The sequence below is a fragment of the Chiloscyllium plagiosum genome, unplaced genomic scaffold, assembly GCF_037043375.1.
Source record: "Chiloscyllium plagiosum isolate Xiang-an unplaced genomic scaffold, Cpla_swu_hap1 HiC_scaffold_7, whole genome shotgun sequence".
In the NCBI taxonomy this organism is placed as follows: Eukaryota; Metazoa; Chordata; class Chondrichthyes; order Orectolobiformes; family Hemiscylliidae; genus Chiloscyllium; species Chiloscyllium plagiosum.
In genome coordinates, this window is record NW_028270145.1 from 21765143 (window position 1) to 21909321 (window position 144179).

The following is a 144179-nucleotide window of genomic DNA, read 5'->3' on the forward strand; positions in this document are numbered from 1 at the left end:
ACTGCACTCTGTGGCAATGAATTCCACAGGCCCACCACTCTCTGGCTGAAGAAATGTCTCCGCATTTCTGTTCTGAATGCACCCCCTCTAATTCTCAGGCTGTGTCCACGGGTCCTAGTCTCCTCACCTAACGGAAACAATTTCCTAGTGTCCACCCTCTCCAAGCCATGTATTATCTTGTAAGTTTCTATTAGATCTCCCCTTAATCTTCTAAACTCCAATGAATACAATCCCAGGATCCTCAGCCGTTCCTCATACGTTAGACTTACCATTCCAGGGATCATCCGTGTGAATCTCCGCTGGACACGCTCCAGTGCCAGTATGTCCCTCCTGAGGTGTGGGAACCAAAACTGGACACAGTACTCCAAATGGGGCCTAACCAGAGCTTTATAAAGTCTCAGTAGCACAACAGTGCTTTTATATTCCAACCTTCTTGAGATAATTGACAACATTGCATTCGCTTTCTTAATCACGGACTCAACCTACATGTTTACCTTTAGAGAATCCTCAACTAGCACTCCCAGATCCCTCTGTACTTTGGCTTTACGAATTTTCTCACCGTTTAGAAAATAGTCCATGCTTCTATTCTTTTTTCCAAAGTGCAAGATCTCTCATTTGCTCACATTGAATTCCATCAGCCATTTCCTGGACCACTCCTCCAAACTGTCTAGATCCTTCTGCAGCCTCCCCACTTCCTCAGTACTACCTGCCTGTCCACCTAACTTTGTATCATCGGCAAACTTCACTAGAATGCCCCCAGTCCCTTCATCCAGATCATTAATATATAATGTGAACAGCTGCGGCCCCAACACTGAACCCTGCGGGACACCGCTTGTCACTGACTGCCATTCCGAAAAAGAACCTTTTATCCGAACTCTCTGCCTTCTGTCAGACAGCCAATCCTCTTTCCATACCAGTAGCTCACCTCGAACACCATGGGCCCTCACCTTGCTCAGCAGCCTCCCGTGTGGCACCTTCTCAAAGGCCTTTTGGAAGTCTAGGTAGACCACATCCACTGGGTTTCCCCGGTCTAACCTACTTGTCACCTCTTCAAAGAATTCCAACAGGTTTGTCAGGCACGACCTCCCCTTACTAAATCCATGTTGACTTGTTCTAATCCGACTCTGCTCTTCCAAGAATTTAGAAACTTCATCCTTAATGATGGATTCTAGAATTTTACCAACAACCAAGGTTAGGCCTATAATTTTCCATCTTTTGTCTTGATCCTTTCTTGAACGGGGGGTTACAACAGCGATCTTCCAATCATCCAGGACTTTCCCTGACTTCAGTGACTTTTGAAAGATCTCAACCAACGCCTCCGCTATTTCCTCAGCTACCTCCCTCAGAACTCTAGGATGTAGCCCATCGTGGCCAGGAGATTTATCAATTTTAAGACCTTTTAGCTTTTCTAGCACTTTCTCTTTTGTAATGGCAACCATACTCAACTCAGCCCGCTGACTCCCTTTAATTGTTGGGATATTACTCAGGTGAACACTGTGAAGACTGATGCAAAGTACTTATTAAGTTCTCCTGCTATTTCCTTATCTCCCATCACTAGGCTTCCAGCATCAGTTTGAAGTGGCCCAATGTCTACTTTTGCCTGTTGTTTGTTTCTTATGTATTGAAAGAAAGTTTTACTATCATTTCTAATACTACTGGCTAGCCTAGCTTGATGACTGTCCTCCGAGACCTGTAGCCCCCTCCCCATGAGATCCGCCTTGCGAAGGTTCCAAGTCAGCGGCCCCGCCTCAGGGTCTGCTGAATCACCGGTAGCATCTCGTACCCCCAACAGATCGAAGCAAGAAGCCCACGAGAAGTATAATTGGCCAGCCGTAAATGTCCATGCCAGGGTAGCCAACCTGCTAGCAGAAGAGAACGGAGCCATTAATGCTTTTGTTGCAGCGCTGGCAACAGCCTGTAGGGAGGCATTCCCTGTGCAAATGGACATGATTAAAATAGCAATGTGTAAACAACAAGAAGATGAGACCTAGTTCCAGGACCTTATGTGCCTCACTGAGACCACCTGAAGACATAACGGCAGCAGAAATCACACCGTATGAAGCACACCTGAGGAAAGCTTCATCAATGGAATGAAGGATGAAATAGCAAAAAAGGTGGTCACCCAGCCGTTGGAGGAAGGTGCTGCAGAAAAAGAGGTCGAGGAAGAGGTGCTGGCAGAGGTGGATCTGGCAGGTGCTTTGTTTGCGGAGCAATGGACCACTGGGTGAGGCAGTGCCCGCACAGACAGTCCCAATCGGCCCTGGAGGCTGAGCGACAGCAGGGTGACTGACAGGGGAAGGCCGAGGTGGAGGTGGGCAGCCCACAAGGTACAGGTAAGCTTCTTTCCTTTATGCTTGGCAACCAAGACTCGCTTATGCTAATCTCTTCTACTAATCTTATGGGCACTGAGACATGTTACACCTCTGTGTTGAGCGCTGAGATTGCAAAGTGTGGACGGTATGTCCAATATCACAATGATGTGTATACAAGTCAATGCCTACCTCTATGTTATATGTGGAAGGTACATCAGTTACCTTTTTGGTAGATACAGGGGCAGCATAGTCAGTCCTTAAATTAAGCCAGTTTACACAATCGATACAAATAAAGATGAGTGGAAGGTTCCTGAACTCAATGGGTGCATCAGGAGTCGTGGTGGGGTAGAGAGATTTTCCGCATCCCTATTGTGCGAAACTACTAACGGGGAAACATTTCAATTCTCCTTCTTGTTATCGGAATTTTTCCTTTAAATCTGATGGGTTGATATCTCATAGGGAGACTGGGGCTGGACTTGCTCAGTACTCCGACGTGCTTGTAGGTAATTCAAAGGAAAGATTTACCAGTGCAGGCTGTAAAATATGACCCACGATCCCTGATGTATGTCTATGAGTGGCGATTAAACCAGAGAGTGATAAGTTCAATGAGCGATTCACTCGCCCTGGAAGCAAGCAACTATGTTAATCCTGTTAACACCGATTTTCTTGCTGGAGAAATGCTGCACTGCACAGCACACATACACAGGACGGCCCTGACAAACCATATGAGAAGTAGTGGTTCAGGAGATTGGTTAAACCAGATCAGTTGTTATTTGCGAATTTTATTGGAGTGATCATAGGTGTGCAGTCAGTGTGAACTTATCTAAGGTATCTGTAACAGCAAGCAGACCCTATCTTTTTGATGTGGAAGGCTCCGCTCCTCACATGTCACTGGCGAAGGCGGCTGGTGACAGGTGGCAGGATTTGGGACCATGGGTGCTAAAGGCACAAAGAACGAAAGGTTGAGTCTTCAGGGACAATGTGGGTATCTGGTTCAATGCAGATATGTGGACATATAAAAAGAAACTAAATTGGCTAACTCAGGCAGATAGGACAGTCCAGGTAACCCCTGCTAGCCCTAAAAAGTATAGGGGGGATAGTCTGCCGTTTTCCTAAGATAGAAGTCTCGGACCCAAGATTAAAAATGGTCCCTACTGAGTTGTGGGCAAAGGGCAAACATGATGTCGGGCTCATACAGGGCTGTGAACCCATAAGGATAACCCCGAAGTCTGAGTATCGTCCTTGCAGAGCACAATACCCGTTAAAACCTGAAGCTATAGATGGAATTACTCCAGTCTTTGAATACCTCCTAAAGGCTGGAGTGATAATTCCCTGTGAAAACTCACCGGTGAGAACCCCCACTTTTCTGGTCAAAAAGACAAACATTCCCGGTGAACCGGAGGAATGGAGGTTTGTTCAAGGCCTGCAGGCAGTAAATAGCGCTGTTGCCCCACATGCCCCAAATGTTCCTAACCTCTATATTATATTGGCTCAAATTCCACTGGACAGTAAATGGTTCTCTGATGTGGATTTAGCAAATGCCTTCTTTAGTGCACAGGTACACCCAGATAGTCAGTTCTGTTCACTTTTTCATTCAAATGAAAATCATATACCTTCATGCGACTTTGTCATGGTTAGTGTGAGTCCCCCATCATATATAATGAGGCTCTGCGCAGGAGTCTGGAGACTCTTGTTCTAACCCAGGGGTCAGCGCTTTTGCAATAAGTAGATGATTGCTTGATAGCGGCACCAACAAAGGAACAATGTGAGAAAGATACCCTTGCGTTGCTCTGCCATCTAGCAAGGGACGGGGACCAAAGTCAGTCTCGCAAAGCTACAATTTGTGCAACAACAGGTGAAATTCTTAGGCCACTTAATATCTGAACAAGGGAAGGCCATTGGTCAAGACAGAGTTCAAGCAACTCAGCAAAGTCCAAAGCCTCACATGAAGAAACAATTACTGTCCTTTTTGGGCATGTGCTCTTACTGTAGGATGTTTATCCCACATTATGCAACCCTTGAGGCGCCCCTAAGTGACATAGCCCATGGCAAAGATTTGCAGAACAGAGTCCGTTGCAGTGGACCCTAGAGGCCGAGAGTGCCTTTGTTGAATTAAAAAGTGTGCTCCAAACTACACCTGCACTGGGAATTCCAAACCCAAACAAGCCTCTTATACAAACGGTAGATGAGAAGAGTGGCTGCATGGCATCTGTGCTGCTGCAGGATCATGGGGGAAGAATGAGGCTGGTGGCATATTTTTCAGCTAAACTAGACCCCCTAGTGGTGGGATTGCCTAAATGTCTGTGAGCTGTGGCTGCAGCTGAAAAGGCTGTTGTAGCTTCCAGGGATATAATCGGCATAATTAACCCTTCTGGTCCCACATGCAGTATGCTTACTGTTTTCCAAGCAAAGGACCACACACATGTCAGCAGCACGTTGGCTCAGATATAATAATGTGTTATTGGAAATGCCTAACATTACAATAAAGCGATGTAACGTCCTTAACCCTGCTAGCCTTCTCCCCACAGAAGGAGATGGTGACCCACATGATTGTGTCGCTGTAACTAATGAAATTTGCAGCCCTAGACCAGATTTGCAGGATTCACCACTTCAGAATCCGGATATGGAGTCTTTTGTGGACGGGTCAGCATTCAGGAGCAAGGAGACAGGCCAGAATTGTGTTGGGTATGCTGTAGTGACTATCTACGAGATAGTCAAAGCGGGATCCCTCCCTTCTCATCTGTCAGCACAAGCAGCTGAGCTGATTGCCTTGACTGCGGCCTGTAAATTGGCTGAGAGAAGCACAGTGAATATTTACACCGATAGCAGATATGCATTTGGGGTTGTACATGACTTTGGAACCCTGTGGAAACACAGGGGCTTCTTAACCTCCACCAGAAAGCCCATCACACACCACGGCCTGATTTCTGAGCTCCTGGAAGCAGTCCTGTTGCCTAAATCAATCGCTGTGTGTAAGTGTGAAGCCCACACAAAAAATAATGATTTTGTTTCCCAAGGCAGTGCAAGGGCAGACTCGGCAGCCAGAACGGCAGCCCAGCAGCCAATAAGTGATCAGATTGACATGTGTATGACAAACATTTGTACCCCAACAGCAGACGTACGGGAGATACAGTCACAGGCCACACCGGGAGAAAAGCGTGAGTGGACGGAAGCAGGATGCAGTGTGAGGGAAGGAGTATAGTGTGGCCCCAATGGTAAACCCTGTCTACCACCATCATTATTTCAATTCGATGCCAAACTGACACACGGTAAGGACCATGCATCATAAGGGGGGACGTACGACAGTATTTCAGCACACTGGTACACTAAGGGATTTACTCATTACTCCCAGAAATATTGTGAGTGTTGTTTTATCTGTGCCACTCATAATGTGGGGAGGGAAATACAGATGAGTCAGGCAGCACACCCCCAACCCCAAAAACCTTTTGAACATTTACAGATGGATTTCATTGAACTAACACCCAGCGAAGGGAAAAGGTATTGTCTGGTAATAGTTGATATGTTTCCCAAATGGGTGGAAGCGTTCCACGCGTCTAAACAAAATGCCAGTGCAGTAGCCAAGGCTTTGCTAACTGAGGTATCCCTGAAAGGCTTAGTAGTGACAATGGGACACCATTTGTCAATAATGCCTTACAGCAGATCAGTGATTATTTGGGAATAAACATGAGACAACACTGTGTCTACTACCCAACAAGCAGTGGGGCAGTGGAAAGAGAAAATGCTACCTTAAAAAAATAAATTGACAAGATGTTGTGTTACTGTATAAAACTCTCTACACTTTTGTCTGAAATACAGAATCAAGTGAAAGCAGCACTACCCCAACCAGCAGGAGGGAAGCTGCACGATCTAGAACCGGGAGACTGGATAGTGGCGAAAGACTTCAGGAGGAATAACTGGAAGGCGAAAAGGTGGCTGGGACCGTGCCAAGTGCTCCTTACATCACAGACAGCAGTTAAGATTGCAGAAAGAGCCACGTGGATACATGCCAGTCATTGCAAGCGTGTAGCTGGGCTTGAGGAGACATCGGACAGCACCGGAACCAATTAAGTGCAAGCAGTAATTAGAAGCCTCATACAAATATGGGGCTGCCCCAGCTCACACTTTTAGCAAGCGCCCTGGTAGGACTATTCGTAAGGGCAGGGGCATTGCGTGGACCCCACCCTACCATGGCTTTGACGAGTGTGATGTGTGAACATGGACTGTGTACATGGCACACCAGAGCAAGTGACGATACCACCACAAAGCTATGTTTCGGGTCGGTGCTATCTGAGGAAAGCCTGGTGTTTCCTCAACATTTTCTGATGTATAGCTATTCTGGCTCTGTTTTTTTTTATTGGTGCTGTAGTTGTCCTTGTTGTCATAAAATGACAAAAAGGGGGAAAATTAATGGAAAATTATCCATTTACAGTGAAATTAATTATCCATTTACTGTGAAATTTGAAAGAGAATGCTTTTCTTTAACTTAATGTTGGATAAGTTAAACAATACTTTGATGAAGGCCTGTAGTCAGCTTATCTCTGTTTGAATTCTGTAAACATTCAATTCGACCTTGTGATAGTCAAACTCAGCGAAAGCTAAAGAACTGTTATGTCTAAGACTAGGGGATTTGCCCTTGAGAGTGTGATAAGAAACAGAATAAAGCAAGTGTCTGTACCATGTTAAGGCACTCCTTTACATGAAGGCATCTAGCATTTGTGTACTGGAGTCACATCTGCAGCGGTAACAATAAAGCTCCTTTCTTTGCTCTTGCTAATAGTTGAGTCAAGTCGATTTAATTTACACGACAGTGAGCTTTAGATTAAAACAGATGTATTCCATCCTGCCTCATGAGGGATATATCCATAACATAACAGTATAGCCTGAGGGGTTCCAAAGTTTAGTGTGAAAGATTCCAAAGTTTAACATCGGATCAGGATATCAGTCAGTTCTGCTATAACGCGCATTTCTTCAATGCGAATTGGCTTAAATGCGATTGAAAAATTTAGACCATTATTTGTAGAATGCGAACTTACCTTAACAGTATTGGCTATAATGCGACTTGGGTCCAATTATTTTAAATGGGGTGGCTATTGCGTGATGTTCCTATAATGCAAGACAGCATGAGAACAAAACTATTGCATTATATCAGAACTGACTTATATAATGCAAGGGACTCCAGAATTTAAAATTGAAGACTCCCAGGTGTAGTGTGTTAGATCCAAGTGTTTAATATGTTATATCCCATGGTTTAAGGTGCAAAATGCCAGTATGTAATATGTTCAGTCTTAATATTTAATGTGAGGGACCCGTGGATGTAATGTTAGAGGTCCCATGGTTTAGAACTGTTGTAGCCCAGCAATCACTGGCTATGGTTATTGGCTTGTACAGAGAGAAGAGTCAATTCTCTTGTACCTCACAAGTCACTTTCTTAATGTATTGGATAATACACATGTAGCTTATACATTTTACTACAAACTGAAACCTATTTCTACATGCAATAGGATACTCTGACACTCCCTGAGTAGTCGCAGAATATAAAAGCTAATATGCGAGAAGGAGAGCTGCTAATGCCGACAACGGCTGACTCTAGACGGGTGCTCCCTCCCTCTCTCTTTCTCGATATTGTCACCATGTCCTTGATGTGGGATTTGCTTCTGCGATGTTTGGTCTCTGGAGTTTTTGCTGGTTCGAAGCCCGAGAGTCATCCTCTTATTCCTTTCCTTATCTCTTTCGAGCTGGGCTGTCTCTTCCCTGTTGGCTCAGATTTGTTTGCTTTCTTGCATGTCTTTACCTTCTGGACCCAGGGACCTAGGGAGCATTGCCTCATTACTTCTTGTCCAGATAAGGCATTTGCATTATTCATCTTCCTTGCTTTCTGCGTACCTTTGTTAGTACATTGTTTTCTGCATAACTTTGTTAGTACAAACCAGTACCTGGACTCAGGTAATCTTTAGTTCACAAGCCGCTATGTGTCAGCAATTTCAGTATTTTTCTGCAGCTTGTCGGTAGTTTGTATCCCTTTCTCTATCTTTTCCTGCAGCCCTGGCTAACAGAACTTCTTCCATTTTGTTATTCTGATAGCACTTTTACATATCTTTGTCATATTGTGATCAAGTGGTAGCAGTTCTGGAATGTGGAGATGAAGGGTAGAAATAATATGCAGGTTTTGAGTGAATCCCCATATGTTTGTGCTCATACTGGATTTTGGAGTGGAATACTCTTGAGATTTCATGTTGAACAGGATATCATTAAATAGCTTTATACATGAGAAGCACAAAAGATGATGTCTCAAAGAACATCTGATTTTGCTATCATTACAGCTGATGCTTGACTGCTCTGGTGTTTAAAGTTACAAAACAAATTGGATTACGTGCAGTCCCAACATTTACTCTTTAATCCACATTTCACCCCCCCCCCCAAGATGCTCTATTACACTTTTTACCTGACCCTTTTAGCTTATCCAGCACATCTGGGATATGTGGGCAAAGTACCTGGATACTTTGTTCCAGGATGCAGGCCCACCTGGTGAATTAAGTACCACAGATTAGGTCAGTGGCCAGGGACAAAAGGTTGTGACTGTAAGTGATTCCTGAAGAAGGGCCTGTGCCCGAAACGTCGAATCTCCTGTTCCCTGGATGCTGCCTGACCTGCTGTGCTGTTCCAGCAATAAAGTTTCAACTTTGATCTCCAGCATCTGCAGACCTCACTTTCTCCACTGTAAGTGAGGCAGGGAGAGGGCTTGTGTATTCAGGGACAGAGGAGTCTCAGCTCTTGATCTTGTCCAACGCGTATGAGGTCCTTGCTCCCTGTGTGGATGAGGAACGGGGCTGTGGGGAGAAGGAGCCAGTGACCACGGCACCTTGATACAGGAGGCTGTTCAAGAACAGGCAGGTGGTAGGTGTAGGGGATTCTATATTTAGGGGAATAGATGGTATCCTTTGTAAGCAGGATAGAGAGTTCCGCTTGGTATGTTGCCCACCCGGTGCCAGAGTGAGGGGCATCTCTGACCGGCTTGAGAGGGTATTGGAGAGGAAGGAGGAGGATCCAGTTGTTGTGGTCCATGTTGGGACAAACATAGGCAAGGCTAGGATAGAGGAGCTGTTCAGGGATTAGCAGGAACTAGGAATGAAATGAAAGAACAGGTCCCCAAGGGTTATAATCACCGGATTACTGCCCAAGCCACATGTAAATTGGCACAGGGACATGAGAATAAGGGAAGTAAACACGTGGCTAAAAGACTGGTGTGGGCAAGAGGGGTTCTTTTTCATGGAACAGGAGGGATCTGTACCGCTCGGACGGTCTCCACCTGAACTGAGCTGGGGCCAGAGCTCTAGCGAAAAGGGTAAATAGGGCAGTCAACAGGACTTTAAACTCAAAAGTAGGGGGAAGGGAAGGGTAAAACATTTCCCAGTGGGAAACAAAGCAGCAGGTTAACATCTGCAGGGGCGGATTCAACTGCATGGGAACATATGAAAGAATTCAAAATAAAGGAGAACTCAGGAAAGGTTACTAAAGTCTCCAGCACAGACACAAATAGAACAGTGTGTTTGGAAAGGGTTAATAATCAAATTTCAAGCTCACTAGATAAACTAATGACAATGAGAAGAGGGATGGTCAATATAGAATTAAGGTGTCTCAGAATGACCAGAGTACACAAAACAGGGTAACTGAGGTTGAGGCACAGATTGAAATTGACAGGTATGATGTGGTGGAAAGATGGCTGCAAGGGGATTAGGATTGGGAGCTGAATATCCAAGGATATACATCCTATCGAAAATATAGGCAGGTGGGCAGACGGGGTGAGGTAATAGCAATAAATGAAGTAGGATCAGATGATGTAGAATCTGTGTGGATAAGTTGAGGAATGACAAAGGTGAAAAAACCACAATGGGAGTTATGTACAGGTCTCCAAACAATAGTCAGGATTTATCCAAGAGATAGAAAAGCTGTGTGTAATGGAAAATTAACAAGATTAACATTTACTGTGAAATCTGACAGATAGTACTTTGCTAAAATTTTCAGTAGACAGCCTGACTTTGCTGGATTAGATTAGATTCCCTACAGTGTGGAAATAGGCCCTTCAGCCCAACCAGTCCACAGCGACCCTCCGAAGAGCAACCCTCCGAAGAGCAACCCACCCAGACCAATTTCCCCTTGACTAATGCACCTTACACTCGAGGCAATTTAGCATGGCCAATTCACCTGACCTGCACATCTTGGGACTGTGGGAGGAAACCCATGCAGACACAGGGAGAATGTGCAAACTCCACACAGACAGTCATCCGAGGCTGAGATGGAACCTGGGACCCTGGTGCTGTAAGGCTGCAGTGCTAACCACTGAGCCACCGTGCCATCCTGGATTTTGTAAGTAGACAGCTTGGCCTTGCAAGTCTTGCAAACAGTCAGAGTCAGCAAGAGTCAGGGAAAACATAAGGGCAGTAAGCAATTATATCAACAATAAAGGAATGAGAAAAACAACTCCATATATGGAAAGAGGCTCAAATGTTCCCAGCTCTTGTCCTTGAGCGTGTGATGAGGTTAAGCGAAATGTAGTATAAAGAGAATATGCGAAAGTTGTTCAGGGCCCTTATATAAGGCATTTTTGCCAAATGTATTGGGCCACCTGCAGAGGTTACAATAAAGCTTTTTCTTTGCTGCTTGCTAGCATTTGAGTCGAGTCAATTTAATTTCCACGACAGTGTGTAAGAAAGGCAAAGTTACAGGGATCAGGGGGGATTTCAATATGCAGGTGGACTGGGAAAATCAGGTCGGTAGTGGATTGTGAGGAAAGGAATTTGTCGAATGTCTATGCAATGGCTTTTTGGAGCAGCTTGTGGTGGTGCCCACTAGGGAACAGGCCATACTGGGTTTAGTGTTGTGCAGTGAGACAGACTTGATAAGGAAACTTAAGGTGGAGGGGCGCTTAGGAGGCAGTGATCATAATGTGATTGAATTTACTCTGCAATTTGAGAGGGAGAAGATAGAATCAGAGGTAACGGTGTTACAGCTGAATAAAGGTAATCACAGAGGCATGAGGGAGGAGCTGGGTATAATAGACTGGGAGAGGAGCTGAGCAGGAAAGACAGAGGAACAGCAAAGGCAGGAGTTTCTGGGAGTAATTCAGGAAACACAGCAGAGATTTGTCCCGAGGAAAAGGCAACATGGTACAGGGAGGATGAGGCAACTGGGCTGATTAGGGAAGTCAGGGATAACATAAAAGGAAAAGAGAAAGCAGATAATGTGGTGAAACCAGAGGATTGGGAAGCTTACAAAGACTAACAGAGGGCAACAAGGAATGAAATAAGGAGGGAAAAGATTAAATATGAGGGTAAGCTAGCCAGTAATATAAAGGAAGACTGTATGAGTTTCTTTAGGTACATAAAAGGCAAAAGAGAGGCAAAAGCAGACACTGAGCCGCTGGAAAATGGCGCTGTAGAGACAGTATTGGGGAACAAGGAAATGGCTGAGGAACTGAATAAGTACTTTGCGTCAGTCTTCACAGTAGAAGACATGAGTAATATTCCAAAGGTTCAAGAGAGTGAGGGGGCAGAGCTGAGTATGGTGACTATTACCAAGGAGAAGGTGCCAGAAAAACTGAAAGGTCTGAAAGTGGACAAATTACCTGGACTCAGCCTAGACAGAGTGGATATTGGGGAGATGTTTCCATTGGCAGGATAGACAAGGACCGGAGGGAACACCCTCAGAGTATAGGGAAGACCTTCTAGAACGGCGATAAAGAGAAATTTCTTCAGCCAGAGAGTGGTGAATCTATGGAATTAATTGTCACAGGTAAAATTGCAGGTTGAGTTCTGACAGAGATAGCTGAAGCGATAGTGAAGGCTTTAGTTGTGATCTTTTGTTGTGGAAGAATTACTCAATGTTCTATAAAAAGAATTACCAGGAGATGCAGATAATCCTTCACAAAATTAAACTTTAATCTTGCAAAATCAAAGCTGTGGGAACCAGCAAAATGGCTTTCCTGGCTCCCCACAATTTCTTTGCTCTCCTCCAGTTTATATAATTTGTTGGTCCGGCGCTTATCAGATAATATTAGCACGGCCAATCGTGCTGGCTTGATTTGTCTTTCTAAACTAATCATTGTCTGCTGCACTCGTTCCTTCCATCATACCTTACAACACCATCATCTACAGCAGTGTTTCTCAACGGAGGTGGAAGTGCCCCCTGAGGGGCGTTTGCCTTCCTTCGGTGGGCATTGAAGTCAAAGGGGGCGGCAAGGGGGCACTGAACGACTTTGTAGAGAACTTACCAAACACTTGGGAGACTGCCATGTCCTTGAAGGACATTGCTGTGTGCAGATGGATAGTCGCACAACACGAGTCTGCTATTTTCCCTGATCCCATGGAGGCGTGCGCTCTGATTGGTTGCTGCGCTATTATTGATAGTCTTCTCTGTGAATGGCAAACCATTTGAACTCATTCGCAGTTGGCACTGATTCTACTGCCGAGATCAATATCATCTAACTCGTTTTACTTCTAGGAAGATGAAATGCAGCTTTTCAACTGTTCTACCGGATGGCAGGATGAATGCACATTACAGCTAATTAGCCAATCAAATTTTGCCACTTATCTGAGTGTCTTAAAATTATCGTGATAAGGTATTCGAGTGACAGTGTAAAAATGGCCTCATTGAATAAGAAAAAGTGCAGGCAGTATAGCATGGACTATTTGCAATATGGCTTTATTCAATCTCCTTCTAATAAGCAGTTACCACTGTGCTTGCTCTGTGAACAAAGTTTTTCCATTGAGGCCTGAAGCCTTCCCGTCTTATTAAACATTTGGAAAAGAAACACAGTGACAAAAAGGACGAAGATTTGGCATATTTTCAAACATTAAACAATAAATTCAATCAGTAACCAACGATTTCCACTGCTTTTTCAAAGATGGGAGCCACAAGTGTGGATGGCCTTGTGGCATCATACAACATAGCGAAGTTAATTGCAAAATGTGGTAAACCTCATTCCGTGGGTGAATCGTTGGTGCTTCCAGCTATTGCTGAAGTATTATCAACCATGCTACATCAGGAACCATCAATGACTATCTAGTATATCCCTATTAGCAACGATTCCGTGAGAAGACGCATCGATGAAATGGCCTCAAATGTTGAGGATAAATTATATTCCCTTTTGATATTAAAAAAATTGCCTTACAAATTGATGAAAGTACTATATGCGGAAATCAAGCTTTGCTTTTGGGGTATGTACGTTTCATCAACAAAAATGAAATACGAGAAGACCTACTTTTTGCTCTGGATCTACCGACAGATACCAAAGGTAAGACTATCTTCAACTGCGTCAAGGATTATTTTGACAAAAAGTATGTTCCCCTCAAAAACATTGTTGCTTGTTCTATGGATGGCGTGCGTGCTATGACTGGCCAACATCGGAGATTTCTCGCATTATTAAAGAGAGAAGTGCCTTATGTTTTCACAGTACACTGCATTATCAGTCTGGCTGCAAAGAAATTTAGTGAAGCCCTCAACCATTCTCTACAAGTGGTGATAGATGTGGTAAATTATATAAAGAGACATGCTCTGAATGAACGACTTCTCCGCCAACTCTGTAAAGATAATGAAGATGAATTTCTGCAATTGCTGCTACACACAGAAGTGAGATGGCTCTCGAAAGGAAAATGCCTCAATCGCTTCCATGAACTGTTCGATTCTATCATCGAATTCCGACATAGAAATAATGAAAACCTTTGTATGAAAGCCGAAACCGTAAAACACGACTGTGCATATCTCGCGGGTATATTCGATAAGTGCAAATCGCTGATCGTGCAGATACAAGGAGATAATGTGAGTTTCATAAAAGCAAGGAATGCTGTTACATCTTTTATTGTGAAATTTGATCTCTTTCATTGGAATATCAGTCGTCGTGAGTTTTACCGGTTCCCGAGTTTAAACAATATCACGGAGGATGTTACTGATCAATTACTTACCTACTCAGCTCACATTTGTGCACTGCAGGATGATATGACAATATGATTTGCTGATCTTATCGAGATGGTGATCCCAACATGGCTGACTGACCCCTTTATTTCATGCGCAGAAGAATTGAACATTCGCCTTCAGGAAGAAATGATAGAGCTCCAAATTGACGCTGCAATGAAAATTCGGTTTTCGCAAATGGATGAGCCCCATTTTTGGATTCTAGATGCCACACGATGTCGAAGAGGCAAAGTGGTTTGCATTACCATTGCCTACCTCTTATTTGGTTGGGAAAGGATTCGGTGCCATCGCCAGAATACAAGATAAGACCCGCAATCACACGGATGTTGTTCAGCGTGGTGACCTGAGATGGCTTTTGACAAAAATTGAACCAGATGTCTATGATTTAGCAAGACAACATGAACCACAAGGATCGCATTGACTATTTTGCTATCACAGACTAAATTTTATGCAGAGTGAGCCACAAGTAGGTGGACAGTAAGAACAGTAATAAATGATAACATTTATTTTTTGTTGTATATAAAACATATTTCACAAAAGTTTTCCGTTTTCAGCATTGCAGTGTATTGCAGTTATATGTACAAAAACAGACTTTGGTGATTTGGGGGCATTGCATGATTTCAAGGATAAGAAGGGGGTATTGAATACGGAAAGGTTGAGAAACACTGGTCTACAGCATTAGCTCATCTCCCAGTGATTTAACTAACCTATCACAATGCACTACCATTATCAGTTACTGAAGCCCTGTAACATGATCCCATGCATTCATTGCAAAAATAAGTTAACTATATTACTGCCATAGTAACTTCCATATATTTCCCTTCTTTGACACCAACAGGTCTCACACACAGAAAGAATACGAGGAGGCTGAACGCACAAAGGCCAAATTGCCCAACACAGCCCCAAAAGCAGGCAATAACTATTTCCAGGGTCCAAACCGCAAAGGATTCTCCTTCTGCACCTGGAGCCACAGGCCAAAAACCCTTCCCAAAATAACCGGAACAGGGAAAATAAAGACCCAAAGACCCGCACAGTCTGAACGCGCACACAACACATGCAAGTCAGGCATCTCCATCGGAACAAGGCTTCAGCACCACAGCAGATGTCAGATCATAGCATTAGAGTGGCGAATCCACAGTAGAAGAGGGGGCTGGGCTAGCGTCCACTGAAACAACAGGGAATTGTCACACAGCAAGATGCACTAAAAAGTCTTATCAAGAGGTAAAGCACAGCAAAAGACCAAGGCAACAGCAAGCAACACAAAACCTGCAACAATCCCAATCTTAGCAAACCAAACCCCCATCCGCCCAAACCACTATCCAAACAGCCAAAAACCTGATGGCCGGACCATGTATTCTCCTCAAGCGCCTCCCATAAATTCCACAGCTCACCCATTGCCTGAGTAAAAGATCCCTCCGGGCTAGTATTATTGGGAATAAAGGTTCTGGAATATTCCCCAAACAACACACAAACCCCACCGTCCTCAGCCAACAACCAGTCCAAGGCCTGCTGAGTCCGCCACACCATCCGACTGGTCACATCCAATTGCTCACCCAACGCAGAGAGGGCATCATCAGAGTCATTAATAAATCTCTGCTGATTGTAATAGATACAATTAATCCACTCAGTATTCTTATTAATCCCAATGGCAGGGATAAGAACTCCCAGCCCGCGGCAATTGCATTCCTGGCCTTGAACACACTGGGGAAACCGCATGGCTAACCTATACCAACAACGTATATTGACGGATCAGGGACATTTAGGGCGATGCAGAGTCAGTTGTGATAGGGCATTGGCACTACCAATCTGCTAGGTCTGCCAAATCAATGGACCCCTATTCAGCACAGGAGCAGAAAGTTTCAGGACTGGGGAGGGGGCTTCAGTGACCTCCCCGAACCCGCCCTCAGCCACACAAGCAGGAGGAAGGTCTCCTTCCACAAACGCATCACCAACAGCCACAGAGGCACCAGTACCCCATAAGCCTCTGTTTTAAAAAATTCTCAAGGTCAGGTTCGTAGGAGAGTAGTCTGACACAGAACAAACAGCCAAGAGACGAGTCTGCTAGAATATGAGCATTTTATTCCCCGCAGCGTCGCCACAAACTTACAACGGGTCTGGCTTATACTCACTCTACATGTTACCGGAACTGGGAGCCGTCAGTTCTCGTAGAGCGGTTGCCAACAACCCACGCTCGGCGGTTAAACGTAACCCCGGAGCAGACTCCCGGGTCTGGCTTATACTCACTCTACATGTTACCGGAACTGGGAGCCGTCAGTTCTCGTAGAGCGGTTGCCAACAACCCACGCTTGGCGGTTAAACGTAACCCCGGAGCAGACTCACCGAACTGGAGACTTTTCCAGCTGATATACTCTTTTCCAGATATAAACATTCATGTGAACAGCAGAGCAAGGCTAAAAAACACATTCCATTCTGGTTACATACAGATAAGAAGATTCACACGGGGAGGTGTGTAATAAGATTCACACGGGACTAAGCAACACCTCCATTCCGGTTAGATTCACACATGTATTGGGACATAATTTTTAACCGTTTCACCACATTCCACTGCTTGGCCCAATACATGTGTTACATTATGATTCACACATGTATTGGGACATAATTTTACACCACAGCCTCACTCACCAAAGACACAAGGCCACGTAAAGGAGTAACAAGCCCCAACACGCCCTTTCAACTGTCGCAGCCCCTTCTCGGCCCTCACCTACCTCAACGCCGGAGTCCGTCTGTGCCAGTGGGAGTACCCTGGCACAGTGACTAAGATGATATCATGCGGATCGACCCACTATTGGAATGGGAGTAGGCGATGCCCTGTTACCGTAAAAGGATCCTCTCCCCTCAGCTCATTCCACTTTCCCCAGAAAAGCCCGTACGTACACCTGATCTCCAGGACCAATAGGCCCCTTCCTGTTACCAGATACTGACTCCCTCAGCATTTCCTGTGTGTGATAGACTCATGAATCATAGTTAGCTGTTGCATGTACTACTTAATATCAAGTTCCAATCATTCGAAACCAGGCTCATCATACAGACCCCTCCACTCAGACCCTCAGCATGGGTCCACTGGTAAGCTCTTCATGTGGTGCCAAGGTAGTCATGCAGTTAGTCTGCACACTGTAGCCCATTAATGCCAGCAGCAGCGCATCGACCCAGGTACGATAGGTACTTGCACAAATTACAGTCAACTCAGCTTCCAAAGGACTAACAATCCATTCTAACATACCCTGCGAGTGGAGTTGATACACACAGCCAAACCTCTGCTTAATCCGCAAGGTCTGCAGCACCAACTGAACCACCTTCTGGATAAAGGCAGACCCATCATCCGAACTGATCTCAGATGGTGTGGCAAACCTCAGAATGACTTGAGTCATTAAAAGCCTCACCACAGCGCCTGCCCCTGAATCTTGACAGGACCCCTTCTACCCATCTGCTAAACCTGTCACTGATCACCAACATATATCACTTCTTACACAATGTCTTTATCATGTCCACATAGTCAGTCAATCACCAAATGCTTAAATGGCCCCTCAGGTACAGGTATACATCCTATAGGGGTCGCTACTACCCCTTTCTGACATGATTCTGAGCACAGATATCATCTTGCGACAACATATAATCCACTGAAGCCTGCAAGTAAGGTGACCAATAGCCAGCCCTCATTACCTTCCTCAAAGGAGCCGTGACTTTGGCATACTCTTCAATCCAATCAGAACTAAAACCAGCCATCCCCAGAAATGTCGTCATCTATCCAACTGTCACAGGCCTGGGAGCCCGAGTTATTGCCTCAATCTGATCAGGTGCTACTAACTCACAGCCCTGAGATATCAGCTGAGCCAAAGACTCAACCTGCTGCTGATGGCAGTGAAGGTTATGCCCAGATACCATACAATCACCACATGCTAACCGCTCCAAAAGATTTGGAGACACCGGTGTTGGACTGGGGTGCACAAAGTTAAAAATCACACAACACCAGGTTATAGTCCAACAGGTTTAATTGGAAGCACTAGCTTTCGGAGCGCTGCTCCTTCATCAGGTGGTTGTGGAGAATAAGATTGCAAGACACAGAATTTATAGCAAAAGTTTACAGTGTGACGTAACTGACATTCCGTAGTTAATCACACTGTAAACGTTTGCTAAATCAGTTTTTTAGATTAGAATCTGTCTGACCATTGTGGCACAGACAGCTTCACAGGGAGTTAACACCTTCAATACCTTACCTGGACCGACATGACACCAATTGTTAAAGTGCACTTCAGAACGTAACTTTTAAAAAAAGGTTTTGCAATTTACATATGAGAGAACTGAAACCAACACGGTCATTCTAAAAGATGAGAGACTTAACAAATAATCTGGGTCTTTTTCAATGAATAATTTCAGTTACATCACACTGTAAACGTTTGCTATAAATTCTGTGTCTTACAATCTTATTCTCCACAACCACCTGATGAAGGAGCAGCACTCTGAAAGCTAGTGCTTCCAAATAAACCTGTTGGACTATATCCTGGTGTTGTGTGATTTTTAACTTCGCTCCAAAAGAGATATGGTGTCACGCTCACATTGTCCTTGACTCTCAGAGCAAACTAACAAATCATCATCATCATACTGGATTAGTGTACTCTCCAATGGCACACCCTCCAGATCCAACTTCAACACCTGGTTAAATACATACCGCGAATACTTAAACCCCTGCAGCATTCGATTGAAAATTACACTGCCTTCCTCTGTACATAAAAACAAATAAATATTGTCAGTCCTCTGCCAACGGAACACTGAAGAAGGCTGAACACAAGTCAATCACTGGTAACCAATCTGCTTTCGGCGATATATTAGTCAGCAGAGTATGCGGATTTGGAACCACTGCTGGCCAATCCTCCACCACCCCATTAACCGCCCACAGGTCATGTACCAGTCTCCATTTAGACTTATCTGCTTTTAAAACAGACATCAGCGGGGTATTTCAGGGGCTGCATGTCTCCCTAAGCACCCCGGCTGCCAGCAGTCCCTGTATTGTCACTGCTATTCCCTCCTCTGCCCCTTGCTTCAAAGGGCATTGTGATCTCCTAGGTAACTATGCCCCTGGCTGTAAACCTGATACAACTGAATTTGCTGACTTCACTCTCCCCACATCTGTATCATGTAGTGACCATAACCTAACTGGCAATGCAACCAGCCAATAATCAAATTGATGGTCACTTCCTCCCACTAGCACTAGCATACTCCATTGGGAAACCACCTCAACCTCCTTGGGATTCCCCTACATATCGATACAAGTTGCAATTCGAACATAGTTACCATCGCCAGATTTCCAGACCCCTGGTGTCATCATCTGCCAATCACTAATCATTTCTACATGCTTCATCATGGGTCCTGAATCCTTGGACAGATGTCCCTCATTTACTAACAGTGTCACATGGGGTAAAGCCCCTGGCACACTGTACCATTTCTGCAGAAAATCATGTTGCCTCATCTGCAATGCTTCTCCCTGCCTCCCTATCACCATAGCTTCACCCTATAAATGCTGTGGGGTGACAACCTCACAATGCCACTGCTCCTCCAACATTTTACTCTGATTCTCTCTTTGGTAAGATTTTGGAGTCCATTGTGAAGGATGCGAGTTCTGAATACTTGGAAGTGTGTGGTAAAACAGGGCAAAGTCAGCATGGTTTCATCAAGGGGAGTTGTGCCTGACAAATCTGTTAGAATTCTTTGAGGAAGTAACGAGCAGGTTAGACCAAGAAGAGCCAATGGTTATTATCTACCTGGACCTCTAGAATGCCTTTGATAAGGTGCCGCACAGGAGGCTCGAGTAAGATAAGGGCCCATGATGTCAGAGGCAAGGTGCTAGCATGGATAGAAGATTGGCTGTCTGGCAGGACACAGAGAGTGGGGATAAAAGGGTCCTTCTCAGGATGGAAACTGGTGACTGGTGGTGTTCCACAAGAGTTGTTGTTGGGACCACAACTTTTCACTTTATACATTAACGATTTAGATAAAGCGACTGAAGGGCATTCTGGGTAAGTTTGCAGATGATACAAAGACAGGTGGAGGGACTGGTAATATTGAGATAGCAGGGAGGCCTGCAGAAAGATTTAGGCAGGTTAGGAGAATCAGCAAAGAAATGGCAAATGAAATACAGTTTAACCCCTGTATCGCAGATTCAATTTCCGTGGTTTCAGTTGTCCGTGGTTTACCGCAGCCTGAAAATACTACATGGAATGTTCCAGAAATAATCTCAGAGGGCCGCCCATTTAAATGATAGGGTTCGCTTCTACCTGCAATTTCGGGCATCCACGCAGATATGGGGGATACCTGTACAACGTGGGCAAGTGTGAGGGCATGCAGTTTGGTAGGAAGAATAGAGGCATAGACTATTTTCTAAATGGGGAGAAAATTCAGAAATCGGAAGTGCAAAGGGACTTGGGAGTCCCAGTACAGGATTCTTTCAAAATAAACTTGCAGGTTGAGTCAGTAGTTAGGAAGGCAAATACAATGTTGTCATTCATCTCAATGGAATTAGAATATAAAAGCAGGGATGTTCTTCTGAGGCTTTATAAAGCTCTGGTCAGACCACATTTAGAGTATTGCGAGCCATGTTGGGCCCTGGAATAATGTACTGGCCCTGGAGTGGTTTCAGAGGAGGTTCACAAGAATGATCCCAAGGATGAAAAGCTTAACATTTGAGGAATGTTTGAGGACTCTGAGACTATACACAATGGAGTTTAGAAGGATGAGAGAGGATCTGATTGAAACTTACAGAATACTGAACAGCCTGGACAGACTATTTCCATTGGCAGGAGAGACTAGGAGCCAAGGGCACAGCCTTCGAGTAAAGGGAAGACCTTTTAGAAAGGAGATAATGAGAAACCTCTTCATCCAGAGAGTGGTGAATTAATGGAATTCACTGCCACAGAAGGCTGTGGAGGCCAGGTCATTGACTAAATTTAAAACAGAGATCGATAGGTTCTTGATTGCCAAAAGGATTAAAGCTTACAGGGAGAAAGTGGGAAAATGGGGTTTAAAAACCTATCAGCCATGATTGAATGGAGGAGCAGACTTGATGGGCTGAATGACCTAATTTTTGCTGCTATATCTTATGGTCTTATTAGCCAAAGATGGGAAATTGTCACAATGTGATGTTATGGATATTAGACCCGGCTCACATTTTGGAATTGTTGCCAAGTTTTCAAGGTAAGGGAGATGAAGCTTGTATTTCAGATGAAGCCCAGCAGTAACTCATGAGCCCATCTTTGTGCTAAACCCAACTGCATAATGTCAAGAGAAAATGGCTGTCACCACATACAGAGGGGATGGAGTAAATCACTGTTTGGGGCATTGAGTAAACTTTCCACTGTGAGGCCTTGCTAGGGGCAGTTACATTAATCATACATTCACAGATTCTGTAACAATACCCATTTGCCATCAAATTGGATTTAATTAAAAGTTCATTCTATTGGCACCCATTAACATTACAGAATAAATCATGACCATTATATATTTTACATCACTTGACCTACTGTCATGTCAGAGAGGCAAACTTACAAGGCTCACTTGGTTTTGCCATTTCTGCATCACTTCTCATTTTCTATCACTGAAGGCTTCAGTGCTGTCACAGTCCACGCCAATTATAAACAAGGAATGAAAATGGTCTGTGATTTTCTAAGGCGGCTTTTTTACTGTGAGGGGCTGCTATGATGATGGAGATATGCCTGAATGTATCTCACCCAATGGAACATTAGCATTTTGGATCTGCACTATACATTCCCATTAGCTTACATATGGAAGCATTGTACTGGCTTCCTTGCGAAGGTGAAATAGAGTCATAGAGTAATAGAGATGTACAGCAATGAAACAGATCCTTTGATCCAACCCATCCATGCCGACTAGATATCCCAACCCAATTTAGTCCCACCTGCCAGCACCCGGCCCATATCCCTCCAACCCTTCCTATTCATTTACTCATCCAAATGCCTCATATTGTGTGAGGCCGTAACAATAGACAATAGACAATAGGTGCAGGAATAGGCCATTCTGCCCTTCGAGCCTGCACCACCATTCACTATGATCATGGCTGATCATCCTCAATCAGTATCCTGTTCCTGCCTTATCTCCATAACCCTTGATTCCACTATCCTTGAGAGCTCTATCCAAATCTTTCTTAAACGAATCCAGAGACTGGGCCTCCACTGCCTTCTGGGGCAGAGCATTCCACACAGCCACCACTCTCTGGGTGAAGAGGTTTCTCTTCATCTCTCTCCTAAATGGCCTACCCTTTTTTTTAAGCTGTGTCCTCTGGTTAAGGACTCACCCATCAGTGGAAACATGTTTTCTGCCTCCAGAGTGTCCAATCCTTTAGTAATTTTATACGTCTCAATCAGATCCCCTCTCAGTCTTCTAAACTCAAGGGTATACAAGCCCAGTCGCTCCAATCTTTCAACATAAGATAGTCCTGCCATTCCAGGAATTGACCTCGTGAACCTATGCTGCACTCCCTCAATAGCCAGAATGTCTTTCCTCAAATTAGGAGACCAGAACTGCACACATTACTCCAGGTGTGGTCTCACCAGGGCCCTGTACAGCTGCAGAAGAACCTCTTTGCTTCTATACTCAATCCCTCTTGTTATGAAGGCCAGCATGTTATTAGCCTTCTTCACTATCTGTTGTACCTGCAGCTTACCTTCATTGACTGGTGTACAAGAATACCCAGATCTCTTTGTACTGCCCCTTTACCTAAATTGATTCCATTTAGGTAGTAATCTGCCTTCCTGTTCTTGCCACCAAAGTGGATAACCATACATTTATCCACATTAAACTGCATCTGCCATGCATCTGACCACTTTCCTAATCTGTCCAGGTCACCCTGTAATCTCCTAACATCCTCCTCACATTTCACTCTGCCACCCAGCTTAGTATCATCAGCAAATTTGCTAATGTTATTACTAATACCATCTTCTATATCATTAACATATATTGTAAAAAGCTGCGGTCCTAGCACTGATCCCTGCGGTACCCCACTGGTCACTGCCTGCCATTCCGAAATGGAGCCGTTTATCACTACTCTTTGTTTCCTGTCAGCCAACCAACTTTCAATCCAAGTCAGTACTTTGCCCCAATACCATGCACCCTAATTTTGCTCACTAACCTCCTCTGTGGGACTTTATCAAAAGTTTTCTGAAAGTCCAGGTACACTAAATCTACTGGATCTCCCTCGTCCATCTTCAGAGTTACATCCTCAAAGAATTCCAGAAGATTAGTCAAGCATGATTTCCCCTTCATAAATCCATGCTGACTCTGACCTATCCTATTACTGCTATCCTGATGTGTCGTAATTTCATCCTTTATAATAGACTCCAGCATCTTTCCCACCACTGAGGTCAGACTAACTGGTGTATAATTTCCTGCTTTCTCTCTCGCTCCTTTCTTAAAAGTGGTACAACATTAGCCACCATCCAATCCGCAGGAACTGATCCTGAATCAATCTTTCGAACTCTGGAAAATAATCACCAACGCATCCATGATTTCTCGAGCAACCTCCTTCAGTACCCTGGGATGTAGACCATCAGGCCCCGGGGACTTATCAACCTTCAGACCTAACAGTCTCTCCAACACCAATTCCTGGCAAATATAAATTCCCTTAAGTTCAGGTCCTTCAGCCACTGTTACCTCAGGGAGATTGCTTGTGTCTTCCCCAGTGAACACAGATCTAAAGTACCAATTCAACTCTTCTGCCATTTCTTTGTTCCCCGTAATATATTCCCCTGTTTCTGTCTTCAAAACCCAATTTTAGTCTTAACCATCTTTTTGCCTTTCACATACCTCAAAAAGCTTTTACTATCCTCCTTTATATTATTGGCCAGTTTACCTTCGTACCTCATTTTTTCTCTGCGTATTTCCTTCTTAGTAATCCTCTGTTGTTCTTTAAAAACTTCCCAGTCCTCCGTTTTCCCACTTATCTTTGCTATGTTATACTTTTCCTCCTTTGACTTTATATGTTCCTTAACTTCAGCCACGGCCACCCATGCCTCCTCCTAGGATCTTTCTTCTTTTTTAGAATGAACTAATCCTGCAACTTCTGCATTATACCCAGAAATATCTGCCATTGTTCCTCCACTGTCATCCCTGCTAAGGTATTGCACCATTGAACTTTGGCCAGCTCCTCCCTCATAGCTCCATAGATTAGATTAGATTAGATCACATACAGTGTGGAAACAGGCCCTTCGGTCCAACAAGTCCACACCGCCCCGCCGAAGCGCAACCCACCCATACCCCTACATTTACCCCTTACCTAACACTACGGGCAATTTAGCATGGCCAATTCACCTGATCTGCACATCTTTGGACTGTGGGAGGAAACCGGAGCACCCGGAGGAAACCCACGCAGACACGGGGAGAACGTGCAAACTCCACACAGTCAGTCGCCTGAGGCGGGAATTGAACCCGGGTCTCTGGCGCTGTGAGGCAGCAGTGCTAACCACTGTGCCACCGTGCCGCCCACTATTCCCTCTATTCAACTGAAATATTGTCACTACTGATTGTACCCTCTCCCTCTCAAATTGCAGATTGAAGCTTATTGTATTATGGTCACTACTTCCCAATGGCTCCTTCACTTTGAGGCCCCTGATCAATTCTGATTCATTGCACAATATCAAATCCAGAATTGCCTTCTCCCTGGTAGGCTCCAGCACCAGCTGTTCTAAGAATTCATCTCGGAGGCACTCCACAAAGTTTCTTTCTTGAGGCCCAATACCATCCTGATTTCTCCCAGTCTACCTGCATGTTGAAATCCCCCATAACAACTGTAGTAACATCTTTGCGATAGGCCAATTTCAGCTCCTTATTCAACTTACATCCTACATCCATACTACTGTTTGGGGGCCTGTAGATAACTCCCAAGAGGGTCTTTCTACACTTAGAATTTCTCAGCTCTATCCACACTGACTCTACATCACCTGATTCTAGGTCCCCCCGCGCAAGGGACTGAATATCATCCCTTACCAACATGTAACATGTCATTGTGATTGAGAGGGATTGGGAATACTGCGACTGGTGTGTTGTTTGTTTTCCAACATTTCCCACAGATTATCTGTTCACTCATCTGAGGTGGAACCAGAGCTCCAAAGATTTCTTGTGGTTGCTGTCTATGAAAAGACAGCACTGAAGACACGACCACCTGATGAAGGAGCGGCGCTCTGAAAGCTAGTGCTTCCAATTGAACCTGTTGGACTATAACCTGGTGTTGTGTGATTTTTAGCATCGAAGAAGATATTGATTACAACGTCATCACCAAATACTGAAAGAAGAGGAATCACTGGCAGCTACATCACTACGTCCAGAGAGACAACCACCAGAGAGTCAGGGGAGAATGACCAGTGCCCAGAGGCATCTGCCTCACTACCATTACAGCTATCAAAGAGTCTGTACAGCCAGAAACTAAGGATGTCCCAGGCCATCATCACCAAACTATCTATGCATGAAATGTCCTGAATACTGAGGAGCCGGAAGAACAATCTACTCAGAAAGAAGATGAGGGCACTGAGCAGGAGGAACATGACAATAGACTATATACAACTGAAGGATTATTAAGTACAAGAAGCCACACAGAACTTTATTGATACCTGCTTCCAAGCTGTTTGAGTTGAGTGAATACATCAATCAGTTTTATTCTTTTTAGCTGCTGCAAAGGCAGATGGTCCCTGGTTACTGCTAAAAACAAATGCTGCTTTTTGTTTTAACTTGCCTTTGCCTTTTCTGTTGTTCAATAAAATCTTCCTTCACCAATGCTTGAATCCTTCATATCACCCACTGACTGTAGCACCTGATTGGGTGTCTGCTTAACTCAGACGTGACAGCCGTTTAACCCCTGGATCCTACAACTAAAATGATAGCTAGTCTGAACAAGTGAAGATTAAAAGTCTCTTAACCAATGTGAAATGTGCTGGAGGCAGTTGACAAAAGGTTTATCAGACCAGTATCTAACACAAATGGGCTGTCTTATGATGACCCCTATTCAAACATACAAGTGTAGACAAACAAAAAAAAATGTTGACCTTATGGATGTCGGGGAAAAAAATGGGAAATGCAGCTCAATACCACCAGTGCACAGGGTCCATCGGGATGTTCCTTTTGCTCTCTAAGACTTTCTATACTTTTTCCTCATCTCCAGGTTCTTTCCCTTCACAATTAGTACACTAACTACAAAATCTTTCTTATTGTTTAAAAGTAACAGGTACGGCAGCCGACGGGAGAAAATAGCTGGCTTTCTTCAGGCTTCAAGTATTTTTACTGCAGAGAGGCCACCAGCCTTTCTGACATTCCAAAGGTTTTTCACTGTCTCGTTCACTGCTCCTACAAGCTATTTAGCTATCCAGGAGTCAGGAAGAGTTGTCAGCAGACTGATTATTTTTACCTCCATGCCTGGTAGCTACCAGCTACTTATTTCCAGCTCAATTGCACTGTGAGTATACACCAAAACACCAAGACAGCTACAACCAGCTCCCTCCACTGCGGGAACAAAGCAACAGTGTAGGCACTACACAAGGACTTCCAGTGGCATGCTTTTATATGTATACCAATTCCTTTGGTTTTAAACAGCCCTTTTTTTTCCCATTTCAGTCCAGAATCAACTGCCTCACAGCGCCAGAGATCCGGGTTCAATTCCACACAGGCGACTGACTGTGTGGAGTTTGCACATTCTCCCCATGTCTGCGTGGGTTTCCTCCGGGTGCTCCAGTTTCCTCCCACAGTCCAAAAATGTGCAGGTTAAGTGAATTGGCCATGCTAAATTGCCCGTAGTGTTAGGTGAAGGGGTAAACGTAGGGGAATGGGTCTGGGTGGGTTGTGCTTTGGCAGGTCAGTGTGGACTTGTTGGGCCGAAGGGCCTGTTTCCACACTGTAAGTAATCTAATTGTGTTTACATGTGAAATCCTAGAAGTATGGACATTAAAATATTTGTATAAGCTAATGGTTATGAAAAAGCTAACATTTGAGATTGCATTAAGCTTCATCCAATTTGGTATCCAATCAAACTGGCTTGGATGGGTATAAGGCAGTATATCTTAAGCACTAATATGGACAGGTGTCCTCATTTTCTTAGTAACAACATCCAACCACTGTAACTTGTTAAGACAAGAACCTCCTCTTATCACTCACTTGTGATTGTTCCTCTACCACTGTAAACCAAAAAGGCCCGTAGATCCAGTCAATGAAAGAAATTTGGTAGCAGTATCCCTCTACTCTCAAATATCTCTGATGTATTAATTAATCTATAATGGTGACACCAATTTGCTATCAGCCATATTACACTGCTGTTGGGAATTGAGGTAATTACTGGTAGTAGGTTACTTTGAGGATTGTGATGTTGAACTTAAGAGCTGGTCACAATGGATCTTCCTTTCTTGTCAGGTTTTCATTGTTTTCTCACAGACTGGCACATAATTGCAAAAGATGTCTGGGGCTAGTACTGTGATTCTCATTGGACTGTTTCCAGACCTGCACCTGTAATGTAACTGGAGAACCTAAGGAGAATAGTTTGATTATACTCGAGCTGAGGTTCAGTACTTGGTGTCGACCTACAAATCCAGTGTTGCTGTTGGCATTCCTAAACTAATTTTCACTTGTGCATTTCATAAGATTCAGTGCTTTTGTACATGAATGTTATCTATCTATAATTGACAAGTTAGTGTATGTGTTTTGCATTTACTTGTAAATACTTACTTTTGGATGATGTTGTCTTTTGAAGCTTAATTTGTTTTACTTAACTGGTCATTTTTTTTTTCCCATGTCTAACTCTGACTCTACATCTTTCAGTTCCTGGTGGTGTTTCCAAAATCTGTAATGCTGTTCTCCCCAATGCCAGCCTATGAAATTTGAGCCTTTCTGCTGTAATGAATTTCTCTTGTTCCTTTTATGGTGAGCTTTCACCACTTCAATGCCTAGGGACTCTTTAGTGCGAGTTACTTTTGTGGTGTATCCTGTACCCTGCCTGTTGGAATCTGTCCTATTGTTGTGTTCTTGTCTATGACTCTGAAACAGGTGTCCTTTTTGTAAGGAATGTTCCCTTATAAGGGAAAAGGATATGAAGAATCTCTGTATGCATATTCATTGTTGAGATTCCAGCCCTTGCAATTGTTCTAGACCCTACAAACCATTCAGTGCATTTGGATATACTGTTTCCTCAATAACACCCTTTACCTACGCTGTACCCAATCTTGGGATGATCATGGTTCTAGTAGGCAATATGCTCCCTATTGTCCCATATGCCAGGACCATTCAACAGTTCCCAACTCCAAACAGTTGTAGCATTCTCTCACAAATGACAAACCTAATCCTTGCTTCCCCCACCCTTTTTTTACACCCAAAGTTCTTGTTCAGTATTTTTATTGACGTATGCATCCTTTCCACACCTCTATCATCCTTCCTACAGCTTCCAAAGTCTCATTATCAATCTTGATACACAGAATAGCTGTCTCTCCTTTTCTCTCCTCTTCACTCCTTTGTCCTGTGTCGTGGTTCCTGCACATTGCAGCATGTACTGAATACTGCATTCAATTCTGGTTTCCCTGTGATAGTAAAGATGTTCTGAAACTTGAAAGGGTTCAGGAAAGATTTGCAATGATATTGCCAAGGTTGGAGGGTTTGAGCTCGAGGGAGGGGCTGAAGAGGCTGGATCATCAGAGGCTGATGGGTGACCTTAGAAGTTTATAAAATCATGAGGGAGCATGGATATGGTAAATTGTCCAGGTCTTTTCCTCAGTGTAAGGGAATCCAAAACTAGAGGACATAGGTTTAGGATGAGTGAGGAAAGATTTAAAGGGAGCTAAACGGCAACTTTTTCATGCACAGGGTGGTGCATGTATGGAATAAGCTGCCAGAAGAGGTGTTGGAGGCTGATACCTTTTAAATGATGTTAATATATCTGGATGGGTATATGAATAGGAAGGATTTAGAATGATATGGGCCAGAGGCTGGCAAATAGGACAAGATTAATTTAGGATATAGGTTGACCTGGTCGAATTGGACGGAAAGGTCTGTTTCTATGCTGTACATCTTTATGACTCTCTGTACTGCATATTCAAAGATTGATTTTAGAAAATGTTATTGGCCAAATAGCCTCATCGGTGCTATAATGTTTCTATAGAAAATAAAATAAAACAGGCATCAAACGATGAAGGCCACTGACATTTTCAACCTATTACGTGAACTTATCATTTTTCATAGGTAGAGTTTTAAACCAAATTACACCCTTTTACAAGTTATTTTCTAGCTGGCGTTTGCTCTTGGTTGTTTCCTGTGGTGCTAGAAGAGCACAACAGTTCAGGCAGCATCCGAGGAGCAGTAAAATCGACGTTTCGGGCAAAAGCCCTTCATCAGGAATACAGGCAGAGAGCCTGAAGGGTGGAGAGATAAGCTAGAGGAGGGTGGAGGTGGGGAGAAAGTAACATAGAATACAATAGGTGAGTGGGGGAGGGGATGAAGGTGATAGGTCAGAGGGGAGGGTGGAGTGGATAGGTGGAAAAGAAGATAGGCAGGTAGGACAAGTCATGGGGACAGTGCTGAGCTGGTAGTTTGGAACTGGGGTGAGGTGGGGCAAGGGGAAATGAGGAAACTGTTGAAGTCCACATTGATGCCCTGGGGTTGAAGTGTTCCGAGGCGGAAGATGAGGCGTTTATCCTCCAGGCGTCTGGTGGTGAGGGAGCGGCGGTGAAGGAGGCCCAGGACCTCCATGTCCTCGGCAGAGTGGGAGGGGGAGTTGAAATGTTGGGCCACAGGGCGGTGTGGTTGATTGGTGCGGGTGTCCCAGAGATGTTCCCTAAAGTGCTCTGCTAGGAGGCGTGCAGTCTTCCCAATGTAGAGGAGACCGCATGGGGAGCAACGGATACAATAAATGATATTGATGGATGTGCAAGTAAAACTTTGATGGATGTGGAAGGCTCCTTTAGGGCCTTGGATAGAGGTGAGGGAGGAGGTGTGGGCGCAGGTTTTGCAATTCCTGCAGTGGCAGGGGAAGGTGCCAGGATGGGAGTTGGGTTGTTGGGGGTTGTGGACCTGACCAGATAGTCACGGAGGGAACGGTTTTTGCGGAAGGCGGAAAGGGGTGGGGAGGGAAATATATCCCCGGTGGTGGGGTCTGTTTGGAGGTGGCGGAAATGTCGGCGGATGATTTGGTTTATGTGAAGGTTGGTAGGGTGGAAGGTGAGCACCAGGGCGTTCTGTCCTTGTCACGGTTGGAGGGGTATGGTCTGAGGGCGGAAGTGCAGGATGTGGACAAGATGCGTTGGAGGGCATCTTTAACCACGTGGGAAGGGAAATTGCGGTCTCTAAAGAAGGAGGCCATCTGGTATTTTCTGTATGGAATTGGTCCTCCTGGGAGCATACGGCAGAGGCGGAGGAATTGGGAATACGGGATGGCATTTTTGCAGGAGGTAGGGTGGGAAGAGGTGTAACCCAGGTAGCTGTGGGAGTCGGTGGGTTTGTAAAAAATGTCGGTGTCAAGTCGGTCGTCATTAATGGAGATGGAGAGGTCCAGGAAAGGGAGGGAGGTATCAGAGATGGTCCAGGTAAATTTAAGGTCAGGGTGGAATGTGTTGGTGAAGTTGATGAATTGCTCAACTTCCTCGCGGGAGCATGAAGTGGCGCCAATGAAGTAATCAATTGTAGCGGAGGAAGAGGTGGGGAGTGGTGCCGGTGTAATTACAGAAGATTGACTGTTCTACATAGCCAACAAAGAGACAGGCATAGCTGGGGCCCATACGGGTGCCCATGGCTACCCTGTGGTCCAACATTTCAACTCCCCCCCCCCACTCTGCCGAGGATATGGAGGTCCTGGGCCTCCTTCACCGCCACTCCCTCACCACCAGACGCCTGGAGGAAGAACACCTCATCTTCTGCCTTGGAATGCTTCAACCCCAGGGCATCAATGTGGACTTCAACAGTTTCCTCATTTCCCCTTCCCCTACCTCACCCCAGTTCCAAACTTCCAGCTCAGCACTGTCCCCATGACTTGTCCTGCCTGCCTATCTTCCTTTCCACCTATCCACTCCACCCTCCACCCCCCCGACCTATCACCTTCATCCCCTCCCCCACTCACCTATTGTACTCTATGCTACTTTCTCCCCACCCCCACCCTCCTCTCATTTATCTCTCCACCCTTCAGGCTCTCTGCCTGTATTCCTGATGAAGGGCTTTTGCCCGAAACATCAATTTTACTGCTCCTCGGATGCTGCCTGAACTGCTATGTTTTTCCTGTACCACTCGAATCTAGACTCTGGTTTCCAGCATCTGCAGTCATTGTTTTTGCCCTCTTGTTTGTTTCCACCAGTCCTCGATATGACTTGCCATTAATATTGTTTAAAAATCACACAACGCCAGGTTATAGTTCAACAGGTTTATTTTGGAAGCAGCAGCTTTTGGAGCACTGCTCCTTTATTGGGTAGTTATCTATAACCTGGTGCTCTGTGATTTTTAACTTTGTCCACCCCAGTCCAACACCGGCTCCTCCATATCATTTAATATTTTTAGAAGTCCTGCTTTTGATGTTAGTGTTTGGGATAAGGTTATTGCTGATGGAGAACTTTGAATACCAAAAGGACATGTGGATTTATCTTGGATTAGGCTGAATTAAATTGGGAGTTTTGCCGACAAACCATTCCAAGAAGCTGTGATGCTCGGAAGAATACAAGAGCAAAGAGTGAGAGGAGAAAAGCCTATTCCACAAAAGACTTGCTTCGTCAGTGCACATGTTTCAGTTGATGAATCAAATGGAACTTGTTAAATCAGTGATGTTCCTCCCAGGTCTCTACACTGTAAACAAAATGTTGCACTGTGCAGTAAGGCTTGTGTGAAATGATCCAGAAGGTCTGGTTTCACGAGTGTATCGTTTCTGAGTGCAGCTCTTCCTGCACGTCTGTGATAAACCAGAACTGATTTGGCCACTGAAACCTACTCCTCCCATTGCCCTGCTGTTACTTCGGGGTTGATGGAGGTTATCACAGCTGCTGGCTTCATCTTGCTGAATTGCCAGTGAATGACTTGTTGATGTGGAGCTGTGACTTTTGTTTTTTTTTCTCTCGCTACAGCTTAACTGTGGCTGTTGCCAAGGTAACATGTGAAGGTGCTGAATTAATACGGAGACTGCCTCCGTTCACTGGTTAGAGTACCATGTGTTGGCAACCTGTTGTCAAGTGTGTATTCCACCCCTTCCTTAGCTGTTTTCTCTATCCTTGCTCCTCCTACAAAATAGTCTGGGCAGCAACTAATTAGCATCTCACTTTGGCCATCGATCAGAACGAAAGGCAGGAAATGGGGGAGTCATGGTGAAAATTGATCTTTATGTATGGTGAAGATGGAGAAATCCAAACAGTCTATTCTTCACATTCTCAACCATCGTGGTCTTGTACTGTGAAGGCTTAGAGATCACCTGCATTGTCCTGCCAGTGCCCTGGCTGGTCAGTCCATTAGGCACAGGGCAGGAGTCGTTGTACTGTGACAAATGCCTCATCACTTTCTTAATGTTGAATTAAATGCTACAAAGTTTACTTTTGTCAGTGAGCTTTGGGTTTCCCCTCAGCAGGTTCAATCTGATCATCACTGAAATAGCAACTGAACCTTTTTCAATCATTTAAATCATTTCTCAGTTTAACACTACGTAGCGTTGAGGAATCTCCGATGCCAAGCTTTGGTGGATCCTAGCCATTTCTTTTTATTTTCAATAGTGCCCAGGCTATGTTTTCATGTGAGATTTGAACTGATTAGTGTAATTGATGACATATTTTGGTGTATTCAACCAAATCTTGCTCCTTTTGCATATCTCCTGCCCACTGAGGACACAGATACTATAATGGGGACACCTCCTGTGTCAATGTCCACATGAGCACAGTTAATATGAACCTTTTGTCTGCCCCATTTGTTTATGGGATGTAGGTATCCCAAACCAGACCAGCATTTATTGGTTAGCCCAAAGTCTCGAATTACGAGTCCACCATATTGCTGTGGGTCTGGAGTCACATGTAGATCAGACCAAGAAAGGATGGCAGATTCCTATCCCTAAAGGACATTACTGAACCAGAGGGTTTTTTAAACAAAAAATTAGATAGTGTTGTCATTTATGCTAGCTTTTTTTTTTGATTGAATTCAAATTTTGCCACACTGCATGGTGGGATTAGAGTCCCTGTCCCCAGAGCACTGGCCTAGGGTTCTGGATTACTAGGCGTAAGTGAGCACTGCAGATGCTGGAGATTAGTCAAGAGTGTGTTGCTGGAAAAGCACAGCAGATCAGGCAGCATCCGAGAAGCAGGAAAATCAACATTTCAGGCAAAAGCCCTTCATCAGGAGCTGGATTACTAATCCAGTGACATTAACCTATGCCACTGCCTCTCTCTTCAGTGCTGGCACTTGGGTCCCATGTTTAGATTAGATTAGATTAGATTACAGTGTGGAAACAGGCCCTTCGGCCCAACAAGTCCACACCGACCCGCCGAAGCGCAACCCACCCATACCCCTACATTTACCCCTTACCTAACACTACGGGCAATTTAGCCTGGCCAATTCACCTGACCTGCACATCTTTGGACTGTGGGAGGAAACCGGAGCACCTGGAGGAAAGCCACACAGACACGGGGAGAATGTGCAAACTCCACAGAGTCAGTCGCCTGAGGCGGGAATTGAACCCGGGTCTCTGGCACTGTGATTCAACAGTGCTAACCACTCAGCCACTTGACGGATAATGACAAATTTCATGTTAAAATTATTTGAAAAGATAGACTTTATTGGTTACACTGTAAATAAAAATATATGCGATAGCAGACTGTTGGTACAATTCATCTGACAGACTCGTGAAGCAACATCCCTACACATTTGTGTGGGATTTCTAAACTCAGAACTGACAGCCAGACTACTGCGACCCCTAGGACTCATAACGGCACACAAACCAACAGCCACGCTCAGACAACAACTCACCAGAACGAAGGACCCGATACCCAACATGAGCAAGACGAATGTAGTGTACAAAATACCATGCAAGGACTGCACTAAACACTATATAGGACAAGCAGGAAGACAGCTAACAATCCGCATACATGAACATCAACTAGCCATGAAACGACACGACCAGCTATCCTTAGTACCACACACACAGACAACAAGCAACATGAATTCGACTGGGACAACACTACTATCATAGGACAAGCCAGACAGAGAACAGCCAGGGAATTCCTAGAGGCATGGCATTCATCCACAAACTCCATCAACAAACACATCGACCTGGACCCAATATATCAACCACTACAGCGGACAGCTGAAACTGACAACCGGAAGCGGCAGGGACAGACCACTATAAACACCGGAGGAAACATCAAAGAAGCGCTTCGCAGGAGGCTCCCAAGCACTGATGATGTCACCTAGCCAGGGGACGAAACGTTTGCAACAAAAACTTCCAGCTCGGCGAACAGAACCACAACAACGAGCACCCGAGCTACAAATCTTCACACAAACTTTGAGAGTGTGGTGCTGGAAAAGCACAGCAGGTCAGCCAGCATCTGAGGGGCAGGAGAATCGACGTTTTAGGTATGGGCCCTTCATCAGGAATTTGGCTCTGGCCCGAAACGCCGATTTTCCTGCTTCTCAGATGCTGCCTGACCTGCTGTGCTTTTCCAGCACCACAGTCTCAATTTAGTTAGAAAGTCATTGCGTATTTCAGCATTGAAACAGACCCTTTGGTCTGACCCGTCCACGCCAACCAGATATCCTAAATTAATCAAGTCCCATTTGCCAGCATTTGGCCCAAATCCCTGTAAACATTTCCTATTCATATACCCATTCAGATGCCTTTTAGATGTTGTAATTGTATCAGCCTCCACCACTTCCTCTAGTAGCTCATTCCATACATGCACCACCCTTTGTGTGAAAAAGTTGTCCCTCTGGTCACTTTTAAATCTTTCCCCTCTCACCCTAAACCTATGCCCTCTAGTTTTGGACTTGCCTACCCTGGGAAAAAGACATTGGTTATTTACCCTATCCATGCCCCTCATGATTTTATAAACCTCTATAAGGTCACCCCTCAGCCTCCGACGCTCCAGGCAAAATAGCCCCAGCCTGTTCAACCTTTCCCTCCAACATCCTTGTAAATATTTTGTGCACCCTGTCAAGTTTCACAACATCTTTCGTAAAGCAGGGAGTCTAGAATTGCACATAGTATTCCAATATTGGCCTCACCAATGTACTGTATAGCCACCACGTGACCTGCTAACTCCTATACACAAAGCATTGACCAGGCAAGTGTACCAGACACCTTCTTCACTACCCTGCCACTCCACCTTCAAGGAACTAATGAACTTGCAACCCAAGGTCTCTTTTTTGGCAACACTCCTCAGGACCTTACCATTAAGTTTATAAGTCCTGACCTGACTTGCCTTTCCAAAATGCAGCACCTCACATTTATCTAAATTAAACTTCACCTGCAACTCCTCAGCCCATCTGATCAAAGGCCCATTGTACTCTGACATAACCTATTTCACTGTTCACTACACCACCAATTTTGGTGTCATCCGCAAACATAGTAACCACTCCTCCAATATTCAAATCCAAATCATTCATATAAATGACAAAAAGCAGCGGACCCAGCACTGTTCCTGATGACACACTGCTGGTCACAGGTTTCTCATCTGAAAAACAACCCTCTCCCATTGCCCTCTATCTCCAACCTTCAAGCTAATTTTGTATCCAAATGGCTAATTCTCCCTGGATTCCATATGATCTAACCTTGCTAATCAGTCTACTAACCAGCTATTGAACATCTTACTGAAGTCAATATAGACAAGGTCCTCCATTTGCCTTCATCAAACTGTATTGCCACTTCTTTAAAAAACTCAGTCTAGTTAGTGAGACATGATCTCTCATGCATAAAGCCATGTTGCCTACCCCTAATCCAGACCTGGGCATTTTACGGCCCGCGGTTGTTCCTGTCCAGCCCGCATGAGGTCAATCTTTAATTAGAACATAAATGAAACGTATTTACGCCATGCACGCAATACAACTGTGTTGCTTTTGTTTTGAAAAGGATGCTTTTTTTATTTACATATGGACACACATGTGCATGTATGTGCAGCTAAAAGTGATGCTTGCTGGCTAGCCCTCAATTTGTCAGCTCACGCCAAGACAAGTTATGTCATGTCCCACAAAATTGCCCGAAACAGTAAACTGTTTTCTGATGGAGAGTTTATTAAGGAGTGCTTGTTGGACTCTGCAGAACTAATATGCCCGGAGAAAAAGGAGGCATTTGAGAATGTGCCCCTCTCCTGATGCACTGTAACGAGAAGGATTGGGGACATCGCGAGAAATCTGGAGCTTCAGCTGCAGCACAGAGCGGTCAACTTTGACTTTTTTTCCTTGGCTTTGGATGAGAGCTGCGACATACGTGACACAGCCCAGCTACTCATCTTCGTATTTGGGATATCTACGGACTTTAAAATCATGGACGTGCTGGCAGCCATGCAGTCAATGAAAGGAACAACAACTGGTAATGATTTGTTCACGGAGGTAAATGCATGTTTGGACACGTTGGGACTAAAACGGGACAAGCTGGCGGGTGTGACAATGGATGGTTGTCTAAATCTAATGGGAAAAAATGTTGGACTCTTAAAGAGAATGCAGGATAAAGTGACAGAAATTGACTCTGAACAGAAATTGGTATTTTTGCATTGTATTATACATCAGGAAGTGTTGTGTAAGTCAGTGTTAAAAATTAACCATGTGGTTGATGTTGTAACTAAAATAGTTAACCTCATCAGGGCAAGAGTTTTGAATCACAGGCAGTTTGTTGCACTTTTGGAGGAAAATGAGACTGAACATCGTGACTTAGGCTACCACACAGCTGTCAGGTGGCTCAGCCTGGGCAAAATGCTGAAAAGTGTATGGGACTGAGAGAAGAGATTCAAGATTTCTGTGTGAAGAAAGAGAATGGCATTCCACAGCTTTCAGGTGCAGACTGGATTGCAGACCTTGGTTTTGCTGTTGATGTGACTTATGAATGAACTAAATGTAAAACTGCAGTGCAAGGGGCTTTTTGTGCATGAAATGTACAACTTGGTGAAGGCTTTTATGAGAAAGTTGCAGCTTCTCTCAAGCCAAATGGAGGACAACACTCTCACCCACTTGCCAACACTGAAGGAAGCTGCACCTTCAGCTGATCACCTCCACAGGTACTCATCTATGTTAGAGGCCCTGCATGGTGAATTTTCAAGGCGATTTCAAGACTTTAAAACAGTTGAGAATGAAATGCACATGATTTTTTCCCCATTTACATGCAATGTGGAGAATGCACCGAGTGATGTTCAGCTTGAACTCATTGACCTGCAGTCTGACACACTTCTGGCAGAGTGCTTTAGGTCAGTCTCACTGCTTGATTTTCACTCTTCCCTCAAAGAGGAGAACTTTCCACACATGAGGAGACATGCTCAGAAGATTCTAGTCCTCTTCGGATCTACCTATGTATGCGAACAGACATTCTCAGTGATGAAGTTCAACAAATCCAAATACAGATCCTCTATCACTGATGATCACCTCTCAGCTGTCCTTCGCATATCCACCTCAGACATTCAACCAGATTTCAGTGCACTTGTTCAAGCCCAAAACAGACTGGGTTTTTCTCACTAAACAAGTAAAATCAACTGAAAAACAGCAAAAGCACTTATTGCTTTTTGTATAGAGTTTGTTGTTTGTAATACTGAACAATAATGAAACAACTTTTCATTATTGGTTTGTGAGATTAACATGTTAAAAATAAAATGAAATACTGAAATTATTGTTTTTACTGTTTGTTCCTTCTATATTTGACCTACTCCACAATTTCATATCTTTATTGTAACAGAATATCCTTATTCTTTTGATTGTAAGTTTCAGTGCAAAACTATATAATTTGGTACTTTTTACAATGGGAGAAAATTAATACTGAGCAGAATTATGTTCAACTTATTGTTGGTTCGGCCCTCCAACACAACTCAGGTTTCTCATGTGGCCCCTTGGAAGAATTAATTGCCCACCCCTGCCCTGATCAGTCCTTGCCTTTCCAAATGCGTGTAAATCCTATCCCTCACAATCCCCTCCAACAACTTACCCATCACTGATGTCACGCTGTAATTCAGTCTATAGTTCCCTGGCTTTTCCTTACCATCTTTCTTAAATAGTGAGAAAAAATTAGCCACACACAAGTCTTCTGGCCCCTCATGGCTATCGATGATAGTGAAGAGGATGCTGTTCACTGCAAGTTGACATCAACAGTTTGGTTCTGTGGGCAGAAAAGGAGCAAATTGAATTCACTCCAGAGACCTGCGAGGTTATTCATTTGGGGGTGGGAAGCCAAGCAAGGAAATAAACAAGAGGGCATTCAGAGTGATAGAGGAAGGGAGAGACCTTGAAAGGCATGTCCAGAGGTCCCTGAAGGTGATAGAACAGATAGATAAGGTGGTAAAGAAAGCATGTGGGAAGCTTTGCTTCATTTGACGAGGTATTAAACACAGAAGCAGGAATGTAATTCTGGAATTGTGGAAGATACTAGTCAGGTCACAAATGGAATTTTGAGTACAGTTCTGGTCGCCACATTACAGGAAGGACAAGAATGTTACCATGGCTTGTAAATTTCAGGTATGAAGAAAGATTGAATAAGCTTAGGTTTTTATCCTTAGAGAAAGCTGAAGGAGAACTTAATTGAAGAGTATAAATAATGAAGGCTTTGGATACTGTGGACAGAGACCCTGAGCAGAGAGATCAATCATGAGAGGCTTTAAAGTGATTGGGAGAGGGATCAGAGGGGCATAAAAAGAAAACATTTTCACCCAGACGGTGGTAGAGTCAGAAATTCACTGGTCAGATTAGTGGTTAAGGCAGAAATTCACAACTCCTTTAAAAGTAACCTGGATGTGTACCTGCAAGTTACAAACCAGGTAAGTGAATGTGACAAGAAGTGATTTGCGAACAACAATTGAGTTGACGCTGATCTGCCGTCTGAAATGGCCCTGAATAATACTTGAAGACTATCTGCGATGGGTAATAAATGGTTGCCTTTCCAGCAACATCTGCATTTCATGAAAAGAATACAGAACAATCCTGGAGGCTTGGCAAAACCTAGACACTAGGCCTAACTCCTCCTCCTGGAAATCAGAATCCTGTGGAATCAAAGGGCTCACTTTAGGGTGTGAAACCCAAATCAAGTCTAAACTTTCACAACCTCAGCTGTGAACAGAATACAAGAGGAAAATGAAATCAGGGGGCATGAAAAAGTTGACATTTCAAAATAGCATTTTCGCAAATTGCAATTTCTTGTTATGGAAACTCAGGAAACAGAAATGTTGTTTGACGATAGGTCAAGAATCATTCAATTGAGTAACAGAGTCTGCTTGTTTCCAGGTTGGTCATGGTGGGAGTGAAGGGATGGAGTCTTTGAAAGCAAGTCTCCAAAATATCCAACCAGAGCTGTTGACTTCAGTGCTCCCATTCCAAATGTTGACCCACCAATAAGCTTGAATATACAGTTGTATCCTATGCAATAGGAAATAGTTGGACATAGACTTACTGATAGCAGATATTTCTGAGGGATGAAATGGTGTGTGTTTAACTAAACATGCAGTTCTCTTTTCAGAAAGGGAAGCCATTCACTCTCGCAGTGGATTTTGGATGTGGTTCTGGTCAGAGCACTAGAGGATTGGCTTCTCACTTTGAACAAGTGGTTGGCATTGATGTGAGTGAAGCTCAGATTAAAGAGGCGAAGAGGATGGATGGCCCTGATAATGTCTCTTACAGGTAACCATCATCAACTTAGGATTTTACTAAGATTGCAAAGCTTAGAGGTTCAGCTTTGCTCACCTTGTCGAGAGTAATTTTACTTTAGGAAGTTTGATCACATTCAAAAAGATTGATGCCAATAAAAATTATGATGATGGCAATTCTCAATGGACTTTCATATAACTAAATGGACAATAATGGGAAATATTAATCTTGGTGCAGATACAAGATTTCATTAGCAAAAGTGAAAAAGGATTTGGATGTGATTATGAGTCATTGACTTAAAGTAACGAGAGTGATGCCTTATCAGCAATCAAGTACTGTTCTTCATACTGAGTTTATTTGATTACAGTTTCAATAATATTCTTGTATAATTTATCAGTATGGCCACCCATAGATTGTTCACAATGATGGACTGGAAAAGGCTCAATGCTCAATTTAGCCTGCCAATGATGCCTTATTTATCATATTATGTACATTCCCCACTGCTTCTGAAACCACATGATCTCCTGGGAGATGCACAAACCCACACAGACTTAGATCAAATGAGTGGAAATCAGGAAATACCTCTCTGATCCCCTGAAACAATCAAAACGAATCCAGGAGTTTACCCTGGACCGGGTTTATGTAACACAGTGTTCATCTGTTGACAGTCACAGGCATAATTGGATCACAAACACACACACAAATCCCTTCATTTTACAAACCTTCAAACAATTCACCCCCAGCTCTACTCTCTCTCATTTCCCTGCTATTCTTGAATTAATCTTGAGATATCTGGAACTTCTCTGAAGCTTCGATATTGCCATTCAGAATATATTCTGAGCTGTCTGTTTTAAGTCCAGACTAGCTGACTTGCCTAATCTGAAATCCAATGGCCACACATTTTATTTTTAACATCATTTTCAGCTACCATCAGCACAGATTATATTGACACCTATATTGGCTTGGATGTGAGTCTCTATCCCATAATCAGACATTATTAAATACTGCGAGGAATTGAGGCTCAATAAACATTATTATTCTTGCAACCCCCTCTCCTGCACAATTGTCAAAGTCTCAAACCATCCAGCATGTGGGAATAGCAAAATTGGGCTCAGTATCTGGACTGGAATCCATCCGAGTTCTTTTCAAAGACAGCAGTCGTCATTAATCAGTTTTGGATATTCTGCCTTCAAAGGGACATTGTTGTGGTGAAGAAAGATTAGAGCAATGCAGAGCTCTGATTCATAAAGAGATCATTTACCAAAACAAACCCATGTGGTCAGATGACAAGTGCTAATGGCTCAGAAATCTAAAGTCCTCCCTTGTGCACCATTTTTCCAAGCTTGTATTAATTATCACAATCTTCCTATTTCTATACTCACTGACATTTGATACTGAGAGCAATCCTGAGATTACTGTATTATAGGTTCTGTTTTTCAGTCTCCTGCCTAACTTCCTAAATTTTACCTTCAGAGCTTCATCCCTTTTGCTACAGTGTCTTTGATGCCAATGGTGTGGACCTTGACCACTGGCTCTTCACTTTTCCCTGAAAGACTGTCCTGTGGCTGCTGTGCGACATCCTTGACTCTAACACCAAGGAGGCAACATGCTGTACCTGAATTACAACCAGGGCCACAGAAATGCCAGTCTGTTCCCCTATCGAATCACCCACTACTCTTCTTCTTCCCCCACCCCCAGCACTCCTCTGAACCATCACCCTTTCCATTATCCAAAACAGAAACCCCACCAGTGAGTGAGATTGACTCTGGACTCCTGCATGACCTGCTTCATTTTTCTAAAATGTCTCGCAGTTATCCAAACTCCCCATGCCTGCCTGGTCTTAACCTGCATTGTGACCACTTTATTAAACATACTATTCACGATGCTCTCAGCTTTGTGTGTGTACCACAATGACTTCAACCACTCCTCAAGTTCCAAAGCCCAGGGCTCAAATTTTAGCAGCTGGAGACATTGCTTGCATATGTGATTACCTCAGCCATGTGAATATCTATGACTCCCTGTATAGTACAGTGTGGGTATTCAAGGCAGCTGAGTTGTCCTACCATTCCTTAATCATACGATTTAAATTGGAAATTAGATTGCAGAAAGTAAAATTGCTCACCAAATATTTCCAATGCTCTGTCTTTGACTATTTGTCTCGACTCTTTTCCTCATTTGCTCCTCTAAGGGATGCTGACTACCTGCCTCGGTGTTGTCGTCTTGTCCACTCCTCTAGGTGCTGCTGACTGCCTGTCTCAGGGTCCTCTGCTCTCCCACTCCACTGGAAGGGTAGATAGCTGGGATGAGGAGCATTAATTAACAGCAGGGACCAGACAACGGAAGCATTTGTCTGCGAGAAGTATTTTCAATTTCAAAGGGTCTAGATGCAGTAAATTAGAGAAAACGTTATTTTCATTATTCCATGAGTCACCAACTTGAGTGGATCAATTGAAGATTTGAAGATTTGTTTTTATATTTATTCATCTGTGGGATATGGGTGTTGCTGGCTGAATAGCATTTATTGTCCCTCCCTAATTGTCCTTGAGAAGATGGTGGTTTGAAGGAGATCGAGAAAGACTAGGGATTTTTTTAATATAGAGTTGTTAGGTAATCATGCCCCAATATAAAGAATGGTGAATTCAGATCCTTAAAAATGTTTTGAACTTAAATGTATTTGGTACAGGAAGCAAAAGGCAATTGGGAGCAAGCAGAGGAGTCAGCTTAATGCATTTGCACTTTCAAAGTGCCAAGACAGGTACGATGGAATGAATGGCCTCTCTCTGTGCTGTAAATTTGTTGAATCCTACACCTTGAGTCAAAGAGTTATAGAGATGTAAAACATGGAAACAGACCCTTTGGTCCAACTTGTCCATGCCTGTAGAATTCTTGACTCTTAACTCTGGAGACACGAGTTTCAGTTCAAAGGTAGACACTTTATTTCTCGAACAGCCAGTGCCAGATTCTGCGTGACACCAGAAGGAATCATGTAGCTTACTAGTGGTGGCACCCATCAATGAATATCCGAACATTACATGCATGCAGTGTATTTTACATCTTATTTGAGAGTGACTAATGCAAAGTTCTTAACATCACATGGCTGATTACTATCATGTTGTTAAAGCAGATATTTCTTAATCTTACAATGATTACTGATTGGTACCTTCCTGTGATAAATATCGAATTGTGCACAGGAGCTTGCTATTGTATTATTCACAATCTTATGTTAATCGGTAAGGAGGTAGAGAATAGGATTTTTGTATTGTTCTCATTGTTGGTCTTCACAAACCCTTGTTAATAGGTAAGGAAGCTGAAAATGTGTTGCTGGAAAAGCACAACAGGTCAGGCAGCATTCAAGGAGCAGGAGAATTGACGTTTTGGGCATGAGCCCTTCTTCAGGAAGAAGGGCTCATGCCCAAAACGTTGATTCTCCTGCTCCTTGGATGCTGCCTGACCTGTTGCGCTTTTCCAGCAATACATTTTCAGCTCTGATCTCCAGCATCTGCAGTCCTCACTTTCTCCTAATAGGTAAGGAAGTATGTTAACAGGAACAGGAGGCAGTTAATGAGATCTATAATCAAGGCTACAAATCACACAACACCAGGTTATAGTCCAACAGGTTTAATTGGAAGCACTAGCTTTCAGAGTGCTGCTCCTTCATCAGGTGATTAGGCTTACCTGATGAACCACCTGATGAAGGAGCAGCGCTCCGAAAGCTAGTGCTTCCAATTAAACCTGTTGGACTATAACCTGGTGTTGTGTGATTTGTAACTTTGTACACCCCAGTCCAACACCAGCATCCACAAATTATAATCAAGGCTGACAGTCTTATTCAGGGAAACAAATCTCTTTGCCTGGGACTGGGGTCAAATACACATGTATGGCTCCAGACCATTTTGACAGTTTGGAGGTAGCCAGCCACCTGCTATGATTCCTGATCTCAGCCTGTCAAAGGACAGGTACACAATCGAACATACTCTAATAGGGGATCTTTAACCCTTGAATTCCCAATACTTCAAAACACTATGATAAGCCAGTAAAATGGTATTTTTCTTACTTTTGGGGTTCTCAAACTTTATCATGCTGACCAGATATCCTAAACTAATCTTGTCCTATTTGCCAGCACTTGGCCCATATCCCTCTAAACCTTTTCTATTCATATACCTATCCCAATACCTTTTAAATATTGTGTTTGTACCAGCCTCCACCAAGTTCTCTGGCAGCTCATTCCATACATTCCATACCCTCTGCATGAAAAAGTTGCCCCTTAGGTCCGTTTTAAACTTTTCACCTCTCACCCTAAACTTACATCCTCTAGCTCTGGACTCTCCCATCTCAGTTCTGCCATTCCTGTCAAATTCCTGTTTACTTTTGTCTCATCATCACACATGATTTAATGCCTGGGAAATGAGATGTCCCTGGGAATCCATTAAAAATTTACCGAGATATCAAAGTTGTTGTATTCCTGTGTTTCATGATTCACTTGACAGACAAGGTCTGGCAGAAGAGTTGCAGTTCGAGGATGGTTCCATTGACCTGGTAACAGTGGGAACAACGGCCTATTGGTTTGATATGGAGAAGTTCATGAAGGAGGTTGACAGGGTTTTAAAACCCAAAGGTTGCCTGGCTCTGTATTGCTATGGAGTTCCTTATGTTTTTGGTTATAACAGTTGCTCTGAAGACTTAGCCCAAATTGTTGAAGAGGTGAGTAAAATGAAAGAAAGTACACATTCATAAAGCAACTTTCACAAATCAGAGTTCAGTCCAAGAAAAACAAACAGCAAAGTTTCACAGCTGATCTTGGAGAGACCTCATCTTTGGAACTACACACAGCCAGGAATGCCAGCAGCTAAGTGCTTGTTTTTTTAAGATTTATAAATCTTAATCTGTGTTTTTTGTAAATTTGCAATAGAGAGGAAAGTGAAAGTACATTTTTTACTGAGATCTGTCTTGATTATTTCTTTTAAATATAAAGTTTAAGTATTAAGTTATCCTGAGGCAGTGTTTTTAGAGAAATAAGAGTGTGCTATTTTCTTGGTCTGTAGATTAAGGTGCAGACATGGCTTTTAGTAGAGTGATGTCCTCTTCTTGTCAAATATAGGAGATTAGAGTGAATTTCAGTGTTCCTGATGATTATGTATGCAAGAAGTGTGTTTGGTGGCAAATCCTATCTGATCAGTTGGAGTGGCAGTTAGAGGCAATGAGGAATTTAGAGGAGCTGGGAGTGTGATGGATTGCTGTTTCAGGAAGGTAGAAAAACCGTAGATACAGTCAGGTAGATGAGTTACCTCCAGGAAAGGTAGGAGAGGGAGGCAGGTACTGCAGGAATCTCCTGTGGCTATCCCCATCTCAAAAGCATGCTGTTTTGGGGGTGATGGAATCTCAGCAAAATGTCACATGAACAGCCAAGTTTCTGGTACAGAGACTGGCTCTAATGTAACGAGGGGTACGTCAGGTTCCAATTGCCTCTCTAGTCAGAGGCACAGACAGACATTTCTGTGGCTGACAGTGACACATCAGAATGGTGTGTTGCCTCCCTGGTGCCAGGATCAAGGATATCTCGCAAAGAGTACAGAATATTCTCAAAAGGGAGAGTGACCAGCAGGAGGTCATTGTACAAGTTGGTACCAATGACATAGGAAGAGGAAGGGATGAGGTTCTGCAGAGAGAATAGAGGAAATTAGGCAGCAGGTTAAAAAGGAAGCCCTCAAGGGTAGTAATATCAGGATTATTCCCAGTGCCATAAGAGGTAGGCGTAGGAAAAGGAGGATAGAGCAAATTAATGTGTGGCTGAGGAGCTGGTGCAGAGAGCGGGGAATTGAATTTTTGGATCATTGGAATCTCTTCTGAGATAGAACTGACTTGTACAAGAATGACGGATTGCACCTGAATTGGAAGGACACCAATATCCTGGCAGGGAGATTTGCTAAAGCCACATGGGAGGTTATAAGCCAGTAACAGTGTGTGAATGTGCATGTGTTCATGCGTGTAAAAGAGAAAAGTCTGAGGCTGGTACAGTTAAGAAGGAGCAAATCAAACAGTCAAGGCAGGAAAGAGCAAAGAACGAGATAAGACTGATAAATTAAACTGCATTTATTTGAATGCAAGAGGTTTAACAGGTAAGGGCAGGTGACCTCAGGGCATGGTTGGAAACGTGGGACTGGGGTATCATAACAATTACAGAAACATGGCTTAGCGAGGGGCAGGACTGGCAGCTTAATGTTCCAAGATACAAATGCTATAGGAAGGGTTGGGTGGGGGCAAGAGAGGAGGGGGAATGGCGTTTTTGATTGGGGTAACATTACAACTGTGCTGAGAGATGATATTCCTGGGAGTGTGTCCAGTGAAGTTATTTGGATGGAACTGAGAAATAAGAAAGAGATGATCACCTTATTGGAATTGTACTCTCGACTCCCTAATAATCAGTGGGAAATTGAGAAGTAAATTTGCAAGGAGATCTCTGATATCTGTAAGATTAATGGTGCTGTAATGGTAGGGGATTTTAACTTTCCAAACATAGACTGGGATTGCTATAGTGTTAAGGGATCAGATGGAGACGAATTTAAGTGTGTACAAGAAAATGTTCTTTTTCAGATGTGAATGTATCTTCTAATGGAGGAGCAACACATGGGAAATAAGGCAGGGCAAGTAACTGAGATGTCAGTGGAGGAGCACTTTGGGGAAGTGACCATAATTCTATTAGTTTTAAAATAGTGATGGAAAAGAATAGACAGGATCTAAAAGTTAAAAATTCTAAACTGGAGGAAGGCCAATTTTGACAGTATTGGGCAAGAACTTTCAAAAGTTGATTGGGAGGTAAAAGGATGGTTGGAAAATGGGAGGCATTCAAAAATGAGACAGTGAGAGTCCAGAGACAGTATGTTCCTGCTCGTGTGAAGGGCAAGGCTGGTAGCTGCAGGGAATGCTGGATGACTTGAGAAATTGAGGCTCTGGTCAAGAAAAAGATGGAAACATATGGTAGGTATAAGCAGCTGGGATACATTAAGGGCAAATGAGTAGCTTGGGAGGGAATAGGGCTCCTTCAAGATCAACATGGCTGTCTATGTTTGGAACCACAGGAGATGGACAAATGAGTAAGTCGTGTCAGTATATATAGTGGAGAAGAATATGGAAACCAGAGAACTTGGAGAAATAAGCAATGATATCTTGGAAAGTGTCAATTTTAAAGAGGAGGTGGTGCTGGAGGTCTTAAAATGGATAAAGGTGGATAAATCCCTGGGCCCTGATCAGGTCTAACCTCGAATGTTGTGGGAAGCTGGGGAAGTGATTGCTGGGCCCCATGCTGAGATCATTGACAGCCTCGGGTGAGGTGCCAGAAGATTGGAGTTTGGCTAATGTGGTGCCACTATTTAAGAAAGGTGGTCAGGAAAAGCCAGGGAACTATAGACTGTTGAGTCTGGCATCAGTGGTGGGTAAGTTGTTGGAGGGAATCCTGAGGGACTTGGAAAGGCAAGGCCATGTATTTGGAAAGGCAAGGACTGATTAGGGACAGTCGACACAGCTTTATGTGTGGGAAATCATGTCTCACTAACAGAGTTATAGAGTCACAGAGATGTACAGCATGGAAACAGACCCTTCGGTCCAACCGTCCATGCCGTCCAGATATCCCAACCCAATCTAGTCCCACCTGCCAGCACCGGCCCATATCCCTCCAAACCCTTCCTATTCATATACCCATCCAGATGCCTCTTAACTTGATTGAGTTTTTTAAAGAAGTGACAAGATTGATGAAGGCAGAGCGATGAACATTTTTTAAATAGACTTTAGCAAGGCATTCAACAAGGTTCCACATAGTAGACTGATTGGCAAGGTTAGATCACAAGGAATCCAGGGAAAGCTAGACATTTGGATACAAAATTGGCTTGAAGAGAGGATTCGGAGGGTGGTGATGGAGGTTTGTTTCTTGGATTGGAGACCTGTGACCAGTGGTGTGCTGGGTCCATCACTTTCTGTCATTCATATAAATGATTTGGATGTGATTTTAGGAGGTTAGTAAGTTTGCAGATGACATCAAAATTGTGTAGTGGACAATGAAGAAAGTTATCTCAGTACAATGGGATCTTGATTAGATTGGCTGAGGAGTGGCAAATGAAATATAATTTATGAGTGCGAGGTTTTGCATATTGGTAAGGCAAACTTAATGGTAGGACCCAGGGGACTGTTGCCAAAGAAGGCATTTAGTACACCTACCTTTATTGATCAGTGCATTGAGTGTAGGAGTTGGCATATCATGTTGCAACTGTACAGGACGTTGGTTAGGCCATATTTGGAATACCTGTGCTCAATTCTGGTCTCCCTTATATAGGAAAGATCATGTTAAACTTGAAAGAGTGCAGGAAAGATTTACAAGAATGTTTCCAAGGCTGGAGAGTTTGAGTTATAGGGAAAGGTTGGACAGGCTGGGGCTATTTTCCCTGGAGCGTTGGAGGCTGAGGGGTGACCTTATAGAGGTTTATAAAATCATGAAGGGCATGGATAGGGTGAATTGACAAGGTCTTTTTCCAAGGGTAGAGGATTCCAAAACTAGAGGGTGTAGGTTTAGGGTGAGAGGGAAGAGATTTTAAAAGGACCTAAGGGGTAACATTTTCAGGCAAAGGGTAGTGCATGTATGAAATGAGCTGCCAGAGGAAGTGGTGAAGGCTGGTACAATTACAATATTTAAAATGCATTTGGATGGGTATACGAATAGGAAGGGTTTAGAGGGATTTGGGCCAAATGCTGGCAAACAGGAAGGGTGGAAAAAGAGGAGAGGGTGTAGCATTGCTAATCAGAGAGTGCATCACAGCTACAGAAACGAAGGTTGTCGAGGAAGGTTTGTCTACTGAGTCAGTTTGAGTGGAAGTTTGGAACAGCAAAGGTGCAGCCACCTCATTGGGGATTTTCTACAGACCACCTAGTAGCAGTAGGGAGATTGAAGATGGAGAAATGCAGATGTAGCAGGGTTGTTTTTATGAGTGATTTCAACTTTCCCAATATCGATTGGAACCTCCTAAGTGCAGATGGTTTGGATGGAGCCATTTTTGTCAGGTGTGTTCAGGAGGGTTTCCTTACTCAGTATGTAGACAGGCCAATGAGGGGAGAGGCCATTTTGGATTTGGTGCTCGGCAATGAGCGAGGACACCAAATCCATCTGATCCCTTTACACTATAGCAATCCCAGTCTATGTTTGGAAAGTTAAAATCCCCTACCATTACAGCACCATTATTCTTACAGATATCAGAGATCTCCTTGCAAATTTACTTCTCAATTTCCCACTGATTCTTCGGGAGTCTATAGTACAATCCCAATAAGATGATCATCTCTTTCTTATTTCTCAGTTCCATCCAAATAACTTCACTGGACACACTCCCATGAATATCCTCTCTCAATTGTCTGTAGCCATGCTAAATTGTCCGTAGTGTTAGGTAAGGGGTAAATGTAGGGGTATGGGTGGTTTGCGCTTCGGCGGGTCGGTGTGGACTTGTTGGGCCGAAGGGCCTGTTTCCACACTGTAAAGTAATCTAATCTAATCTAATCTAATCTAATCTAATCTAATGACAGGTGTCAGCTCTCACGGTGGGAGAACACTTTGGTGACAGTGACCACAACTGCCTCACATTTACCATAGCCTTGGAGAGGGAAAGGAGCAGTTACCAAGTGAAGATATTTAATTGGGGAAAAGGAAATTATGCCGCCATCAGACAGGAGTTGGGAAGTACAGATTGGGAGCAATAGTACCACAGAAAGGGCACAGCAGACATGTGGAGACTGTTTAAGGAGCAGTTGTTGTGAGTGATGCACGAGTTTGTTCCTGTGAGACAGGAAGAGAAGGGTAAGATCAAGGGGCCTTGGATGTCGAGAACAGAGGAGCTTCTCGTCAAAAGGAATAAGGCAGCTTACGCAAGGTGGAGCTAACAAGGGTCTAGCACAGCTTTACAGGATTACAGGCTTGCTAGAAAGGAGCTCAGAAATAGACTGATGAGAGCCAGGAGGGGACACGATAAAGGCTTGGCAGGAAGGATTAGGGAGAACCCAAAGGTATTTTACTCATACGTGAGAATGATCAGGGAGAAGGTAGGGCTGATCAGGGATAGTATAGGGAATTTGTGCGTGGAGCCTGAGCAGGTAGGGAAAGCCCTGAATGAGTTTTTTGCTTTTGTTTTCACTGAGGAATGAGAACTTTGTGGAGCTGGGATACATACTTGAACAGATCGAGATTGATGAAGTTGATGTGCTGGAAATTTTGGCAAACATTAAGATTGATAAGTCCCAGGGCCAGACCAGATTTATCCTCGGTTACTCCAGGAAGCGAGAAAGAAGGTTGCTAAGCCGCTGGCAAAGATCTTTGCCTCCTCACTCTCCATGGAAGTTGTACCAGAGGATTGGGAGGAGGCGAATGTAGTACCTCTTTTCAAGAAGGGTAGTAGGGAAATCCTTGGCAAGACCTGTCAGTCTTACATTTGTGGCCAGCAAAGTTTTAGAAAGAATTCTGAGGGATAGGATTTATGACTATTTGGAAAAGCATAGCGTGATTAAAGGCAGTCAGCATGGTTTTGTGAGGGGCAGGTCATGCCTCACAAATCTTATTGAGTTCTTTGAGGAGGTGACAAGACAGGTCGACAAAAGTCAAGCAGTGAATGTGGTGGATGTGGACTTCAGCAAGGCATTTGATAAGGTTCCCCATGGTAGGCTCATTCATAAAGTCAGGAGGTATGGGATACAGGGGGATTTGGCTATCTGGATTCAGAATTGCTTGGCTGACAGAAGACAGAGAGTGGTTGTAGATGGAAAGAATTCTGGCTGGAGGTCAGTGATGAGTGGTGTCCTGCATGGCTCTGTCCTTGGGTCTCTGCTCTTGGTAGTTTTTATAAATGACTTGGATGAGGAGGTTGAGGGGTGGATTAGTAAATTTGCAGATGACACAAAGGTTGGAGGTGCTGTTGATAGTATCGAGGACTATTGCAGGCTGCAGCGTGACACAGACAGGATGCAGAGCTGGGCTGAGAAATGGCTGATGGAGTTCAACCTGGATAGATGTGAAGTGATGTATTTTGGAAGGTCGAACTTGAATGCTGAATATAGGATTAAAGACAGGATTCTTGGCAGTGTGGAGGAACAGAGCGATCTTGGTGTTCAAGTACATAAATCCCTCAAAGTTGCCACCCAAGTGGATAGGGTTGCTAAGAAAGCCTATGGTGTTTTGGCTTTCATTAACAGGGGGATCGAGTTTAAGAACCATGAGGTTTTGCTGCAGCTCAACAAGTCCCTGGTGAGATCACACTTGGAATATTGCGTCCAGTTCTGGTCGCCCTATTATAGGAAAGATACTGAGGCTTTGGAGAGGGTGCAGAGAAGGTTTACCAGGAAGGCAACTTTGCCTGGAGGATTTGCCTTATCAAGAGAGGTTGACTAAGCTCGGACTTTTCTCTCCGGAGAGAAGGAGGAAGAGAGGTGACCTGATTGTTGTATACAAGGTAATGAAGGCATGGATAGAGTCAATAGCCAGAGACTTTTCCCCAGGGTAAGATTGACTGGCACAAGGGGTCATGGTTTTAAGATATTAGGAGAAAGGTATAGAGGAGGTGTCAGAGGAAGGTTCTTTATGCAGAGAGTTGTGAGTGCATGGAATGCATTGCCAGTGGTGGTGGTGGAAGCAGAGTCATTGGAGATATTTAAGCAACTGCTGGACATGCACATGGACAGCAGTGAGTTGAGGAATGTGCAGGTTATTTTATTTTATTTTACGTTAGGATTAATCCTTGCCACAACATCATGGGCCGAAGGGCCTGTTCTGTGCTGTACTTTTCTATGTTCTATGTTCTATGACACACCGAAGGCCTCATAGAAAAAGAGATATATTTAGGGCATAGGAAAATCTTGCCACAAACTGGTGGTAAATATGAAGTGGAAAATTATTGGCTGACACCATAGAGAACACATTGGCTTATCTTCAAAACAGCACCATGAGAACCATTCTATGCAACTGCCAAAGCAAATTGTACCTTTATGTTTCATCTGAAAGTCTGTACCTCCAACAATGCAGCAATCCCCCCAATACTGGAATAGAGTGTTAGTTCTACATTTTCTAAATATCTGGAGTGGGGCTTAAGTCCACAACTCCTGACTCTCAGAAGATCCTACAGGTGGTACAGTGGCTTAGTGGTTAGCATTGCTGCCTCACAGCGCCAGGGACATGGGCTCAATTCCACCCTTGGAGCACCATCTGTGTGGAGTTTGCACATTCTCCCTGTGTCTGCATGGGTTTCCTCCCACAATGCAAAGATGTGCAGGTTAGATGCTAAGGTGCCCATAGTGTTCAGGGATGTGTAAGTTCGGTGCATTAGTCAGGGTTAAATGTGGGATAGGGGACTGGGTTACTCTTGGAGGTTCAGTGCAGACTTGTTGGGCCAAATGGCCTGTTTCCATACTGTAGGGATTTTCTGATATTCTATTCTATTCTATGAACTGACCCATGGGTGGTACAAGAGGGTCAGGCAAGTGACTAATTTCTATTCAAACTATAAATTGTACTCAGTAGAATAAAATTGTAAAGCAGAACATGTTTTAATGTCAGCTATTGTACAATAAAGAATTCCCATCTTGAATTGCTTGATATGGTAACTATGGGGGAAATTTAATCTGTATCAAAGGCATAGGTTCAGAAGCAGCCTCGAGTCAGACCACAGCTAAGTGTAATAATTATTCCTCAATCATATGCATTTTCCCAGGGGATCAAGCTTAGAGTCGAAGAGTCATAGAGATGTACAGCATGAAACAGACCCTTCGGTCCAACTCGTCCATGCCAACCAGATATCCCAACCCAATCTAGTCCCACCTGCCAGCACCCGGCCCATATCCTTCCAAACCCTTCCTATTCATACACCCATCCAAATGCCTCATAAATGTTGCAATTGTACCAGCCTCCACCACTTCCTCTGGCAGTTCATTCCATACATGTACCACCCTCTGCGTGAAAAGTTGCCCCATAGGTCTCTTTTATGGATGTAGGACCATTCGGCACAGCCACTTTGGTGCGAGCGATTCAGCGCAGCTCTTACTTATTCTTTTTCAGGCTTACTTACAAGCATTAATGAAAGCAATAAAAAGAAAAATAATGTTTATCCTCTTCAGTAAAAATAGTAAAAGGAAAAATGAAAGAAATAAGGCAAATACAAAATTGTTAATGGCATTTTAACGGGTTTTATTTTATTTTAATAATTTGTATCTTAATATGTTTAAGTTTAATATATTTTAATAATTTTAATAATAGTAGTTTAATAACTACTACTGAATAACTACAAAACAGTTCTGTGCCAAAATGGGTCTGCGCTGAAATGGGTCGTGCCAAACCGGCCGCGCCGAATCGCTCGCCCCAAAGTGGCTGCGCCGAATGGTCCCACTCCACTCTTTTATATCTTTCCCTCTCACCCTAAACCTATGCCCTCTAGTTATGGACTCCCCAACTCCAAGGAAAAGACTTTGTCTATTTACCCTATCCATGCCCCTCATAATTTTGTAAACCTCTATAAGGTCACCCCTCAGCCTCTGACGCTGCAGGGAAAACAGCCCCAGCCTGTTGAGCCCCTCCCTATAGCTCAGATCCTCCAACCCTGGCAACATCCTTGTAAATCTTTTCTGAACCCTTTCAAGTTTCACAACATCTTTCCAATAGGAAGGAGACCAGAATTGCAAGTAATATTCCAACAGTGGCTGAACCAATGTCCTGTACAGCTGCAACATGACTTCCCAACACCTGTACTCAATACGCTGACCAATAAAGGAAAGCATACCAAACGCCTTCTTTGCTATCCTATCTACCTGCGACTCCACTTTCAAGGAGCTATGAACCTGCACTCCAAGGTCTCTTTGTTCAGCAACATTCCCTCGGACCTTACCATTAAGTGTATAAGTCCTGCTAAGATTTGCTTTCCCAAAATGCAGCACCTCGCATTTATCTGAATTAAACTCCATCTTAAGAAACACGTCCACTCAAGGGATCATGATTGGATTTTCTGTAGTCTGTGAAGAAATGAAATCAGGCACACATGTCATTCTTAACTTGGAGAATGATATTTCGTGACCAAGGAGAATCAAGTCCTAGTGAGGCTGCACTTTGAGGTCAGTGTTAGCCTTTTTCTAAGATGTTAATTATGATAAACCGATCCAGTGCCAAGTGTCACACATTCATGGGAGCTTCATCCTTCCCCAGTCCACACTTCTCCTTATGTCCAATTCCCTCTGTGGTCTCACTCCACTCTATCTTCACTAGCTCCACAATCCTTCAATATTGCTACACTCCTGTAATTCTGCCCCATGCAGCATTCCCCGTCCTCATCGATTCACCCATACTTCCAGCTGTCAAGGTCCTAAGCTCTGGAATTTCCTCCCTAAACCTCACCTTGTCTCCACGTTTTTCTCTTCCTCCTTTAAAATATTATCTAAAACTTGCTTTTGGTCACCTCCATGATGATCTACAAAGGCTGGGGACATCCTTGTTCATGGGAAGTAATTGCTATCCCAAACCCCAATAACGAATGAGGTTCAATGGGTTTCCTACAGCGGAGAGCTGTTGAGGATGATTCATTCAGTGTATATTGAAGGCAAAGTCATTTGCTCTCAAACCTAGCCATGTTCAGATTCTCTCAGGGCTGTTTATCTTCTCACTACTGTTCTGATGCCCTCAGCATCATTACCATTATCATCAGAATCTGCGGGGACAGGCGGCTGCTCCATCTCCCTCTCTTCTAAGTTCTCACCCCATTCTGGAGCTGGGTTAAACAGAACATTGGAAAAAAGTTACCATTGTGGTGGTTCTGTCCACTGAGTACTGGTGTAATCCTCCTCAGCGGATCAGGCAAGGGAAATGCATCTTCAGAGGACCAACTCTCTGTTCAATGGTGTGTACATGGGCTGCATTGTATAGTTGTTCACTGTCAATCTGAGGGTCTTGCATTAGATCATTAACTATGCCTCCTCGGGCTTTCCCTTATCATCAACAAGCCAGCTCCAGAGACAATGTGACGGTGTAAATGCTTAAGGAATTTGAGAGTTGTATAGAATATAATAGTCGTGACAGCACTCTGAATAGCAGGTGGACACTGCAGGAACTGTTGCCTGTGGTTCCAAATGAGATGGACATTGAGGGAGGAAATCCCTTCCTGTTCGAGAATCTGGCTGATTGATGCCAGAGAGTGGCCCCAGTTTCCAAGAAATTAACAGTTCCGCATTGGAGTTATCACAATATGAGTTAGAGTCTAAAAGTGTGGCGCTGGAATAGCACAGCTGGTCAGGCAACATCCGAGGAGAAAGAGAGTGGATGTTTTGAGCATAAGCTCTTCATCAGGAATTTGGGAGGGGGTGAGGAGATAAATGGGAGGGGGGGGGGATGGAGCTGGAGGTAAGGTAGCTGGGAATGTGATAGGTAGGTGATGGTGGGGGGGGGGGTGATGGTGATAGCTTAGAGCAGAGGGTGGTGCGGTTAGGTGGAAAGGAAGATGGACAGGTAGGACAGTTCAAGAGGGCGGTGCCGAGTTGGGGGGTTGTATCTGGGATAAAGTGGGGGGAGGGAAGATGAAGAAACTGGTGAAATCAACGTTGATTCTGTGTGGTTGGAGAGTCCCAAGGTGGAAGCTGAGGGCAATCTTCCTCCAGTCGCTGGGTGGCTGGAGCATCTGCAGTCCTTACTTCCTTCTACAATATGAGTTAGGGCTACCATCCAATGAAGTAATTCTTTCCATTGCATGTTTTCTTTGCAGCTGTTCACTGATCTTGTGCCCTATGAGACTCCAGCAGCAAAAATTGCATGGAATGAATAGAGACCTATTTGATGCCATCACTTTCCCTGACAAAGAGAAGTAAATGGATAACACAAAATGTCAACACCAACTTCCAGAATGCACTAAAAATGAAATTGCATGGTTTCTAATTCTCTCACCTAGATTCTGGATCAGACAATATTATGATACTTCAAATTAACTGTGCTGGAGCCAATCTGAAAATTATCAACACCAGTCAGACTAGAACCATCAATCAGTTAAATAAAAATGAAGAGAGGAGTCAAAGTGAACATAGGCCTCTTAGAAAATGCATCTAGGGATATAGTTATGGGAAACAAGGAACTGGCAGAGGAGTCAAATAGATATTTTGCATAAGTGTTTATGGTGGGAAGTACTACGAGCATCCTGTTAATACTAAAGAATATAGGGGAGGAGTTAAGTCGCATCACCATCACTAGTGAAGTAGTGTCAGAGTAACAAAGGGGACTAAAGGCGGATATGTCTCCTGGCCCTGATGGTTTGTATCCTAGGATCCTAAAAGAAGTAGCTATAGAGATAATAGATACATTAGTTGCGATGTTCTGAAAATGCTTGGATTCTGGAGAAATCCTGGATTGGAAAACTGCCAATGTGACACCCCTGTTCAAAAGGGATAGAGGCAAGATGTGGGTAACTATAGACTGATCAGCCTAATATCTACTGTTATCGTCAACTATAACCCCAATTATACATATATTTACTTGCTCAGTACAATGATATGTTCCTTTTAGGTAAAAACAATGACTGCAGATGCTGGAAACCAGAGTCGAGATTAGGGTGGTGCTGGAAAAGCACAGCAGTTAAGGCAGACATCAGAGGAGCAGTAAAATCGACGTTTCAGGCAAAAGCCCTTCATCAGGAATATAGGCAGAGAGCCTGAAGGGTGGAGAGATAAGTAAGAGGAGGGTGGGGGTGGGGAGAAAGTAGCACAGAGTACAATAGGTGAGTGGGGGAGGGGATGAAAGTGATAGGTCGGGGGGGGAGGGGTGAGTGGATAGGTGGAAAAGAAGATAGGCCAGTAGGACAAGTCATGGGGACAGTGCTGAGCTGGAAGTTTGGAACTGGGGTGAGGTGGGGGAAGGGGAAATGAGGAAACTGTTGAAGTCCACATTGATGCCCTGGGGTTGAAGTGTTCCGAGGCAGAAGATGAGGCATTCTTCCTCCAGGCGTCTGGTGGTGAGGGAGCGGCGGTGAAGGAGGCCCAGGACCTCCATTTCCTCAGCAGAGTGGGAGGGGGAGGTGAAATGTTGGGCCATGGGGCGGTTTGGTTGATGGGTGTGGGTGTCCCGGAGATGTTCCATAAAGCGCTCTGCTAGGAGGCGCCCAGTCTCCCCAATGTAGAGGAGACCGCATCGGGAGCAACGGATACAATAAATGATATTAGTGGATGTGCAGGTAAAACTTTGATGGATGTGGAAGGCTCCTTTAGGGCCTTGGATAGAGGTGAGGGAGGAGGTGTGGGCACAGGTTTTGCAATTCCTGCGGTGGCAGAGGAAAGTGCCAGGATGAGAGGGTGGGTTGTTGGGGGTCGTGGACCTGACCAGATAGTCACGGAGGGAACGGTTTTTGTGGAAGGCGGAAAGGGGTGGGGAGGGAAATATATTCCTGGTGGTGGGGTCTGTTTGGAGATGGCGGAAATGTCGACGGATGATTTGGTTTATGCGAAGGTTGGTAGGGTGGAAGGTGAGCACCAGGGGCGTTCGGTCCTTGTTACGGTTGGAGGGGTGGGATCTGAGGGTGGAGGTGCGGGATGTGGATGACATGCGTTGGAGGGCATCTTTAACCACGTGGGAAGGGAAATTGCGGTCTTTTAAGAAGGAGGCCATCTGATGTGTTCTGTGGTAGAACTGGTCCTCCTGGGAGCAGATACGGCGGAGGCGAAGGAATTGGGAAAACGGGGTGGCATTTTTGCAGGAGGTAGGGTGGGAAGAGGTGTAATCCAGGTACCTGTGGGAGTCGGTGGGTTTGTAAAAAAATGTCGGTGTCACGTCGGTCATCATTAATGGAGATGGAGAGGTCCAGGAAGGGGAGGGAGGTGTCAGAGATGGTCCAGGTAAATTTAAGGTCAGGGTGGAATGTTCCTTTTAGCCCATCCCTGAAGTCAAATATCCCTGGCATTATTACTGTTGATGAATCAAAACCTATTATCATAAATCCTATTATGATCTATTTTGCTCGATCTTCCCTCCACCATAAGCTCAGAAGTGGGGATGTTCACAGATGACTGCCCAATGTTCAGCACCATTCACAACTCCTCAGATACTGAAACAGTCTAAATGTAGCAAGACCTTGGCAATATCCTGGCTTAGGCTGTCAAGTGGGGATTAACATTTGTGACACACTACTGTCAGGCAATGACCATCTCTAACAAGAGAGAGTCTAGCCATGCCCTTGACATTCAATGTTGCTATCACCATTGAATCTCCCAGCTCCAACATCTTGGGGGTTACAGTTGACCAGAAACTGAACTAGATTAGCCATATAAATATTGCAGCTACCAGACGAGGTCAAAGGCTAGGAATCCTGCAGCAAGTAACTCACCTCCCAAAGCTAGTCCATCATCTACAAGGCACATGTCAGGAGTGTGACGGAATACTCCCCACTTGCCTGGATGGGCGCAGCCCCCCGCCCAACAACTTTCAAGAAGCTTGACACCATCCTGAACAAAACAGCCTGCTTGATTGGCACCACATCCACAAGAGTCCACTCTGGTTACCAAAGCCACTGCAGTGCACACTCCTCCAAGGTCCATGCAGGTAAGAAACTTAAAGGGGATGCTATCCATCACCGACGCTCAGTAGCAGCAGTGTGCCCCATCTAGAAAATGCACTGCAGAATTTCACCAAAGATCCTTAGACAGAGTCTTTCAAAACCATAACCACTTCTCTCTAGAAGGACAAGGGCAGTAAATAGATGGGAATATCACCATCAACAAGTTCCTCTCCAAGCAACTCACCTTCCTCTTGGAAAGATATTGCAGTTCCTATTGTGTTGTGAAGCCATAATCCCGGAATTCACTCCCGAACGGCATTGTAGGTGCACCCACACCAAATGGACTGTAGCATTTCAAAATGGTAGTCTATCCTGACAGTATCGTAGGTCAATTAGTTCACATGGTTAGAGCGTGGTGCTAATGCCAAGGTCGTGGGTTCAATCCTCACACTGACCAAGCATACCGCTGTGGTTTGCAAGAGCAGTGTCAAAGTTGGTCAATGTTTAAGGTGGCACGGTGACTCAATGGTTAGCACTGCTGCGTCACAGTGGCAGGGACCTGGGTTTGATTCCAGCCTTGGGTGACTGTCTGTGTGGAGTTTGCACATTCCCCCCGTGTCTGCGTGGGTTTCCTCCGGGTGCCCCGGATGTGCAGATTAGGCGAATTGGTCATGCTAAATTGCCCATAGAGTTAGCTGCATTAGTCAGGTGGAATGGGTCTGGGTGGATCACTCGTTGGAGGGTTGGTGTGGACTAGTTGGGCTTGTATACCCTTGAGTTTCGAAGATTGAGAGGGGATCTGATTGAGACGTATAAGATTATGAAAGGATTGGACACTCTGGCAGTAGGAAACATATTTCCACTGATGGGTGAGTGCCGAACCAGAGGACACAGCTTAAAAATACGGGGTAGACCATTTAGGACAGAGCTCAGGAGAAACTTCTTCACCCAGAGAGTGGTGGCTGTGTGGAATGCTCTGCCCCAGAGGGCAGTGGAGGCCCACTCTCTGGATTCATTTAAGAAAGAGTTGGATAGAGCTCTCAAAGATAGTGGAATCAAGGGTTATGGAGATAAGGCAGGAACAGGATACTGATTAGGAATGATCAGCCATGATTATATTGAATGGCGGTGCAGGCTCGAAGGGCTGAATGGCCTACTCCTGCACCTATTGTCTATTGTCTATTGTCTAAAGGAATCTAATCTATTCCCTGTACTGCAGCTGCTTCAGGAGTCTAATATCAGACAAATGAACAACACGTCATGTCCAGTGGACGTCGTTTTGAGTGATCTGTTCTGGCAGATATTTCTTTGAATTAAGAGTTTATCCCAAAAATCAAATGCCAAAGATACTGCAGGACTTCCTAAAATATTCCAAAGATACACAATAAATAAAATCTTCAGTGGTGTTTCACGCTTACATGTTTTTTTCTTTATTGTTTCAGGGGATGCACGTGTTACTAGCAAGGCCAGCATTTGTGCCCTGGAACAGAAAGTCTTGCTCGGTCATTTATAGGGGGCAGTTAAGAATCAGTGCACCAAGTCACTGTAGGTCAGTGACTATATTACACCTCCCCTGTGGGAATTTAACCCGTACCCCCAGAACACTAGCTGAGGGTTCTGAACTACTCACCCAGTCCAATTACCAACGCACCAGGATCTCTCTGTTGTACTTAATTGTCTGCATCCAAATTAGATTAAGCCGAAGGATTGCTAGTCTGGTGATATAACCACAACAGCACCACCTCTCCTTAAATGTTATTAATCATGTCTTCTTTGTCACAGAGCTGAAGATATTTACATCAACTTCAAGAAGACAATTTCATGGTTCATTGGATTTGTGAAATCCTTGGGTGTGTATCAAACCTTCCTAAAGAAAGATCCAGAAAATGCTAAAGCCTCATTGGAAAATACTAAGCAAAGGTACAAAACTGTAGTTAAACCATATCCTCTTCAGCCTGTGATATTCAATTGTATTGTGGAGTTAGTGACTCCCATGGCCTGCTTTGGGATTGGGATTGGGTCTTCCCTGTTGATCCTAATTCATGTTAATGATTCAGATTCAGATTCAGAAAAAACTGAAGAACCAATCAAAGTTATAAACAGTTCAATTCTGGGGACCGACAGATGAATTTGGTCAAATATGTAATCAAGCAAATTTTAACACAGATAAGTCTATTTGAACATACAGGAGCAACATCTATAGTCTAATAGGGAACAGATATTCTTACATATTGCTTGAGAAGTAATTCCTCAAGGCATTACATTTCAGTCGTTAATTGATTTCCAGAGGAAATAAATGTAAAGTGAGAAAATGATCTGTAATGAATACAAATACACCAAACATGCTGGAGAGTACATGTTTTGAGTTTGAGAGCACCTGCTGGTCAATCTGTGTTGAATTCTGAAATACCTTTTCTAACCCTCACTGTTAATCCACTCTTTTCCTTTCCTTCATGTCAAATGTTCTCAACCATTACTTTATTCAATCAGCTACAATAACATCAGCTTTAACAAGAGTGTATCCCCAAGACCTTACCTTTGTGGAGACCTCGATTAATTTAAGACGATTACAGGGAGCAAACGCCCTCTACCTGAAGCAATAGCTTCTTATCAAACTTACAAATGATATTCTTTGTGTCTGTCACAAAAGTACACTTTCCCTGCTCCTCCTCCTCAAGTTGCCTGCAGCCTTTGACATGATTGACTGCACTAACCTCCTCCATGGTCTCTTATCCTTTGTTAATTTGCCTTGTCCATTGTTATCTGGCAGCTATCAGCCAGAAATCAATTGCAATGGCTTTTACTCCCACTCTGGTATCATTACCAGGGTCAGATCCCTTGCCTCCTTACATTTCTCATCTGTATTTACTGTTGACTTACCCAAAAAACCAAAACATCAGCTTTCACATGTAGGCTGAAGACGCCCAGCTCCATCAACCATCACCTCTCTCAGCTCCTCCTCTGTTGGTAAATTATCAGGCTGCTTATCTGACATCCTGGATGAGGAGCATGTTCCTTTAAATTAATATTGAAAAGACTGAACACATTGCCATTGGTCTCTTGGTCCCTGGATGGGGGTGCAAACCCACCGACTCCCACAGCTACCTGGATTACACCTCTTCCCACCCCACCTGCTGCGAAAATGCTATCCCCTATTCCCAATTCCTCCGCCTCCGCCGTATCTGCTCCCAGGAGGACCAAACACATCAGATGGCCTCCTTCTTTAGAGATCGCAATTTCCCTTTTCACATAGTTGAAGATGCCCTCCAACGCATCTCATCCACATCCCGCACCTCTGCCTCAAACCCCATCCCTCCAACCGTAACAAGGACAGAACCCCCTGGTCCTCCCTACCAACCTCCGCATAAACCAAATCGTCCGCTGACATTTCCGCCATCTCCAAACAGACCCCACCGCCAGAGATATATTTCCCTCCCCACCCATTTCCACTTTCCACAAAGACCGTTCCCTCCGTGACTACCTGGTCAGATACATGCCCCCCAACAACCCACCCTCCCATCCTGGTACCCTCCCCTGTCACCGCAGGAATTGCAAAACCTGCGCCCACACCTCCCCCTCACCTCCATCCAAAGCCCCAGAGGAGCCTTCCACATCCATCAAAGTTTTACCTGCACATCCATCACTGTCATTTATTGTATCCGTTGCTCCCGATGCGGTCTCCTCTACTTTGGGAAGATTGGATGCCTCCTAGCAGAGTGCTTTAGGGAACATCTCCGGGACACCCGCACTAATCAACCGCCCTGTGGCCCAACATTTTAACTCCCCCTCCCACTCTGCCGAGGACATGCAGGTCCTGGGCCTCCTCCACTGCCATTCCCTCACCACCCGACGCCTGGAGGAAGAACGCCTCATCTTCCGCCTTAGAACACTTCAACCCCAGGGCATCAATGTGGACTTCACCAGTTTTTTCATTTCCCCTCTCCCCACCTTACTCCAGTTCCGACCTTCCAGCTCAGCACTGTCCTCATGACCTGTCTTACCTGCCTATCTTCCTTCCCACCTATCCACTACACCCTCCCCGCCCTATCGCCTCCATCCCCACCCCCATTTACCTATTGTACTTTTTGCTACCTTCTCCCCAGCCCTCCCCCCCCCCCCATCCCGCCCACTTATCTCTCCAGCCTAGAGGCTCCCTGCCACCATTCCTGATAAAGGGCTTTTGCCCGAAACGTCGATTTTCCTGCTCCTCGGTTACTGCCTGACCTGCTGTGCTTTTCCAGCACCACTCTAATCTAAACTTACGAAACGTTGTTGAACCAAAACGTCTGAGCTGAGATTCTATGAAATCTCCATATTGGAACCTAATACAACATTGTAGCAGCTGTGGAGACAGTGGTCTAAGGTGGACTGTGTTGAATCCAGGGGAATCTGGACTATTGTAAGGCCACATTGGCTGCAATGACTACCCTTAGATTTCCTGAGTACACTGACTGTTTATGCAAAGTGAGATGATGACCTACCCAACATGAGGTAAATTGAGGCATTCTCCAAAGTGATAGCATGTCCACATCAGCTAAGCAATCCCTATCCTTTCCAAAGCCCTGTGATGCTGTTGAAAGACCACTATAGACTCTTAGATGGGAGTTGTGGAAGGTGTGTTTCCCCAAGGAAGGCAGCCATTCCATGTAATTTTGTAGCATTGAGGGATGACCTTGTCTGAATTCTTAGCCACATGCTTCCTGATTCATTGAGTCTGAACAAGATCCTGAACCATAGAGCAGGCGATGAAATGGACAAGTCAGCCTGGGCACATGGCATAATGCTGGGGGCAATTTCATGGAAGACTGAAGTTCAGTTTGAACTTGTAAGTTGGCTAGGCCCAAAGATACCTACTTCACCCAATAGGAAGCCCAGCAAAAATGAGGAAAAGGTAGCAACCATCATTTTGGTTGCAAGGAAGCACCAGAGCTGACAATACTGTCCAGCAGGGGGCATTCAGTGCCTTTACTGTGATGGGGCTACCTTCTGCAGATTTGCAATGGTGAAATGATGAAATAATCTCTTCAAAGTAAATCAAACAGGTCATCTCCAGGGAAAAGGAAATTCCACCAAATTGAGCAAGAAAATGAAGAAGACATAAAGTTAGGCACTTGAGGAATAAAGTACATATTGTTGGACCTTTAGTGAATGATGATGTTGATCTGGGCCAAGATAATTGGTCAGTAAGATTGAGAGCCAAGGATTTTGTTGGTAAGTTTTTTTCTCAGTTCAGCAGCAACTATTACTGTCCTTCCTGGTCATTTGGAATGGCTTCATACTGTACACTTATGACCATCAAGAGTCAACAATTGAGGTATGGGAAGTCCAGTTAAAAGGCATTTTAAAGTAAAACTTACCTACAACAGAAAATCTATTGTAGGAAAGTCTATTAAATCGAATGAGCCTATTTACACCTTTCAACATTGGAACAAATCCTTGTTAAGTTGGCAAGCATGTCTCCAACTAAGTCTTTTACAACAGTTACTAGATATTCTAAGACGATAAAAAAAACTTCATGCCCAAGATGGTAACAGTCCATTTTGCGAGGAATTACCTCAGCTTCTCTGGCAACGTGAGCTTCATCCACTGAAGACTGTATGAAGCTTTCTCCAGCATGCAGAGTTTTCATGTTGAGAATGTCAGTGATAGAAATGCAGGGCCATTTTAAGGGTCAACCAGAACAGCTCCAGTAGTGATTGGCCACTGTTGAGGCTCATCGGATTTTGTCTATAAGAGCTGGGTTCTTAATGGGCTTTGCATTTAAGTATTGATTTGGCTGCATGGGAGTTTTACTGGTGGTGGGTAGTCATTTAAAAAAGCAAAATAAAGTCACGGTGATTTTGATGGTGGGAGTGTCGCTCAGTTCATCTCCTCAACTGAAAGTACTGAGAAAGAGATAGTCCGGTGAAGCAGAGCTGGTACCATATCAATAAGCACTGATCTGCTGGTATTCTGATGCTGCAGCCACTTTTCCTTTCAGTAACAATAGGCTTTAGGCTACAGACACCAATTATACTCATTTTGTTTCAGCTTCTGAAACTCTGGTCCAAGACAGCTTTATGCCATCACTCTCCTAATTCATTTCAAACAACCAGATCAGGGAGATCGCCACAGGGCTGAAATCTGTAAATAATGGACTTCTTAGCTGGAGTTTGGGGGCTGCGGGGGGGGGGGGGGGGTGATGAAGTTGGAAATACAGTCAATTAAAGGGGAATATTTTTAGTTGAATGTTTCAGTCAACAATTTTAAGAATATACTTTTAGTTAATAATTCTGGAAGCTGAGAGGGGATGTAAGGGGGAGTTGGAAATGTTGAAATAGGGTGAATGAATGTGTGGATGAGCCACTGAGGTAAGCACTGATATGATTTTCAGTCGAGCTCTAACTACTCTGCCAAGCGGTTCGAGCGGAGGCTCTCGAGCCTTACCATCATGCACAGTCTATCAATAAATGTTACTTAACAGCAACCAACAAACTCTGGTGTGATATTTCATGAGCAACCAATACTGAAACATGATACAACACGCACGCTGCAGCAATCTGTCATGACACCTTCAATAGCACCTTCACAACCCCATGTCCACTACCATCTAGAAGGACAAGGGCAGGAGACACATGGGAACACCACCCACTTCTCTCCAAGCTATGCCTGACTTGGAACTATGTCACCATTCCTGCACTGTCACTGGGTCAGAGTACCAGAATCCCTTCCCTCACCCTGTGTGCTATTTCCTTCCACAAGAACAGCAGCAGTGTAAGAAAGTGGCTGTCTACCGCCTTCTCAAAGGCACTTAGGGTTGAGTAAATTTACCAGCCATGCTTATAACCCGTGAAAGAACAATTAAAAAGTCCAGCTTGTCTGCTGTGAAATATTGGCTTGGGTATCATAGTCAAGTAGAAGTTCCCAAGCTGACATTGTAAATCTATTTAGGGGTGATGGTGAGAAATGTACACTTTAAAGCTGTAACTATCTGTGTGTTGTAGTTCTGAAAATTTCATGCCCTCCCACTTCAGAATTTGAGTCAGCAAAAATACAAGGATTAATTAGTCCAATGTTAAAGGGGATCCAGCTACCTAAGTGTAACCCCAGAAGTTAAATGTGTGTGTGGGAATGTGGTTCTTTTAGCCTGTGGTGTGATTGTGCAACAATGATAACTACAGAGATATTTCGGATTGTAGCCTGGCTCCTTAACATCGCTGCGGTCTGGGGAATTGAGCTGTTTGATCTTATGTGTGAAGCCAGAATCATCAGTATGACATGGAAAGTGCGGCTGAAGGAGTTTGAAGCATCTGCTGACAGACACAACCTGGCTTTCAGGAGACGGTTGCACAAATAGCACAGCAACTGGCCTTCTTGCTGTTCAATGTGAGTGCTTCAGTGAGCAAGGCTTTTGAGATGCTGCCTGGCACAGGAGAGAAAAGGTGGATTATGATTGTGCACCAAAAACTTTGAACAATTAAGGGGTGACGTCAAATGCTACATTCAAAAGGCACATTTCCCATCAGATGAGACAGAATGGGGTTAAACAGTACCTTGATTTGTGCAGCAGATGTTGTTTGGATGCATTTATACAGAAACAGATCTGACCAAACCATGCACCAGAGTTGAAAGATGGGTTTGAGGCACCGGCGGTACAGGGGGTCCACATTGCTGGAAAGATGAACATCATTGTCACAATAACAGAGGGTGGATCAATCACACAGATCTCTACGAGAGAAGAAAGCTGAATTATTCACGCAGTAGTTAATGCTACAACCAGAGCAATGACACTAGAGAGATCAAAAGAAAATCAAAGATTTCAGAAGTGAATGGCATCAGACAGCATATCCAAAGTGGAAATGGGGATAATTTCCTAATCAAATTGTTAATCATTGCACAAGACGAATTATACACAATTGGAAAGTATGTTCTCAGAGGCAGCAGATTTGTAGTGGTACAAAAGTTAGCTAATGGGTGGTTGGTATGAAACAAAGCTTGCGAAACCAAAGAATGGAGGCCAAGGATTATATTTAATGAAGTTTCTCTCTCCCTCTCTCTAGACTTCTGAAGGCCATGGGAATACCCAGTGAGACTGTTGTGGAATTCCATATCAAATATTTTTGCCTCTTAGCAAGCAAACGTGAGTTATGTTCTCAGGCCTCCCTCCAGAATCCTTCTATGAGAGAACCTTCTGATTGTCCAAGGAGAAGATTTCAGTCAGAAATGGGACCAATGTTTCAAAATAATAAATAGATGAATTGAAAGATCATTAAGCAGCTAAGAATTTGATATCCATTTGATGTAGTTCTGCAAAATTTGTTTTCATTCAATAATTTGCATCTCCTTTAAACAGCTCAGGTCATTCAGATTCTGAATTCTGTAAAAGAATTAGAGAATTGTCCTAACACCTCTGTGCCTGTGGTACGAACATACTCAGATTGATGTGATAAATGCCTTGCAATGGGAATAGTAATATCAAGGCCCAGGATAATGCTCTGGGGCACTGTATCAAATCCCAACACTGTAGCTGGTGAAATTAAAATGCCATTAATCTGGAATTATAAAGGTAGTCTTTGTAATGATACCATAACACCACCATCAACTGTTGCAAAAATTCACCTGTTCCATGTGTGATAAGACTGTCTGATTTATTTTTAAAATGCTTATACCATATTTTAAGCTTGGGTTTCAATTATGAGCTGGTGACAAATGGGTTTTGTGCATCTGAACTTAACAATTGATTTGTAATTTTTTTCTGTACCCATGGTGATTTATTATAAAGTAGTTTGAGAGAGCTACTTTAAAAACTGTGATGGATTTTTGTTTACTTTAGGATGTTATGACCTAGCAAGGTACACAAGGTGTGTGATAGCCAGGAATAAACTATAACAGATTTAGGAGCTAAAGACACAGGTGACATAAAACCTATTGAGGTATTAAATGCTTTTGGGTACTCTAAGGGATATGTTTTTTTTAAATTGATAAAGGAGTACTTTTGGAATTAATTGAATTATGTGTGTTAAATACTGTGTGTTTAAAAATCTTTGAATTTATGTTATGTACAAATGGGCTTATTCTACCTTTTCTTTGTTTATTTGGGTTTGTAAGCTTCTGTTTAATTCTTTACAAGCAAAATCTGCAATTTTGCATGCTGATGTCTCACTGAGAGACTACCATGTTAAAACAAAATAAAATATGATCAAGCAAGGTTTCAGTCTGGAATCTAACTTGTCCAATAATAACATTGACTAGGATCATAACACATGTCCTTTAGGGAAGGAAATCTGCCATCCTTACCCTGTCTGACCTACATGTGACTCCAGACCCATAGCAATATGATTGACTCCTAACTATTCTGAGTTGAACCCATAAGCCAATCAGTTCAAGGGAAATTGGGGATGGGTGGCAAATGCTGGACTATCACTGGGAGCTGTCCAATGTATTTCTGGTTTGTTGTGAAAGAGGAGAAAGGAAGGTAACTGATAGCACTGTCCCCTAACTGCAAGCCACCAGTGGTTGGCACTGCAACATTCAATGTGCATCTCCACATAGATAAGGGACAGGTTGAAGTAACAAAAATGGGAGGGTGAATTGACAAATAAAGACCGTTCGAGGACTCTATCCATATTAATTAACACTTACTTACATATTGCAATTTCACCACGTCAGTGCTGCAAATCTGCTTTCCATGTAAGTGTGAGACCTAAGGGGAAAAAAAAGAAGTTGCACTTATCTCATCTCTTTCAAAACCTTGTATCACTCGAGGGAAAATGATCAATACTATTGACGTTTCGTCACTGTGGCAGAGTGGGAGGCGATAAGCTCAGATGGCTGAATGGTTAGAATGAGGCGCAGACTAATTCTGTACAGCACAGATCTAATGCCCTGTACAGTACACAACAATAAAATAAAACAAAGAACTGCAGGTGCTGAAGGTCTGAAACAATAACAGAAATTGCTGGAAACTCAGCAGGTCCGGCAGCATTTGTGGAGAGAAAGCAGAGCAAACGTTTTGCATCCAGTGACCCCTCTTCAGAAGCTCTCTCCACAGATGCTGTCAGAATTTTCTCCAGCAATTTCTGCTTTTACCTCATACAATAGTTGCCCCAGCAGTTTTAGAGATAATCAAAGTGTTGTGAGGTAACTAATATCAGCTCCATTCAAACCAGTTGCTGATTTGGAACAGGTCCACAGATCAGAACTCCTCATAACAGATTCTTTACAGAGAATAATTTAGATAGTGTCGAGAAAATATTGAATGCACTGTTCATGGGATCTTTCTATCCTGACACCATGTGTTCCACTGATCCCTGTCAGCTGATAATGTGGTAATTTCTTTATAATTATTTCAGTGTGAAGACAGCCAGAACTGCAACTTCAAATCATGATTTATTTTTTCTGACTTCCAAAATGGTTCACTCAAACATAAAAGCTGCATTAATATCTTTTACCTCACTCCTAAGGAAGGTTTGTCCCAGTGATAATGTCATGGAAAAGTTTACTCTTTCTTTAATGAGAAGAGGGATGGTTAATACAGGACTGAAGGTGTTATCTCTGAATGCACACAGAATCCGGAATAAGGGAACTGAGCTAGTGGTGCAGATTGAACTTGGCAGGTATGACACGGTGGGTATCACGGAGACATGGCTGCAAGGGGTTCAGGATTGGGAGCTGGATATTCAAGGATATACATCCTATCGAAAAGATAGGCAGGTGGGGGGAGGGGGGGTTGCCTTATTAGTAAGAAATGAAATTAAATCAATAGTGAGAAACTAAATAGGGTCAGATGGTATCGAATCTGTGTGGGTAGAATTGAAATAATAGATTGAACAGATAAAAATAAAACCTAGTTGGAGTTATGTACAGGCGTCCAAACAGTAGACAGGAGCTGGGGTGCAAGATAGACTAGGAAGTAGAAAAGATGTGTAGGAAAGGCAAAGTTACAGTGATCATGGGAGCCTTCAATATGTAGAGGGACTGGGAAAATCAGGTCGGTAGTGGATTGTGAAAAAAGGAATTTGTGGAATGTCTATGCAATGGCTTTTTGGAGCAGCTTGTGGTAGAGCCCACTAGGGAACAGGCCATACTGGGTTTAGTGTTGTACAATGAGACAGACTTGATAAGGGAGCTTAAGGTGAAGGAACCCTTAGGTGGCAGTGATTATAATATGATTGAATTTACCCTGCAATTTGAGAGGGAGAAGATAGGATCAGAGGTAACGGTGTTACAGCTGAATAAAGGTAATCACAGAGGCATGAGGGAGGAGCTGGGTATAATAGACTGGGAGAGGAGCTGAGCAGGAAAGACAGAGGAACAGCAATGGCAGGAGTTTCTGGGAGTAATTCAGGAAACACAGCAGAGATTCATCCCAAGGAAAGGCAACATGGTACAGGGAGGATGAGGCAACTGGGCTGACTAGGGAAGTCAGGGATAACATAAAAGGAAAAGAGAAAGCAGTTAATGTGGCAAAGGGCAGTGGGAAACCTGAGGGCCAATAGAGGGCAATGAAGAAAGAAATAAGGAGGGAGAAGATTAAATAGGAGGGTAAGCTAGCCAGTAACATAAAGGAAGACTGAAAGAGTTTCTTTAGATATATAAAAGGCAAAAGAGAGGCAAAAGTGGACATTGGGCCACTGGAAAATGACACTGGAGAGATAGCAGTGGGGAACAAGGAAATGGCTGAGGAACTGACTAGTTACTTTGTGTCAATCTTCACGGTGGAAGACACAAACAATGTCCCAAAGGTTCAAGAGAGTGAGGACTGCTGGAGTCAGAATCGAAAAATGTGGCACTGGAAAAGCACAGCAGGTCAGGCAACATCCGAGGAGCAAGAGAGTTGATGTTTCGGGCACAAACCCTACACACAGTCAGGAGTATGATAGAATCCTCTCTATTATCTTGATGAATGCAACTCCAAAGAAGCTCACCACCAGGACAAAGCACTCCACCTTACATTCTCTCCCTTCACCACTGATGCACAGTGGCAGCTGTGCACACCATCTCAAGATGTGCTGCAGCAACTTGCCAAGTCTCTTTCAATAGGTTAGGTGAATTGCCCGTGCTAAATTGTCCATAGTGTTAGGTGCATTTGTAGGGGAATGGGTCTGGGTGGGTTACTCTTCAGAGCTGAAAATGTGTTGCTGGAAAAGCGCAGCAGGTCAGGCAGCATCCAGGGAACAGGAGAATCGACGTTTTGGGCATAAGCCCTTACTCTTCAGAGGGTCAGTGTAGACTTGTTGGGCCGAAGGGCCTGTTCCAATACTCTAAGAAATCTAATAGCACCATCCAACCTCTACTGCCCAGGAGAACAAGGGCAGAGGTACATGCGAATATCACTACCTGAAAGTTCCCTTCCATTAAACACACTGTCTACTCTTAGAAATATATTGCAATTCTTCAGTGGGTCAAAACCCTGGAATTTCCCTCATTGTCTGCAGTGGAAGGAGGAAGTGACTCATAACCACGTTTTCAAGGACAATTAGGAATAAGGATTAAATGCTGGCCTTGTCAGCAAAGTCCACATCCCATGAACGAATAAAATAATTTCTACTGACTTTTGCATGTAAAAGTGTTTCTCAATTTAATTCTTGAAAGATTTTTAAAAAAGTTTTACATTATGCCCCTGACTTCCCAACCTTTGACAATACCCAACCTCTCTGTCTATCTGCTCCCTAAGGTCTTGAAAACTTCAATTAAATCACCCTTTGACTTTCTAAATTCAAAGGTATGAAAGTTCTAGATAAACTAGGGCATTTAAGTATAAGCTAAAACATACATTTCTTATTCTCAGCTATGAATTGATTAATGGAAGCCCCAAATTAACAATTAATCCCATGTTAAGAGCTCGCAAACTAATTCTAACATCCAACTATAACTTATATTTACCATTTTAACAAGTAAAACATTCCAAGGGCTCTTGTCAAACAAAATCTGACACTGAACCACCTAAGTAGATACAAGGTTAAAGAGGTAGGTTTTAAAGGAACATCTTAAAAGGAGAGGTAGAGAGACACACACAGGGAGGTCTACAGAAGGAATTACAGAATTTAGGGCCCAGGTAACAGAAAATACTGGTACCAATCGTGGTGTGATAATTGGGAATGCTCAAAAGATAGAATTAATGAAAGGTAGAATCCTTGGGTCAAGGTGGCACCAGACTGGGAATCAGGCCAACAAACACAGGGCTAATAAATAAATGGGACTAGGCGTGATTTACAAACAGGAGAGTTTTATGGAAGGTGTGCTACAAACCACTCCTGCTCTTTTTTCCCCCCAGAAGTACAGACCGTCTGGGAGAAAAAACAGGGTTTTATTCAGGTGAAGGGTTCCATAGACAATGCAGATTTGTGAACATGTTGGCATGACTGCAGAGTCTCCTAGAATCGGTTACATCTTGTTCAAAGCTCTGATGTGAGTTGACTTGAATTTGTGCTTCAAGACAAGCCTCCACAGCTTGCATGATGTTCAGATCAATCAACCTGGTCTGAAAGGAACAGACAGAACTATTCCTCTGCTCGCACCTGCAGCCCTTTCGCCGGTGCATTCCAGGCCAAATTAGCAGAAAGTGAAATCTCCCCTCTGCCTCTTCCACCAGTTAAGTTAGACGCTGGATGGACTGTGAACAAATGCTTGCACTGGTGCAGTTCATACGGGGTTGCTCGGGGAACTGTTGAGCGTTTTGTGGACCACATGACACCTGACATTCCTTCTGAGCAAGCGTGTATACAGTATTGGGCTAATCTACTGGGGCTAGTTTGCTTTCCAGTGTATGGCTTATGGTGTGAGTACTGGGAATAATTAAAAAAAAACGTGCTGGGATTAGTTAGTCAGTGTGCTGTTTTTAATGTGCCCGCTGGGATGAGAGAGAGAGTGTGTTCGTTGTTGTGCTATTTTTTTTGAGGAGAGCTGGATTCAGTCATGTGCCTGGACGAGTTATTACACAGACAGTGTGGGCCGGCAGCCTCAGTGTTTGCATGGATCCGGTGAAGCGGACTGGAGCTGCCATCTGTGGGCTGCTGCAGCGCCGGGATGTTCTACTGGTTTAGAGTCAGTGCCTCCTTCATCAAAGCAGTGTGTCCGGAATGAAGACCCTCAGGCAGGCTGCAGCAGAGACTCTGAGCCGGTTAGGTGAGCACTGACTGTGCCCGGTGATTATTTCCGCCCAGTGTCTGTCTGCCCCGCAGTCCCGTCTCAATGTATGCACACACACACACACTGCAGTTTTGCAGGGCACAATCTCCCGGCTTTTGATAGGCTGCGGATCACTGTTAACCCCTTCCAAGTCAAGGGCAGAGTGTTTGCGTCCTTCTCTCCGAGAGCGAGGAGGAAACGGTGGCGGCCTGCGAATTATTGCAGAAGGGACCAAGGCACTTGCAACCCCGAGACCGAGTGCAGAGGTGACTGTGCTACCTGTGATAGCTCAGTCCTATGTGCAACTGAAACACATTCATGGTTTTGAGCAGAGCCCAATCTCCAGCACTTTGCGAGGGGATGTTTTTTGTGTGTGTTTATGTATGCATGTTTTTATCAGTATGTTCTTGTCTATGTATGTAAATATTTGTATGTGGATGTGAATCTGTGTGTTGCTATGTGTATGAAAGTGTTTCTGTGTATTTTTGTATGCGTGTATGTGTATCTGCCTGTGCAGATATTTCTCTTTGTGTGTGGATTTTTTTTTCTGTGTGTTTCAATGTGTGTTTGTGTGTGTGTTGATGTGTATCAGCATGTGTTGATATGTATGTGTTTCTATGTATGTATTGTATCTGCATGTGTAGGTGTACTGATATGTATTTGTATGTAGATATGTATCTCTGTGTGTGGGTGTGTTTTTATGTATGTCGATATGTAGCTATATGTGTACCTGACTCTGTGTGGGTGCATGGATGGATGTGCGTGCAGGGGTGTGTCTCTGTGTTGGCATGTCTCTGACTCCAGGCCTCCAGCAATATAACTGATTCTTAACTGCGTCTGAAATGACAGGAAGCCCTTCCAGATCAAACCCATTGCAATTAGTTCCTGAAGGCAGTGACTCACCAGCACCTTCTCAGGGCAACTGGAGAGGAGGAGCTGTCAATGGAATCCATGGCTGTGACACATCCTGCAAATGAGTCACCTCCCATGATGCCATATCTCCAATTGCCATTACCTGAACGTTTGACATTTTAAATTGCAGCCTTGGAATTTTGGTGGGAGAAAGTTCTAGATTTCCACTCCTTGGTGTGTAGAGACTTGTTTCCTGATAATTCCTTTAACTACCCTGAACACTGAAATTCAATCACTACTTTCATCTTCTGTATTTGAGCACTGGTTTATGCAGCTTCTCCTCATTATTTTTATCATTTTAGCTCCAGGATCATTCTGATCAACTCCACTCCCTCCAAGGCCAATGTGTTGTTTTTGAGTTGTGGGACCAAGCCCTGCCATCCTCCAGTGTACCATAATCTGCCAGGCCTCAAGCCCCATGAATGAATAAACTTGATTCTTGTGGGGTCCCTGTGGGCTTTTACAAAGAAGGATTTTGACCCCTTGAAGCCATAGAAACGACATAAAAAGCAGGATTAGGCCATTCAGCCTTCTCCATCATTTGATAAGATCATGGTTGTGGCCTGAACACCACTTCCTGCCGATACCTACAACCCTTGACTCCCTTGTTGATCAAAAGGCTATCTCTCAGCCTTGACTGAATTCAATGACCCAGAGCTTCCACTGCTCTCCATTGAAGAGAACTCCCAAGGACTAATGAGTCTCTGAGAAAAGGATTCTTCCTCATTTCCCTCCTAAACAAGGGAGCCCTTAAACTGCGCCCACAGTTTTAGAGTTCCCACACAAGGCAAACATCCTCTTGTAGTGAATCTGCCTTTACTTTCGCGGTCACTGTACATCGGTAAGGGTTTCACTGGTCTTTCTGTGACCTGGGTAATGTGACCAACGCAAGCAAAATGTCACTTTCCCAGAGTATGATAGGGAATTTCGGAATGAAAATGACATGTGGCAGGGTGAAGAAGATTGCCATGGAAACTATAAGGGTTGCCATAGTAAATACTCCTTTTCACATGAAATTTGTGTTCTTACTTCATGCTTTTAAAGGTGTTGTTCATTGGGTTTTGTGACAGGATTGAGATGACATCAATGTAGCTGTGTGGTTAAAGACCCGACAGAACTGAATTAAAGATAGGGGCTGTGGGCATCCCTTTCAATATTAGGCATGGTTCAGCTTGATAGAGAGGACTACACAGTGCTGAATCAGAATGTGATATAGAAATTTTTCTTCCCTCATGTAACATCAGCTACTACCTCACTTAAAGCATTTACAGATATCAGACCAAGAACGAGATTGCTGATCGCTGCTGGAGAAAGGGGAAGGCTTGGGAAGTTCAACCTCAAATATCATGGGGAGTCAAGGGTTCAGGTGGCACCTCCCTGAAGATAAGGGCATAAGTCACAGAAATATGCCATTTTGCCCATTGAGTCTGGTCCATCATTTAATGAGATCATAGCTGATCTGCTAATTCTCAATTTCCTTTCTCCCCATAACCCTTGACACCCTGACTGAACAAAAATCTGTCTTGCTCAGTCTTAATGACCTAGCCTTGACAGCCCTCTGCAGTGAAGAATCCCACAGATTCACTATTAGAAGAAAAGGAATTCCTCTTCATATGTCTTAAATGGGTGACTTCTTACTCTGAGCTCATGTCCCCTGACCCAATGCTAATTTACTATCTCCAACACAGTGGGTTTTTTTAAAATGGCCTAATGTGTTGTACCTTAAACATCTTCTGAAAATGCAAATACATCACATCCACATGTAGTGATCTGTTTCATGTTTCTTTTCATTTCTAAATAAAATGTGTTACATTGACAGTTTCACAATCCTCTGGGACTTTTTCTGTGTTTTCTGTACAGTTTGTCCCACTTTGGATGTCGTTATCCAAACAGCTGCCCTGTGATGCTGCAATGCTCTTTTGCTTTGTAAGCCTACATTTCCCCTCTCCTAAACTCTTTCCCCTGTAAGTCAGACATTTAAACTCCTTGACTTTATTTACCCTAATTCAGTTTGCCTGTGGTTCAGGCAGTAATCCAGAGAACATCATCTTGGAGATTCTGCCTTCTTATTTAGTTCTTAAAAACTTCTTAAGAACCTCCTTTTCAGTCCTATCAATGTCACTGGTATCAACAACGAGATCCCTCCTGTCCAACTCCAACTTCCCCTCAGTGTTGGAGAAGATGCCCTTAACCCAGCATTGGGCAGGCATCACATTCTTTGGGACTCCCACTTATGGCTAATTATGGCTTACGCCTAATTATTCTATCCCCTATTTCCTCCCCCACTTAAATGGCTTCCTGTACCAAAGTGCCATGGTTCGTTTACTCATCTTTCCTGCAGTTCCATTGCCATCCTCACAGCTGGCCTCATAACTGTTGGACAACTGCAAGGGTCAAGGCTCCTCAGTTGCAACCCCACCCCCTGTCCTCATACCGACTTTACCCTCTTGACATGAATTTCAGACCAATTTTGAGTTATCTAGGCTGAAGGCTGTCTGACTGGTCTCAAGAGCAAAGTGTCCAGGTAACTTTCCGCTTCCCTGATGTGGCACAACATCTGCAGCTCAGCTTCCACCTCCTCACCTCAGATTGGAACTTCTTCGTTTTGCAACACTTGCTACAGACGTGTTCACATTGGTGTCCAGCAGTGTCCACATGCTGTAGCTGCAATACATCACCCATCCTACCTTCACCATTGTATTTGGTTTAATAAATAAATTAATTATTTTAGATTCCCTGCATTTTTACACTTTACTGTAATTATATTTTTGTTTCTATAAAATAAAACTCACCAGTATCAATTTGATTCGTAAGCAGCCATGATAAAGAGAGATGTGAGAAAGAAACCCACTGGGCACCTAAATACAAACTGAAGACCTTACCTGTATCTGAAAGACTAGAAACATTCACCAATCCTACTCAGCTATCAGCTTCTTCCCTTGTTCTTGCCTTGTGCTGTGAATTGTGAGGCTCTCTGGTTATGGTCTCACTGTAGATTGGCCTCTCAATCCACACCTTCATCCTCTCCCACTTACCTCTTCACTCCTTGTCGTGAAACCTTAGTTAAAGCACCACTGCCCCTTTTTTGCACTGAATTCCCACAATTGGAACCAAATTTCCAACAGGATAGTGACTCACCCAGCCTTCACCTCACTCCTACACCCTGACTGTGCCCCCTCTTGACACTGCGGTAGAGGAATTCCCTTTCTTATATGGATCTGCTCAGAGACCTCTTTTAGCTACAGTGATCAGCACCTCATTTAGAGAAAGGAAATTCATGTGCTTGAATCTTACAGCCAGAATCAGGCAGGAATTACTTCCTTTAATTAGGCTGTTTTAAATTACTTACAAGGCTATTGTCAGTTGAATTCCCATTTTAAACCAAATTTCCAAGTGCAGTCTCATTCAGGTTTCATCTCACTCCACCAAAGTCTCCCACACTCTGACCTTTACTGATATACCTGCCACAGAGGAAGCGCAGTGAAGGTTCATCAGATTGATCCCTGTGGCCATGGAATTGGTATCTGAGGTGAAATGGAGCAGGCTGGAGTTTGGAAGAACCAAGGGGCCATGTCATAGGAACTTACAGAATTCCTAACATGTAAATGCAGGAAGGAAGTTTCCCAAGCTGTAGGTTCTACATCCAGGGGTGGACAATCTCAGAATATGAGGCAGACCATTTAGGACTGAGATGAGGAGATATTTCTTCATTTGAAGGGTAGTGAATCTGTAGATTTCTCTACCCCAGAGGATTGTGAAGGTTCAATCATTGAATTGAGCTCAATAGGTTTCAATATTTAAAGATATTGGGATATGGGGACAATGTGGAAAAATGTCTTAAGATGGTTAATTGATCATGATCTAGGATGGTAGAACAGGCTCAAGGACTTGAGTGGATTATTCCTGCTGCTGTGTTCCTACCGTTGACCACTCCAGTGCATTGCTGGATGGTGTCCCATGTTATATCATATGTAAAATTGAGATCATCCCAATCTGTGCTTCCCATATCCTTTCTTGCACTAAGCCCTGTTCCCCTACCAATTCTCTGCTCACCAGCTCAACATTGGCTCCTGGCTAAGCAACTCGTTGATTTAAATATTCACACCCTTGCTTTTAAATGGCTTCACCCCTCTCTATCTCTGCAAAGCTACAATTCTTCTGGTATCTTGCACATTGTGTGTCCGAATTATTTTACCATTAGTAACTATGGTTTCAGCCAGCTTCATGTGTTCTACGTTCAGTAATTCCTTCCCAAACCTCTCCAACTCTCTACCTCTTCTTTTAATGACATCCCTTAAAACTTACCTTTTTACAAAAAGTTTTTGATCACCTGACCCTATAAGACAAATTGTTGTATTTTTGTTTCGTTGTGCTGTTGTGAAGTGGATTGGGGTGTTTTGTTATTTTAAAGGAGCTATATAATTGCGAGTTGTTGTTGTAACTGTTGGCCAAATTTTGAGGGATGTGTAGTGACATTCTAACATTTGCTATTCTTATTTCTGTTCCTGCTGTTCCTTGTTCTCTTAGTCATTGGCTATATTCACCAAGTCCTTCAGAACGCTCACTTTGCTATTTATTCTTAACAGGTCTGACCCAGCGACACCCTGGATACAAAGAGGTAAAAGGTTCTGCTGCTCACGGATAGTGGGATTAAGCCCCTCACTGCCACTGGGTTTTTAATTGATTCTTGGGTTATTGAAGACTGACCTCTATCATTTGTCTCGGGAGGCAGATTGAGGGCTTGATGACACTGAATGTGTTGAGCAGGTTATGGAGGTAGAGAGGATAGTACAGGCCTCTTCCTGGATCCTGTCACACCCAACCACAAATTGACTGAATCCCAACTCTGTGCTTGGCCCCACTGGGGTTTATCCCCACTTCCTCACTTCTGGCTCCGTCTCCCCTTCCCCCAGCCCCAAACCCTCTTAGTTACAGTCATAGAATCGCTACAATGCAGGTGTAGGCCACTTGGCCCATTGAGTCTGCATCATTCCTCCGAAGAGCATCCCACCCTGACCCACTCCCCCACCCTGTCCATGTAACTCCGAACTAACCATAGCTAATCCATCTAGCCAGCACGTCTAGAGCTCCATCTCTTCTTCTCGAGCTCCACCGTCTCCCCTAACAGCATCCCCTCTTCCCTAGCCATCCCCAATCCCTCTTCCCAACCTTTTTCTTCCCAGATTCTGACACCACCCACTCTGGTGTAACTCCATCAATGATCTCTAGCTCCTCCCCTAGGACCAGGCACCGCTCCCCCTGGTTTGGGCTATAGCTCCTCCCTATGCTCTATGGTCCACTTCATTTGGCTCTTGGCCCGGCAAATTCTTTATTGCAGCCCATCACACTCTGGGCTTAGCCCCAACCCCTATCTGGGCTTTAACCCATTCCTTGGGTCTTGAGCTCCTCCTTGACCGAGGAATGGTTAGTTGCCTGGGCAATAGGTCTCCACCCCCAGCACCTTTAAGCTTCAGCTCTCCCTCCTTCGGAAATAGCTCACACCCCCCCCACCTCCGATCTCTAGCTCTTCACCCCTCTCCCTGGCTGTAACCCCACTCTACTGAGTTCCTGTTCCAACCTTGCAACTATTCCTAAGCAAAGTTCCAAACTCATGCAGCGATCCGAGTCCTTTTCCTGACTCCATCCATTTCCTCTGCCCTTTGCTCTATTGTCATTTTATCTTTCTCACCTTGAAGTGCTCTCTCCTTGTCCCCACTTGCAGCCAATTACCTATTATCTCATCAGGATAGCTCCTGAGATCTTATCCGATATCCCTGCTTTATTCATTCATCCTAACTGGCCAGGAGCTGGTAAACACTGGGCTTGATGCTTGATCTGTTTTGTCATTTTTCATCTCCCGACGAGAGAGAGAGAGAGAGAGAGGGGAGAGAGAGAGAGAGAGAGAGCCTTGTTGTAACAAATCATGGGACTGTGGCCCTGTGACTGAGCAGTGAGGGGTTGATGTCTAGCTGTAAAGGTTCTGTACAGTGAGAAAGATAATGTCCAAGTGGAGAGCCTGGGAAAGAATCTGCTGCTGGTCCTGCTCAGCCTCTGACTCCAGTCTGGGGAATGTTTGGAATGGAGGGCAAGCTTCCTTTGAGGTAACTCCAGCCTGTCGGCTATCACCAAACAAGGATGTTTTTAAGAGGAACCGTTCTGCAGCAGAAGCGAATGGAGAGTTGTGCTGATTGTGTTAGATGAGGAAGGTTTGGGAATAGGCTCAAGTGGAATATAAGTGCTGCTGTGTAGACTGGTGGGGCCAAATGGTCTCTTTTGGAGCCGCAATTTCTGTGCAAATTTCATGTAAAATGTTCCCAGGGTGTGACCACAGGGAGGGAGCAGCAAAGGGGAGTCACAGTCTCAGAGAGACCAAGAATTAAGACAGTGTTCAAAATGACAACAATTATTAATTTGTATTTGAAACCTTCAGATTGAACCATTGTCATCTAATGCCTTGCTTGGGTTTTAACTCTGGAGATTTGGTGAATTTTTGGCTGTGTATATTTTGAGTTATTAACCTTGTATTCAACAGTTGTTGAATGTCTACAGTATATACATTAGGTTATCCTGGCAGATTGGGGTATGTTGTTCTCAAGCAGCACCTGGACAGCAGGATGTGATGTGTTGTAAAGAGACAGGTCCCAATAGGGGTATTGTTTTAATTGTTTAATAACTGTGGGTCATTATCACTATTTTCAGTCTGGCAATAACTTCAGTCAGAGTCAGAGCTGGGGCAAACCCTTCCTTAACAACAGGCCCCTCCCACACTAGGAGTTGGGTAACCCACCTAAGATCAGGCCCCTCCCACATTAGGAACAGGGGTAACCACTTCCCTAACAATACACGTCTAGTATATTAGGAGGTGGGGTAATCCCCCTTTGACAACAGGTACCCTCCCCCCTGCCACTTGATGCTGGGTTAACTCTGTCCCTAACAACAGGCCCTTCACACATTAGAGGCTGGGGTAAAACCCCACCAACAGCAGGCTCCTCCCAAATTAGGAACAGGGATAACCCCTCCCACCACAGGCTCCTCCAACATTGGGAAAAGGAGTCATCTCACCCTTAGCAGGCCCCTCCCACTTTGAACAGTGTAACCCTGCCCCTTACAGGCCCAACCCACAATAGGAGCTGAGATGACCACCCCAACAGGACCCTCCCACTTTGAGCTAAGGTAGCCCTCCCATATGAGCTGGGGTAACTGCACCCCTAACACCAGGCCCTTCCCTTACTGTAGGAACTGGAAGATCCTTCATTACAACAGCCTCCCCTCTCCCCTTCCCCTCCATTATGGGAGCCTGGGTAGTCTTGACATATGTCTGCTTGGATGATGCGCTGAAATCTCTGGAACGGGCCTTGAATCCATGACCTTCTTTCCCAGAGAGAGTGCTGCCCACTGAGCCAAGCTGCAGGGGCAGGAAAGGTGGGGGTGTCACTGGCGATCATGTGATATTGACCAGGGAGGAGGTCAGTGGGCTGTTTTGAGGCCAATGTTTGTCACAGCAATGGGTGATTATTCACCGTATGTCCCAACACTGTCTCGATACGAACGCTGTTTTCTCTTTTTGCAGCTGACTGAGGTTGCTGAGTCGCCGAGAAGTCCGTTTGTCTGTGAGCCCCGTCTGTACCACACACTGCAGGCCCAAAAACCCAGCAGGCACAGGAGCCGCAGCAACAGCATTCCGATAGGGTGCAAGAACTACACCCAGGGCCACCAATGGGTACGCTGCATCAACACTAATCTCCATACAACAGCCACTACCTGTCCAATAGGTTGCCTCCTCCCCAAATCCACTGATCCTTATGATGACTTTTACCGTTGCAATGTTTCCCCTTGTCCCAAACCTGTAGCCCTCCCTGGACCTATCTGTGGGTTGAACAGTGTCAGTTGTGGCTCAGTGGGCACCACTCTCGTCTCTGAGACAGAAGGTTCTGGGTTCAAGTCCTGCTCTGGAGAATTGAGCACAAAAGTCAAGGTCGCAGCACTGAGGGAGTGCAGCGTTGTTGGAGATGTCATCTTTCAGACAGTCCGTTAAAAAGGGTGGCCGTGTCTGCCATCTCGGAATAGCTGACGCATTTTCCCTGGTGTCTTGGCCAACATTCCTGCCCTCAACCAACATCACTAGAGCAGAGTATTTGGCCGTTATTTCGCTGTCAGTGGGAGCCTGCTGTATGCTAATTGGCAGGTACACTTACGACATTACAACAGTAGCTGCGCTTCAAAATGTACTTCACTGCCGGTAAAGCACGTTAGAATGTCTTGAGGCCATGAAAGGTGCTAGCGAAATGTAAGCCTTTCATCACAAGAAATTGTAATGTTTTTATTTATTCCAGAGAAGTGGCCTACGATTTGGGACTGCGGCCTCTTATCTAAACCTGGAGAAACTGGGGGAAGGATCCTACTCCACGGTGTACAAGGGGATCAGCAGGTTAGTTGAAATATTCTCAGTCATCCTCCTTGTATCCATTTCACCTACCCCTCCAGGCTAGGTTCCCCAGCATTCCAAACCTTCCTCCAACTCCCCAGTGTTCCTCCAAGAGAAGAAATGCACTAAGAAAAATCGAAACAGATGTTAACCGTCCTCTTGGTCTTTGCAGGATAAATGGCAATCTTGTTGCCTTGAAGGTGATTAAAATGCAAGAAGAAGAAGGTGTGCCTTTCACCGCAATCCGTGAGGGTAAGTTTAGAGTGAGGGTGTTTGATATATATCATAATGCAATCCAGTGATGGATGCTACAGAATAAGTGTATAATTCAAAGTAGTGGATGCAGGCTGAGGGTGAGTTACACTTAACCATAATTATCTGCAGTGAGTGACTATACATTGTGAATGTTATATGTACCGTAATTCAATGTGGTTGGAGTGTGAACAGTGATGAGGGTGAGTTATATATACTATAATTGGTGTCATTGTGGGATTATGAAGTAAAAACAATGACTGCAGATGCTGGAAACCAGATTCTGGATCAGTGGTGCTGGAGGAGCACAGCAGTTCAGGCAGCATCCAAGGAGCAGCGAAATCGACGTTTCGGGCAAAAGCCCTTCATCATTGTGGGATTATGCAGAGTAAGGGTGTATTATCTATACTGTAGTTAACAATACTAAGTGTGTTTCAGAGTGAGGATGTGTTATATGTACTGTAATGCACTCTAGTGAGGGGTAATACAGAGTGAAATTGTTATATGTACCGTAATTTAGTCCAGGGAGAAATAATTGGGAGTTAGGGTGTGTTACATATGCTGTGTCGTTACAATGAGGGGTAGTTCAGAGTGAAGGTATGCAATATATATTCAATACACAAGCAATATAAATCATTGCAGTGTATAGATACAGAATGAAGGTGTGTTATAATAACCTTTAATGTTTAGCAGAAGTGTTTGGGATAAAGTGAAAATCTGCATAATTCACTCCAGTGAGTAATGGTAGAGATTGAGGGTGTGTTTTGTATGTCATAATTTACTTCAGTGAATAATTATCCAATGGGGCTATGATATGTATAATGTGGTGATGGTAGATTTATAATGAGCATGTGTATATTTACTGTAATTCACTGCAGTGAGGGTAGGTACAAAGTGAAGAAATGTTAGAAATACCATTACTCATTGCAGTGAGGGATGGTACAGATTGGGGATATGTTATATATACCATAATTCATCCCATTGACGGTGGCTACAGAGCGACGGCGTATTTCATGTACTGTACATCATTGCAGCAGGGGATGGATCAGAGTGAAGGTCTGAAAGGTATATCATAAATCATAGTCGCAAGTGTAGGTACAGAGTGAGGATATGTTATGCATGATGTTATTCACTACAGTGGGGGATGGTACAATGATGGAGTGTTCTCACACAGTTAATCAGTGTAGTTGGTGGATCAATGTGAGTGAATGCTGCAGGGTAACAGGGCAGACTTGCTGTTATAAATGACCTTTACTCTATTCCCGAAAAACAATCTTGTCTCTGAATGCTTTTTCCATCATGTCTGCAGCCTCGCTACTGAAGGGTTTAAAACACAGCAATATTGTGCTTCTGCATGACATCATCCACACGCAGGAGACTCTGACCTTTGTTTTTGAATATGTGGTGAGTTTACAGCTGGTGTGTGTGTGTGTGCGCGCGCATAAACCAAACAGTTCTGCTGTGTGCTGATTCAACATCAGTTTATATTCAGAAGCAAACATGAAAGGGAAAGCAATTTTAATAGCAAAGAGACTGGAAAGAGTGGACTGTGTAAGCTAGTCATTAGTGAACAAAACTTAAAACTTATACGAAGTCTGTGGACAGAATTTGGAGTTTGATGCCCTGAGTTAACAACTTGTATAGCACCTTTAATATAGTAAAACTACACATGGCATTTCACATGAGTGTCATCAGACAAAATGTGACATCCAGCAATGTAAGGAAATGATAGGACAGGTTTCCAAAAGCTTGCTCCAGTGCCCTATGTTTTAAGAGATGTCTTAAAGGAGGAGAGGCAGATGAAAGGATCATGAGAGAATTCCAGAGCTCAGGCCCATGTGAGCTTAGGACATGACCACCGATGGAGGGGGAGAAATAGATTGAGGTTGTACAAGAGACAAGAGTTCTGGGGATGCAGAGACATGAGATTGGATTTCCACTGAAGCAGGAACATGGTGCCATCAAAGGGCGATTCACCCCTCGAGACTGTTTTGCCATTTAGTTGGATTGTGACTGGTCTTTGCTTCAGACCCAGTAGACATTGTCCCAGGAATGGGGCACAGTTTGTTGACTGTCATGTGGTTGCACAAATGCAACAGTAACATGGTAACTGCCAGAACCACCACAGAATAACAGTTTGTACTCAGACACTAATGAAGGACCAGTGTGGATGTTCACAACACACAAGGAGAGAAAGAGTTTTGAGAGGATGAGGCACAGATGCCATGTGTCATGGAGATAGAGTGCTGTACCATGGAGCTGGGAGGGCAGAGAGGGGTGACTTGCGATCAAGGCGTGGATCAGATTTCCTTGGACGTGTTTGAAAAGGGACGGATGTGACTGCGGATCTTGTTTTGGGGGAAATGAAGATGTAGGGGGTGGGGTAGCAGGGAGAGGGTTTTGATATTTTGGTGCTCGCAGTTGAGAGCTGCCAATGTCTCAGAGGTGGTCAGCGGTATGCTGAGACTTGCAGACAACATTAAGGATCTTGAAATCTATTCAGCGGGAAGCAAGGGGCCACTGGAGATGGGAATGGCGGATGGAGTGTCTGTTGAGTAGGGGTAAGAAAGATGGGCAATGTCCTTTTGTGTGCGTGCGTGTGTCTGTGAGTGAAAGCTTTTGGGTGGCGGGACAGGCGTGGGCTCAAATCAGCACCAACATGGGTTTGAACGTGTGGGCATCTCCTGTCAGAGTGGGCAGCTCGAGGGAGCTGGGCACAGAAGCAGGTTAGTGGGATCCATAAGAAACCAGCCTCTCTCAGGCTGACAGACACATAGCGGACGGGCCGAATGGCCTGTTTCTGTGTTGTCCAGTTTGTGCCTATAGACTCCTGGGATGAAGAAGTTATTGTCCGGGGGAGAATTGGCCAGTTGGCCCTGTACGCTTTAGAGTTTAGAAGAATGTGAGGTGATCTTGGGGAACATCTAAGATCCTGAGGGTACTTGACAGAATGCATGCTGAAAGGAATTTTCCCTCTTGTGGGAGGACTGGAACTAAGGGATAGTTTCAAAATAAGAGGTCTCCTTATTGTGACAAATGAGGAGAAGGTAATTAGTTTATGGAACTCTCTTCCACAGAGAACAACGGAGATTGGGGGATTATGCAATGTTTTTGAGGCAAACGTAGAATCAAAGTTCTTGACTAACAAGGGAGCTAAATATTTTATGGTGTAGACAGGCCAATGGATTGAGGCCCAGTCAGACCAGCTATGGTGTTAGTGCATGGCAGAGTCAGCTTTAGGAGCTGAGTATTTTTCCCCTTTTCCTACTCATGTGCTTAAAGAAGAGAAGGAGGAAGGGATACTGAAGTAAATAGAAAATTGCCCTCAGAGAGGTTAGGATTAAGAATAACAACAAGCAATCTAACCAAGAAAGGTATCACACTGCTACTCAGTGTTACTTACAGCTCATTCCAGTTTCTTCCTCCTTCTAGCAAACTGACCTCGCACAGTACATGACCCAGCACCCAGGAGGCCTGCACACACACAATGTCAAGGTAGGTTGTGGTTCAAGGTGCAGAGTTTCCCTCTCCCATTAACTAAGGCTGGCAATAGTGAGTGAGGGTGAGGACGTGATCCTCCATTCAACCATGAGTCCCGAGTTGATCCAGTAAAATACAGGTGCTGGATTAACCTGACAATAACGTACCTTAACTGCACATCTTACTGTGTTTCACTCACACTCCGAATGTCACTGCCCTTCCCTGAAGGTGCTCACACAAACTGGAGTGAAACTCCATTGCAATTGGTCACTCCATGGTTCCATTAGTAGTGGTCACTCCATGGTTCCCCTGGTGATGGTCACTTGTTAGCATCATCAGCTTACACTTCTTCCAAGGCCTATACAGGCAGTTCTTCCAAAATGCCTTAGTTGTGTTCCTGTGTGACCCGGTAGTGTACAGAAAGCACACAACATAAACAGCACCTAAAGTGTTGGCAATCCAACCGCGTTATAGCCAACACACGCTTTAGAAACAGCGTTCCCTGTTCACCCAATCGCATTGCAATGATTTGTGTTAACGAAAGACGCATTAGAGCAGAACTGATTGTACATCCTGCTTCCAAACACATTCTAGTGACATCAGTTTATTCTGACTGATTCTGTATCAATAAACTATTTTTTTGCTATCTTCTTTCCTCACGTGAGTATCATTTATTTTCAACTGGCCCTGAAACCATTCTGTAGTTTTAGCCATTCCATCAGCTACTTTTTTTTTGTAGGTTCAGTATCAGTTTCCCTCAGCTTGTTTGGCAGTGCCCAGAACTGACCACAGTTAGCCGAGGTGTGATCAACCCAAAGCTGGATACAACTGAAGTGTATTTGTTTCCCTTTGTATTCCTGTCCCTTTGGAAAAAGATCAACATTCCATTAGCCTTTATGATCAAATCCTGACAATGATTCAAATAAACAGGACACGTAGTGGAACCTGTTCTTGTTCCTATGGTGACCATTCCTCATGTCACCCTGCTGGGCCAGGCTCAGCCCCGAGAGCCCTGTTAGTGCACTGTTTCCTGAATAACAAACAGGCAGCTTTCTTCCCTTCCAGCTCTTTCTCTTTCAACTCCTGCGAGGCCTAGCATACATTCATCACTGCCACATCCTTCACCGTGACCTGAAACCACAGAACCTGCTCATCAGCTGTGTTGGAGAGCTCAAGCTGGCGGACTTCGGTCAGTCCATTATATGTGAGTGTGTGTGTGTGTGAGAGAGAGTGTGCGAGGGTCTGTGACTGAGTGCATGGGAGAAGGCGTTGAGTGTTACAATGTGTGTGTGTTCACCTCTCTGCCTGCATGTGCGTTATGTGCATGCTTGGGTTTCGTCTGTATGTGTGTGTGTGTATGTTTCTCTCTGCCTGTGTATCTCTCTCTCTGCCTGTACGTACCTGAGTGTGCCTCTCTATCTCTGCCTGTATGCATCCATGTGCGTGCCTCTCTCTCTCTCTGTCTGCCTGGATGTACCCATGTGCATGCCTCTTTCTCTGCCCGTATGTACCTGTGTGCGTGCGCCTCTCTGCCTGTATGCAGTGTGTGTGTGTGTGTGTGTGTATGTTTCTGATCGACACCTTTCACTGGGAGAGGTGATGAAGAGTTCTCTGCAATAACTGTACAGACTCTGTGGCCTCAGTTTACCCTGCACGAACAAATCCATTTTTTTGGCCCTTCAATCCTCTGGTGGGCATTTTCGTTGTACACCCTAGCGTGCCTGAAACAGATGGCTTCAGCCATTCTATCGGCTCCCTTGTCTCAGAACCAGTTTCTCACAGTCAGTTCTTTCTCTGTTCTGACCAACAGGACTGGCAAGAGCGAAGTCTGTGCCCAGTCAGACCTACTCCTCCCAGGTGGTGACATTGTGGTACCGGCCTCCGGACGTCCTCCTTGGGGCGACCGATTACTCCACAGCCCTGGACATCTGGTGAGGACTCTTCACATCCTTTCCAATGAAAACCTGTGGTGACTCCGGGATACATTCAGGAATATTTGCTCCCTGAGCTGGGTGGTGGCGGGGGCCTTGGAGGTGGAGTCTAGGATTAGCAGCTCACTGACAGTTTAGGAATGGGAGGAGACCATTCATCCCCTGGATAGCCTGCCCCAATATTCCATTAGATCTTATCTAACTTAACTCCATCATCCTTTAAACTCTTAACCAACAAACATCCAGCAGCCTCAGTGTTGAAACTTTCAGTTGCCCTGCGGTCCCTATGATGTTTGGGGGCGGGGGGAGGGGTGAGGTATGTAGTTCCCTTTCTCCCCTGTCCTTTCATGTGAAGGTATGCTTCCTGACTTTGACCCTGTATGAACAAAGTCTAATTGCCCAGGCTTGTGATCCCAAACCCCATCTGCATCCACAGATCCACCCCCCCCCCCCCCCCCCCATCTAACTCTCCAGTTGAGGGTAGGTATTCTCCTGTTGTCAATGTGGATAGCACTTGCTAGCAGCATGCTGAGCCAAGAGGCACAGGGTAACAACTGGGGTAATGGGGAGCTGGGCTATTCTTCCACCTCCAAGGTATCGAATTCAGTTCTCAGGCCTGGTTGAGAGGAACTAACTAACTGCTTTCTTGTTTCATTTTGTGATGCAAATACCAATGTCAAAGGTAACAAAATGCAGAAACATGAAGGAGCTGGTAAGGCCTTCAAGCTAATTCTGCCATTTGATAAGAGTTGTGTTCTCAATACCACTTCTCTGCCTTGATGATATTCCAGACCCAGCCTCTAGAGCTGTCTGGAGAGGAGTGTTCCATAGCCTAAACAACCCTCTGAGAGAGAAAAAAAAATTTCATTCCATCTCATTTTTAACCTGTATTCAGTACCTGTCGTTTCTCCCACAAGGGAAACCACCTTCCCAATGTCCACCCTATCATGTCCCTGCACGATCTTTCCTTGTAGAGTTGGCCTCATTTTACAGAGTTGGATCCTTGACTTTAAAGAGCTCATGTTGCACAATCCAACATGCCTGCTCAATCAATGATTCATCATATTCTTTATATTAGGATTCTTAGTGAGTTCACTATTCACTATAAGACTCAGGTACAAAGTGTTACCATGCCAACCTCACACAGCAAATAACTCTAAATGCTTTACTGTGAATACTTATACCAATTCTAGTTTTCAATGCTGACATTCCATATCTATTATCATTAATTTACAATGCATTAAAAGAAATGCAATACAGACTTTAGAAAAAGTGGAGCCAAAAAGATGTACTCATGCTTGTCAATCTCTCCCAGTGATACTGTTACCATGGTTACACAATCCACCTGAATGCTTTATCACCACAAAACGGTGTCTTGGTGTCCTAAACGCTTGAATGAATGGGGTCTCTAGTTCTTCAGCATTTCATATTCTAACAAGCCTTTCTTGAGCAGAACTGGAAGCTGTAGGAACCCATCTTACATCAAACCAACTAACTATCACCACTATCCCACACACCCCCACCCCGACCCACCTATCTCAGTGAGATTGCATAGGGATTGCATGCCCATAGTCCCACACATTCACCGGTGAGAATACTGATGTGTAGATCTCATTTGTGCCTTGCTTTTGCCAAATTTCCTGGAACAAGTTGGATGTGTGACTGTTTCCTGCCTTGTAGTGTTGACGATGGCGAGTAATTGTGTCCTTCCTTGGCAGGGGAGCAGGTTGTATATTCATTGAGATGGTGGAAGGCTGTCCAGCTTTTCCTGGTGTGTCTGATATCATGGAGCAGCTCCAGAGAATCTGGGCAGTAAGTGACTTTGGATATTGTGTTAACCCGGGAAGACACCATCACTGGGGTTTGAACTCCATTCAGGCTAAGGGAGGGAGTGAATCTCCAAACATTGAAACGAGATGAAGGGCCTTGGTTTGAACTTGGCCGAGAGCAGGAGAGTGACTCCTTCTTATTTCCCACAATTCCTTTCAGGTCACAACGAGGCAGGGCAGCAGCGGTCTTAGAGTTCAGAGACTGTAGTGACACGTAATGTCACTTGACCTTGGTTTGCATTTGCACAGATTGGCACAGGCCTATTTCCAGAAATAAATCTGGAAAATAGGATTCCCGTCCGTCTGAAACTCGGTGGGGTCAGTGGGATCTGAGACCCTCTCTTTTGTCCATTACTATGGAGTTCAAAGTACAGAGAGTGAGGTCCCCATTGTCGATGATGAGTCTGAACTGTGCTGGAACTAGATGCACCAATGTAAAGGCTTTGAGAGGGCAGTGTGTGGTCAACATTCCAATCTGACTGGGGAATCTCTGTTTCCAGGTATTGGGACTTCCCACAGAAGAGAGTTGGCCCGGAGTCACAGCACTCCCGAACTATCGCACAGGTAAACCTTTTAAAAATCAATCATCCATGTGGAAAGATCTGTCATGAAGGGGTCAGTCTGAGTGAGATATTGGGGTTCAGTCTGTGATATGTTGGAATGCAACCTCACTGATACATTGGGGTTCAGTCTGGGTCATATATTAATAAACTGTCTGTAATGTGTTGCGCTTCAGAATGGGTGAGATATTTGGGTTCAGTCTGAATGATATACTGGGATTCATTTTGGGGTTCAGTCTGAGTGATATTGGGGTTCAGTTTGCAACATCTGTGGTTAGGTCTAAGTGATGTATTGGGCATTCAGTCTGTGTTATATAATTGGGATCAGTCTGTGCTACATGAGTTTTCAATGGGGGTGAAATGTTGGGAATCGTTCTGAGTGATGTTCCTTGTTGGGGTTCAGTTTTGAGCTGATCTATCAGGCTCACCTACAGTAATATATTTGGGTCTGGCTGGGGTGGTGGGTGTAAGTACGTGTTTACTTTTGTGTGTGTTGGTGCTTGTGTGCATTCTGTAAGGGTTGGTATGTGAGAGTCGATGTGTGGGTATATAGTGGGAAAGTTTCTGCTAGATTATTTGGGGTATTCTATGTGGGCTATATGTTTACTTCTGTATGTGTGTGCTGGGCTGGAAAGAGTTATATGAATTGGTTTGTGTGTAGGCATGGGTGGATATACTGATGATGCCATTAGATCAGTCCTGAAATGTGCTTCCTCCTTTATTCTTCGCAGAGCACTTTATACTTCACCCACCTCAGAAGCTGGGCCAGGTTTGGAAAAGGTGAGTGCAGTTTTGGATGATTCTACACCAGGGAGCTGCCGTCTGGGATCGGTGACACTGGCACGTTGAGTGAAGAAGCTGTCTCTCCATGTTCCTATTCCTTTCCTGACTGGTTCTCATTTTTCAGATCTTAGCTGTTCCTGAGTTTGAAAAAGTGCCACTGAAATATGTGTGGAGTATATCACCAGCTTAATCCAATCTCTCAAAATCTCACCTTCCCCCTCTTTTCTCTTGCCCCTGTTTCTTTCTGACTCACTCACCCCCCATTTGTTTCCTTCTCTTTTTCTTCCTGTTTATCCCTCCCCCTCTTGCAGATACTTTTCCTATTTTGCCTGTGGTGTTAGGGGGAGCTAGTCTCTGTCTCAAGAGACAAGATGCCTGAGAGATCCAATTGAAGATCAGTATTAGTGACCAATAGAACCATTGATTGCTCATCTCTGTACCATCAATAAGTGATGGAAAGAGTTGTCAGTGATGTCCAATATCTGTGGCAAGTGAACAAAAGCTGCAAAACTCAGCACTCACTCGTTTAATGGAATCATAGAATCTCTCAAGCATGGAAGCAGACCATTCAGCCTATCAAGTCCACACCGACCCTCCGAAGAGCATCTCACCCAGATCCAACCCCTACCCTATCCTTGTAACCTTGCATTTCCCACGGCCAATCCACCTAACCTACATATCTTTGGACTGTGGGGGTAAACCCACGCAGACACGGGGATAATGTGCAAACTCCACACATAGAATTGCCCTAAGCTGGAATCGAACCCGGGTCCCTGGTGCTGTGAGGTAGTAGTGCTAGCCACCGTGCCACCCCATTTCTGACTGGCATCAATGTGAACATTGTTGATGATTCTGACAAAGAACCCACAAGTTCCCGTTATTCACCTGTGAGCTGCAACCAGCTGTGAGATCACCCTAGTCTCTTGAGCAGATCCCTGGAAGGATTGAAACTCCCAGAGGTCAAAGTTGGTGAAGTCTTTGACTCCACTGGGATCAGTCGGCAGTTCTTGTTCCAGCAGGCTGCACATGTCTGACACTTATCGTCACGACTTCCAACAAATTGAAGACACTCCTCTTTTGGCTACAGACACACTGTATTGGGTATCGTCTCCTGCAAGCTGCATTCCTTTGTTCACCTCGTCTCTTCTGAAGAGATTCTGGTCTGTGAGCAGGCATCTGCTGCTTTTGCTGCTGGTCTGCTCATTCTCATCTGAGGACCCATACAAAGCACTCTTAGTAGCATGCGTGTGGATCTGAGAATGCATAGATCGCAACACATTTGAGTGAAATTTTCAATTTCACTGCCAAACCCCAACATACAATCAAATCAGTGCAGTTACCCACATTTCTCCTCCCTCGATTTGTGTCCCTCTGTCTCTCTGTCGCTCTCCGTCTGTCTCTTAATCTTGCTCTCTATGTTCTTCCTCTATTTCAAATACACCTTTGTTTCTCTCTGGCTGTGTCTTTCTGATTGTTTTATCTCTGTTTATTTGTCTAATGAAGACCTGAACTTTTGAATTCCTCCTCTGGATCTCTCCACCTGTCTTCCCAATTTTTGAAGTTTTTCCTTCAAACCAGCTTCCTTAATTTGACCTCCTAATCTCTTCGTGCAGTTCGGGGCCAGGTTTTATCTGCTGATGATCCTGGGAAGTGCTGTGAAACACTTTACCATGTTAGAAGAGGCTCTATAGAAATGCACGTTGTTGGTTTTGGAGTGTGCTGGTGGTGTTTTTGCTGCAGTGTTGCCTTCTGTCTCACGTAATGGTCCTTTCCTTCCCTTTGCTCAGATTAGGCCTGGTCCCTCAGGCGGAGTCTCTAACATCGCAGCTCCTCCAGTGCTACCCACGGGACAGGAGCTCTGCCGAGGATGCCCTGGCACATGAATACTTCAGCAGCCTACCCCCTGCTTTGTTCCAGCTCCCCGACAGTATGTATACCTTCCTTCCTGTCACACCCTGACGTTGGCTCTGCCTCACCAGCAGTTCAATAAATTATTGGGATTGGGTCAGCGATTGTCAAGGAGAGTGGCATCAATGGAAATGTAAGCAACAAGGAGAATTGTCAATCAAACACTCAACAGCTAAAAAAGAAAATCATGACGCGTAATCATAAAGAGAAGGAATTGTAGAACATTAATACATTCAGAATGAGAGGATCATAATTAAACTTTGAGTAAACTATAACATAATGTGACTAAATACTCCCCGAACTGGTAAATACTGACAGACTGGGAATGACTGAGTCAACGTCTGGGTGGGTTACAGGGTTATGGATTTTATGTTATTTTCCAGTCCATTCAGTGATACTGTGTGATAGAATCCATGCCAGTTCTGATTTATACTTTTCATAGGAGCTTTTGTTGCCATCCCTCCTGTAGAGGTTGTAATAAGGTCAGCCATGTTGACTTCATAGACTCTGAGCTCCCTGATTGGCGCTGTTAATCTGGGTTCAATCAAGAAGCCCTGGCTGACAGATAACTGAGCTTGGGGAACGTCACTTGAGTGAAGGTAATTGCACAGCCTCACTCAGGGCATATCCTGGACAGGGGGACACTAGGTCAGCCCACAGCAAAGTGTCAAATCAGTGTCAAACCTTGGTCAAATGGTGAACATTTTCTTCAGGATCCAAGCTATTATAGTTGCTGCCGATATATGGACTTGAGACAGCAAGAGTCCCACTGGACCTAAATTGATTCAGAGAACTAATCGCCTGTATCCAGGAGAGTGCACATCTTGGAAAGTCCATCGACATCTGGTTTGGAACAGTTAAAATACTCAGCAACATCCAAATAAACGTCTGGTTAATTGGTCACAGAGTTCTAATGGACCTCTACACTGGCGGGACTGTTTTAGTGATCGCAGAACCAATCTTTTAACAAAATTCACTTTGCACACTTAAGTTTGCACAAGGTCTTGGCTGGACTGAGAATGTTTATGAAGAGAATGTTTTTTTTTTATAGATATTTTTATTAGAAATTTAACATTTTTACAAGTTTACAAAAATAAACAAAACTCTCAGATATAAACATTGATATACAATTAGCTCAAATATACAATAACCAAAATTTGACAAAAAAAAACAAAACAACAAAAAAAAACGAAAAGGAAAAAAAAAACACAAACAAACAAAACTCAACTATCTACTAATCTAACCTACAACTAACCAGGGTGTATATTTAAGTCTCTTACATGCTCGGGATGTGTTAACATCAGATATGATAAAACCCGTATTCGTGCGGGATTCCTCCCCCGAGGGGCCGCGGACCAGCCAGGTTTGTAATCTCAATTAAATAAAAGCCCTTGTTAGGATAGCCGAAATATCTGTATTTATGTAATTCAAAAAGGGCTGCCATATTTTATAAAATAATTCGGTCTTTCGGTGCACCATATTTGTAAGGAAGTCAAGGGGAATACATTCCATAATTAGTCTGTGCCAATTTGAAAGTCCAGGGGGGCCCTCCGCCACCCAGTTCATCAAAATATTTTTCCTTGCACAGAAAGAAAGAATAGAAAATAGTCTCTTCCCGTACGTGTCCAGGGAGGGAAAGTTCGAAAAGCCCAAGAGGAGAGATACGGGGTCCACTTTTATTTCCGTTCCTAAAATTTCTGTCAGGGTGCTTGCTACTTTAGTCCAATATCTACGGATCTTATGACAGGTCCATAATCAATGTACAAGAGTGCCCACCTCTATTTTGCATTTAGGACACATTGGAGATGCTCCTGCCTTAAATTTTGCCAATCGAACCGGTGCTATATGGGCCCTATGAAGTATCTTCAGCTGGATAGCCTGGGTTCTGTTACAAATAGTAATTCTTCTAGCATTTTCCCAGATATCATTCCACGTTTCTGTGGAGATTTCTAGTCCCAGATCCTGATCCCATGTTTTAAGCAGATTATCCATATCTCCCGATACTTCATCATGTAGCAAATGATAAATATTACTGACGGAAGATACCCCCACTGGTTGTAGGACACTACATTCTCTATCGGATTTATAAAGACTATCTAATAACGTAGTCTTCTTCTGTATAAAATCTCGAATTTGGAAGTATCGAAAGAGGTCTCCATTGGGTAATCCGAATTTCTGACGCAGCTGTCCGAAAGACATCAGGACCCCATCTTTAAATAAATCCCCGAGACATGAGATACCCCTGGATCTCCAGAGTTTAAAAGTGGCATCTGTTAACCCCGGTTGGAATTCCCATGCTCCCACTATCGGTGCATAGGGGGATGTTTTATGTGAATTACCCTCATTTTGCCGCATTATATTCCAAGCCTTGATTGTATTCAGTATTATAGGGTTTTTACAGTGATCTGTAATGATTTTCCTCTTGTCTGAGAATAAAAGGTTAATAAGTGGGTATTTTACTTGAGAAGCCTCGATGTCCAACCAGATTGATTGTGGATCAGACAAGACCCAATCAGCTATATAACTTAATAGGGAACTTAATTGATATTTCCTAAAATCTGGGAAGTCCAATCCACCCCTTGCCTGTGGAAGCTGTAGCTTCTTCAGCTTAATGAGGGGCCGCCTATGGTTCCAGATAAAGGAACTCAGCCAGCCGTATAATTTACATAAAGCTGTCCTCGGCAGCATCACCGGAAGCATTCTCATAGGATATAGGAGACGGGGCAGGATATTCATTTTGATTAATGCTATTCTACCCAACCAGGAAATTGGCAGGTCTCCCCATCGCTGGAGGTCCTGCCTTATCCTTTCCAATAAATACACAAAATTAGCCTTATACAACTGACCAAATACTGGGGTAATAAAAATGCCTAAATATAAGAAACCCTCCAGGGACCAGCGAAAGGGAAAAAGGGAACCGTCCGCTAAGCGGGGTATCACAGCAAGACCACCCATTGGCATAGCCTCCGATTTTGAAAAGTTAATTTTATAGCCTGAGAATGCACTAAATGTATTAATAACTTGGATTAAGTGAGGTATGGACATCAGAGGGTTACTGAGGAATAGAAGAACATCATCTGCATAAAGGGTAATCTTATGTTTACCTGTACCAATCCTTGGGGCCACTATATTAGGATCAGCTCGTATAGCTTCTGCTAGTGGTTCAATTATTAGCGTGAATAACAATGGCGAGAGGGGACATCCCTGACGGCAGCCCCTACCCACACTGAAGCTATCCGAGCCTAATCCATTGGTAACCACAACTGCTTTGGGATCACTATACAATATTGAGATCCATTTGGTAAACACCTGTCCAACACCAAACCTCTCCAATGTGTAAAACAAATATGACCATTCGACCCTATCAAATGCCTTTTCCGCGTCTAATGAAACCACTACTCCTGGTATCTTTCCCTGATGACAAGCTTGAATCATATTCAGAGCCCTTCTAACATTATTGGATGATCTACGGCCCTTAATAAACCCCTCCTTTATAATATGTGGCAGTATCCTTTCTAATCTCAGTGCTAACGTTTTAGAGAGGATTTTAAAATCTACATTTAGCAAGGATATTGGTCTGTAAATTTGTACAATCTTCTGGGTCCTTTCCTTTTTTAAGGATAAGAGAGATATTTGCCTCTTTCAGCGAAGGCGGGAGACAGCCCTGACTATATGCATAGTTATACATATCCATAAGTGGACCAACCAGTATTTCTGTAAATTCTTTATAGAATTCAGCTTGGAAGCCATCTGGGCCCGGCGCCTTACCATTTTGAAGGTGCCTAATTGCATCAACTATTTCTTGGGGTGTAAGAGGAGCATTTAGGACCGATACTTGTTCCGGAGTTAGGTCTGGAAAAGTCAAATTTTTAAAAAATGACTGCATCCTCTTCGTCCTATCTTCACAATCCTGTGATTTATATAACTCAGAATAGAATTTTCTAAAGGTCGCATTAATCTTTTTATGATCATGAGTCAAAATACCCGTACTTTCCTTGATAGACATAATAGTCTGAGGGGCCTTTTTTTTCTTTGCAAGAAATGCTAAGTATCTACCCGGTTTGTCGCCATATTCATATAACCTTTGCTTTGCAAATAATATTTCCCTCTTAGCCTTTTGAGTAAGTGTAGTATTTAGAGCTGTCCTAAGAGCTGTAATCCTTTGCAATTTAATAATAGAGGGTCTATCAGTGTATGCTGTTTCAGCCGCTTTTAAGCAGGCTTCAAGCAGACGCTGTTGTTCTCCCTTTAATTTCTTCTGGGTCGCTGAGTAGGAGATGATCAAGCCTCGCGTGTAAGCTTTGATGGTCTCCCACATCATTGACGGGTTGCTAGCTGTACCTGAATTAATTTCTAAAAAAGTTTTAAATTCTTGAGAGAAGTACTTTACAAATTTACTATCTTTCATTAAGAAGGGGTCCATACGCCAATGCCGAGGGGATGTCCCACTGTTCCTCGCCTTAGTTTCCATATATACAGCAGCGTGGTCAGAAATTGCTATATTACCTATTTTACAGGATGATATGGAATTTAAAAAAATTGAGGGGGCAAAAAACATATCAATTCTGGTGTGACATTTATGTGGATTAGAGTAGAAAGAAAAATCTCTACCCTGTGGATGAAGACATCTCCATACATCTACTAATCCTAATTCTTTGTTCAGATCCATCAATTGTCTAGATCTGGGAGATACTCCTGCAGTACTCTTGGGAATCCTGTCTATTTCCGGATCCATAATACAATTAAAGTCTCCCCCTATAATTATATGACGGGCATCAAAAGCCATCAATTTTGAAAAGGCTTCCGTTATAAATTTAAAGGGGTGTGTCGGGGGGCAGTACAAATTTAAAATCCCATATTCCTCTCCATTTATGAGAGCTTTAATCAAGATATATCATCCAGATTCGTCTTTTATCTGCTTTAGGGTTTTGAAAGGGAAATTCTTCCGAACAAGAATAACAACTCCCCTGCTTTTTGAGCTAAAAGAAGAAAAAAAGGGCTGATCAAATCCGCCCTGTCGTAATTTCAAGTGTTCTTTATCTGACAGGTGTGTCTCCTGTAGGAGAGCTATATCAACTCTTTCCTTCTTAAGATTTGATAATATTTTCTTCCTTTTAAGTGGCGAATTACTCCCCTTGACATTCCAAGTGCACCACTTAACCGATTGATCAACCATAATCCTCTGGGCCAATCCGAGACCCCTCGGGAGGGGGAACCCTATCCAGAACATCCCGAGCATGGAACATGTAAAATTTACAAAAATAAACCCTCTTTAATACACCCACAACAATACAGTAAAAAACTATTTCTAAATAAAAAAGATATAAAACGTATCTAAGTGGAGACTTTCCCCCTTGTTCCCAGGGGGCATCACTTCCTCTCCAAAAATCCCTCATATCCTCTCCCAACCAATGCCCCACCCTTGACCCAGGCACTCCTCAATAAAATGAGGAAAATTCAAATATAATACAAAGCTAGAGTTAACAGTGAGCACCTCACCCCCACCCCTACCAACACCTGGGTATATTTGGTAATGTTAATACCATATATAAACATATAACTATAAAATTATAAAATTACCAGTTCAACAAATAATAATTAAATATGATAATACAAAATAACGAAGGGAAAAACAACCCCGCTCCTAAAGACAGAGGTAAAATCGAATAAGGTAACCACCTCCCCCCACCAACATTAACCAAATCCCCCAGCTTATATATACATATATATATACACATACATATATATATATATACATACATACACACACACACATATACATACACCCCTCATATATACATAAAATAATAACAGAAAACAACTCCAAGGGGGGGGGGGAGAAAATCAAATCCCTCTCCCCACCCCCCATAATAATATTAAGCAATAAGGTAAGAAAAAAAAAGGGAGGGGATATAAACCAAAACGGGGGGGGGGGGGGGGGGAAGGCAGACCAACATCCATTATGTCCTACAGTTTATCTAAGAGAGTCCAAGAATTCCTTAGCCTTTTCTGGTGATCCAAAGTTATATACAGATCCTTCATGGTTAAAGCGTAACATCGCTGGGTAGCGTAAGGAGTACTGTACATTTAAGTCCCTTAAACGCTTCTTCGCCTCGTCGAATGCCTTCCTCTTTCGAACCAGAGCCGGGGAAAAGTCCTGAAATAGCATGATCTTGGATCCTTTGTAGATCATAGCTTGGGGGTCTTTTCCGAGATTTCTAGAGGCTTCTAGGAGTATCTGCCTCTCCCTGTAGCTCTGCAGCCGGAACAGGACCGGGCGTGGGCGCTGGTTCGAGCCGGGCCAGCGTATTGCGACCCGGTAGGCCCATTCCACCCTTACCTGGCCTGATCCAGCTTGCAGATTTAAAAGTTGTGGCAGCCACTGCTCCAGGAATGCTGTAAGCTGGCCTTCCTCTTCCTCCTCGCTGCTCGAGAGTCCGGACCTGATCCACGGCCGATTGAGCGGTTGTCTCCGAGGTCGCGGCCTTTAGCTCCGCCCCTCCGACTCGGCGTTGAATTTCTTCAATTTCACGGTCGTGCTTCTGCAGCGCGGCCGAGAGCGACTCCCAACGATTCCTGGATTCGACGATAAAGGCATCGATCTTCGAGTCAAGCTTGGAAAGCATTTCTGCAAGGCTTGCTACTGTTGGTAAGTCCCCCGGGGCGGCTGTGGACGCCTCTGCTGCAGCTGGAGAGTGTGGGGGAGGGGTTCCTGCTTGCTGAGAGCTGCGGGCTCCCTTCCCTTTAGTCATTTTAACTTAGGATAAAGTTGCTTAAATGTAATGTTACACAACTAATTGAGTTACTAAACTATTAAAAATGATTTGTAAATGATTTGGTGAGCTTGGTAGGGGGTAGGTGACCCACTGTGCCCAAGTCTTGGGAGGAGCACGATAGACTCAGTCTTACTGGGTCGCCGCCATCTTGGATCCCCAAAGAGAATGTTTAAGGGTATGACTTTGGTTCCTGTCTCTTATGAGAAGCAGCTGATTCAGTTACCACTGAGAGTAGTTGTTTCTACAGTAGTGTGTTGAGGAACCAACTAGAGTTCTTTAGAGACACTTTAGATTCAGCATTGTTCTGATTCCAGCTGATATGGGCATGGTTAGGAACATGGGACTGGGATATCATAGCAATTACGGAAACATGGCTCAGGGATGGGCAGGACTGGCAGCTTAATGTTTCAGGATACAAATGCTACAGGAAGGATAGAAAGGGGGGCAAGAGAGGAGGGGGAGTGGTATTTTTGATAAGGGATAGCATTACAGCTGTGCTGAGGGAGGATATTCCTGGAAATACATCCAGGGAGGTTATTTGGGTGGAACTGAGAAATAAGAAAGGGATGATCACCTTATTGGGATTGTATTATAGATCCCCCAATAGTCAAAGGGAAATTGAGAAACAAATTTGTAAGGAGATCTCAGCTATCTGTAAGAATAATAGGGTAGTTATGGTAGGGGATTTTAACTTTCCAAACATCGACTGGGACTGCCATAGTGTTAAAGGTTTAGATGGAGAAGAATTTGTTAAGTGTGTACAAGACAATTATCTGATTCAGTATGTGGATGTACCTACTGGAGAAGGTGCAAAACTTGACCTACTCTTGGGAAATAAGGCAGGGCAGTTGACTGAGGTGTCAGTGGGGGAGCACTTTGGGGCCAGCGACCATAATTCTATTCGTTTTAAAATAGTGATGGAAAAGGATAGACCAGATCTAAAAGTTGAAGTTCTAAACTGGACAAAGGCTAATTTTGACGATATTAGGCAAGAACTTTCGAAAGCTGATTGGAGGCAGATGTTCGCAGGCAAAGGGACAGCTGGAAAATGAGATAACAAGAATCCAGAGAAAGTATATTCCTGTCAGGGTGAAAGGGAAGGCTGGTAGGTATAGGGAATGCTGGATGACTAAAGAAATTGAGGGTTTGGTTAAGAAAAAGAAGGAAGCATATGTCAGGTATGGACAGGATAGATCGAGTGAATCCTTAGAAGAGTATAAAGAAAGTAGGAGTATACTTAAGAGGGAAATCAGGAGGGCAAAACGGGGACATGAGATAGCTTTGGCAAATAGAATTAAGGAGAATCCAAAGGGTTTTTACAAATATATTAAGGACAAAAGGGTAACTAGGGAGAGAATAGGGCCTCTCAAAGATCAGCAAGGCGGCCTTTGTGTGGAGCCACAGAAAATGGGGGAGATACTAAATGAATATTTTGCATCAGTATTTACTGTGGAAAAGTATATTGAAGATATAGACTGTAGGGAAATAGATGGTGACATCTTGCAAAATGTCCATATTGCAGAGGAGGAAGTGCTGGATGTCTTGAAACAGTTAAAAGTGGATAAATCCCCAGGACCTGATCAGGTGTACCCGAGAACTCTGTGGGAAGTTAGAGAAGTGATTGCTGGACCTCTTGCTAAGATATTTGTATCATCGATAGTCAGAGGTGAGGTGCTGGAAGACTGGAGGTTGGTAAATGTGGTGCCACTGTTTAAGGAGGGCGGTAAAGACAAGCCAGAGAACTATAGACCGGTGAGCCTGACCTTGGTGGTGGGCAAGTTGTTGGAGGGAATCCTGAGGGACAGGATGTACATGTATTTGGAAAGGCAAGGACTGATTCGGGATAGTCAACATGGCTTTGTGCGTGGGAAATCATTTCTCACAAACTTGATTGAGTTTTTTGAAGAAGTTACAAAGAAGATTGGTGAGGGCAGAGCAGTAGATGTGATCTATATGGACTTCAGTAAGACGTTTGACAAGGTCCCCCATGGGAGACTGATTAGCAAGGTTAGATCTCATGGAATACAGGGAGAACTAGCCATTTGGATACAGAACTGGCTCAAAGGTAGAAGACAGAGGGTGGTGGTGGAGGGTTGTTTTTCAGACTGGAGGCCTGTGACCAGTGGAGTGCCACAAGGATCTGTGCTGGGTCCACTACTTTTTATCATTTATATAAATGATTTGGATGTGAGCATAACAGATATAGTTAGTAAGTTTGTAGATGACACCAGAATTGGAGGTGTAGTGGACAGCGAAGAAGGTTGCCTCAGATTACAACAGTATCTTGTTTCAGCTGGGCCAATGGGCTTAGAAGTGGCAGATGGAGTTTAATTTAGATAAATGTGAGGTGCTGCATTTTGGGAAAACAAATCTTAACAGAACTTATACACATAATGGTAAGGTCCTAGGGAGTATTGCTGAACAAAGAGACCTTGGAGTGCAGGTTCATTGCTCCTTGAAAGTGGAGTTGCAGGTAGATAGGATAGTGAAGAAGGCGTTTGGTATGCTTTCCTTTATTGGTCAGAGTATTGAGTACAGGAGTTGGGAGGTCATGTTGCGGCTGTACAGGACATTGGCTAGACCACTGTTGGAATATTGCATGCAATTCTGGTCTCCTTCCTATCGAAAACATGTTGTGAAACTTGAAAGGGTTCAGAAAAGATGTACAAGGATGTTGCCAGGGTTGGAGGATTTGAGCTATAGGGAAAGGCTGAACAGGCTGGGGCTGTTTTCCTTGGAGCATCGGAGGCTGAGGGGTGACCTTATAGAGGTTTACAAAATTATGAGGGGCATGGATAGGATAAATAGAAAAAATCTTTTCCCTGGTGTGGGGGAGTCAAGAGCTAGAGGGCATAGGTTTAGGTTGAGAGGGGAAAGATATAAAAGAGACCTAAGGGGCAACTTTTTCACGCAGAGGGTGGTAAGTGTATGGAATGAGCTGCCAGAGGATGTGGTGGAGGCTGGTACAATTGCAACATTTAAAAGGCTTTTGGATGGGTATATGAATAGGAAGGGTTTGGAGGGATATGGGACGGATACTGGCAGCTGGGACTAGATTGGGTTGGGATATCTGGTCGGCATGGACGGGTTGGACCGAAGGGTCTGTTTCCATGCTGTACATCTCTATGACTCTATGATATTACTACAAACAAATCAGATCACAGACTAAAATCTGGTCTGATAGATCATATTTTCATTTTTTTTTTAAATGGTAGTTTTTCACTGACAACTAAGCATTCAAGGCTCAAGATTTGGTTGTAACAATATAAGTTAAAAACAAACAAAAAACAATAAAATAAACTGAGCTATCAAAATATAACATAGTTAAAAAGATTTCAAAATGCACGGTAAAACAAATTCCCATCTACTTTCCAAAACGATCAATTTACGGTTAATCAAAATCCAGGAAAATGTTCCTCCCCCATCAAGTATATAGGTTTGACATAACTGTTCCTTCTCAGTTCCTACCCTGAAATATGAAGTGTTTTCCCTTGAATGCACATACAACGGCGAGTTTAAACTTTCCCAGTTTTAAGCATACACTCCCAGCCTGGAATTTTTACAAACTGCTCTCTTTCACTGAGAGAACTCAGTTCCTTAACTGCTCTGAACAATCTTTCTTTTCTCAGGAGAGTATGATTGCATCTGACTTTAGTCAGGTCTCCTTCAAACTAAACCCAAAAAGATTTTGAATTTATTTTAAAATAAACTTGTTCATCTTAGATTTGCTACAGCTAATGGTTTGATTCTTTTTCTATTCTGTTGTAAATTCACACAGCGTAAACAAAGTTCCATTTATACTCTAGCAGTTCTTGCAGCTCCCTGCTATGTTCTGGTTTATAATCATGGTTCTGGAAAGACTGACACAGTTAATTTTTAAACCCCTTCACACAGACCAACACCCATATATCACTAGTTTGAATTTCAAACCCTTAACAAAATGACATTAGTATATATGAATTACATACCTTTTATTGCTTGTCCCCAGTTGCCCCGAGAAGGTGGTCGTGAGTTGCCTTCTTGAACAGCAGCAGTCCAATTGGTATAATTAGACCCACAATGCTGTTAAAGAGGGAGTTTCATGATTTTGGCCCAGTGACAGTGAAGGAACAGTGATATATTTCCAAATCAGAATGGAGGGAACTTGTAGTGGTGGTGTTCTCATGCATTGGCTGCCCTGTCCTTCCAGATAGGTCCAGAAGGTGCTGTCTTAGGAAACCTGGTGAATTTCTGCAGTGCATCCTATAGATAGTAACAGGAGCAATGTGTACTGAGCATCGATAGTGGAGGAAGTGGATATTTGTGGATGTAGCGCCAGTCGAGTGGGCTGCTTTGTCCAGAATGGTGTCAAGCTTCTTGGGTGTTGATGGATATGCACCCATTCAGGGAAGTGGTGAATATTCCATCACACTGCTGACTTGGTAAGTCAAGAACTGAGTTACTCAGAGATTCCTAGCCTCTGAACTGCTCTTGTAGCCACAGTATTTATATGGTGAGTCCAGTTGAGTTTCTTAGAACATAGAACATAGAAAAGTACAGCACAGAACAGGCCCCTAGGCCCACAGTGTTGTGCCAAGGATTATTCCTAATCTAAAGTAAAATAACCTAGCCTATGCACCCCTCAATTCACTGCTGTCTATGTGCATGTCCAACAGTCGCTTAAATGTCCTTAATGACTCTGCTTCCATCACCACCTCTGGCAATGTATTACATGCATTCACAACTCTCTGTGTAAAGAAATGGTAAGCTGTTCAATGGTAATCCCCAGGATGTTAATAGTGGGGGACTCAGTAATAGTAAAGCCGTTGGTTAGATTCTCTCAAGTGGAGATGGTTTTTTCCAATCAATTGTGGGGTGCAAATGTTACTTATCAGCCTAGATATTGTCCAGATCTTGCTGCATTTGAACATGGACTGCTTTAGTATTTGAGGAGTCATGAATGGTGCTGAATATTGCACAATCATTCGCAAACATCCCCACTTCTGATCTTATGACAGAGGAAAGGTCATTGATGAAGCAGCTGAAGATGTTGGGCCTAGGACACTAACCTGATGAATTCCTGTAGCGATGTCCTGGAGCTGAGATGACTGACCACCAACAACCACTACCATCTACCTGTGTGCCAGATATGACTCCAACCAGTGGAGAGATTTCCCCAGATACCCATTGATTCCAGTTTTGCTAGAGTTCCTTGATGACTATGCTCAGTCAAATGCAGCCTTGATGTCAAGGGCTGTCACTCTCCGCTTACCTCTGGAATTCAGCTCTTTTGTCCATATTTAAACCAAGGCTGTAATGAGTTCAGGAGCATCACTGAGTAGGTTATTGCTGAGCATGTACTGCTTGATAGCACTGTTGATGAAACCTTCCATCATTTTACTGATGTGCAAGAGTAGACTGATTGATTGGGCATAAATTAGCTAAGGTGGATTTGTCCTGTTTTACGTGTACAGGTATATATTACTTAAAGGCATAAACACTCAATGGAACAAGAAAATCAACATTGGCTAAGAAAGCAAGTTAAAGATTGACTTAGAACAAAGTAAGTGGCTTATAAGCAGGCCGGAAAATGTTCTATGACTGAGGATTGGAAGAAATTTAGAACCAAAGTAAAGGAGGATTAAGAAGCTTATAAAGAAAGCAGAAAAAGAAGGTTTGTTGATGTATGGAAATTTCAAGCTGAGCTAGGACAAATGTGGGCCTGTTACAGGTGGAGCCAGGGGAACAAGGAAATTAATTAAACCAAAGGAGCTTAGTTTGGGATGACCTTGAGTTTGTAGAGAGGAGAATCTGGGGAATCAGCAAGAATGCATTCAAAGTGCTCACTGAATGGACCTTTCACTAAACACCCAGAAAACCAAGGGTCCTCTACAAATCAGTTCCCATGACAGAACAACTGCTCCTATTGATTAAAGTCAACAGCAAGATCCTGGAAAATGTGGACAGTATGGACTTGGGAGCTTCCTCTCAATGAAGCTAGACATGGACAGCTAACCAAGTTCTTCATCCCCTCCAATGTGCCATCTCAACCTTTGGCCAACTGAGGAGAAAATAAGCATTTGAAGACTAGGATCTCAGGCAGGAGGTTAAATTCCTGGTTAATCGTGCAGTAGTGATCCCTGTGCTCCTGTATATTTCAGACACTTCCACATCCTTCAGCAAACCTCACAAAACAATGGAGAAGTACTATGAGCAGTGCCTTTCTCCAGAACCCATGACAAGAAAGGTGATCCACCTGTAATGTGACTCCCAGTCTAATATGCCCAGTTCTGCTGGGCAGGACATGATGTTCATTTGCCTGACCCCAGACTCCTGATGCATCTGCACTACTCTGAACTCAGTCATGGCAGGAGAATCACAGGAAGATAGCAGAAATGCTTAAAAGAATTTACTCAAAATATCCTTGAAGAGGCCACACATCCCCACTGATATATGGGAGACCCTAGCTTTAGATCAATCAAACTGGAGAATGCCATTCAAGCATAAGACTTTAATAAACAGGAATACAGTAGGAGTAGGCCATTTGGCCCTTTGTGCCTCCTACTCCACTCAATAGGGTCGTGGCTGGTCCAATATTCCTTGCATCCACTTTCCTGCCCTTCCCCCCCATAACCTTTGATTTTTCCCTGCTGTTCAAAAGTCTACCTGTCTCGGCCTTAAATACACACAAGGACTCTGCCCCAACAGATCCCTGTGGTAAGATGTTCCAAAATCTCTCAACCCCTCTGAGAGAAGAAGTTCCTCCTCATCTCAGTTTTAAATTGGTGCCCCTTTATTCGGAGACTGTGCCCTCTGGTCCTAAGCCACCATGTCAAACTCCACACCACAGGTATCCATGTTAATGAGTACCATTGCTAACTCCACAGTGGATGGAGAACATGGCATTAATCTCTGTTTTGTACAAAAATTGAGCTTTAGTCACAGTCAGTGGGCCTTGCTGTTGCAATGTGTACCTGAGCTATATTGTAAAGGCAGCCCTGAGTGTTTGAGTTCTGCAGCGCTCTCTGTTCCCTTGCTGACTGCTGCTCCTGTGTCTCTTGCAGTGATTTCCATCTTCAGTGTGGCTGGTGTCCGGTTGGAGCCCGAGGCCCGGAATGCTTTCCATCCCTTTCGGAAGGTCAGATGCACCTCAATCCTTGCCTGACATGGAGGGAGAATGGGACAGGTAGGGAACAGACTGGAGACTGTTCATGGCCCCCAGGAGGGCAAGGGGGAGAGGAAATCAGAAACGGGATGAATTGTTCTACCCACTTGCCCTTTCTCTGGGAGTGGAGGTTGGGGGCATTCCCAGGATCTGTGAGACGTGGAAGTGACTGTCAGTGTTGGAGGTCATTCTTTCTGAAATCACCATGGGGCAAGCTTTTTCTTCTCTACTCTATTTGATTTCAAAATGCACAAAGTTCAGGTGGGGAGGCTGACTGAGTCAGGCCTCCAGGCATTGCCCTCATTGCCATGTGCAGTACAAGCCTGTCTGATAGTGGATGGAGGCAACTAATACAGGAGGTATCTCTAATACAAAGACAGCCCCTGTTGGTGTGTCTCGACACAGGCCTGAATCTCAGGATTCTCCAGGGGAAAAACTGGGATTTAACAGCAGGGAAAATGAATGTGACACTCAGCTTAACCCCCACTTTAATTCTAACTACCCTGAGCTGCCCGTGCTCTCCTCTCTCTTGCTGTGTCTACTAACCCTAACCCTATGTCTCTGACTCCACATGCTGTCCACTCTCTTTGACTACCTCCCACCCTCTGTTGCCCTCTCCCTCTCTCTCTCTGCTGCTCTCTCCCTTTATTTCTCTCTCTTTGTCTCTCTTTCCCTCTTGCTGTTCCTCTCTCCTTTTCTCACTCTCACTCACTTATTCTCCCTCATAATGTCTCATTCTCTCTCTCTCTCTCTTCCTCCTGGTGTTGCATATTCTGACATTCCCATTTGTACAATCACGGACGGGCTTCCACTGGCCTGGGAAGCTCACATGTCTGACAATTGGATACATTTTAAGCTCTGCCATGAACGTCTTTATAGGTAATTGGGCCTGTAAAAAATTCTCCAGATGACCTTCGCGCTGCCCTCCCACCTGCCTTGACCTCTCCACAAGTTTCTGTGGGACAAGTGAGGCCTAGGCTGGACCCAATTGAGCGTCTGAAATCGATAACCACTCGAGGGTCATCTCCCACCCAGCCTCACCTTTCCTCATGCTGTATGTGTACCTTGTGTTCAAGTGAGTTCACCTTTAAGGATTCCATGAGCTGTGTGTGAACAGTGTTGGAACTATACCTGGGCGTCATAGATGTTCAACATGGTAGACACTGCTGGACTGGCAATTGCAAGGTGTAACAGCATGACATCCAGTCAGTTCTGCTATAATGCAGTAGTTCCGTTCTTGTGCAGAGCCATGATATAAGAAAATCATGCAATAGCAGTACCATTCAAATTAATAGGGCTGGAATCGCATTATAACCAATACACGCTTTAAAAATTTGCATTGTAGAAACATCGTCCCCAATTCGTGAATCATGTTATAGCAAATTCGCATCAACGAAACGCACGTTATAGCAGAACGACCTGTACCTTACACCAGTCACAAAAATCTGAGATCAATCAAACATCAGGGATCACAACAAAAATTGCAGCATATTATTCAAGAAACACTTGCTGGGCTGCAAATGAATTGGCACATGACTTTCTCGCAGAGTGGTGGAGCTAAAATCTCAGCTCTTTTCTTTGGAGAGAAAAATGAACATTCTCAGAAAAAGAAGCTGAAAAACTAATTTGGGATAAATCCAAACGTTTGAATACCATCCCCTTGATGAGGAGGTCTTTAGGTGATACCTTTACTCATCTCAAAATGAATAAAGAGCTGCAAGTGAAGGAAAGGAAGTGGGATGCATGGCAGGTTCTGTACCATCGATCCGGTAAGAAGATTGCTGGTTTACAGGGTGATCCTGGAGCAACTCTAACGTAAAACGGATCAGGCTTAACAGGAGCAGCTACAGAAACATCAGCCTGAGCTCGAAATAATGTTGGAGAAAATGACAGACCTGCAAAACAAAAAATAGCTGAGAATGTACATTCGTGAGTCAGCCCTTTCAGAAATAAATGCCAGCAATGATGCCTTAGTGACAGAACCTAACAGGACAAAGAAGGATACAAACAACCACTGAAGTAGGAATTGTAAAAAGTCAAGATTTCAAAGAAAATCATGGGTTTTGTTAGAATACATTATGAAGGAAGAAATATATTGGACTGACAGAAAGCTAAAATGTTTTGTAGATTTGAAAGAATCTAAGATATAAAACCAGCAGCTTCAAAATGATGTGGACTTCAGGAACAAAGCAATAAATAAGAAGAAGATTCAAACAACTTGGAACAACTTGAGGAACAAGACCAGTTAGTGGCTGATCTGGAACAAAGCTTGGTTCTCGTGCTTCAGGATAAGCAAATTCTGGAACAAGAACTGCAATCCATGAAAGAAAATCATAACGTAGCAAGCAGGAATGACAAACAATATCACTGCCCAGAGATGTGGCTGATTTCACAGTCAAAGTTACCATAATGATATCTGGGCATACAACAAATTACCTATACATTAATTGAAACATATAGACTCGCTTGTTATTGTATTAAACTTCATTTCAGAAAGGAGGGGACTTGTTGTATGTGTACCTTGAAGGGAGTTGACCTTGAAGTACTCCATGTGCTGTGTGTATATATCTGCCTGGCAGTTAGGCTGCTCTGAATCTGAAAGCTTATTAAAAAAAAATCAGTTGGTTTGCTGTAATCTCATTGTAACTTGTAATGTGTTTTACTGTTTTAAATAAACAAACCCACAGGGTTTACCAGTCCCAGATGAACAATTGAGTATTGGACCATTATTATTGTGATGTTACCTCTCTCTGCCAAGAGTCCCCTCACATTTGCCTGGTCCTGCAGTTGAGCTTTAGATTCTGTCCCCTGCAGGGTCTACAGAGCTGCCAGATAGCCCTTAACTCTCTGAGGAAAGGCCTTTCTCCTGAGGGAGGGCAGATGTCTGGTTTTTAGCTAGTTAAAACACTTCTGTGAGTGTGAGGTGGTAGTAGAGCAGCTGTTATTGGTGGGGATGTATTCCCTGACTCATTCCCATGACAGGCAAAGCAATTAGTTATTAACAAGCATTTGGAAACTTCCAGTTTATTGATTTGAGCCTCACCAACCTGTGCTTTGCTGTAGCATTCACTTGTCTCCCTGTTCACACAAGTGTGGATAATTCTACGTGATAGGATTATCAGTGACCTCACCTCCCTAACATTCCACTCTTTCCTTTGCAGATTGTTTTCTGTGAATCACTGCCATTTAACCATCTAGAGCCCTAACATCAAGAGACTGAAGACCCCTGAACATGTAACCTGGCTTCATCTTCTAAGTTCAGGATGGACCAGCCTCTCATCCACAATGCTTCACTGTGCTGCATTTGCCCCAGGAATATTTAATAGGACTGTGTACAAGGAGCTTTACTCTGTATCTAACCCAGTGTTGTACCTGTCCCAGGAATGTTTGATGGGGACAATGTAGAGGGAGTCTTCTCTGTATTTAGTCCCATACTGTACCTGTCTTGGGAGTGTTGAAGGGGACTATGTCAAGGGAACTTTAATTTCAGCTTAAAAGAGTGGAGATAGCTTTACTCTGTGTCTAGTCCCATGCTGTACCTGTACTTTGAATGTATGCAGAAGCAGCTTTATTCTACATGTAGTCCCTGTGTGCTGTCCCTGTCCTAGGAATATTTGATGGGGACCTTATCAAGGGAACTTTAATTTTAGTTTAAAAGAGTAGAGGAGCATTACTCTGTATCTAACCCCATGCTGTGCCTGTGATGGAGTGTTTGATGGGTGCAGGGTAGAGGGAGCATTACTTTGTATCTAACCCCATGATGACCTTGTCCTGGGAGCGTTTGCTGGGGATGGCATTGGGGAAGCTTTACTTACAGTTTAAAAGAGGGAGATTTACTTTTGATTTAAAATAGTAAATGCAGCTTTATTGTCGATCTAAGCTTGTGCTGTACCTATCCTGGTAGTGTCTAATGGGGACAGTGACATGGGAACTTTACTTTCAGTTTAAAAGAGTAGAAACCCTTACTCTGTATCTAACTCTGTCCTCGGAGTGTTTAATGGAACAGTGTAGAGAAAGCTTTACTCTATCTAACTTGTGCTATCCATGTCCTGGGAGTGCTTAATAGGAACAGTGTAGAGAAGGGCTTTACTTTCAGTTTAAAAGAATAGATGGAGTTTTACTCTATGCAGTCCCTATCCTGAGAATGTTTGTTGGGGATAGCGTAGAGGGAGCTTGGTTTATGTTTGAAAGAGTTGAGGTATTTTTACTCTATCGAATCCCATGCTATACCTGTCGTGGAAGTGTTTAGTGGGGACATTGTAGAGGGAGCTTCACTCTGTATTGAATCCCATGCTGGGAGTGTTTAATGGGACAGTGTAGAGGGAGCTTTATTCCATTTATAACCTTGTGCTGTCTCTGTCCTGGAAGTGTTTAATATGACAGTGCAGAGAAGAACTTTACTCTTTATCTAATCCCATGCTGTCCCTATTCTGTTGTTGTGGAAATAAGTGCCAGAATTTGAGTGCAGTGTCACTTGTTTACTTGTTAAACTCATGACAATTTAAAACACAGCAGAGAGTTTTGGTGGCTGGAGCATGTGTGATCCAGACAGCTGTCAGCTGTGGGCTTGTTGGCGGGGATAGGTTGTAGTCTTTGAATTTTTGTAAGTTTCAGTACTAGACACTGGAGCTGACTTTAAACCATGCCGTGACCAATCAGTGTGTGCGATGCACACCAAGGTCGCTTTGCCTGCCCTCACTCTCAATCCTGGCCTACACTTGAAGAATGGGACACCTGAATGGGTTATGGAGAATGGCTTTCCCTTTGGACCATATTTTAGCAAGGTGTCTGCACCTCCCCTACCCCCGGAGTGAAGGGCTGAGATGGATTTGGGGTTTTGGGGAGATGTCATACAGGATTGAACTTAATAAAACCGACCCACCACATCGGAACCAGCTTGTTTGTTCCATTCTACTGTGAAGACCGCCGCAGTGTATTGGAGGAAGTTCAATCCGAGTGGCCTTCCCAGTGTGCCCAAGTTGAAGGCCTGCTGCTTCTTTTGTGATTGCCTGCCCCTCTTGGTAGGTCAATGAGCCACATCTGTGTTGGTATCCCTCTCTGAGACATTCCTTTATCCTGGCACCAGGGAGGCAACACACCGTTCTGATTTTTCGCTGCTGGCCATAGCAAAGTCTGTCTAAAGGGTCCCCTAACACAATTGATCTCTTGGAACCCGACGTACCCCTCATTGCATTGGAGCCAGTCTCAATACCAGAAACTTGGCTGTTTGTGCTACATTCCCCTGTGAATCGATCACCCCCTACATTTTCCAAAACAGCACACTTGCTTGAAATGGGTATAGCCACAGAAGACTCCTGCACTAACTGCCTACCTCTCTTACCGTTCCTGGAGTTAACCCATCTATGTGACTGTATCTGAGACTCTTCCCCACCCACCCCCCCTTCCTATAGCTGCCATCCATCACACACCGTTGACGTTGCAAATTCCTCATTGCCTCTGTCTCTCCAACCGATCCATTCGATCTGATAGGATTTGCAACCAACAGTATTTATTGCAGATATAACCCACAGTAACCCGTAAACCCTCCTTAAACTCCCACATCTGACAAGAAGTGCATATCACTCTACTAAAGGCCATTTTTGTTCCTTCACAATCTACAGACCCAAAAAAAATCACCGTCTTATTCCTCTACAAAACACTGCTCCAGGTTAAGTTATTAGTTACGGCTTATATTTTAAGTTTAATCAAGACATATATCTCAAAAAACATATAATCAAGAAAGAACCCACTCTACTCACTACTGCAGACTTTCTGTAGGCTACACTTAAAACAATTCACTTATCTGTTTCTGTGCTGTGACTTCGCCCAAACAGTTCCTCCAAGATCAGTTGTGAATTTCACTGTTTGTTAATTTTCCCAGATGCACTCTAATGTCCAGCGATACATGAATTCAAACAGCAAAGGCAGTAACTGTGCAGGTTCACTGCTGTGTCAGTTTCTTTCTCTCTCCTGCACTGACCTCACCATGTGCTTCCTTTGTCTGTACCTCTCCCTTTTAAAACTGCTGTTGTTTTGACTTTTTTTTTCTCCAAAGTTCCAAAACAATGCAGATAAAACAGTAATTACTGCTCCTGGAATTCGAGGAAATCACCTTCAACACCTGGGAGATTTGCTAAAGCTGCTTGGGAGAATTTAAACTACTAAGGTGGGGGGTGGGACCCAGGGAGATCGTGAGGAAAGAGATCAGTCAGACTGGGACAGTTGAGAACAGAAGCGAGTCAAACAGTCAGGGCAGGCAGAGACAAGTTAGGACCAATAAATTAAACTGCATTTATTTCAATGCAAGGAGCCTAACAGGGAAGGCAGATGAACTCAGAACATGGTTAGGAACATGGGACTGGGATATCATAGCAATTACAGAAACATGGCAGGACTAGAGATTAATGTTCCAGGATACAAATGCTATAGGAAGGGTAGAAAGGGAGGCAAGACAGGAGGGAGAGTGGCATTTTTTGATAAGGGATAGCATTACAGCTGTGCTGAGGGAGGGTATTCCAGGAAATACATCCAGGGTAGTTATTTGGGTGGAACTGAGAAATAAGAAAGGGATGATCACCTTATTGGGATTGTATTATAGACCCCCTAATAGTCAGAGGCAAATTGAGAAACAAGTTTGTAAGGAGATCTCAGCTATCTGTAAGAATAATAGGGTAGTTGTGGTAGAGGATTTTAACTTTCCAAACATCGACTGGGACTGCCATAGTGTTAAAGGTTTAGATGGACAGGAATTTGTTAAGTGTGTACAAGACAATTTTCTGATTAAGTATATGGATGTACCTACTAGAGGAGGTGTAAAACCTGACCTACGCTTGGGAAATAAGGCAGGTCAGGTGACTGAAGTGTCAGTGGGGGAGCACTTTGGGGCCAGCGACCATAATTCTATTTGTTTTAAAATAATGATGGAAAAGGATAGACCAGATCTAAAAGTTGAAGTTCTAAATTGGAGAAAGGTCAATTTTGACGGTATTAGGCAAGAACTTTCAAAAGCTGATTGGGGGCAGATGTTTGCAGGTAAAGGGACAGCTGGAAAATAGGAAGCCTTCAGAAATGAGATAACAAGAATCCAGAGAAAGTATATTCCTGTCAGGGTGAAAGGGAAGGCTGGTAGGTATAGGGAATGCTGGATGACTGAAGAAATTGAGGGTTTGGTTAAGGAAAAGAAGGAAGCATATGTCAGGTATAGACAGGATAGATCGAGTGAATCCTTAGAAGAGTATAAAGGCAGTAGGAATATACTTAAGAGGGAAATCAGGAAGGCAAAAAGGGCACATGAGATAAGTTTGGCAAATAGAATTAAGGAGAATCCAAAGGGTTTTTACAAATACATTAAGGACAAAAGGACAACTAGGGAGAGAATAGGGCCCCTCAAATATCAGCAAGGTGGCCTTTGTGTGGAGCTGCAGAAAATGGGTGAGTTAGTAAACGAGTATTTTGCACCAGTATTTACTGTGGAAAAGGACAAGGAAGATATAGAGTGTAGGGAAATAGATGGTGACATCTTGAAAAATGTCCATATTGCAGAGGAGGAAGTGCTGGATTGTCTTGAAAAGCATAAAAGCGGATAAATCCCCAGGACGTGATCAGGTGTACTCTAGAACTCTTTGGGAAGCTAGGGAAATGATTGCTGGGCCTCTTGCTGAGATATTTGTATCATCAATAGTCACAGGTGAGGTGCCGGAAGACTGGAGGTTGGCAAACATGGTGCCACTGTTTAAGAAGGTGGTAAGGACAAGCCAGGGAACTACAGACCAGTGAGCCTGACGTCGGTGGTGGGCAAGTTGTTGGAGGGAATCCTGAAGGACAGGATGTACATGTATTTGGAAAAGCAAGGACTGATTAGAGATAGTCAACATGGCTTTGTGCATGGGAAATCATGTCTCACAAACTTGATTTGAGTTTTTTGAAGTAACAAAGAGGATTGATGAGGGCAGAGCGGTAGATGTCTGTAAATGGATTTCAGTAAGGTGTTCGACGAGGTTCCCCATGGGAGACTGGTTAGCAAGGTTAGATCTCATGGAATACAGGGAGATCTAACAGTTTGGATACAGAACTGGCTCAAAGGTGGTGGTGGTAAAGGGTTGTTTTTCAGACTGGAGGCCTGTGACCAGTGAAGTGCCACAAGGATCTGTGTTGGGTCCACTACCTTTTGTCATTTATATAGATGATTTGGATGTGAGCATAAGAGATATAGTTGGTACGTTTGCAGATGACACCAGAATTGGAGTTGTAGTGGACAGCAAAGAAGGTTACCTCAGATTACAACAGGATCTTGATCAGCTGGGCCAATGGGCTTGGAAGTGGCAGATGGAGTTTAATTTAGATAAATATGAGATGCTGCATTTTGGGAAAACAAATCTTAGCAGGACTTATACACTTAATGGTAAGGTCCTAGGGAGTATTGCTGAACAAAGAGACCTTGGAGTGCAGATTCATAACTCCTTGAAAGTGGAGTTGCAGGTAGATAGGATAGTGAAGAAGGCGTTTGGTATGCTTTCCTTTATTGGTCAGAGTATTGAGTACAGGAGTTGGGAGGTCATGTTGCGGCTGTACAGGACATTGGTTAAACCACTGTTGGAATATTGCGTGCAATTCTGGTCTCCTTCCTATCGGAAAGATGTTGTGAAACTTGAAAGGGTTCAGAAAAGATGTACAAGGATGTTGCCCGGGGTTGGAGGATTTGAGCTATAGGGAGAGGCTGAACAGACTGGGGCTGTTTTCCCTGGAGCGTCGGAGGCTGAGGGGTGACCTTATAGAGGTTTACAAAATTATGAGGGGCATGGATAGGATAAATAGAAAAAATCTTTTCCCTGGTGTGGGTGAGTCCAGAACTAGAGGGCATAGGTTTAGGGTGAGAGGGGAAAGATATACAAGAGACCTAAGGGGCAACTTTTTCACACAAAGGGTGGTATGTGTATGGAATGAGCTGCCAGAGGAAGTGGTGGAGGCTGGTACAATTGCAACATTTAAGATGCTTTTGGATGGGTATATGAATAGGAAGGGTTTGGAGGGATATGGGCCGAGTGCTGGCAGCTGGGACTAGATTGTGTTGGGATGTCTGGTCAGCATGGACGGGCTGGACCAAAGGTCTGTTTCTGTGCTGTATGTCTCTATGGTATCACATCTGACAAGACGGCCAGTTAGGTTTACCAATTCAAACAAAAGTTCCCCTTCCTGTTTACAAAATAAAGTTTTACATGAGCCCAGCTTTCACCTGCAGGTTGGAATTATTCCAAGACTTGTGTTTTGGGACTGATTGGAGGTGATTTTCCATTACTTCTCTGCATGATCCTTGGACAACTTCTTAATGTACAAGAATCGTTTTACCCTGTGTGTGTATACAGGGTCAGAAATGGATCTTCTTTAACACCTTTCTGACCCCCTCAGAACAGAAATAAATGAAACTATTAGCTGCAGCAGAATCTAGGATGAAGACGTTTATTTTGAAAAAGTGTCTGGAAGTTCTCCCCGTTCTGTTGACCCCACCAACATCAATTAATCGATTCTTTGATCATGGTCTGCATGCCAGTTGTAGGATTTTCCTGCCCAGGGACTGTGGATTGAAATTCCCCCATTAATACCATGACTACACTTCAAAATACTTCATGAGCTACAAAGTGCTTTGGAACACACTGAGGTCATGAAAGGCACTTTGTACATGCAAGTCCTTCTGAAACTATTTCCCAAAATCATGAACTCTCCTAGCCAAATGCGTACCATGTGTTCCATCCTCACTGTCCCCATGTGCATCTGATTCCTTGATATGAGAGTTAGCTTGGATGGCTGGTTTCCAATACAATGTGACACGAACAGCAGGGGTTCAATTCCCACATCAGCTGAGGATACCATCTAGGCTTCTCCTTCTCAATTTCTTCCCTAGCTGGAGATGTGTTGACCCTCAGGTTAAACCACCACTCTTTGTCTCTCTAATGAGAGAGTAACCCTATCATCTGTTAAGATAATGGTGACTTTACCTTTATTTCCTGGTACGGTGATGCTCATTACATCCCATAGTGTGACACAATCTTGTTGTTGAGAGTTAGGTTTGAGATCCTCTAGCACTGTTGAAGGAACATAGTTGAAAATGTGTTGCTGGAAAAGCGCAGCAGGTCAGGCAGCATCCAGGGAACAGGAGAATCGACATTCAGCTTATGCCCGAAACGTCGATTCTCCTGTTCCCTGGATGCTGCCTGACCTGCTGCGCTTTTCCAGCAACACATTTTCAGCTCTGATCTCCAGCATCTGCAGACCTCACTTTCTCCTGAAGGAACATAGTACCATGTTCATTTAATGACAGCACATTACTTTGCAAGAATGGTCCACCATAGGTAGAAATTGTCCTAAACACTGCCTCTTAGAGCCTAGGCTGAGGTTTCTGGCCATTATTGGCTTTTGTCCATTGTGTCTATACAAAACAAAGGGTGATGTGAAGAATTCTGTGTCTAACTAAACCTTATCCGATAGGGCTGTCTTTCTGATGCAATTTGCAGTTGGTTCAAATCAATGAGAACTTTTTTTTACACGTTGAAGGAAGGTGCAGTTAATTCTCTGAGCTGGCAGACCGATTCGTTTTGACCTATTCGACTCTGTTGCTGAGTTTAGGTCCAACATCCAAGTAATGAGAAACCCCCAGGGAAATTAGCAATTTATATTTTCTCCTTGTGATTGTGGCAGTGCGCTGACCATTTGAAAGAGTAACACAGAGTGACTGGATACACACACACACAGTTTTGTTACTCAATGGTTGCCCAGCCCTTTAAGGTGCTGTAGGACCTGGTAATGCAGTAAACATATCGGCAAAGGAATAAGGAATACCTTGGACATCTAAGTGCAGGGTACTCTCTCTCCCAAAGACCAACCCCTTCTCAGATTGGAAACTGGTTCTTATAAATATTTGAATCTGCTAGTTCAGACATGTTATGATATACCTCTGGAGCAGGTAAGATGGGAAGCTAAGCCTCCAGGCTCAGCAGTAGGAACACAGCCATTGTGCTGCAAGATCCTTCTTGAATTGGGTCTTGCATATGTGCCTTAACCCTTACCACATTACTGTCAGCTGCTCTTAGTCACAAGGCAAAAGTGAGGACTGCAGATGCTGGAAACCAGAGTTTAGATCAGAGTGGTTGGAAAAGCACAGCAGGGCAGGCAGCATCCGAGGTGCAGGAAAATCGACGTTTCAGGCAAAAGCCCTTCATCAGGAAGGGATTCCTGATAAATGCGAGGTGCTGCAGGAAGGAATTCCTGATGAAGGGCTTTTGCCCAAAATGTCAATTTCCCTGCTCCTCAGATGCTACCTGACCTGCTGTGCTTTACCAGCACCACTCTGATCTAAACTCGGCTCTTAGTCACAAGCAGAGTACACACAGATGCATACTCAACTGATACAACATTAGCACCAATAGCCCAGACGGAGATCTTGTCCAGGAACTGCAATGTTCCTGGACAAGATGTTCATGAATGGAACATCACCTCTAGACTTTCAGACCTCTGGCCTGATGAGCGAGAGCTTGTTTCTGCTGGAAAAGCAGGCAGTGAGCTTGAAGGACTAGAGGAGATCCATCCAAGTTGAAGATTTAAGGGCGCAGTGCTGGAGGGACTGTTCAGGAGAGGGTGGTGTGGGAGAAAGCTACCTGTAGTTCAAGCCAGGCCAGGCTGGCCTGGGCTGGGTCCAGTTCAGGGAATGGGAAGAGATTGAATGAATAGACACTGAGTGGGACAGAAGTAAGGATAGGTTAGAGGAGCCACAGGATTCACTGGAAAAGAGGAGCCTTCCGGTGATTCTGGAAAACAGAAAGAAAGATGGTAAAGAGGAGACTTTAAAAACTGGAAATTGAATGTGAAAATGTCAGAGGGCATAGAGAGAAAGAGAGAGAAAAAACATGAATAGGAAGAAAGAGAAAATAACGAAGAAGATAGGAAAGAGAGAGACAGCAAGAAAAGTAAAGCAACAACAGAAAAATAGAATATAGGAGAAAGGATGATCACAACATAACAAATTAGAAGCCATTTGATGCTTGAGCCTGCTCCATCATGCAATAAAATTATGGTTCAACACCACTTTCTTGCTCAATTTCAGATCTTTTAATTGCCTGAATGCTCAAAAGTCTATGGATCTCAGTCTCGAACATACTCCTTGCCTGATCACCCGTAGCCATATGCGGCAGTGAATTCTAAAGATTTAACAACTGAATGAACAAGCTTCTTTATCCTAAATGGCCAAGCCCTTATTCCGAGACAGTGATCCCCATGTTCTGGACTCCCCCGGCAGAGGAAACAGCCTCCAAGCATGCTATACATTTCAATAACATCAACTCTCATTCTTCTGTGTGCAGAGAATATTTCGACCATTCTACTCCATCAGTGTTTATAAAACAGCTGTCTCATTCCAATGACCCTTTAATGCATATTCTAAGTCTCCTTGCTATAGGAAGGATGTTGTGAAAGTTGAAAGGGTTCAGAAAAGATTGACAAGGATGTTGCCAGGGTTGGAGGATTTGAGCTATAGGGGGAGGTTGAATAGGCCGGGGCTGTTTTCCCTGGAGCTTCGTAGGCCGAGGGGTGACCTCAGAGGTTTATGATGAGGAGCATGGTTAGGGTGAATAGTCAAGTTCTTTACCCCAGGGTTGGGGAAGCCAGAATTAGAGGGCATAAGTTTAAGGTGAGAGGGGAAAGATTTAAAAGGGACCCAAGGAGCAACTCTTTTGAACAGAGGGTGGTGCATGTTTGGAATGAGTTGCCAGAGGAAGGGGTGGAGGCTGGTACAATTACACCATTTAAAAGGCATCTGGACAGATATATAGTAATAGGAAAGGTTTAGAGGGATATGGGGCAAATGGTGACAAATGGGGTTAGATTAATTTAGAATATCTGGTTGGCATGGATGAGTTGGTCTGAAGGGTCTGTTATTGTGCTGTACATTTCTACGACTCTGAAGCAAGAAAGTATTTCCTTTGGTGTAAAGACCAAAACTGTGTACAATACATCAACTCTCGTTATAATTTGCCGCAAAAGTTTCCTTACTTATATACTTCCAACTGAGGCAGAACGCAGCTTCCTCTCCCCACTTATGCAGCTTAGTAGCAACCAGATGTAGGGTAATTAATTAATTAATCACACAACTAACCACAGCACACTCCCTTAATTACAGGGAGACCCACCCTTCCTAAGGTAAAGTGTGCAGTCACATTTGTGGCTGGGTCCATTCCAAACAGAGTTAAAAGAATTTGTACAGGGTAATAAGGAATTACCAGAGAAAACAAACAAATACTTGGTATTTGTCTTAATTGAGGAAAATGCTAAAAGCCTCCCAGGTGTAATGAAGAATCTAGAAATTGCAACGTATTAGTAAAAAAATGCAGGAGCAGTTAAATTAATGGGAACTAAAGTGAATGAATATCTGAATGAATCTATATCACAGAGGTGGTTGCAGGGATAGTCAAGACATTGATGGTCATCTTGCACTATTCCGTATGCTGTAGAATGGGCATGATGAGGATTGGATGATCAAGGTAACCACACTATTTAAGAGAGGATGAACAGAGAAGAAGGTGGTCTTGTTATCCTGCAATGTTACAGGAAAAATGCTTGATTCCGTAGAAAAGGATGCAATTACAGGACAATTTGAAACTAATGTTAAGGTTAGGCAGAGTCGACCTGAATTTGTGAAAAGAAAATTATGTTTGACCAAGTCATTGGAGCTTTTTGAGGATGTAACTTGCAGTATAAGTAAGGAAAACTGGTGAATGTGATATATTTAAATTTTCAGAAGGCTTTTAATGAAATCCTATGCAACAGGTTAGTCAACAAAGTTATTACAAGATGATTTAAATACAGGAGTAAAGATGTCTTACTGCAATTATAAAGGCATTGATGACCCCAAACCTGGAATATTGTGTGTAGTTTTCATCTATGGCCATTATCTTTCCTCATTGAATCATACAGCACAGGCGCAGCTCTTTGGCCCATTGAGTCTGTAGTCTACTACCTACACTAGTCCCACCTCCCTGCGCTAGGCCCAGAGACGTGAATATTATGATACTTCAATTCACATTTAAGTATTGGTTAAAGGTTGTGAGGTTTTCCACCTCATCTACCCTCCTATGCAGTGCATTCCAGACTCCCACTACCCCCTGAGTGAAAAAGGTTTTCCTCAAAGTCCCTCTAAATCTTAAGCCTTTCACTTTAAATTATGTCCCCTTGTTAATGACCCTTCAACTAAGAGGAGTGTTTGCTTTCTGTTCACCCTGCCCATGCCCCTCATAATCCTATACAGATTAATCAATCAGGATCACAACCCCACCCTTCTCTGACCCAAAGAAAACAACTGGAGCTTATCCAGCCTCTCTTCATACCTGAGATGCTCCTCCCCGGGCAACATTCTGGCGAATCTCCTTTGCACCCCCTCCTTTAAGAAACTCCTAACACCTTTTTTGACTAAGCATCTGACTTAATAATGGGTTATAGATGTTACACCCTGCTGTCACTGTGTGCCATTGGTGGAGGGAGCAAATGTCTAAGCTGGTTAATGGTGATCCCCAAAGGATATTAATGATGGGATATTCAGCAATGGTAATGCCAGTGAATGCCATTGGGAGATTCTCTCTTTACTGGAGATGGTCAGTGTCTGGCACTTGTGTGACACAAGTAATAGAATGGTATTGGAATAGTAATAGTTTGAAACTGTTCTCTATGAATGACAACTGATGCTAGACCAATTATTGATCATGAATCTGCAATGCTTAAAATTTTTGTGAACTGAAAGGGCTGTGGGGTTAGGTCACCACTCAGACAGATTGGATCACAGTGATATCACTGAATGGAGAAGGATTAGGCTGAGGGAGTGAAATGGCCTCTTCCTGTTTATGAATTAAACTGTAACACTTTCATCCAACAATATTTATGTTTTGATTGTCTCATTATCACAGACTAACACCCATATTCTACCAATGTGATACTGTAATCTGTTGTTTTGACATTAATTGAGGGGATAGATATTTGCTCAGATATGAGGGATAATTCATCTACTCCCTTTCAAAACAGTGCCATGTGTTCATTTTCATACAGCCTGTGCAGATTTCAGTTTAATATCTTACCTGAAAGCTGGCATCTCCAACAGTGTAGTTTCTCCTCTGTTTTGTAGCAATGTCAGCTGTTACCTGCTTAAGGTGTGAGGAGGGACTTGAACCTGAAACTGTGCAGGTCCAAGGTGAGTGTGTTACCAACTGACCCGTGGCTCACAAGACAATGCTCCTCCTGTACAACTCTCAGTATTTACCTTGATTGCTGGCTTGAGGACATTATGACTGATACAAGCCTTCTTTAGGAGTCAGGACTGTTCTAAAAACAACTTTTGACACACTGAGTGAACTATTTGGAAGCTCGGGAACTAAGTCCAGTTTAAAGCTCCCATTCTGGCTGTCTTCACACTGATATTATTACAGAGAAACAACTGCAACGTCAACTAACATGAAACAGTGCAACACATAGGATGGATATTCCTACAATCAGTACATTAAACATTTCCTCAAAAAAAGGAAAGGCAATGGCCAAGATTAGATTAGATTAGATTAGATTAGATTAGATTAGATTAGATTAGATTACTTACAGTGTGGAAACAGGCCCTTCGGCCCAACAAGTCCACACCGACCCGCCGAAGCGCAACCCACCCATACCCCTACATTTACCCCTTTAACTTAACACTACGGGCAATTTAGCATGGCCAAGTGGTGTTATCACTCAACTATTAATACGGAAACCCAGAATAATGTTCTGGGGACCTGGGTTTGAATCCTGCCAGGGCAGCTGGTGGAATTTGAATTAAAAAAAAAATCTGGAATTAAACGTTGACTGATGACCAACATTGTCAATTGTTGGAAAAACCCATCTGGTTCATTAATGTCCTTTAGGGAAGGAAATTTGCCATCCTTACCTGGTCTGGCCTACATGTGACTCCAGAGCCACAGCAAGGTGGTTGACTCTCAGCTGCCCTCTGAAATGGCCTAGCAAGCCACTCAGTTGTATCAATTGCTAGAAAGTCACAACAAAGTAATGAAGCCTGACGGACCACCTGGCATTGACCTCAGAATGGAAAAAGACACTGGCAAAGAAATCACAAACAGCCCTGTTAACCATGCAAATTCCTCCTTACCCACATCTGGGGGCCAGTACTGAAATTGGAAGAGCTGTCTTACAGACTAGTCAAGCAACAGCCTTCTTACAGAGTTATCCCTTACATATCCCAGACACCACTATTACCATCCCTGGATATGTCCTTCCCATTGGCAAGACAGACCCAGCACAGTGATGTACAGTCAGGAGGGAATTGCCCTGGGAGTCCTTGACATTGACTCCGGATCCTATGAAGTCTCCTGGCTTCAGATTACACATGGGCAATGAAACCTCTTACTGGTTACCACATGCCACTCTTCTTCGGCTGATGAATCAGTACTCCTCCATGTTGAACAACACTTGGAGGAAGCACTGAGGTTGGCAAGGGCACAAAATGTACTCTGGGGAGTTTCACTGTCCACCACCGAGTGTGGCTCAGCAGCAGCATTACTGACCGAGCTGGTCGGGTCCTAAAGGATATAACTGTCAGATTGAGTCGGCGGCAGATGGTGAAGGAACCAACAAGGGGGAAAATCAGCAAGTGATAGATAGAGCTAAGCAATTCCACAACCAACGGATCAGATCTAAGCTCTGCGGTCCTGCCATATCCAGTCGTGAATGGTAGTGGACAATTAAACAACTCACTGGAGGAGGAGGAGGCTCCACAAATATCCCCACCTTCAATGATGGAGGAGCCCAGCACATCAGTGCAAAAGCTAAGGCTGATGCATTCGCAACAATCTTCAGCCAGAAGTGCCGAGTGGATGATCCATCTCAGACTCCTCTAGTGGACCCAAGCATCATAGATACCAGTCTCAAGCCAATTTGATTCACTCCAAGTGGTATCAAGAAATGACTGGTGGCACTGGATACTGCAAAGACAATAGGCCCTGATAACATTCCAGCAATAGTACTGAAGACCTATGCTCCAAAACTTGCCGCTCCCCTAGTCAACCTCTTCCAGTACAGTTACAACACTGGCATCTACCCGACAATGTGGAAAATTGCCCAGGCATGTCCTGTACACAAAAAGCAGGACAAATTCAACCTGGCCAATTACCGTCCAATCAGTCTACTCTCCATCATCAGAGTGCTTCTCCAGCACATGCAGTACTCACTTTCGCCTAGGATTTGGGAGATCCATGGGAATCGTCAAGACGAGAGGTAACAAAGGCAAGTGTAAAGGTTTTAGCAGGAGGGGAGCTGAGTCCGAGCTGGTCAAAGATGGGGATGATGTTATTAGAAGTGGAAATAAATGGTCTCCGTGATGGTGGGGATATGAGCTCTTCATGGGGGCAAATGTGAGAGTATCACATAACACTTCATTTGGTCATTATCCTATGTGTCTTTGGGATCTTACTGTGCTCAAATTGGTTGCTGTGGAATATGGGCAGATCCCTCCAACATCAATTTCCAGCCCATTTGTCCTGTCATGTCTACACATAAACTTGAAAGGAGAAACTATGGGTGGGATCAAGGGAAACAATGTTATTAAGGAGATTCTGAACCTCATTTGGGAGAAGATGGTGGCAGCTTTTTCTTTTATTCTTTCCTGGGATGTGGGGCAACATGAGAAAGTCAGCACTTGTTGTCCATCCCTAATTACCCAAGACCTGGGTGGCTTTCTCGGCCATCTTAGAGGGAAGTTAAAAGTCAACCACAATACTGTGTTCTGGAGTCACATGTAGTCTGGACCAGGCGAGAACACAAGAAATAGGAGCAGGAGTAAGCCATTCAGCCCCTTGAGTCTCCTACCATTCTAGAAGATCGTGACTGATCTACCCCAAGCCTCAACTCATGTTTGTGCCAATTCCTCATTTTTCTCAACTCCTCCATATTTCAAAAATATATCTATCTCCTCTTTAAATATGTACAATGATGTAGGCTCCATGACATTCGAGGCAGAGAATTCCACACATGCACCACCCTCTGGGTAAAGAAATTCCTTCACATTTTAGTTTTAAATCAGTGCACAGATGGGCAGATTTCTCTCCCCCAAGGACAGGAGTAAACCACAATTAATGATGGCTGTCACAGTCACCATTACGAAGACTAGCTTTAAATTCCAGATTCAATCATTAAATTGAAGTTCCACATGATGCGGTGGTGAGATTTGAAACTGTTTCCCCAGAGCACGACCCTTAACCTTGAGATTACTAGTCTCGTTTTTATTTGTGCAAAGGCACTGTCCCTCCCATGAGATTCAGGTAGATTTATATCTTTGATAATTCCAGGAATTCAACTCCTCCCTGCTGACCGGTAAAACACTCTGTTGCTGAAAAGTGTTAACTTCAGTTGCAACCAACCCTCTCCTTTAAGCTGCACTGTCGTGTTCACCACAGTCCAATTACCACCTCCCACCTTACATGGTGAACTCCTAATAAACAGCATGCGGCTGGCTCTCCTGCTCCATTGCAGTGAAGCCCAGTCACTGAAACTCAATAGACCTCTCATTACCCTCATTGGCCATGTACAGCAAACACCACTATAAAGTGAAATCCTCCATGGGGTCAACATTGGAGAGATTTATCGCATTAGAGACATAACCCAAACGATGTGAGCTGTTCTAGAGGGCATATGTGTGCACAAATCCCCAGGGCCTGTTAACATGAATGCCAGGCTACTATGGGAGGTATGAGAGGAGATTCATGGGGTTCTGGTGGAGATATTGAACACTTGCTGGCCACAAATGAAGTGCCAGATGACTGGAGGATAGCTGATGTGGTTCCTTTGTTCAAGAAGGGCAGTAGGGATAGGCCAGCTCTATCCTTTCTGACTCTGATTCTCCAGCATCTACAGTGGTCACTTTCTCCCAGTAGGAACAGGCCAGGTAATTACAGACTAGTTAGTTTGATGTCAGTGGTAGGGAAATTATTGGAAAAAAATTCTGAGGGACAGGGTTTCAACACTGAAAAAGACAAGGATTGATCAGGGTTAGTCATGATGGATTTGTTGGAGGGAGAGCTTGTCTGATTAAATTAGCTGAGTTATTTTAAAAAGGTGACGTAGTGCAATTGATGTGGTTTATGTGGACTTCAGTAAGACCTTTAATATGGTCCCACGTGGAAGACTCGTCCAAAGGTTAACAGCCCAGGGGATCCAAGGTAGGTTGATCCAAAGTTGGCTTACAAATAGGAGGAGAAAGTGAGGACTGCAGATGCTGGAGATCAGAGCTGAAAATGTGTTGCTGGAAAAGCGCAGCAGGTCAGGCAGCATCCAAGGAGCAGGAGAATCGACGTTTCGGGCATGAGCCCTTCTTCAGGGCTCATGCCCTGAAATAGGAGGCCAAGGATAATGGTGGAGGGATGTTTTTGTGATCGAAAGCCTGTGACCAGCAATGTACCCCACAGGGTTCAGTGTTGGGACCCTTGCAGTTTGTTATGTGCATCAACAACTTGAACGTGAATGTAAAAGGTCTTATTAAGGCATATCATTTTCAGATGACAAGAAAATTGGTGGTGGTGGTGTTGATAGTGAGGAGGATGTTCTCAGGCTATCGCCTGATATTGACCAGCTGGTAAATTGGGTAGAGCATTGGCAGATGGAATTTAAGTGCAAGGTGATGCATTTTGGGAGGTCTAATAAGGGAAGGATATGCGCAATGAAAGGTAGATCTGTAGGGATTACTGAGGAACAAAGGGGCCTTGGTGTAAAAGTCCATTGATCCCTGAAGGTGTCAGTGTAGGTAGACAGGTTGGGAAGAAGGCATTTGGGATGTTTGAGATATACAAGCTGATTGAGGTATACAAACTTATGAGAGGTATAGACAAAGTAGATTGTGAGAACCTCTTTCTAATGACAGACATGTCTAAAACCAGAGAACATATACTTAAGGTGAGGAGCAAATGGTTTAGAGGAGATCTGGGAAAAATAAGTCACTACAGGGTGGGAGCTACATGAGAGGGTGGTGGAGGCAGGTACTCTCACGAGATTTGAGAAGCATCTGGATGAGGCCTTAAATTGCCATGGTATCGTAGACTATGGACCAAATGCAGATACCATATATACTCGTGCAAAAGTCAAATTTTCTAGACTTTTTTTAAAGGTTCAATTTATATGGTCAACTAATACACGGGCACTAGTTTCGAAGGACTGAAATTCATGCTGCAGTTTGAAATACCATATTATTAGCAGAAGTCAATTTGATCGCTCAATTAATCCTAGATAAAGAAGAAAAGTACAATGAATTACGGTAAAGGTAATTATCAGATAAAAGCAAGAGAAACAAGAATGAATTACTGGTAGTAAATTCTATTTATACATACCGGTACGAAAATTTAACAGGTCAAAGATTCATTGAAATCCTGCAAAATCACACTGGCAACATTGTCATGGCCTGGTATAATTGCAGACGTAAAATGAAACCTTTATTAAATTCTCGATGTGTAAGTGTCTTGAACCTCCCAGCCAAATTCTTCCGTTTCCCTCCCATTTACTCTCGCATGTTATGAACCTCAGCAACATTAACACATTTGTCAAAAGATATATGGAGCTAATATATCTCACTTTTATTCAGATATAATGGCACAATTAAAATGATTAACCTTCTAACAATATTAACTTTTGGATGTATAGTGAACAAAGTGTGGTAAGTCCTGATAGACTTAGCACTGGTCTGAATGAATGAATGAGTCAAAACGTGCTGTATCAAACCAAGTGGGCTAATTACAGTTACAAAGGGGTTTATAATGCGATACAGTAGGGTCGATGTTTACATGAGATATATGGAAAATACAAGATTTTTTGACCAAATGTAAGGGATTGACTATTATATGAGATTGACTTTTACACAAGTATATATGGAACATGGGATTAGTGTTTGTTGGTCAGCAGATACATGGTGGGCCGTAGGGTCTGTTTCTATGCTGTATAACTCTATGACTCCATGTTTAAAGGTGACGCATGTTTATTTAATGAAAACCGGTGTTTATTTAATGCAACCACATTGAATGGATTTTCAATTTCCTAGCTGCTGAATGATCTCCCAGCTGCAGCCATCCATCTATTTATTGTGTTTTAAAACTGGATCTCATTTCTGATTGTCCAAGGGGAAGATTTCAATCAGAGGGTTCTCTTATAGAATTTAGTCTGTGTCATATGAAGGATTCTGGAGGAAGGCCTGAGAATATCACTCAGGTTTGCTTGCCAAGAGGCAGTAATATTTGATATGGAATTCCACAACAGTCTCACTGGACACTCCCATGACCCTCAGAAGACTAGAGAGGGAAAATTAGTGAAAGATAATCTACAGAATACAGAGAAATGTAGTGAAGTGCAACCCCTCAGAGAGAGTAAATGTGAAGGAGAGATCATCCAGCCCACTGAATCATTTAATATAGCTATCCCAATTAGTCTCATTCTTTTGATCTCTCTACATAGCACAGAATTAGTTCCCATTACAGGATTTATGAATTACCTTCTTGTGTAAAAGTAGTGTTGCCATAATCCAATTATTAGAGAGAGAGACACGACTGGTGGTACTTAAACCTGAGGGTCACAATGTCTCAGGCAAGGGGTGAGGTGGAGGAGGAGAGTCCTTAGCGGTGTGGGAACTGAATCCACACTGTCGGATCACTCTGCATCACACCAGCAATCCAACCAACTGAGCTAACCGACCCCCTCTGGTACACTGGACAATATCCCTGTCACTGAGTCAGAAGCTGCAGGTGCACATTACACTCCAGGATTTGATGGCCAAAGTCTCAAAACGTGTGGTGCTGGAAAAGCACAGCTTGTAAATTTGACCCTTCACTTTACTTACGATCTCACTGTTGGAAACAGCTGTTGCCCGCAAATCCCTTCAAAATTAAATTTCCCTTTTACCTTCTGTACTGTCAGGAGCAAAATCCCAGCTTCTCCAGCCTCTCCTGAGAACAGAAGCCTCTTAACCCCAGCTCCATGCTAGTAAATCTCCTCTAGTCTGTCCCAAATCCTCAGAAACCCTTCATAAAACATAGAGTCATAGAGATATAAAGCATGGAAACAGACTCTTCAGTCCAACTTATCCATATCGACCAGCTATCGTAAATTAATCTAGTCCCATTTGCCGGCATTTGGTCCATATCCCTCTAAACCTTTCCTATTTATTTTACCATCCAGATGCCTTTCAAATGTTGTAATTGTACCAGCCTCTACCAGTTTCTCTGGCAGCTCATTCCATACATGCACCACACTCTGTGTTAAAGTTACCCCTTAGATCCCTTTTAAATCTTTGCACTCTCACTTTAAACCTATTTTTTAGTTTTGGACTCACTACCCTGGGGAAGAGACCTTGGCTATTCACCCTACCTATGCCTCTCATGATTTCATAAACCTGTGACCTTCAAAGATTTGAGTGCTGTTCCTGTGAACTCCTTAAAATATTTCCAGTTGATCCTTGAATACTATTCCCTCAAATTGAGAGAATTAAAGTTCCTAGAACTGAAATCCACAACAAGTTGGTATATCCTGTTGATTGCATTGTAAATTGGACAGGTCTCACTGCCACCTCTTAATATGTTTACAACATGCAATTGGGAAATTCTATCCAAATATGATGTCAAAGATGATATTTGAGAGCAGAAACGATCCATTTACGGCTGAGACCACTGCTGCAAGGCAATAAATGCTGGCCCTATCTCTAATTGTCCTTGAGAAGGTGATGGTAGTTGCATTCATGAATCTCTGCAGACTGTAAATGATGCTGGTCTGCTCACAGTGCTGTCAGGGATGGAGTTCCAGAATTTTGACCCAAGTTTATGACCAGAACAGGGAGAGGAAATCGACTATCCATTGTACAGCATCATTCCCATTACTTGGTTGCAACAAATATTTTCATTTTGCTAGCCTGAACTGGAATTTACAGCTTTTTCAGCACTGACCAGGAGGATCAGGCACTAGGTCAGGGAAAAAGACAGCCATTCCAGAAAGAATTAATACATGACACAAGTAGCAAGTTACATTTCTCTTCCATGTTTTAAATAATTGTTTTCTTGAGAAGTTTAAAATATGTCCATAATGAAAGGCAAGTGAATCTTCAGCCTCTTTAAAAAAGGGAGTGGCTTTCCAAGGTCATCAAAACCAAAACACAGAAACAGAAGGCATGAATGGGTGAGATTTTCGCTTACCGTGAGTTGGATGATGTCCAATTCACTACCTGCTTGAAAGCAAACACTGCAGGTGAGTTCAGCACTGGGAAAAGTGGCAGGACTGGAAACGGGACAGGACTGGAAACGGGACAGGACTGGAAACGGGACAGGACTGGAAACGGGACAGGACTGGAAACGGGATAGGATCAGAAATATGACTGGATTGGAAATGGGACAGGATTGGAAATGGGACTACCTGAATTGGCATTTTGAGCCAGAGTGCGCAACGATGCTGTTATTACTTTATGAAACCAAGGCAAAGGGACAACCACCTGATGAAGAAGCAGCACTTCAAAAGCTAGTGATTCCAAATAAACCTTTTGGACTATAACCTGATGTGTGATCTTTATCTTTGTCCAACCCAGTCCAACACCAGCACCTCCAAATCGTGGAATTTTACAAATACTTATCAAAACACCAGAAGATCATGAAATGAGGGTGGAGCATACAGAGTGCAAAAAGGGACCAAATCCTGACATAGTGAAAGTTCTCACAGGTAATGTCATAATTACAGCAAAGATGAATGTGTCAGTGATTTCTTGGAGGCTGAGGGGTGACCTTATAGAGGTTTACAAAACCATGAGGGGCATGGATTGGATAAATAGACAAGGTCTTTTCCCTGGGGTGCGGGGGTCCAGAATTAGAGGGCATAGGTTTAGGGTGAGAGGGGAAAGATATAAAAGGGACACAGGGGGCAACTTTTTCACACAGAGGGTGGTTTGCGTATGGAATGAGCTGCCAGAGGAAGTGGTGGAAGCTGGTGCAATTACAACATATAAAAGGCATCTGGATGGGTATATGAATAGGAAGGGTTTAGAGGGATATGGACCAAATACTGACAAATGGGACTAGATTAATTTAGGATATCTGGTCGACATGGACGAGTTGGACCGAAGGGTCTGTTTCCAAGCTGTACATGTCTATGACTCTATGTGGCCAAGTATGCAGCAATTACTGAGAGATGGCGCAGCAAAAATTACATCTTTAAATCTGTAGAGTGTATGTTTAGTCATACCAGAAACAATTCCCAGATGAACTGTGCAAATCATGTTTTCATACGCTGATGGTAGACAAAAATATGGACATTGCAGTACAAAAAGGTGTTGATTTTGTACATCAAGTTTCGACCAGAGTCTGAACTTGGTTACAACACTGTAATTGTAGGAATTTTGAAACTGTTTGCCTGCAAGCGTGTCTCCATTGTGATGGGAATCAGGAAATTTTATGTTAACAGTGACCTTGATTTACAGAAGCTGGTGTTTACATCAATAGCAGTTCCTGTTGTGCAGGGAAAGAAAGACTGAGCAGCTCCAATCTTGCGACACAAAATCAAATATTTGTCAGAACAATATTGTGTAGCTCACAGAGAAGATCTGAGAGTAGATGATACTTGGAGGCTGGTGTAAATTATGTAAAATATTGATATAAACAAAACCAAGAATTGCGGATGCTGGAATTCTGAAACAAACAGAAATTGCTGGAGAAATCCAGCAGGTCTGTCAGCATCTGAGGAGAGAAAGGAGAGTTAATGCTTTGGGGCCAGTGAACTTTCATCAGAATCAGGCTTTTCTGGGAAAGTGTGTCTAAGGACAGTGTGTACAATGTTCAGCAGGTCAACTGTGAAGAAAGGACAATTTGAAGATTTGGCCAAAGTTTCAGAGTGTGTGATACAGTGGCATATCGACCTCTGAATGAAGTGAGGTAGCTGTCAAGACACTTTGCAGTGAGTGCACTAATGTGAAATTACAATGCCATGATTGAGTATGAGTAAGTGACTAAGTGCAACGATCCAATAATCAAAAATTGCCTGGAGATGCTCACAAAGCCACAATATTGCATTGCATTGACAGCTCTGGATGGGGATGTCCTTGTTAGAGCTGGTATCATTGTGCTAATTCTTAGTGAGAAGCTGTCTGACAGCAATTGAACCTACACAATTTACAATGGCCAGGATCAATAAGACTCATTATCGAGGTGAATGTGTTTATTGGAGTGATGAAGTTAACAAGGTTCAGGTTGCTCTCGAAGTGATCTGGACACTGCTACAATCATTCAATTGACTTGACTACAATGTGATCACCTGGAAAGCAGATTTCCACAAGAGGGATTATGAGAACAGCATGTTTGATCAGGCTGCAATCACCAAGATAGCCAATTATCAATTTGGTAAAGATGATATTGTGCAACTGAGGTGAAATAGTCCACTTTCTGCACCAGACTATGACGGAAGTGTGGCCATTCAATTTCAAATTTATAGTTGTGGAGAAAGTCAAGATTGGTTCCATTCTGATATTCAGTGATTTGGTGGACTGTGCTTGTAAAAAATGTTTGAAGAAATATCCATTCTCCTGGGCACTTCAGGCATCATGTGCTGACTGTAAACGTGTTAGCCTCATGAACTTGATGAAGTGCAAATCCAGAAAGAGATTAGAAATAGATCACTTGGACAATTTGATGTGAATTAAGTCGTACATGTCACCTGGACAAAATGTCAACCTGAATGCATTCTACAGTTATTGGGCAGCAAATAAAGATAAGTGTAACAAATCTGTGAATAAGTTACTAGTGGCCTCTCTTGGTCACATAATATGTAGTGCACATAGCGCTGCCACTAAATGGCTCCCCAGTCTTCTGAATTTAGCAAATTATTTTGTTTACTTTAGCAAGTAGACGATTGGTAAATGTAAAATAATGTAATTGCACACTCTTAATCGTTAACACCGTGAAAAATTGTTGTAGCATGTAGAATGCCTGTAAGTGTAAAACAATATAAATACACACGCTTAATGGCCAACAATTCGTGAAAAATTTACAATATGATTTCCGCTCAATGGATACAATGAGCTGCTGAGACTGCTCCAGGTTACACACAGGTCCCATGAAGGTTACAGGAAACACTGCCATGCAACCTGTTCTGCATTCAGCTGGAATCTACAGTCCTCTAATCCCACAGCCAATTCATATTCAAATTATCCTAGCGTTTGTGCCCCCATTATCTAACCAATCTGAGCAACTAAAATCTGTTGGTTAAAGCCAGTGGATTCTGCTTCTAGTGTATGTCTGTGGGACCACTCCCGGAAGCTTACATTAGGGGTGAAGTACTGCCACCAATCCTCCTTTTGGTACTGAGTCTAAGGGACTGATCAGTTTATAGTTGTAGAGAATGAACCATTGTGAGTCTTAACAAGAAGAGGCACTTGTCTGAACATGAAGGTGTAGCAATATGTAGCAACACATAGACATACATTGGCTAGTTACTACTATCAAAAGGAGACAGAGCTGACCCCACCAGGATCTAGAGTGGACTCCAAGTTATCACTCAGCAGTCTATAGCATTAACAATTTCCAAACCAATACTTTAACAAACAGACGTTACTGCACTAATGGTCAAATTGGCTAATATTCTGAAAGTACTCTTCCTGAATGTCTTTGATCGTTGGCTGACCCTGTGTTTTCAGATGATGTTATGAAGGAGCAGCATGCAGATGAGAAATAGGAGCCAGCCAAGGATCAATGATTGAGTTGCTCCGGAGATACTGGAAAGGGGCTGAGAATAGAATCTATTACAGATGATTCTCTGGTTACAATTGGTTACCATTGCTGAATCTCCCATCATCACCAAGGTAGAATGATATCAGATGATATCAGACCACCAGCATCTCCGAAGGCTGGGAGGGTCCAAGCAGGTGAGATCAGTGCAGAATGCTGGAGGAGGAGCTGAGGCGATGGGATGAGGTGGCAGACCTCTGCCTGTGGCAATAAGGAGCTACCATAATACACTCAACTCTTTCAACATTGGGATCATTCCAGGCATCACCCGGAGACATCAGTGGGTTCTCCCAGTTGGACAGCTCATCTGTGGGTCCGGTATTTGTTTCTAACTCCCAACACTCACCATCTGAAGGTAACTGCACATTGCTTGACCTTTCCTTAACCCTCTGAGGGACACTGCCTGCATGTTGCATCAGTGCTGCACCTGACATTCTTTCTAACTGTGCATCAATGCCCACCAACTTGTGTGTGTCTGCGTGGATGATGGGTGTACTGGGCTGATGGTGGATCCTCCTCTGAGCATTCTCACAGTCTTGCAGTCGTTCTTGGCATGCCCTTGGCTACTCAACATGTTGGAAGGAGCAAGAGTGATGTGGCCCTCTTGTGATTTAACTCACCAACTACTGCATATGCTTGGTGATAGAGTCATACAGCACAGAATCAGAACCTTTGATATCAGATCCAACCAATCCGTGCTGACTATAAGTCCAAACTAAGCTAGTCCCACCTGCTTGCGCTTGGCCCATGTCCCTCCAAACATTTCTTAGTCATGTACTTACCAAATTGTCTAGAGTTTCCTGCATTCATCAACGCCCACAGGGGCCCCATAGTTAGTAATCCCCTCAATTCAAAGACTCAATGTCTGGATCCATCACTCTCCATACCTGCCTAACCTTCACCGACAGGCTGCCCTGCTACAAACCCTCCTCTATTAGGATCATTACAGCACGCCAACTCCAGATCTCTCTCCTCCCTGGCATTGTGAGCCGACTTCTGTGAGCACAGACATACACAGAGTCACTCACCTCTTTTCATCCCAATATGAGCCTCTGGCGCAGCAAGGGAGACCTGCTGCAAGTAATCTTTCAGTGCTGGTAATGCAGCAGGTGAGGGGTGAGTGTGGGCTTCCTCTGTGAGAGCCCCCACATTTCCCTCCTCTCTCCAATCAGACCTGATGCACAAGTAGCTACCTCAGCACCATTTAGCAAGATTTTTATAAGAATGCAACTCACATTGTCAATTCTGGATTTAATAATCAATTGGTTTTGAATTCTGCCACCTACCTTGGGGTTGGGATATGAACCCATGTCCCCAGATCTCAGGAGGCTGGTTCTCTGGAATACTCTGGAGTCCAGTGATAATACCATGATGCTATCATTTCCCCTGGACAGGGGTATGATGCTAAGAAAATAATGTCCAATGACAAACCTGAGACTGTCAATTAGGGTGTGAGTTGGGAAGAGTTAAATCTTTATGTTAACACCAGCTTTCAAGTGAGGTACTGTTGACTTTGTTCAGACAGGAAAACGGATTCCAGTCAGAACTGGTCCAGTTATGGACAGGAGATTGGCTATCGAGCAGGAAACAGACAGTGGGCACAAACGGGGCATTTTCAAATTGGCAGTCTGTAGCTGATGGAGTTCCATAAGGATCAGTGCTGAGGCCTCAATTACTTATTATCTATATTAACAATTTAGTTGAAGAGACGGTAAATAATTTATATAAATTTGTCGATGATATAAAACTCGGAGGAAGGTGTGTGGGATGGACATCGAAAGGTTGCAGAGAGAAATAGACAGGTTAAGTGAGTGAGAGAAAAGACGGCAGCTGGATCATAATGTGAGGAAATGTGAAGTTCAGATTGATGCAGTATGGTTGGAGGGTCCCAAGGCCGAAGATGAGGCGTTCTTCCTCCAGGCGTTGGGTGGTTAGGGTGTGGCGATGGAGGAAGTCCAGGACCTGCATGTTCTCGGCAGAATGGGAGGGGGAGTTAAAGTGTTCGGCCACGGGGCAGTGGGGTTGGTTGGTGCGGGTGTCCCGGAGATGTTCTCTGAAAGGCTGTGCAAGTAGACGTCCTGTCATCTCAGTGTCGAGGACACTGTATTGGGAGCAACAGATACAGTAAATGACATGTGGGGAAGTGCAGATGAAACTCTGATGGATGTGGAAGGCTCCTTTGGGGCCTTTGACAGAGGTGAGAGGGGAGTGTGGGTGCAGGTTTTGCAATTCCTGTGGAGGCAGGGGAAGGTGCCGAGAGGAGAGGGTGGGTTGTTGGGGGGGGTGGGGGGCATGGACCTGACAAGGGAGTCACGGAGGCAATGGTCTTACAGAAAGCGGATAGGCGGGGTGAAGGAAATATACCTCTGGTGATGGGGTCTGTTTGTAGTTGGCGGATTTGGCACAGGATGATGCGAAGACACGAACTCCAATCCCAAAGCAGGCCATGGGACTCACTAACTCTACAATATGGGGTGGCACGGTGGCTTAGTGGTTAGCACTGCAGCCTTACAGTACCAGGGACCTGGGTTCAATTCCAGCCTTGGGTTACTGTCTGTGTGGAGTTTGCATATTCTCCCCGTGTCTGCGTGGGTTTCCTCCCACAGTTCAAAGATGTGCAGGTCAGGTGGATTGGCCATGTTAAATTGCCCCTAGTGTTAGGTGCATTAGTCAGAGGGAAATGGATCTGGGTGGTCTACTCTTCAGAGGGACTTGTTGGGCTGAAGGACCTGTTTCCACACTGTGCGGAATCTAATCAACATAATTAAATTTCACAGGCTGAAAAGGATATGCCTTACCTACAATTTTGTACTTTTGTTTAGTATTTTCCAATGAGGCTTTAGCATTTTCCAGCTCTTTCTTTTGGTAAGTTGATATAAAATTCAGAAATCCAGTGAACCACAAAAATGGTTTCTTCAGCCTGATATAAACGACTTCAGCTCTGTGACAAGGAAGATGTAATTAATATCACACTTAACACTGAAGTAGAATTTCACCTTCATTAGGTGTCACCTTAGATAGCGGTGGGGTATGCGGGAGGCCCTGCAGAGCTCTTTGGTGCAATGGGTAGTATCTCTCCCTCTGACTGAGCCAGAAATTATGGGTTTGAGGCCCACCCTAGGATTTGATGGTCAAGGAAGGCATATTCAAAACATGGCCAAACAGTTTTAGTATCGACTTGTAATTCATTCCAACATGTTAACGGTAACTGATAAGACTGGCAATAATTCCCAATCAGCTAAGTGATGAAATGAAAACTGGAGCCTCTACCATCACTATTGATAACTTCAAGCTACATTGCGCATGTAAAGGTGTATGTTGCCCCAGCAACTCAAGGTCCCTGAATGAACCAGCACTACTGCTACACTCACTGCATGTGTATGAGAATAAGTGCTTAATCTAAAAAAAGTCTATAATTTATGGGTGGCAGGGCGGCTGAGTGGTTAGCACTGCTACCTCATGGTGCCAGGGATCTGGGTTCAACTCCAGCCTTAGGTGACTATCTGTGTGGAGTTTGCATGTTCTCCATGTGTCTGTGTGTGGTGTCCAGTTTCCTCCCACAGTCCAAAGATATGCAGGTTATGTGGATTGGCCATGCCAAAATCGACCGTGCTCAAGGATGTGCAGGTTAGGAGGATTAGCCATGGGAAATGTGGGGTAATGGGGATGATGTAGCGGACTAGTCTGGGTGGGATGCTCTTTGGAGAGTTGGTGTAGACTTGATGAGCTGAATGGCTTCCTTCCACACTGTAGGGATTCTATAATTCTATACTGCCATAGAATTGCAACAACACATCTATGCTTTGTTTTATCTGGGCATGTACCAAGGGGTCTTTTGTTCTACATGTGGGAAGACAAAGGACAATTAAAAATGTAATGAGTCAAAGGAACAGAACCACAAAACAGAGGTGACCACATTCCTATGAGGGCATGACACATTCTTTGGAACTGTGGTATGGATTTAGGGAGGACTAGTGTTCATGGCTTGAGAAAGGATATGGGAAGGGATGGGAACACATTTAACCAGAATTATCAAGGCCAGTGTAAAAGGTGACATTTTATATTGCTACAGCTACATTTGCAATCATCTCAGCAACAAGAAAACAACAGGGATTTTGTGTGCCTACTATATATAAAAAAGTGAAGGCTGTATATCAGTGGTTGGTCAAGTGATGTTTAGTGGTTTGGAATTATAGAAAGAGGGTTAATAAAGGGGAACTAATGACATGGAGTTACTTAGAGGAAGAATCAATTGTTCCATCCAGGAGATGTAGGCATGTTACTCTGATTTCTATCCAAGGTATAAAAGGGATAAAGCTGTTGCTTAGAAACCATTATGCACCAATCCTCATTTGAACTGAATGAAGTTCAATCACAGTCACCAAAGATGAGTCATTGTCGATTCATCAACTGTCCAAGAAAAACTAACAAGAACAACATCACTCTTTGGTGGGAGCACAAATTGGGAATAACCAATTGGATGCTCATTTTACCCCTCATTAGAATTCCTTTCCAAAACAAAACAAGAGAGAAAGAATTGTATTTCTTTAGCACTTTCTGCCGTCTGAAGATATTCATAAACACTTCACAATCAACAAAGAACATCTGAAGTGTAGTCACTTTTGTAGGAAACACGGTGACCAATGTGCACAAAGCAGCATTCCACAAACAGTGATGCGTTAATGGCCAGACAATCTGTTTTTTGTGACTTTGGTTGAGGAATAAATATTCACTAGGAGACTGGGGAAAACCCTCCTATTCTGCCTTGAAATAGAACCCAAGGCTTTTTTTTGGCAATAACATGGGCTACTAGTTAGTGGTCACCTGCTTTATGATATTGTCCACAGACCAACTTCCCCCACTGCTCACTATGTGAAAAAACAGGATGAAAATAATCATTTGGCATCATTGACGATGATGTTTAACTCAGCTTAGTGACAGTTTCCACACTCCGGAGACCTGAACACCACCTATTCTGGCACTGCTGTGTGGTCCAGTGTGGAAAATGGACTGTGCTAAAGGTTGTGATAAGCTCCAAGAGCATAAGCATGGGATGGTGCACAGAGGATGTGAGTGGTACCATTAAACAGCATAGTCCCAACACTGTGATCAGGGGCAAACTGGGTTTAAATCTTTGAAGAGTGAGTGAAGGAATCAGGTTTATGTTGATAGAAATTAGTTTCCAAATCTATTCCAATGTGCACTGTCACAGAACCGAGACATTATTAAACCAATACTAATGTGGCTTCTAAAATGGGATGGAATTAAAGGATTTGTTGGGCTACAGGGAAAGTGTAACAAGAGAGTTTCCCTTGCCGAGATACTGGTACCAACACAACAAGGTGCATGGCCTCCTTCTATACTATAATGTGTCTGTCATGGTTACAGTCACAGTGGAACAAACACAGAGAATACTGGAGAAACTCAGCAGGTCTGGCAGTATCTGTGGAGAGAGAAACAAAAGTTTAAGCTTTGAGTCCAGTATGACTTCTTCAGAACTGAAAAAGCATGGAAAATGGTTTCATATACTTTTGACAGAGGCAGAGACCCAATGCAAAACACAAATGGGGTATGCTAATGTTGGCGAGAAAAGAAAGAAATGCAAATTAAGGTATGAAAGGGAGGGAATGGGTTCTCTCTACTAAGAGCAAAGCAAACAAGACATAAACAGGACAAGGCCGTTTGGGGGGGAGAGGGCAGAGAGAATGTAATACAAATGGATAACAGACATATTGCGATCAGTTTCCAAAGTTAATGAATTCAATGTTGAGGCCATGGGACTGTAAAGTGCCTGAGTGGAAAATGAGGTGTTGTTCGCTGAGCTGGTGTTGTGCTTTGTTTAAACATTGCTGCACGCCCAGGACAGAAATGTTAGTTTGAGAGCAAGGTAGTTTAATGAAATGGCTAACAACTGGGAGGTCAGAGTAATACCTTTGTACAGAGCAGAGGTGTTCCATAAAGTGCTCATCCAGTCTGTGCTTGGTTGCATCAATATAAAGGAGACCATATTGTATTTCAGTATTGAATTTACTAACTTCAAAAACTGCTCGCATTATTCTTAGATTCTCTCTGCCCCTTCTCCCAACAGCTTTGTCTTGCTTAAGTATAAATAATCCAATCCCTCCCTTTCACATCTTAATTTACACTTATTTTACAAACCTTTGTCTTTTGCATTGGGTCTCTGCCTCTGTCAAAAATATGGAAAAAAATTACTTTCCCACACGTTTCAGTCCTGAAGAGTCAAGATGCTAACTCTATTCTTCCTTCCACAGGCACTGCCATTCCTGCTGAGGTTCTCCAGTATTCTCCATATTTCTTCCAGATTTCCAGCACTCACACTATTTTACCTTCATTCAACAGTCCTACTTATGTCTATAAATTTCAGATCAGTACAGAGGAATGACAGCAGAGTTAATTAGAAAAATAATAATAAATAATATCCTCTACCCCCCTCCCCCCTCCCCCCCCCACCCATAAAGATGAATGCTAACATTGCTGTGTGATGTTGGGCAGAAGATAGAGAAGTTTGAAAACCCACAGCAACAGATTCAAGAACAGCTTTTCTCCCACTGTTGTCAGACTTTTGAATGGACCTCTCACATATTAGAGTTGATCTTTCTCTGCACCTTTTCTGCAACTGTTCTATTACCCTGAAGAATTTATGTAAGGTATGATTTGCCTATAGCATGCAAAACAGTACTTTTCATTGTATCTTAGTATGTATAGCAATAATAAATCAAATTTACCTTTCTTTATCAGGAAAAGCGATAGCATTAAATATGTTCCAGTATTCATTCCACACACTTTCATTTGCATTAGTCTCATAGGGCACTAGTGTTTGGAATAGCTGCATTGAGAACATAAAATGGAAAGAGTTACCACATTTAATGATAGATCTACCATATATACTCAAGTTAAAGAGAAACAAAAACTTACTGTAAAAGCTTCTATAGATACGGAAAAGGAAATGTTTGGCTATAATGGGTGTAGGTCATTATAGAGGCAGAAAAATTTACCAAGGAGAATAGGGTATTGGCAGAGAAGGTAAATTAATACTTTGGGTCCAGTGTTCCTTCTAGGTTTTGTTGGGCATGTGTGGAATCTGGAGTAGTCTGAGCAGCTGATTGTACCCATGGAGTGGAAGTCATATTGCCATTTTATTTGCAATTTGTTTATTAACTATTAAGAGTGTGCTTTTATATTATTTCATAGTTACAGGCATTCTATCTGCATAAGGCAATTTTTTAAGTTTTAACCATTAAATGTGTTTACTTATATCATTTTTACAGTCACACACATTCAACTTGCTAGACTAAATACTTTGCTCAGTTCAGAAGTCCGGGACTCGTTTGGTGGTGGTGCTGCTATGTACACCACATATACTGCATGACCTCAAGAGGCCACTAATAATTTATTCACTGTTTTGGTTTTTGCACCTATACATTATTTGCTGCCCGATGATTGATATTTTGTCCAGATGAAATGTACTATTTAATTCACATCAAGATGTCCAAGTCATCTATTTCTAATCTTTTTAGATTCTGAATGGAAACAGGCCCTTCAGCCCAACAAGTCCACACTGACCCTCCGAAGAGTAACCCACCCAGACCCATTCCCCATATTTACCTCTGACTAATGCACCTAATACTATGGGCAATTTCCCATGGCCAATTCACCTGACCTGCACATCTTTGGATTGTGGGAGGAAATCAGAGCACCCAGAGGAAATCACGCAGAGATGGGGAGAACATGCAAACTCCACACAGTCACCTGAGGCGGGAATTGAACCCAGGTCCCTGGTGCTGTGAGGCAGCAGTGCTAACCACTGAGCCACCGTGGTTTGCACTTCACGTTCATGAGACTAACACTTTCACAGTCAGCACGTGGTGCCTAAAATGTTGCTCAAATGCCTAGAAAAATAGACATTTCTCGAACTGGGTCATTTTTTAGAGCACAGTGCACCAACTCACTGAATATCTAAATGGAACCTGTCTTGATTTATCCCACAACCATAAAATTGAAATTGGAGTATTCCTCACATTTTCACCATAGTTTGGTATTAAAGTGGAGTATTTCACTATTAGTCACACAATACTGTTTTCCAAATTGATAATCGGTTGTCTTGATGATTACAGCCTGATCAAATACATGCCACTCTCACAAATCCTCTTCTGGATATCTGTTTTTCAGGTGGTCACATTGCAGTTAAATAGATTGAAGTATTGTAACTGTATCCATATCACTGTTGAGAGCAACCTGAACCTTCTTAACTTCATCACTCCAATAAACACGTTCACCTAGATTCTGAGTCTTCAGTTTATTGATCCTGATCATTGCAAATTGTGTAGCTTCAACTGCTATCAGACAGCTTCTTTGTAAGAATTAACACAGTGAAACCAGTTCATCGAGAACTCTATTCAGAGCTGTCAATGAAATGCAATATTGCGGCTTTGTGAGCATTTTCAGGCAATATTTGTTTATTGGATTGTTGCACCTAGTCACTTGCTGTCAGCAGTATTCGATCACATTACTGCAGTTTTGCATTAGTGTGTACTCACTGCAAAGTGTCTTGACTTCACTTCATTCAGAGGTTGAAATGCACTGCATCTCACACACTGTAACTTGGGCAAAATCTTCTAATTATCCTTTCTTCACTGTTGACTTCCTGAGCTTTGTACATACTGAGAAATAAGTAAAATAAATCTCCCAGAAGCAGAGAAACAAGTGAAGAATTGAGGGAAATTAACATTAGAAAGAAAATTGTACTGGAGAAAGTAATGGGGCTGAAGGTTGATAAATCCCCAGGACATGATGATTTTCATCCTTGACTGTTGCAGGTGGTGACTATAGAGATATTTGAAGGATTAGTGATTATCTTCCAATATTCTATAGATTCTGGAATGATTCCTGTGGTTTGAGAAGTAGCAAATTTCACCCCACTATTTCAGAAAGAAACAAGAGAAAAACAGAACTACAGAACTGTGAGCCATACAGAATTAGTAACAGGGAAAATGTTAGCATCTATTGTAAAGGACATGATAAATAGACCCTTGAATGTGAAACAAAATGAGGTCATCCACATTAGTAGGAGGAACAGATGTGCAGCACGTTTCTTAAATGGTAAGAGGTTGGAATGTGCAGATGTATAAAAGGACTTAGTTGTCCTTCTTGATAAATGACTAAAGGCTAACATACAGGTTACAGCAAGCCATTAGGAAGGCTAATGAAATGTTAGCCTTTATTGGAAGAGGATTTGAATACAGGAGTCATGACGTCTTGCTTCAATTCTATAACAGCTTGGTTAGACTGCACCTGGAGAAGTGTGTGCAGCTTTCGTCTCATTATCTCATGATCAATGATATTGCCATTGAGGGAGTCCAATGAATGCTCACCAGACTTGGTCCCAGGATGGCAGGACTGATCTATAAACAGAGGTTGGGCAAACTCATCTAGAGTCCTAAAGAATGAGAGGAGATCTCATTGAAATCTGCAAAATACTTAAAATGGGATAGATAGGGAAGATGCACAAAGATATTTCCCCTGGCTGATGTGCATAGATCCAGGGCACAATTTTAAAATAATCAGGTGCCATTTAGGTCTGAGACGAGAAGGGTGTTTTTACTTAGAAGGCTGTGAATGTTTGGAATTTTCTACCTAGATGGGCTGTGAAAATTCAGTCTTTGATATGAATAAGGTAGATACTGATAGATTTCTGATTATCAATGGTATACAGTGTTATGGGGATAAGATGGGGGAGAAAGGCATTGAAATGTTCCAGCAGCAATGAGTGCATTGAATTGTAGGAGCAGGTTCTATGTGGTGAGGGCTTACTTCTGTTCTTCTGTCTTACATTCCTATTAGTCAGTCTGATTCTTAAGTTGACCTCCAACATTTGGCCCCAAACTCTTTTATAAAAAATATCCATTTTGCTAGTTTTTGGAGGGGAGAACAGCTTAGTGTGTCATCTTCATAACTGTTCTTTACTCATTCAAACTCAGAATTACTGAGTTAGCCAGGGAGCAGCTATCCCTGACTGCAATCAACATGACCAGCATTTGGCATTTCCAAAGACCTGGTGTGTACTCCAACTTCTTGAAAGTATTATCCTCGTTCAAAAGCCTGGTCTCAAGAGCCAGATTGATTTAGATTAGATTCGATTCTCTATAGTGTGGACCAACAAGCCCACACTGACTCTTCGAAGAGTAACCCACCCAGACCCATTTCCCTCTGACTAATGCACCTAAGACTATATGCAATTTCTCATGGCCAATTCACCTGACCTGCACATCTTTGGATGTGTGAGGAAACCCACACAGATACAGGGAGAACGTGCAAACTCCAGACAGTCGCCCGAGTACTGCATTGTGGTAATGCAGTACTCACACATGCTCAGATTCTACCCTCATCTGAACTGTTCCGTCATTGGAATGCAGGATGCAGCTACTAGAAAGAAACCTGTCAACATTGCAAAACCAGCCCTGCCTAGGCAATTTGTGGTGGTTACTTGGTGGTGTTGATTTAGCTGGATTTGGGATGTTAGGATGTTGGGATTTCCTCCTAACATTAACAGCTTTAAAAACAAATGGAAACCTAGCCTGTTTGGATGAAGGACAGGAAACCAAAATGGACAGCAGCTCCTTAAAGGCTGCTGCTTGATATTAAGCAAATACACTTTTAAAAAAAAACTTGTTGCTTA

At 43.6% G+C, this 144179-nt stretch overlaps 1 protein-coding gene and 1 pseudogene across 6 annotated transcripts; both read left to right on the forward strand.

Moving 5' to 3' along the window:
* Positions 1-14333: 14333 nt before the first annotated feature.
* On the forward strand, positions 14334-66994 carry LOC148149574 (putative methyltransferase DDB_G0268948; annotated as a pseudogene).
* Positions 66995-72284: 5290 nt separating this feature from the next.
* Positions 72285-116771, forward strand: cdk15 (cyclin-dependent kinase 15). 6 transcript variants are annotated; one of them, XM_087988821.1, is made up of 15 exons: positions 72288-72679; positions 78181-78212; positions 81165-81314; positions 81928-82022; positions 82192-82271; positions 83581-83675; positions 85704-85766; positions 86817-86940; positions 87562-87682; positions 89401-89494; positions 90012-90075; positions 90803-90851; positions 92642-92781; positions 106582-106703; positions 107562-109384. In XM_087988821.1, the coding sequence occupies exons 1-14, from the start codon at positions 72634-72636 to the stop codon at positions 106680-106682; spliced, it is 1254 nt and encodes a 417-aa protein (XP_087844947.1). In that variant the 5' UTR covers positions 72288-72633; the 3' UTR covers positions 106683-106703; positions 107562-109384. The 6 variants fall into 6 exon arrangements, with proteins under 6 accessions (XP_087844950.1, XP_087844947.1, XP_087844948.1 ...); XM_087988822.1 differs by having other exon boundaries at positions 108028-109384; XM_087988823.1 differs by having other exon boundaries at positions 108810-109384.
* Positions 116772-144179: the final 27408 nt, after the last annotated feature.

What these genes read in the sequence shown, in the direction of transcription:
- cdk15 (XM_087988821.1), top strand. Translation starts at nt 72,634, where the DNA reads ATGAAGACCCTCAGGCAGGCTGCAGCAGAGACTCTGAGCCGGTTAG. An exon ending in TGCACACACACAATGTCAAG is followed by an intron (nt 85,767 to 86,816) that starts GTAGGTTGTGGT and finishes CTTCCCTTCCAG; the next exon opens with CTCTTTCTCTTTCAACTCCT. An exon ending in TTTGTTCCAGCTCCCCGACA is followed by an intron (nt 92,782 to 106,581) that starts GTATGTATACCT and finishes TGTCTCTTGCAG; the next exon opens with TGATTTCCATCTTCAGTGTG.